General features: G+C 39.0%; 1 protein-coding gene and 1 long non-coding RNA gene across 6 annotated transcripts; one reads left to right on the forward strand and one right to left on the reverse strand.

Annotated features, from left to right (window-relative positions):
• Positions 1–4,583: 4,583 nt before the first annotated feature.
• Positions 4,584–116,225, reverse strand: NXPH2 (neurexophilin 2). Of its 3 annotated transcripts, XM_087435116.1 has the most exons (3): positions 60,209–64,204; positions 59,224–59,309; positions 4,584–7,077 (listed from the first exon to the last, which is right to left on the reverse strand). In XM_087435116.1, the coding sequence occupies exons 2-3, from the start codon at positions 59,227–59,229 to the stop codon at positions 6,334–6,336; spliced, it is 750 nt and encodes a 249-aa protein (XP_087291242.1). In that variant the 5' UTR covers positions 59,230–59,309; positions 60,209–64,204; the 3' UTR covers positions 4,584–6,333. The 3 variants fall into 3 exon arrangements, with proteins under 3 accessions (XP_087291242.1, XP_087291241.1, XP_087291243.1); XM_087435115.1 differs by lacking the exons at positions 59,224–59,309; positions 60,209–64,204 and adding an exon at positions 115,603–116,225; XM_087435117.1 differs by lacking the exon at positions 60,209–64,204 and having other exon boundaries at positions 59,224–59,457.
• LOC147916251 (uncharacterized) lies at positions 87,827–108,912 on the forward strand. Of its 3 annotated transcripts, none has more exons than XR_015553176.1 (4): positions 87,827–87,982; positions 95,803–95,917; positions 97,692–97,945; positions 108,431–108,912. It is a non-coding gene; the product is annotated as an uncharacterized LOC147916251 (long non-coding RNA). The 3 variants fall into 3 exon arrangements; XR_015553175.1 differs by lacking the exon at positions 108,431–108,912 and adding an exon at positions 97,172–97,319 and having other exon boundaries at positions 97,692–101,069; XR_015553174.1 differs by lacking the exon at positions 108,431–108,912 and having other exon boundaries at positions 97,692–101,069.
• Positions 116,226–144,179: the final 27,954 nt, after the last annotated feature.

Below are 144,179 nucleotides of genomic sequence, written 5' to 3' on the forward strand. Positions count from 1 at the left end.
CGCTAACCAGATACACGAAAAAGGAAGCGTCCTGGAAAACTGAAAACATTTTTAATCATTTAAAACACTTCAAAACATATTAATTCATCTCTGCCAGGACACACAAGAAATTGATACCGTGGTTTTCCCCTGGAGAGGGAAGCAGAGTGGCTATACGGGGTGGGAGGGAGGTCTTCCACTGGATGCCAAGTTAGCACCTTTGGAATTATGAATCCATGTAAGTGTATTACTAATAAAAAATAAAGACTTCCCTTAGTAGGTGAAGTAGAATTAGCATAATTCTTACATTGCTGTTTTATTATCTTTTAAGAGTTCTCAACATTTATTTTATAGGGGTCATTTGTAAAACAAATGTTTTTAAGTAAATAACTTCCTATGTTCTTTTTTTTTTTTTATAATTTTATTTATTTATTTTTCGTCCCCCAAAGCCCCAGTAGATAGTTGTATCTCATAGCTGCACATCCTTCTAGTTGCTGTACGTGGGACGTGGCCTCAGCATGGCCAGAGAAGCGGCGCGTCGGTGCGTGCCCGGGATCCGAACCCGGGCCACCAGCAGCAGAGAGTGCCCACTTAACCGCTGAGCCACGGGGCCGGCCCCTTCCTATGTTCTTTTAATGCAACTTAACATAATGTATGTATCACTTAAAAGGCAATAGTTTTATCTGGACATCGTGGGACATTCAAAAAAGTGTAAAATTTAGATCTCTGGCTTGGGTGAACTTACTTCTTTTGTGGATGATAGAACACATGAAGGAGTATAAATAGTAAGGCAAGATAAAAGTTGTGCATATGAAATTATTACTGCAATGCCTAGCATAGACCGAAATAATTCAAATAGACAAAGATCAGAGCGGCTAGAGCAATAGAGAGAGATTTTATGCAATGTTTGTATTAGTTAGGTCATGCTAAGGTGCAGTAATAACAAATCCATCGTAACAATTCAGCAACTTAAAGAATAATATATTTGTTTATTTTCATGTAGCAGTCCAAGGTGGGCTTGTGGTGATAATGCTGAGTGGCTCTCTTCCAAGGCACTCAGATGGGCACTTGCTTTGCCTCCGTCACTATGCAGCATCTCAGGTCCCTCAGGATATCTACCTAAGACAGCCAAAGGGAAAAGAGCACGGGGAAGCATGAGCACACTTTTATATGTCAACTCCTGGAAGGCTACACATCCCTTCCTCTCACATTCCATTAACTGTAGCTCGGCAACAAGGCCACACCTCACTGCATGAGAGGCAGGGGCAGGCAATCTAGTTGGCTAGCCACCTTCTTGACTCTTCCATTGCAATGGGAGAAGGAGGAGGGTCCGTTCTGCTGGACAGCTGACAGTCTCTATCACTAATATGGAACATCAATGATTTGGAGGAATAAAGAAGAGAAAGAATGGATTTACCCAGGCAGGAAGAACAATAAGAATAACCAGGCTGTTAAACCCCATCAGACTTCCAATTCTTGATCTGATAAACAAAACTTTTTCTACATGGTTTATAAAATTGTTTCCTGCTTTTAAGTTTCTCTGGCTCTGGGAGCTCACATTCAGTGGGTGTTGTGTTCCGCTGGAACAACGTGTTCATGTTGGAGATGGTACAAGGTAACTCTTATGTTACGTGGGTAGAGTGAGTCTTGAAAAAACACTGTATTGCACTGGAAATTTTTAAGAAATCAAGTGACAGGTATTGATCAGGTATCTACTTTGCCAGGTGCCACAGAGGACACAAAGCTAACGCATTCTTTTTGAGAAGAGATTACAGCCTCTTTATGAGGCAGCTGAGCTGGAAGAAGAAAAGGGAAGATTAACAATGAAGCAGAACGAGGTATGTTCCCAGGGTCGCAGACCTCGCAGTGTGGGGTAGGAAACGAAGTGAATATGAAATGACCTTTGAATACCTTCCACAAGATTTTTGTGAAGAAAAAAAATCTCTAATATGAGCTTGTTTCTCTGTGATTTGTCTCTTACAATTGGAGATATTAAATTTCCATTCATTGAAAATTCTGATTAACTTGGGTTAACTATAGTTTCACTGAAAGAAAAATGCATGATTCCATCCTCTACTTTATAGGCCAATTGATTAATTTAAGATTCTTTAAGAGGCAAAATTGGATCTCCAGGAAATTGAGGCATTCCACACAATTTACCTATTTCTCTGAAAATATATTCTCAGGTGTTACAACTGCTTGAAAACTCTGCCAAATGTAGTTTTCTACCGCTGTTAATTCTTAGCCATTCATACCTCTAATATATCCAAGGACTCTTATCTTTGGATATAATTCTATAGTTTTAGTTTTTAAAATTTGTGTTCATAGAGAAATTACAATCCTGAAGATTTTGGAGTGAGAGCATTTCCATGTTTAGTTTTAGCTTCTGGATGTCTTGTTATAAACTCACTGCGATTATTTTTGTTTTGTCTTGAATATCTGCTTCAATTTACCTTCCTTATGTAACACCAGATCTGGGACCAGGAGTCAAGAGACCTGCATTTCGGTTGGATCTGCCATTTCCTACTGGGCACGTCCTTCACTCCGATGGGGCCTCAGTTTTACTTGTCTTTCAGATGAGGGGGGCTGAACTGGAAGATAATGTAGGCTGCACTCTCTTTGAAATATTACGCTTCTATATATTAATATCACTTTTCTTGATTTGGTTAATCTATTAGTTTAATTTTCAGTTTTAAAAAGGTCTGTTCTTTTAACTTTTTTTTTTTGACAGTATTGTCAGAAGTCCATTTGAACCAGCATAACCTAGGGCGCTTATTGAAGATGTAGATTCTTAATCCCTACAGCACATTTACTAAATCAGACTTTCTAGGGAAGTACTCCTCAGTCTTTAATGTATATACAAGTCACATGGGGATCTGGTTAAAATGAAAACTCCAATTCAGTGTGTCTGGGGTAGGACCTGCGATTCTGCATTTCTAACAAGCTTACAAGTAATACTGCTGATCTGCCAACAACACTTTCAACAGCAGGGCTCTCTCAGCCATAATGACAGCTCCAACCTTGCAGAACCATGTGTTGAACAGAGACAGAATTAGCCAGTTGTGGATTGTTTAAAATGTAGCAATCGTGCCTAAAATGTAGCATGTAGCTTCTGGATCATATAAAGTAAAGAAGAAAGGTGTTGCAGAATAAAGATTAAAGAATACAATGTAATATGTACCAGGTGCTCTTATGAGTGGTCATATCAGAGAAGCAGATTCCTTGTTGCTGTTATCCTAGGTCGTGAGAATGGGTTGAAATTTCAAGTACCAAGCAGTAAGAAGAAAATTGTTTCTTTTTTACTGATTGCTGCTTTGCTGTGTGATGTCCACAGGTTCTTTCTCACATTTCCCTTCTACAGATTTTACAGAGTCTGTGGCTGGTGCAACGACATTGTTCTTAGTTATGAAAATATGGTCTCTTTTCTGATTCTGTGGTGTTGAATAAAATGACTGTTTCTGCTGAGGAATGAAAAGGTCTCAAACTAGTGTGATTTCTAGTAAACAGCAGGCCTACAGAGACCCTGAGAAGATGCCTGACATCTCCCTGAGTATTAAATTTCTGCTAGTGGTTTTTTTTTTAATTAAAAAATTTTTTTTATTGAGGTATAATTGACATATAACATTATTTTAGTTTCAGGTGTTCAATCTACTAGTTTAATTTTCATTTTTAAGAGGGTCTCTTCCTTTAACTTTTGAACAATTCGTGATTCTATGTAAAATTAACTTATGTGAATGTCCTTTTCCTCAACTGCAGTACTCAAAGGCAAAAATGGTTTTGCAGAAATGTGTGCATTTGCATGTTTAAATGAGATCTGATTTATATTGTGCCATGTACCAATACTAACAATCATGCAGGCTTTGAGATGAAATTATGACTTAAAAATATACATGGCATATGTTCTACTCCAATTAAAAAATATGCCTAGGGAAATTTTATTTTTTTAAAATTCCACAAACCCTGCTAAAATCTAAGAATTGTGTAAACTGATTTACAGGGTTTTTTTCTTTGTATGGACATAATGTTTACATCACTCAACTTCTGAACATCAGACAGTTTTTTTTCTTTTTTTGGTGAGGAAATTGGCCCTGAGCTAACACATCTGTTGCCAATCTTCCTCTTTTTGCTGATGAAGATTGTCCCTGAGCTAATATCTGTGCCAATCTTCCTCTATTTTGTATGTGAGATGCCGCCACAGCATGGCTTGATGAGCATCGTGTAGGTCTGCACCTGGGAACTGAACCCGTGAACCCTGGGCCACTGAAGCAGAGAGTGTAAAGTTAACCACTACGCTACTGGGCTGGCCCCCAACATCAGACAGTTTTAAATTGCATTTCATGTTGTCATAATAATAATAGCAATCATAATGGCAGCTCACACTTATAGAGATCTTACTAGATGTGAGGTTACATGCCAAGGGCTTTATAAGAATAATCCTTTTACTCTGTAATCTCTAAGCTGCTCTATTTAACATGTACATACAGAAAATCATAATGTTCAGTCGATATCACACACACACACACACACACACAATAAATGCTTGTGAGGAAAAGAAACAAGGAAAACAGTCTTTAAAAAACAAAACAAAACTCTGAAGTCATGTGACAGATTTACCAAATTCCTTTTATTTACATAGAAATGTGTACACATTCTTTCTCTGTACACAGAAAATTCTAAGTATATATACATGTATGGTTCCCACATATTTTACAATAAATAGTATTTTAATCTTGTTTCTAGATGAAAATCAAAAGATGTCTTAAAATATTTCATACCAACCACAAAGTTACAAAAGCACCTGATGAACTCAGAGAAAAAAATTCAAGCCTGTACTACTACACACTAAGCCTAGCACAATTTTTACAAAAGACAAAATCAAACACTGTGCAGCGATCACCAGTAAAAGGAAAGGAGTGGAGATGCAAAACAGAGAATGTAGCTGTTGGCTTTTTGAACAATGTGGTCAGAGCATTTTTGTTGATTAGGACTGGTCTTCTTTCAGTCCTCAATTTAATGTGTTACTTGGACTGATATTTTACAGATAGGAGGGGAAAAAAGTTAACCTCTATTGTAAAAAGAGTAGCCACTCCATGAGTCTTACAAGTTCTAGAAACCTTTTCACTGGTCAGCCAGATCCTCTCTCTGTGCTAATGCAAAGATCACCCAGTTCCATGATACAGGATGACCGTCCACCCCTTAGAAAATATGAGAAGGGCACTGACTATGAAGCAACATTAATTTGGAAGTAATCGCAAAAGCCTGGTGAGTCAGGTATCTTGGTTATTAGCACTTAATAATAATTAGTAATCTTTAAATATAACTATTTCCATAGAATTTGATCCCTCATTCAAATAATTAACTAAATGCAAGGAGAACTTAATCTGGGAGGCTGGAAATGATGAATCCATAGTCTTGGAACTTCCTCTCTCCACTTCCAATTTTTTTCCATTCAGCCTAGGAAGCAATCACTTTCTCTCAATTTCGGAGTTGTTTTATACATGTATATAAAATCACACTCTCAAATTATAGAATGAGGTTATAAGTTATATAGATTTTATGATATTTTTGACAATCTCACAGCATTGAATTAGGCAAAGGAATCTAAAAGTATCATGATTTTCATTACTGTTGAACTGACTTATAATATATCCAGATTTGCTTTCCTGATATACTAATATTACTACTCAGATGAGAATGTTAAGGATGGTGACCAACATGGGGCTAATTGTTTAAATCATGTTCCACTCAACTCGAGCTCAGATAATAATGTATTTAGTTTCACGGTTGCACTGTAATTTCACAAGAGTTTTGAAACAAATTTTACCCCTTCATCTCTCATACCAATAACAGCACAGATGTGGGGGAAAAGGCAGCAATAAAAAAAGAATTCAATGTCAGAAATGCAATTCATCTATCAAATGCAATCTTTTCAGTTACTTTACTGAATCTGCTATTTTTAAGGTAACCTTCCAAAACATATTTCAAAGGCAGGCTCATTTCAAGAGCAAACTTTATCACATGCATAATTCGGTTCTTTCTTGTTACACGTTGCTACCATTGATGCTTCTTTTAGAGAAACAACAGCATTTCGAGGACTTAGCCATCCTACATGAAAGTGATGCTTCATAAACAGTTTGACTCTTTAGATTAGGGTACTTATGATTGAAACAAACACATTTCACATTTAAAGATGTTTCTTCTTTTTTTTTCTTTTTTTTAATTTGAAAACCTTATAGGAAACTAAGGTTCACTGGCAGAAACAAAAGGGATCCTTTACCATGAAGAGATGGGTTGGTTCTTGGTTGTTCTAATTAAGTACATATTCATTCTCCGTCTCTATCACTGTGGGAAGAGTCAGCCAGAAGACAAGTATGGAGTCTCACTATGGTAATTGTAGTCAGGACAGACCTTTTGCACAAGTTTATAATCAACACTGTAAAAAGCAATGTAAATGCAAATGACCTTGAAGGGCTTGGAGCACAACCAAGACACGTGGCTCTGAGTCTGCTCCTGGTAGCAGATCTTCGATGGGTCAAAGTTGCACAGGGCAGTCTTCTTCGCCCTATCTGTTTTTTCATACTCAATGCGACAATTGAAAGATTTGGATTCCTTGGTCTCCAAGGTAGACTGCGGGGAAACCTCAAATTCCACCACTTTGGAGGGGGGTACCAAACTCACTGAAACATTGCCTAGGCCTGTTGAATTATGTCGGAAATAAACACTGAAGGTTCCATTTCCATGGTCAACAATTTTCCCCGTGATAAGGAGGTTGAGTTTAACAGTTTTAATGTTAGAATGGAAGTCACCCCATCCAAACATTTTCTTAAATTTTCCTGTTTTTACTATTGGCCTCCGTTTAGTTCTTGCCAATGGCTCCTGAATCTCCGTGATGTTGGCCAGCCAATCCCAGAAGTTTTCCACGCTGTCCGCGTATGCCAAGTGTCCGGGCTTTGGGACTGGAGACTGTTTAACAAACAGGCGCAGAGGATTGATGATTCTTGAGTGCACCACGTTTCCGACCAAGGTCCCTGGAGCATCTTTGTCTTCCCAATCCAGCCCCTCTGTGGCATGCACCACCTTTTTACTGTCACAAAATAGCTGTGTGAAGAGAAGAAAGAGGAACAAACTTTAGGGAAGGCTTTGAGCATACACACACTAAAGCCACAAAGCACAAGGAAAATTCTTGCAATATTATTTTGATTCTTGCTGAATAGCATTTCACATGCACAGTTGGGCTCAGCAGTGTAATAAGACGAGCATTGAATTCAAGCAATGTAAAACTGTGAGTACAAAAATTAAAATGATGAGATTAAGAAGAGAGTATTTCATTTTAATGGGTTGATGTGGTTTTAGTCTCTGTTTCCTAATCTTTACAATTCTATCCTTCCAGATCGGGGGAAGTGGTATATTTTGGTCTCTCATTTGATAAAAACATTAAATTTGTGAGGTTTTTTCTTCCAGATAGAATTCAGCTCTAGAATGCTGGAGGATTCTACCAAGGAGCTAGAAACCATCTGAATATAAGGTATTGATAAGTCGCTTAAGCATATTTGGAAATATTAAGGACATTATTATATCCAAAAGCTCATATCATATAATTTCATAGCTTTTGATATAATTCCATCTCAAAATCTGTAACCAAAAAGAAGCGCGTATAGAATTAGAAAGTTCTAACAAAGTTTTAGTTGAAAAAATAAAATTTCAAATTTAGTTGCCTTTATAGAAACAAATAAATTGGAAACATATATTTTGAATTAATTAATAGACTGTATAGGATTTAATAAATTTTATTTACAACTGAATTATACCCTGAAAGATAGAATTGCTAATAAAGAGCTACGTGCATGTGTTTTATGGATTCCACAGTATTTTGGTTCAAATCATACCCACTGAAACATAGCATTTTATTTGCATTTGATTTTTCTTTTTATTCTTTCATAGTGTGAGTCCTCATGATTTCTAAAAATCATTTAGTTAAGTCAATATGGATTTTGAGGGACAGAATCATTATATATGAAACTGTTGCCTGGAGTGAATATTTATGGATAAGTTATAAAGTCTGGAAAACAGAGGTTTCTAGTGGAAACACAGATAGCCTCTTATCTCTAATGGTGCAGACCACTCTTGTAATGATTCTCCAGAAGACTGTCAGCGTGATGAAAAGGATGGGAAGGAAGGGAGACTGTGTTTGTGGACTGTTTCTCCAATCCTTTCAAACTTGGCAAAGCACCTGGTAAAACTAGTCTCAGATTACTACAAAAATTATTGCTTTCAATCCAATTTTGAAAAAAAAAAAGACATAGTCTGGATTATAAATATTGCACTCGACTATATGGTAGAGGTTAATAACATGAGGCTGTCTTCTATATATTCCTAAAAGTTAGAAGTTTAAGTTCTAATAGAGCTTTCTGAAAAGTATTTTCACCTATACCTCATCCCCAAGTAACTTTAGAGTAGGAATCCAGGGACTTCAATGTATGTGTGGGTTTTTCTTCTTTTTTTTGCTTTGGAGGGAGGGTACATAATATATATTGGCCTCTTTGATTAATTTCCTGAAGACTTTTCTTTCTCATTTCCAGTATTTTTAAAAATTCTTTTGTCTTCACTTAAATTACCGAGGTTTGGCAGAAGGGCAAATTGATATGATGTACATTCTTACTATTTTGAGAAACTAAATCTGTACTACCCTTCCTAGGGGCTTACGCATTCCGAGTTGATACTTCTTTTTCTCTCCTGGTGTTGAAAGGCTGGCATATTCACCAGGAAAAGAAGGATCATTACTCAGGATTTCTAGCTCAAAATATTCTGGGTATTTCCGATACTGTAACTAGAGGTTTCTATTTTGATCACTCTTAATTATGATGTGCACAAACCTCATTCAAATCAATTGGTAATAGCCCATGGAGTTCAGTACTGGCTCCAATAATGACCCGAGATGCAGTCTGGTCCAAGTGATGTGTCCTGGCCTCTCTCCAGAGAGAGGGCCAAAGACACGTGGAGAGACAACAAGCCCTTGCTGAGCAAAGTCCAATTTCTCTTCTTTGTAATTATGATTCTTGTTGTCCAGAGTCTATTATCTATTTTTCACCTGTTCCCAGCATTCATGAGATGTTCCTTGCTTGGTCAATGCTGACAGACACACCTTCCACTTGCTGAGAACCTCCGGTATGTAAGAACTCATTTACTTCCTCACCTCTACTCCCCTATTTCATACAACTGCCTGGCTTCTTCCCTCACTCTGGCCTTCCTTCCTCTCTTTCCCAGGGTAAATCCCTTCTGATCTTTTCTTTTAACTTCTTTTTTAAAAAACTCTCAATTCTTACCTATATACACCATGCTACCTATTAATACTGTCTTAGCAGAACTAAGGTCCATTTTCCAATAAAAAATATTTTTCACCCACAGGAAAACACTCTTTGCTACCAGCAGCCACATGCTCTTTTTTTTTTTTTTCTTTCTTAAAATGTGTTTTACATTACACATTTTCCTGAATTTTTTCTGCCTGGATCATTTCTCTTGATTTATTGCTTTGCCCAATATTCTCCTTACTTTTCCATTAGTGAAAACCTATAAACATTGAACCCATCATTCAACGACAAGTAAGTTTTGCAATCATACAGTCTTAAGTTAACTGGTATTGGTGCATTTTAGAATACATGATAGACCTCATTATGAGATAGACATTATGATATCCCTCTTATCTCAAGGGCTATGGTTATGATGGTTCTGAGATTACTCAAGGATAATGATAATAATAATTATAATTATAAATGACTATTTACTGAGACTTTTTAAAAATTCTAAAGATTTTCTTTGTAATAATTTCTGTTGTAGCAGAACATGACCCAAACACATGTGACTCACCCTCAGAAGTATGAGTGCAAAAAAAAATCTACATGATTATTTGCTTTTAGAAAGGCTCTGTAACACTTCAGAAAAGATTCTCCATACGAGAATTTACAATGGAATTTGATTTCTAAAATATATATTCTAACACAATGCTCTTCAGGTTCAAACCTGCTCAAGGGGGGAGCCCTTGATTTTAAGATTGGTCTGTGTAAAAAAATAATAAAATTTAAGTAATAGCACAGTTCTATAATTGTTCTCTCTTCCAATGAAAACACTCACTGGCAGTTCCTGAGTTAAAAAGTAGATATACATATACATATATATTTTTTAATTTTTTTGCTTTGCCCTAGACCATCACATTGCTAACTTGCTTTGACAACAACATTAGCCAAGCTGAGAAAAGCTGTGTATAACTTCATCTGTTTATTACTTTCAAACACATGGACGGTTCTCACAAATGGTGATTTCCAAATCTAAATCCAAATCTCAACAAGCTATCAGATAATGATGTACTGGTAGAATAGTATAATTAAAAGGGTAAATGTATTTCTAGTTGTCTTAAAAAGCTGACAACTGTACCTCCTCTCTCTTTGGTGTAACTTGTTCAGCCTTCCCCCAGCATACTTTTTTGAAATGCATCACTGCTGAGAGGACCCTCTCTCCTACACCAGGTCTACATGGATGGTGGTATGAGCTAAGTCCCCAAGGCTCAAGCTTAATCCCAGGGGACCTAATCAGGACGACTAGGGGTTGGATGAGCCGCAACCCTGCCTCCCACTCCTCCATACACTCCCAGTATGGAAGCAGCATGGTGAACAAAGCATAGGATTTGGTGCGTGATGACCTCATCACCCTCATTTAAGTATTTGACCTGAGCCCCTGTTTTCTCACCTCTATCTTCTTTGCTGGTTGATTATAAGGATTAAATAAAAGAATAGATGGAAATTACTGAGCCCAATCTCCGGCAAAAGGCATTCAATGCCTGATGCTTCTTGCATGGTCCAATGGATAGTCCCATGCCTCCTATTCAAGAATGGTCTTCAAAAGGTTATATGAACTGTCAGGCCTCCAGGAAACTAATTAATGGTTAATCAAGCAACTTGTTCAGTGCCATATGATAAATTAATGACCGAGTAGAAATCAACCTTCTCAACCCCAGAACGTCAATCAAATGCTTCCTCGTGTTTTCAGTCTTGCTGGCATCTGAATAATAGTGAGATCATCATCACAGGTGAGCTCTCTTTGCCAACAAAATGTGTTTGTGGATTTTTGATTCCAACCTACCAAATGAGTCAGCAAAGGGAGCTGAAAGTACAAAGACTCTGACAGGTGCCCTCATTCCTGAACAATTTCCCTGATACACTTGCTGGGAGAGGACTGTAGGTGGTTCTGAACTTGTTCGCAAACCACTCCGGCCAAGGCAAGGTTGTTAGATGTTATCTACAAAACATATGCTGCATCCCTGTGGTTACTTTGCATTTGCTGGGGCTCTTTATGTTAATATCAATATCACTGCTGTCTTTTGTCCCATCATATTACAATAATAATGCAAAAACATTTAACCACAAGCACGGAATGAAGTTTAAAAAAGGGCGAAAAAGAGGAATTGCTGTGCTTTATCTGTTTGAACATTCCTTGATTTCAACACATTTATCAAAGCTTAAGTAATTTCTGTCTTGGCAGGGTGTATCCATTTCACAAAGCACACACATTAGCTAGATACAATGATATCGTATTAGCTTTTTTTGCATCTTACAGAGGAGCTCAAAAAGATTAATAAAAGCTCAAATCTCCATCAATTAAATGAAGCAGGTGGAAGGATGGGAGCAGAGGAAGAAAACTGCATTTCATTTCAGTTCCTTTGTTTTTAGGGAGAAAAAAAGCTGACAGGTTCAAATCATTCATCATAACAAGCTGGAGTTGCATTTCACTGATAATTAAATGCATTTTTTCCCAAGAGGCAGAGAAGCTGCAATGAATTTTATAGTAGCAGATGTGAGAACAGTCACGAATTATGGAAATAATTTATAAACTAAAAAGCATCTTCTCTGCAAATACCATATCAGAAGATCCTTTTTTCAGCTATATCTGTTTATAATTTTAGTTTACAGAAAAGTTGTGTAGTACAAAGAGTTTCCATATACCTTGTGCCTAGTTTCTTATATTGTTAACCTCTTACATATGGTATACTTGTCACAACTCATGAACCAATATTGATACATTATTACGAACAAAAAAGCCCATACTTTACTCAGATTTCCTTAGTTTTTCCTTAATGTCCCTTATCTGCTCCAGGATCTCATCTAGGATCCCACATCACATTTGGTCATCATGAATCCTTAGGCTTGTCTTGGCTGCAATGGTTTTTCAGTCTGTCCTTGTTTCTGATGACCTTGAACGTTTTGAGGAGTACTTGTTAGGCATTTTGTGGAATGCCCTTCAATTTGAGTTTGCCTGGTATTTTTCTCATGATTAGACTAGGGTGATGGGTTTTGGGGAGGAAGAACACAGGAGTAAGGCGCCATTTTCATCACTTCATCTCAAAGGTACATGCTAGCAACATGACATCACTGTTGATATTCATTTTAATTTCTGACTTAGGTAGAGAAGATCCTTTTTTTTTTTTCCTGTGAGGAAGATTAGCCCTGAGCTAACATCCGTTGCCAATCTTCCTCTTTTTGCTGACATCTGTGCCCACCCTCCTCTCCTTTATATGTGGGATGCCTGCCACAGCATGGCTTGATGAGCAGTGCGTAGGTCCGTGCCCGGGATCCGAACCTGTGAACCCTGGGCCGCTGAAGTGGAGCATGGGAATGTAACCACTAGGCCACTGGGCCACCCCCGAGAAGATCCTTTTTATAAAGTTTTGCTTCTAGAATTCTCACAAGGCTTATACACTTTTGTTATCATAAGCTTAGTTTAATTTACATTTAATTCAGTGGCACTTGGTTTAGGATTGATTTTTTTGAAAAAGTCAGGAACTCTCAAGCATTTCAATTCCTAATTCTTTACCGCATCACTGAATTATCTAAAATAATCTCAGAGTTGATTAAGAAATCATACATTATTTATAAATTATTCTGGCAATACTACATGCTATAAATGTATCTGTCATCATCATTTTTATAACTGCCATTTTATTTTTATTTAATATTCATTTCTTAAAAATTGGGCCCATTTTGATAATTCATAGCTCAATAAAAAGCTTATTCTATAAATATCTTACATAGGGCTGGAATTACTTGCTGACTGTATTAGATTCAAATGTCCCTTTTCTCAGTCTTGGAGCCAGTCCATTGTACTTGATTCTACATACCCAGTGAGTCAGTGCCAACCTTTAGACAGTGCTTTCTTTGCGAGTCAACCTGTTTACCATAGGGAAAGGAGCTAATGAAAGAAACTCTCATAAAGGAGTGTTCTATATTCATAGTACTCTGCATGCTGCAGACTATGAATGTTACTTGGTGTTCCTTGGGATCTGGGACCATAATTATGGGATCACCCTTTTCTATACATCCATTACTATGATAGCTTCGCTTCTTCCCTGTAGCTTCATGTTGGGCTGGGTCCTAAACTGCGGAGAGTAGGGTGGGGGGTTTACCTACACTCAGTGAATACAAGAAAGGAAGTGAAGGGCATTTAAAGCTTAAGCTTCTGGGGTTCAAATTCCATTCAATATATATCACACCACTATCAGTCCAGGTAGCTCTATCCTATAGCAATCAGGGTGAGGGGGGACTATAGGCAGGACCATGTAAGGAGCTGAGTGCTATAGTCCAGAGGAGAAGTGAAAAGACCCGGAACTGTGCTCACAAATGCATGGGTTCGCTTTGATCACTGATGCAACACATATTTCTCGAATGCCTTCCGGGGCAGCATTTGTGCCCTAGGCCCTGGGAGCACACTGCTGAACAGGGCTGACAGACTTCCTGTCTTCATACGATTTGCAGAAGAGCAGGGAAAAGAAACACTAAATAAATAATCATACGTTAAATAATATCTCACTTTATTACAGTTGTCATAAGGGCCTGGAAATATATTCACACTGATATATATCAGTCTAACGGGAAGCAAGGAGTGCTAGTCCTAAACAGGGGAAGCAACAGTGCAGGGAGTGAACAGAATCGAGTAATTATTACCTTTATTCTGATGAAAGAAATGAAACCCAAGATTCACTAGTTGATAGTTGATAACGAACGAATTAGTGACAAGAAAACTAATCAATCTTGATACTTATATTCCTTTTTTCTTATTTCAAATTGTATATTGATTTGTTTATAATTACGAATGACAGTGTGATAACATTATAAGACAATAGTTATATTTTTTCTAGCAAAAGGCTAATTTTTTTCTCTTCTCTTTTTCTTTTATTTTTTCCCGTCTTTATTGAGGTATAATTGACAAACAAAATTGTAATATATTTAAAGTGTACGACGTGATGATTTACGTATACATAGTGAAAGGATTCCCACCATCAAGTTAATTAACACGTCCATCACCTCACAAAGTTATCTCTTTTTTTTTGTGAGAACACTTATGATCTACTCTCTCAGCAAATTTCAATTATTCAATACAATATTATCAATTATAGTCACCATGCTGTGCACTGGACCTCAGAACTTATTCATCTTATAACTGAAAGTACACATCCACTTCTCTTAACCATAAACAGGCTCCAGCGTTCCGTCAGGCTGAATTCCCGAGTTGGAGGTCCAGTGCTCAGAGGTGACAACCTTGGCAGGCCTTGTCTTTCACCCTCAAACCTCCAAAGAGCTGTTGAAGATTTATAATATATGTATTTCTTGGGTTCTGGGACAGTTAGACCTTTGCCATAATTATAGTATAACCTTTTCTATAATTCTATATAATTAATACAATATATATTAATGCTACTTGATAATGAACTAAGTATGCTCTGGGAAAATAAGAATATTCTGAAATAATGTAGGTATGCCTTTATGTTTACAGGTGTGCTAAAATATGCGAATAAACAACAAATCTGACCAATGTCTGTGATTTTCACAAGAACTTAAGCATGTTCTAAATGAAAGGTAAAATAAAACAACTGAAATTTTTTCTGTATTCGTAATATTGAAGGGGCATCTACACCTCAAGAGGATATGTTCAGTTTTCTCTGTTTACACTAAATATAGAATATTTACAGCCTATACTGGTTTATGATGAAACATTTGCTATGATATATATAATACACAATGCATAGATTGACTAGATCTCCTACTATTAACAAGGAAGGCCATCCTCTTAAGTATTTTATAGTACACCAAAAATATGTAGACTTCTATCCTCAAAGAAAAAATTTATGACTTTCCAGGATCAGGAAGAATGAGCTAAACGCTCCGAACTTGTGGATTTGTAACAAGCTGGGAGAGTTGGCTTTTTCTTAATAACAGGACTGGCATATGCCACAAGAGATCAACTGATACAGATCTGTACAAATATTTTGTAAAGGCAGCTGGCTTGCCCTCCTTGGATATTCTGGAAGCATTTATTAATGTTCCTTCAGAGTGACAACTGTTGTTAAGTGCCAGTTTGAAAGAATAACTGTTTGTTTAATAGATCTGTTTATAATGTTATTCATGATGGAATCCATATAGCTAGCTATTAATTATTTTACTGGGGGTATTGGTTTAAGCCAAGAACCCCCAAGTGACAACTGTTATACAATCTAGAGGAGGCTTGCCGATCCCATTACAGCTGAAGAATTATAGAACCCATAATGAAAAGTGGTCTAAAGTCTCATTTTTGTTGCTTATATATAGCTTACATAACTGGATTGCTTCAACAATTCTCCCTGTATCCTGTGGTTAAAACTAAAGTGACAACCTCCTCAGCAGAAAACAAAAACAAATCAAAACAAAACAAAAACCCAACCCTTTCACGATCGTACTCAGCATCTCATTAAATTTTTTGCTTGTAAACGAATCTTGGAAAGCATTTTTTCTGGGACGAAATTTTACAGAACATCACCTCTGTTGTCAAAACAGGAATACACATCTGCTGGACAACATACGAGGCTATACTGGTGATTAGCGGTACGGCTTGCTCTAAAGTCATATTTCTGGTGCTCCATTACAGAACTGTCATGGCAGACTAAAAGAAGAACGACATAGAGGAAATGAAGGATGACAAAATCAAACATATATTAATGTATTAATTGTACCTATTAATAATTTGTGGCATAATGTGGCATTGTTTCAAAATTCATTTTGCAAGTCGAAAAACAAATGATTGCTTAGGAAAAGAAAGCTAAACAGTGGATGCCCTTTCTGCTGAGAACAGCAAATTCATTTTACCTTCCAGATATCTTTTAATAGCTACCCTTTACATTTTTCTAAATTGATACAGGAACTAACAGGAAACATAAATGTGAAGACAGAAATCTTAGCAGTAAGAGCCAAAAAGCTAGATTGCAATGCTTGGCAGTAGTTTTATTGCTAAGGTTAAATATGGCAATTCTTATTTTATCCCGATGACAGTAATCTGGAAAGTCAATGACACAACCTCTGCAAAAAATCATACACACACACATACTCCGACACACAGAAATATCGTGTGTATAAACACACGTCTGCATGCACATACCATAATTTCTGCAAACATTTAAGGAACATGGTGTGAAAGAAAACCTAGATTTCATTTTGTATCAGCAAGCTGAATAAAGGGGGGTCTTTAACAAATTATGAACAGGCTAGAAGCAAATGTTCAAGATGCCTTGTGGTGGGGGCTGCTAAATGTTATGACGCGGCCGAGTGTTCCCGAGTAAAACAGGGGCCGATTGCAGTTTCATTTAATGCAAGTTTTGCAAAGTCAAACAAAGTATTCTTTTGATAATCTAATAGATAGAAACAGTCCTGTCACTGTTAAGGAATAAATGACTCAGGCTGGTAAGTGGCACTGTCCACTTTCACCCATGTGTCCTTATAAACCCCATCCAAGTTTTCAATGAGAGAGAAGAGCTTCACATGACAGGAACACATAAATACTTCGGAGGTATAATGGCCCGGGAGAGACAACGTGAATCTGTGTCTTGACCTCTAAACCTTGGCGTCTGAAAAGGAAAGTTGCAACAGAGGAAGAGCAGTCAGATGACGGTGGAAATGCCAGACATTGTATTTCTATGCTAGTTTAGGCAGAGTTTCAAGGTGGGATGAGGAAACACAGGGGATACGGGAAGGCGGGAGACAGGGTTCAGGAGAGGTGCACGTGTCTATGGATGGCTTTGTATTTTACCATCAAATCCATTTGATGTTTCAATCTTCAGGCACCATTAACATGGCAATTAGCATATACTGCCTGTGATGTTTAGTTTTAAGTGTTAACTTGGTTAGGCTCCAGTACCCAGTTATTCAAACACTCATCTAGGTGTTGCTGTGAAGGTGTTTTGCAAATGTAGTTAACATCTACAATCAGTTGACTTTCTTTTTTTCATGTCAGCACGTATTGGTTACATTCTTTCACCAAACATGACATCTGTTAATTTGAAATAATTTTTCAAGCTGTCTTAGATACACAGTATGATATTTCACTTAAATGTAAACAGTCACAGTCTATTGAGGATTTTTACAGGATCCTACATAAATATGCCACTTTATTATGATCCAATATAAATATGTTTTGTGACAGTTACCATAGTATAAAATACCTATTTAATAAAAAATACAAATGCATATTACTTGTGTATATGAAACTGACAATTGTGTTAAAATTATTTTTAAAATAATCATTCCTGATGTTTACACTGAGAATTACAGAGTCTTCATAAATAATCTCATCTGATTCTTATACCTACTTTGTGAGGTGTGTGGGGCAGGAAACAGCCTTAGAGAGCTTAAGTGGCTCGTCCAAAATCCAAGTATCGAGAGGCAGCAATAAATCTAGAAATCAGGTCTTTTGTATCAGGTCATTCCTCTTTCCAGGCTAATACACTAATGGACTTCGCACCAAAAAACCTTGATTAACATAATATGATATGATATAATATAATATAATAATGTTTGTCTTATAAATAAAAAATTTTTTCTCATTACAAAATGAAAAGAAGTTTATTCTAGAAAATGAAACAGAAAATTGAGGGAAATTAAAGTCTGAGAACAACTGTTAATATTTTAATATATTTTCTCTCTGTGTGTAATGTAAATAATATATATTTTATATATTATCTTAATTATTTTTAAGGAAAATATATTATACTTAGTTACATAATAGTTCAAATCTCTGGAAGGAAAAATCTTGCTATTACTAAGAGTAAAATCTAAATTCAAAGCAGGGTCAATTTCCTCTAGACCTCTTCCCTAAATCTTGAAGGACACTTCACCATTCCAGAGTTTGTCATCAAAGCCCACCTCAGAAGGCTCCTGGATCATTCTGGGCAAGAGTAAGCTCACTGTCCCCCCGGCCTGCTGGGGTGGCAGCCCCACCGCGGTAGCCCAAGGAGGTCTTATCCGCCCAGGTCTGTGCATCCACGGCTCTGCCCGCAGAGTCATTCTTTCTTCATTTTTCCCCTTCTCTGAGCCTTTCAGTCCAGGCTGGCAACATTTCTGGTGGCTTGAAATTCTCAGAATCTTGTCAGTCTCCTGTGTAATTCATGGGGACCCAAGCCATCTACACGAGCGCCCTCCACACATCTTTTCCGGATAACCGCATCTCTCTTTCTGGTTTCTGCTGAGATGGTTGATTGGATCCATGTGTCATACACTTAATGTCTTTGGCAAAGTTGTTCAGTCAGCCTTTTGGTGTTTTCTCCAGAGCAATCAATTTGACTCTAAGTAAAGGAGATTGTTCTTGATAATGTGAGTGGGTCTCATCCAATCAGTTGAAATGTCTTAAAAGCAAAATTGAGGTTTTCACGAGGAAAATAAAATTCTGCCTCAAGACTGCAGCATCAACTCCCGCCTGAGAGTTTCTGGGTCCTGCCCTATGGACATGGGACTTGCTAGCCCCCAAAATCCCAAGAACCAATTCCTTGAAATATGGCTCCTTAGATATCTCTCTCTCTCTCTCTCTCTAACCTACTGGTTCTGTATCTCTGGAGAACTCTGATACATTGCCTTTTGATTTGAATAATTATGTTCACATGTGAATACCTTATTTTCATGACTCAACTATGCCTCTTGCTTTCTTATATTCTCCATAGAACCTAATAAGGGGATACTTGATGGTGACCTATCACGGGTTCAGATTTAGGGTCAAGTGTCTCCATGATGCTCCCAGAGTAAACTGTGAAAGTTTAGATCACTGCACTTGTCACGTTGTTTATTATTTACTTTTCACTTGACTCTCCCTCTTGTAAATTACTTGATGGCAGCTACTCTGTCTTGCTCTCCCTCATGCCTCCAGCATTATCACAGTGCTTGATTCACAATAAGTGCCCAAGAAAAACCAAATACATAAATCTGACTGGCAGTGTGTAACATCCTGGACCTTTCACACCTTTTTATTTCCTTAGGCTTTACTCTTAGGCCACTTTGGGAAATGTTTTAAATCTTAAATAAAATTTAGTCAATAAAGTAGTCAAGTAAGAAAAATAGTGGAGCTTGGGGATGAGGAGTTACAAGTTGGGAGAACAGAAATGAATAATAAGTAATGATAATTTGAGAAGAGTAATGAAGCCTAAATCAAAACATTTTAAAATAATATTTGAAAAAGTTGGTTGTAATTATTAAAAGAATTAATTTACAGAGTGTTGTAAAAAAGACTGAACCCTATTACTGTCAAGGAGTAGTCATTACCACAACTTCATCTGCCACCTTTAAGCTGATATTAGCTCCAGAGCTCCACCGTTAGCCCAGACTTTATCTGCAGTTCAAGACCTATCTACCTAGCTTTCTAACAGACAGGTTCACTCCAACTGAATCATGAAAAGTACACAACTCCAGTTTCGCACTTCGTAAAACATAATATGTTTCCTCCATGATAACGTAAGTGGCAGGTAAAAATGAGGATAGGAATTTTGAAAAAATGGGCGAGGGGTTTGGGGGGGCTATGAACTCTTTGTTATAACTCAACTGACTGTAACTTTTCCTGATACAATCTACCGGGGCTGACGTTCTGCTTGCACAACACCATGAACTTTTGTACCTTACTGACAACTGGCACAGCTAGGTATACATATTGGGAGCTTTCTTGCAGTCATCTGATACCGGGCTAAGATGGGTTGTGGCTTCTTTCTTGGCATCTGCAATCATTTGCAAACAAGATCAAAATCAAAGTCTCTTCTGTCCCTCTGGCAATCTCCTAGTAGCCTGCCTTCCGTTCTCTGCCCCAATATGTCTTCCCACACCTGGTTCAGAAGGCCTGGGAAAGGTCAGACAGGACTGTCCTGGGATGAGGAGATGGTTCAAGACCACAGGAGGTGGCCCAGGCTCTGCCTTGCAAACATTTCGTGTCAAGCCACACCCATCAGTCATCTGGCCCAGTAAATATTCTAAGATCTGATTGTGAGCCTTTAAACAGCTCCCTATTACCTAGAGCAGTGTTTCTACATTTTCAGAGCAATACAACCTTTTTACCCTAAAGTAAGCTTTTGTAGAATCTCAATATATACAAGAGATACCAATGCCAATTATTAATGCACAATTATATATGAGTTCAAATGTGTAACAATTACCATTATAGGCTTCATGAATGAGAGCAATAAGGATCTTAAAATACACGTGAAATTTGAAATCAGAGGTAATAGATGATCGTTGTAGTCATGTCAGTCTCAAAATAGTTCATGGCAGCGTCTCCCCCACAAAGTGTCTTTGACAGTCTGACGGACTTGGTCAGTCCCTACATTTTGGGCCCCCACCATTATGCTCCTGAACCAGTTGGTCTCCTTTCATTAGGCTAAACTCCTTAAAGACTGTGACATTTTCTTATTCTTTGCTGTATTCCCAAGGCCCAGCACAATGTCTAAAATAAAGCACACATGTTTAATAAACGTTTTGCTAAAAAAGTGTAACCCTCCCCCATAAAGCATCAATATCATTTCAATATTTACTGAATGACTTGGTTAAATCTTCCCCTGAGATTTTATGTATTGCAAAATCATTCCTGGCCTGTATCCAAACGACTACATATTTTAAAACTATTGGGGAACAAATTCATGAAGTTTAACTGATTTTTGTAGGGAACCTGGAGAGAAGAGCCATGCTTGAGAAAGGAACAAAGTGGGATGCTACAAACAATTCCTGATGGGGTCCTGGCAGCTCTGGCCCTAGAGACTCAGGCATAATCCTAGCCTCTGGGATCCATAAGAGAAGGGTGGTTAGGCTTGGTTGAGGGGCATGGTCAGATTCAGGAAGGAACCTAGGAAAAGGGAGGCTGTGGCTTACCCTATTTAAACAGAGAAAGATTACTGTGAAGAGTGTCCTCCAGTATCCAGGGGAGAATTAGCATAGCATCCACTGAATTGCCAAGGAGACAGTCAGCTTTTCCAGGAATGTCCATGTCAAAGTAAAGGACTAAGGAAGCAGTTATTCAGATAAGTTACTGTATTGTGAGAGATCTAATTATTTCAGACTAAATGTGTTCTGGACCTAAATCACATAGGTAAATGCTCCCTTTCTCACTGTACTGCATTTGGCTTTTGTAGACATAGTTAACGATCTATTATATAAGCCAGAATACTTAATAACCAGCGGAAATCTTCCCAATGTGTTAGTGGAGAAGGAGGAACAATCAGTGCTTCACTAGGTCTTTATGTATAGGGAAGTATTAAGACAAGAACTAATCAGCCTGTTAATTAATCTTGGTTCACTTTGGTGCTTACTGAGTAACTATGATGTATAGACCATGTGGGTAACATTCCCTAATGTAAGAACTTGCAGTGGAATGGATGGGGCTGCTTGAAGTGGTGGCAGAGGGAGGAAGTGGTCAGAAAGCAAAGTCATCCAGAGACTTTGTGACCTTATCTTCAACAATGTCCATCCATCATGCAATGATAAGGTCATTAGTGCTTATTTCCTTTCTGATTTCCCTCTTGCAAACGTATTCTCCTCCATCACCTAATCTTTTCCATCTAGCTCATCTCCATCCACTAGTAACTCAACCCAGAACCTTGAGTTATTCTTGAGCCCTCCCTTGATTGCACCCTTCCACATTTAATTCATCACTAATTCCTATATTCTATTCCCAAGTCTATTGTAAATCTGTCTGCCTCTCCTTACCTCCACTGCCTCCTCCATCAACAACATGAGCTCTCTCCCAGACACCTTCAGAACACCTTGTGTCCACTCTTGTCCTTTCAATCTGCTCTCTGCACAACATCCAGAGTGACCTTTATACAACCAGGCCATGGTCCTCCGCTGCACAAACTCATCAGTGTACCATTACACTGCGAATAAAATTCAGACTCCTCAAATGGTGAAGAAGGTCCTTCCAGCAATGGCACCTTCTGCCTTTTGAATGTGCACTCCACTTACTCCTATGCAGTAGCCTTCTACAACCTTCTCTCAATTCTTCTTGAAAACCATCAGAGAATTTTGCTCATGGTTCTCTTAAGGCACATTAACATTCTGCTTGTTTTAACTCCTCTCACTAGATTGCAAGTTACTTTGAGTCTCCTATAACACGCATTCTACACACATCTTGGGGCGCACCTCTGCGTTCCAGGCATTGGGTGGGCAATGGGATGCGATGCTGAATCAGACAGTCATGGCTCCCGCTTTATGGAGCATAGTGTCTAGTGGAGGAGACCGACAGAAAATTTGTAGACAAATACATTTACAAAATAAATACCAACTGTGGGGAATGCAGGGAAGTAAACCAATAGGAGATGCACCAGAGAATAGGGTGGGTCACTTTAGAGTGGGTGGCCAGGGAGTCCTGAGGAGGTGACATGTCGACTCACATGGGGAGAACTGGCTGGAGCTCACTGCAGTGCAGAAGGAGTGTTCTGGGCAGAGGGGCAGCGTGTGAGAAGCCTCACGGGCAGATAAAGCTTGGTGAATTCTGAGAATTGGATGACAGCAGTTAGTCTGGGGTGGGGGGAAGAGGGAAGGGTGCAAGGAGGTACTGCAGAAGTAGGCAGGGGTCAGATCGTTTGGGCATCAAGTGGAGGGTCTCACTTGTAGGAAGTGTTTAATAAATATCTGTTGAATTTTCATGAGGCAAATATACTTCAACTGCAAAGTACACAGGCTAAGATAGTGAGGCCCTTAAAATTAAGAAAAATGTCTAGAACTGAGGTCTCCACATTTCCCAGTTGAGCGCTCTTTCTAACATCACCATAGACCATTAAATACAAATGAAGACATAGAAGCAGAGCTGCGATGTGATTACTCAGCAGCTGAAGATGACCATGTCCACTTCTATCAGGCACAGATTGAACATGATTGACATGTTCATTGACATTAATTGACAGTCTTTTATCAGAATGCGTGACAGCTACTGATGGTTTTCCTGAGTCTATCTTCATTCTAAAAGCAAATCCTGCTCTCTGCCTGAATGCTCACTCTTCCTCAAACTCTAATTGTCTAATTACCTCCTATGTTTTCTACATCAGGGAAGCTATTTCTCACTATAGTGACCAAATTATAACATTCTAATATATGCACTCTTGGAACCTGAGCAGCCAGGTAGGAAGTCGAATTACTCTGCTGGAGAGACCATGTTTAGAGGCTCTGCAGTTACATGGAGAGGGAAACAAGCCCAGCTGAGTCCAAACTACCAGCCATCCCTTCCAAGGCCCCAGACACGTGAGTGCCACTCAGTGGAGTGGCACTAGTGGAGGAGACCGACAGAAAATTTGTAGACAAACACATTTACAAAATAAATACCAACTGTGGGGAATGCAGGGAGGTAAACTAATAGGAGATGCACCAGAGAATCACCCAACTAAGCCCTGTCCAAATTTCAGATCCACAACATCATGAGATATAATAAAATGGCTGTTGCTTTAAGACATCAAATTTTGAGGGTGGTTTTGTATGCAGTCAATAGCTAAAGCATGGAGGACATGTGTAACTTGGTGAGGTGAAATAGAGCAGTAGCCACAATGTGCAGGTGCTAGAGAGATAATGAGAACTTTGCCTTGCAGACGAGGTTGTCTGTATGCGGAGTGACCTGCACAATTAGCCTGGATGGTTCGGCCTTAAGTCATTATGATTTATGGACCCCATACAAAGCCCTGGGGTCTGCCTAAACTCTGCCTGCAGGATTTCACAGTCCTTGTTGACGCAGGTTCTTGAAAAGTCTAGACCCTATCCCTGGGCTCCCCTGAAGACGATCACCTGAGTCCAGACCATTGGTATGACTTCCACAAGATTCCGAGGTTGTGTTTACATCACCGAGGAACCAATGCTAGTTCCTCATCAGCCACTGCAGAGCTCTGGTCAATTTATATATTTCAGTGATGTTCAAAATACGTGTAAGAGAAGCTTCAATAACTCTCCTCCAATGCTAAGTAACCATCTCTCTATTTGGCGCTACGTAAGAATTCCTATCTGTTTTCGGTCTTAATTGGGCAGCTTTTTGGCCTGGAGAGAATTCTTAAAGGTTAATTCTGAATGGAAGCCTAAAAAAAGAAAAGGATTGAGCACACACTGTTAAGCCAGGCCAACAGGAAGCAAGTGAAATTCATGATGGTTGGGTTTTATTTACTTAATATGCGCACAACAGACATCATTTTTATACAGAGCTTATTTGATCTTTAAATATATCTCACTTCTCATCTTGATATGACCTAATTCTAAAAAGTGTGTGCCTCAGAATACTTGGAGATTTGTAATATTTATAAAGGAATCACATCAATAGCAGAAGCAGCAGCAGATAAAACAATTAGAAGAGGCCTGGCTTCTTTAGTCAGTTGTCAGAACCTCAAGAAAGGCTTCTCTCAAATAAATTAAACTTATTTTTCCTTCATATACAGTGGATGTAAGTTATATTTCATTTCATGCATATTGTCTTTTTAAAAGAAGTTTCAAACAAGGAATTAATGAAGAATAACACTTAAGACCCCACTTGCCTCTTTTCCATATTATTTCCTTTTTAATATCTTTGCTTGATTTGCTTTCATGGTTTGCCCTGTGATTGCATTTGTTTCTCATGTTTTGTCTCTCAACATAGCTGAAACACTTAGGAGCGGTCATCTGTTCTGGCCACCATGGTCAATTAAAAGAAGGTTAAAAAATATAAATGCTAATCACCCACTTCCTCGCCAACACACTGTCACAAAAGTGTGGGGCTCTCTCTATTACTAGCCTTTGGTCGGGCTAAAAATGTAGGGTAAGGTCCACGCCTGCAAGTAGGCTGGATTAGGTATGATAAAGATGAACTCAGATGCTCTGATGTCATGTGAGTCTTCAGTATTAGGGATTATCTTCTGAGACAACTGATGGGAATCAGGACCAGGATGTTCAGAACTCACAAGCTCTATAGCCCAGCTTTACTGTGTGCATCTCTGAAGTATCCTCCATGATTGGTGGTATTGGTGGTATGTGGTTGCCATATAACTTTTAGATTCTTGATTGTGGCCATTTCTTGATTTTTTTTTCATCAAAGATGTGGCTATCTCTAAACAGTGAGTTATGAGAGCTGCTTTGGGATATCTGAAGGGCTGTCCAACAGAAGTCAGGTGAAATTTGTAGTGGTTTGCTCTAGGTCTCAGTATGGAGATAAGAGGTAGGCTTTGTAAAAGGAAGGGATTTCTAACCATGACGACTGCCCACCAATAGAACAGCCTGCTCCTATGATAGTGTTACGGGTTGTGTCCCTCCAAAAAGATATGTTGAAGTCCTAACCCCTGGTACCTGGGAATGTGACCTTATTTGGAAATAGGTCATTACAGATGTAATCAAGTTAAGATGAGATCATTAGGGTGGGCTCTTATTCAATATGACTGGGGTCTTTATAAGAAAAGAAGGAAAAACACACAGATAAAACATCATGTGAAGACAGAGACACACAGGCACAACCTCTGAAGATGGAGGCAGAATTAAAGTTATGCTGCCACCAGCCATGGAATGCCTGGGGGCTTCCGAAGGAGCATGATCTCACCAACCCCTTGATTTCAGACTTGCTGCCTGTAGACCGTGAGGGAATAAATTTCTGTTGTTTTAAGTTTACAGTACTTTGTTATGGCAGCCCTAGAAAACTAACACAGATTGTGAATTTCTCTGCCCTCATCACTTGAGATGTTAAAGCAGAGTATATGAGGTTATAAGGGGAATTCATAAACTAACTAAGAGTTAACTCAGACAACCTCTCTATTTCTTCCAGTCTCAAATTAATTCCATTTTTACCATACTTTTGTATGGTCTGTAAATGATATTTGAGGTTTTAAGATCATGTACTCACTATCACCATTATTATTTAAAATTGTTGCAGAAGTTCTGGCCAATTCAATAAAGCATAAAAAAAAATAACTGGGAAAACTCCTGGTAATGAAATGACTAAATTATCATTACACGCTAAGAAAAATAAGTTGTATAAATAGGAAATCCAAGGAAATCAAATGAAAAGGATTCCACTTTCATACTCATTCAGCAAAGTGGCTAGATAAAAGATCAATAAGCAAAAATAGTTTTCTCTATTTTGATATTAACAGTGTTAAAATGTAATTTGAAAAAAGATGCTGTTCATGGTAGCAACACAAAGCTTAACCTATGTAGATATGGCCGTAACAAGAAATGTTAGGACTTCCACGAGTAGATTTATAGAACTCCACCACGAGAAACAAAGGAAATGTACACTAAATGGAAACATACCATGTGTTTTACTGGAAAGGATGGATAGTGTGAAGATATCACTTCTGTCCAAATAAATGTATATATTTGACGTAATTTGATCTAAAAATCCTAATAGAATTTTTTGGAGAGCATGAAAAAATGATTTGAAAGTCCATTCCGTAATAAAATAATAAATATTAAATACCTCTTGATATCAGAAACCTGACTAATGAAGTTAAAGTGCAAATACAAATGGATTAACTGTTTGGAATAAATATGATTGAAAAAAGCCTCACAGTCTTATAATAAAGAGATTTTATGTATCATTAAGAGGTAAAAATCACAGTGGAAACACACTCAAAGGATAAAAACATATAATTCACAAGAAAAGACATACAAATAGCCAATGAATATTGTGATAAACAGATAAATATCCATTTAAAGATAATGACATAATATTTTCCAATAATTAAGTTGGCGTGGATTTTTTTAAGTGCAACAACCAATGTTGAAGGTTGGGAAAGCGCTTGGAAAAATAAACAGATGCTATCTTTCTAGAGAGAAATTTAGGCACATGAATCAATAGTCTTAAAAACTGTGATCCTTTGAACTCAATATTCCATGTTTAAGAATTTTCCGTAAAACAAAAGTGATGCTCAAAAGCATTGACATATGGAAAGACATCAATGAAACAGAACAGAGCCCAGAAATAAACTCATATATATGGTCAATTGATTTTTGATAAAAGTGCCAACGTAATTAAATGGGGAAAGAGTCGTCTTTTCAACAAATGGTGCTGAAACATCTGGACATCCACATGGAAAAAAATAAAGCGTTTACACCATACACAATAATTATCGAATCTAATAATTATATTATCATAATAATTATATTATTTAATTATTGGATCTAATGGCTTTTAGACCTAAATGTAAAAGTTAAAACTATAAGACTTTTAGAAAAAAAATAGGAAATAATCTTCAAGACTGACCGAAGCAAAAGTTTCTTAGCTAGGATATAAAAAACAGGGACCATAAAGGAAAAAAACTGATAAAATTGTATGTTTTCAAAATTAACAATGTCTGCTCTTTGAAAGACTCTGTTAAGAAAATGAAAGACAAGACACAGACTGGGAAAACATAGTCACAATACACTTTGTATCCAGAATATAGTAAAGAACTCATTCAACTCAATATTAAAATGAAAACTGCATGAGATAGCACTATATACCCACTACAATGGCTAAAATTAAAAAGACAGACAGTATCAAATGGTGGCAAAGATGCGGATTAACTAAAACTCTTGTACGTCGCTGGTGGGAAAATAAATGTAAAAGACAACTTTGGAAAACAGTCTAGCAGTTTCATATAAAGTTAGGGCTATGCCTACACTGAGCCACAGCCCTTTTACTCCTGAGTATTTATCCAAGAGAAATGAGTATATATGTCCAAATGAAGACTTTTACACAAACATTTATAGCAGCTTTATTCGTAATAGCTCCAAACTGAAAGCAATCCAAATGTCCAAATAATGGACAATCAAATATGGATAATTAAATAATGGATAATCAAATGGAAAATAATGGACAAATAGAAAATAAAAACAATATAACTATTACATGAAAAAGTAATTCTCTATAGAGGAATATAAATGGATAATTTCATACAATAGAATACTACTCAGCACAGAAAGGAGCAAACTACTGACTCAGAAAATAAAAAAGTATAAACACACTGTATGATTCCATTGATATGAAATTCTACAACAGGCAAAACTAATGTATAGGCAGATCAGTGGTTGCCTTTGACCAAGGGGTTGGTGGTGGTGCTGAGCACAAAGGGACTTAAGAGAAGTTTTTAAGGTGATGGAAAAGTTCTATCTATATCTTGGTTGTGGTGGTGGTAACACACGTGTATACATTTGTCAAAATTCTTGGAACTGTATTCTTAAAACAGTTTAATTCTATTTTATGTAAACTAAACCTCTTAAAAGTTGATTAAAATTTTGAAAGAAATGTATATGATTTATGTATAAGTGTGTTAATTATAGTATCATTCATAATGGCAAAAATATACAGTATATTTAATTTAATGGAAGCATTAAAATGTAATTTGTATGAGGAGTCCACTAAAATAATGTAAATAAAGAGCATTTGATAACAATATGAAAAACAAAATACTGCTAAGCAGGGTAAAGTGATATACTTTTGTAAAAAAAAAAATTTACATACACATTAAAAATTATTGGCAGGACATATACCAAAACATTAACTGGCTATCTCAGGATAATGGACTCTTGGTGTTTCTTCTTTTCTTCTTTGTACTTATTTCTGTGTTTCATTTTATACATTAAATCTACATTACTATTTAAAAAAATTAAACAATCCATGCTGTTGAAGAAAAACAAAATAAAAATAATAAGCTAATAGATAAATAATCAAAGTAATTTTCTTTAAAGAAAATACAAATGAATAATATTAACATTCAACCAAAAGTTCAACTTCATTACTAACTAAGCAAGTACAAATTAAACAACAGATGCTTTTGTGACTAAAAAATTAGCAAATATAAAATGTATGAAAACAACAAATATTTTTTCAGAATAAGAATATCTACTGCTGGAAAAGATACTTCCCTCACTTTGTTAAGACAATATAAATTAGTACAGCATTTCTGGAAAGCAATTTACAACATACACAAAAAGTCTTAAAATTCCTCATTCCTTTTGATGTAATCATTGCACTTCTGAAACACTAGCCTTAGGAAATTTTCCAAAATACCAACGGTGATGTATGCATAATGATGTTCACTACAGTGTTATTTATAGTACGATGAACTGCAAACAACTGAAATCTCTAAGAAATTAAGTGATTTTGATACATTTATTTAACAGCTTACTAACGTATTTAAAAATGATATGGACGTTAATAACATGGAGGGATGCTTACTTCTGTAATGTTAGGTTAAAATAGCTCCCAAATAAAATTCTGGAACTAATTACTGTCCAGACTAAGGTTAATGCATTCAAGCATCTTGCTATCCAAGGTAGAATCATTTAGTCTCGTTTCTGGTGAAACTGAAAAGGGTAATGAATTTTGGGAATCAAACTACTTCTGTGCCTGGACAGTAAACAATAAGGCATTTAAAAAATTTATATTTGTATATATGATGCCTAGCATGATACCTGGGACATGATGGTTAATGTGTTCATCACAATGAACAGAAATGAAAAAAATATTGGGGCTGCCCGGTGGCGCAGCGGTTAAGTGCACGTGCTCCACTGCTGTGGCCCGGGGTTCACAGATTCAGATCCCGGGTGTGCACCAATGCACCGCTTGTTAAGCCATGCTGTGGCAGAGTCCCATATAAAGTAGAGGAAGATGGGCACGGATGTTAGCTCAGGGCCAGTCTTCCTCAAGAAAAAAAGGGGAGGGTTGGCGTCAGATTTTAGCTCAGGGCTGGTCCTCCTCACAAAAAAAAAAAGAAAAGAAAAAAAAGAAATGAAAAAAATATTGAAAATGTGTACCAATGTGTATGAACATAAACATATACACATATTTACACACACAGGATATAAAGCAACCTCCCGAGTTAATCAACAGTATGTAACAAAGTTTCAACTATATGAGTAGAGAAAATTGGAATGAATGCAAATCTATTTTGCAGTTGTCAATAAATACAGATTTAATTTTTTGTGGGAAGAAGGAATAAAAGTGTCTACAGAAATGCAAGTTCTGTCCTCTAGCCCCCGGAGAAAAGAGTAATAGAAGGTGCTGTCCCTCATCCAATCAAGACTGGCCCCAGGTGGAGCTGTGAAAATAGAGAAAGTAAAGAAACAATACAACCTGTGTTACCAGTTGATACCTTGTGCATCGTTCATTAAGAAGACTCATCCTTAATAGAGCAGGGGAAGAGAGGGCAAGACATTCCCCTCTCTGCTTTGTGCTTCATCTAGAAGCTACTTCCTGTTGGAGGACATCCAGTGGCTGGGATGGGAGCTGGTCCAGGGGCAGCAGTGAGAACAGGCGAATAGGGTTCAAGACCTAAGTAGCTGAAGGGAAGTGAGCCTAAGGTGGGGGTGGGAGTGGGGGCAGATCTCACTGTGTCCAGTTTCTGAGTGGGACAGATACTAGCACCAGGGGCCATTGTCTGCAGGGAACAGACTGAGAGCTTTGAGTGAGCAAGTATCCCACCTGATCCCAGCCAGTCTCCTCCTGGGGAGCAAAGTGCCAGCTGTGGAAATATGTTCATGTGTATTTCCTTGTTAACAGCAACCTTTAATTCCAAATCTTGCAGGAGGCCAAAATATATTAAGACATAAATTGAGGCTTGTGTGCTAATACGTGGTACGTCCCCTCAATGCATGTTCTATGTAATAACGCAACATCGTTCCATGCATGTGCTGGACGTGTCCCTGTTCGGGCCTGTGCAGTGTGAGGACATCACTGAATTCCGTTTTTCCTATTTCCCAGGAAGCCACTAAAGCAAATGGTAATAACCTCATTTTGCAGCTGAGAGATCAGGGCACAGAAAGTTTAAGCAACTAATCCAAGTTCCCCAAGCAAGTGAGCCCTGGAAAATAAACCGAGCCCGGCTCCTTTTATTACCGCTACAGGGATGCATGTAATAGTCCATTTTAATCTAGTGTTCAAACCATTTTTAACATTATCTACGGCTTTTCTTTTAATTGAATAGGTTGTATAACAACCAATCCTTTAGTAAAATACTATATACTATAGCACTATAAACATTTAAAAATCAACCTTAACAATTCAACCATCTTTTCACCCACTAACATCTGGTTTCTAACATTTCTATTTTGCTGAAACAGTTTATGATATTGCTAACAATTACTGGTGGGTATCAGGCCATATAAATATTTAATGATGCCATTAATTTCTGAAAAAGAAAAAGAGAACCTTGACATTAGGTTTAAATGGATAAGGAATTTATTTCCCTGTATTTTGCACTGATATTTAATTTGAGGTTTTTGGACTGAAGCCTTAGATCCATGATTGATTGGAATCTGACACTGCTCTTTAGGCATTTCTGTTCACCTTTAAATATGGGCTTTTCCCTGCCTTGTGCAGCACATGAAAACTGGAACTTTCAACTCTCTATCAGATCAGCACCTGCTGACCATCCGTCTGTTGGATTCTTAGTTAACGTCCTCCCTCCTGCTCCTTTCTTGAATGCCTGGGAGATTTCACTTTACATTTGCTAAGACTGGTTCATTAACATACTAATTTTAAACTGTAATTATCTGTTGGTTCATATTGGTGGTTGAACCACAGTGGTGCTGATATCTTCTAACTGCAGGAGAATTTCACATCTGTTCTCGTCCCCTGGAGCCTCCAGCAAGAGTTACCTTGGCACTGGCAAGGAGGCAGTTTGAAAGAGATGTAGAGAGCTGTGTCTTAAGAAAAGCAACAAAGGCAGGCAGGAAGAATTGTAAATATGGTAAATAGACTCCACTGTAAAACTATTCATGATAATACCTTGTGGGGAAAAAACAAAAGCAATCAAATAGGAAGCACAGCAGGTAAGAGTCCTGTTGTCAGGCTGGGAGGATTTTAATTATGCAAAACTAATCTAATTCCTGGAGGATTTGCAATCTGCTGGCCCAAGTAGGTGGGAATTGGGGTGGAGTGGGTGATTCCTTGTTTTAGGATAAAGGTCAATGATATCTTTAGCCTGGAATGGCATCAACCAGCCTAGGAATGAATGCCCGTTAGTTGGCAGAACTGAGTACAATTCTCAGACTATAGGTCTAAGTATGAGAGAAAGGAAAAAAAAGGTAAACTAAGGAAAACAGAAAGGATTTAAAAAAAAGAGAATAGGAATAAAAAAATGGATGGGATAAAGGAAGAGAGCGAGGGGAAGAAAAAACACGTCCTGGAGAGGAGGTGTGGTATTTTTTGAGCTTGACTACACACAAGTGACTGCAGAAGGGAGATAAGAAGGACCATTCACTGAATGTTTCTTACGTGCCTGGTGATTAGGGTCCCTGGATCACATGGGTATTATCTGCATTGTACAGATGAAGAAATTGAGGTTTGGAGAGATCAGAATCTGAGTTTGAGACCTGTTGTTTAAGTCCATACTCTATGTCTTTTCCATTATGTGGCGATGTGGCGCTGTTTTTCAATATCTCAGTGAGATAGAGAGATGAATAAGATATGAATCCTTTCTTCAAAGAGCTCATGGCCTAGAGTACAAATAGTAAAGCAGTGTCATCCATGTGCTACAGAAACTCGCCTCAGTCAACTGAGGGCTCTGGCCTGCTTACAGAATCTGTCTTATGGCGTTTGGGGGAATTCACTAGGTAACATTTCACTTCTACGTGAATGCTGCCCGTAGGCACGCACAGAGCTGGCTTTCGTAGGGAGCAGGTCCTGCGGCTGCCCATCACAGGAGAGAAGAGGAAGTGGGGAACGGTCTGTTACTCTGGTGTAGGGCAAGGCAAGCATGGAGGAACGTTAGGAGAATTCTCCGCAACGCAGAGGCTACACTATCATTTTCTAGAGGCTCTTTCTTTATTTTTAATATATTCCAGACTCAGGTCCTGACTTGAGTAAAATTATAAAGTTGGCCCATAGTGTCCTATCACCTCATGGCTCCCACCCACAGTTTCCACTACTGGGAGAGTTACAGGAGATGCAAAATTTTTCGTGAGTTACTTGCCTACTCCATTCCCTCCACCCCCAAATAACCTAAATAAATTAACCTGAGGAAAAAAAATTCACCATGGAAGCATAGCAACCATGAGGCCAGAGGGGCAGACGACCTCCTTGACAGAGAATCTGCAACGCCTCCAATACGGCGTTAAATGCTGCTGCCTTTGTCTACATATGAGGAGTAAGTCGCCAGGTGCTAAGAACAAAAAAAGTGACAGATCTTTAAATCTTTGAGCAGACAAATAAGAGCTTTAACAATGGCCAACCAAAGGGAAGATAGAGAAGTTTAGGAGGGTAAACGAACCTCTCCTCTATTCTGAGTAGAGGGTGGTAAAGCAAATGAAAGGTAAAGCAAGGATGTGCTATTGACAAACTAATTTGGAAATCATTTAAGAAAAATTGAGCTTCAGCTCTTATTTATATCTGCTGGAGAGAATGGGCCATGTTCTCCCTCCTGTGTTAAATAACAAGTATTTAACCCAGGAACTTAAAGTCCATTTTTCTTTTATATCTCCAGGACCCAGGGACTGGGTTGTTAATAATCTAACTAATTGAGTAAAACTTAATGCTTCAAATCTAGAAGCAGGGAAATAAAAATTCAAGATTTCCTGTAGATATGGGATACATAATATTTAATGCTTCAGAGATCATTAGTAAAAGAAAATATTACAGGCATGCACACCCTCTGAGAGCCTAACGAATGAACATCTCCCAGCTGCTGTTGAAAAATCAGCAGCAGCATCAGCACCAATTTGCAGACAAAGCACAGCTGACAGATGTTTGAAGGGATAAATCAGGCTGTACAAGGATTAAAATAATAAGTCCCCAGTGCCTTTTCAAGGCAGAGGTGCCACAGCAAACTATTTCCAGCCACTTGAGAACAAATGAGGGACGGATCCTGGGGGTCATTATCTAACAGCCTAGTAGGTGTCTGAGTGGCATAGTACTAAAACCTTGCACAGGTTCTAACCACCCCAAGTTTTAAGTAAGAATAGCTTTTATCATTACCTCTCTGTTTTAAGGGAGTCTCAAGGAGTCTACTTTGGTTACAGTGTTCAGGACATGATGTGTCTAAATGTGAATCAGGCCAATAAAATGAGACACAAATGAGTGATTCTTTACGTACATGGTAATGGATGCTTAGCATGGTGATACAGCTATTATAAAAAAGGATGGCAAACCACCTCCTAATTGAGAAACATGTACTTATTGGGACTCTATTATGTGTCTATTCCTATTTATCATTTAACAAAGTGGGTTAGGGAGACTTTTTTTTTTTTGAATGAAGGACAGATTGTTTCTTTTTTTAAATTTTATTTATTTATTTTTTTTCCCCAAAGCCCCAGTAGATAGTTGTATGTCATAGATGCACATCCTTCTAGTTGCTGTACGTGGGACGCGGCCTCAGCATGGCCGGAGAATCGGTGCGTTGGTGCACGCCCGGGATCCGAACCCGGGCCGCCAACAGCGGAGCGCGCGCACTCAACCGCCAAGCCACGGGGCCGGCCCTAGGGAGACTTTTTAAAAAATATAAATAATTAGGCTTCATTCCAAGCTTATGCAACCCTTGGGAGCTTCACTCCGGATATGACTTTATTACATCACTTACTAAATTGCATTGTAATGATCTGAATGCGTGCTAGCTACATTCCCTTTGCCCATAACCGATGTGAGCCTATCGAGGGCAAAACCTGGATCTGAGTTACCCTGTGGCCCACAGAACCTTAGACAATGCCTGTGATATAGCATATTTGATTAAGGTCTAGTATTTGCCTATGTGTCATGGTGTAACGGTTAATTTTATGGTCAACTTGACTGGGCGATGGGGTGCTTAAGATATTTGGTCAAACATTATTCTAGGTGTTTCTATGAGAATGTTTTTGAATGAGATTAGCATTTAAATCAGTAGACTGAGTAAAGCAGATTGCTCTCTTTAATGTGAGTCGGGGGCCAGCCCCGTAGCTTAGCAGTGGGGTGAGCACGCTCCGCTACTGGCGGCCCAGGTTCGGATCCTGGGCTGGCACCGACGCACTGCTTGTCTGGCCATGCTGAGGCCGCATCCCACACACAGCAACTAGAAGGATGTGCAACTATGACATACAACTATCTACTGGGGCTTTGGGGAAAAAAAGGAGGAAGATTGGAAATAGATGTTAGCTCAGAGCCGGTATTCCTCAGCAAAAAGAGGAGGATTAGCATGGATGTTAGCTCAGGGCTGATCTTCCTCACAAAAAATAAATAAATAAATAAAAAATAAAAAATAATGTGAGTGGGCCTCATCCAATCAGTTGAAGGCCTGAATAGAACAAAAAGGCTGACCCTCCCCTGAGTAAGAGAGAATTTTCCTGCTGGACAGCCTTCTAAGTGGAACATCAGCTTTTTTCCTGCCTTCGAACTTGAACTGAAATATTGGCTCTTCCTGGGTCTCGAGAGAGCTGGCCCTTGGACTGGAACTACACCATTGGCCCTCCTGGGTCTCCTGCTTGCCAACTCACTCTGCAGATCTTGGGACTTGCCAGCATCCATAATCACGTGAGCCAATTCTTATAATAAATGGTCCTGACCGAAAAATGTCTTCAGGCTATGAAAGTGTAAAATACAAGTAGATACGTAAGAAGTCCCATGGAAGGCAACGACTGACAGACAACCCAGGCTCTCTAAGCCCATGGTTCATTACTTTGGCTTTGTGTTAGAACCAGTGCTCCTTAAAGTATGATCTACACACTGTCACCAGTCCAAGACAAAGACTGCTGTGTTTAGAAACTTTTATAGCAATTTGACATTGCAACAACATCCAATCATGTGATTTTTCGTTTGACAAAAGTATCAGATTAAAACAAGCAACAATAACAACAAGACTGGTCATTTACACAGATGGTTTGTGAAAGGCTGACCTAGAAAGCTCGTGCCACCTCAGACCAATGAAATCAGATTGAGGGGCATGTGGAGCCTGAGATCTCCTGGGTATTAAGGGACTCAGGGGATTCTAACGTGGTGATATTAAATAGATCTAATAACTGGGTCAGCATAGGTACAAACCGATCAGAATGCAAGCTGGTCAGCACCCACGATTCAGAACAGACCCCGACTATAAAGAATCAGTTCTGCAGAACCAGTACCAGCTGAAGATCAATCAGCCTTTCATGTTAGAGAGTCCAAATGGGATGAATCACTTCATGAAGAAGTCTGAGTTAATTTGGATAGGTGCAACCACCTGTGAAGGGAAGCTATTTTTCCTGTCCATATAGATGTGCTTTAAAGGGATTCTAAATTGGAAATTTATGGGTACACACTGGCCATGAAGTAGAGGAAAACTCCAATATGGACTGGAGCAAAGATATACTGGTGCTCAAATTATCTCTCTCAAAATGTGACAGCTATCTAGAGTTAAATACTACTATAATGCAGCTATTGTGTCTTGTCTCCTAATAAGAAAATAAAGGAATGTCTATGCTATTAGATTTCTAAACTCTGAGAGCTAGAACTATATCAAGTGGACTTGATTCAACAGAGTATGATCCATCATCGTATTTTTCAAAGTAACCACTATTAAGCATTATCAACCTTATATATTTCTTTTCAGATTTGTAAGTCATTTTAAATTCATATAACAAATTCATTTAACAAATCTTCATGTAGTAGAGATGCAAAATAATCCTATTCCAGAAAATATCGATAATATCAATAAGATCTGTATTTCTTTGTTTCTTTAGCCTTGACTTGAGATATAGCATTCTCATGCTGAAAGAGAATATATATATGTATATAAACATATATATTCTTAGTTAGATTTCAGACATCTTGAGACAATAATCATTCTTTTGAAGAGAAAATGTGTTTTTTAAAGTTAAGATGAAGCGATGACATTTAGGACTGCCCTTATTTTGGCAATCTAAAAGCCCAAAGAGTGTCTTCTGCCTGATCCTTCTTAGTAGATTTTCATTAACTACTGATTTCCCTGCATTGCGATTACAATTTGAGAAGTTACCATTATCTAATTGAATTCTCCACAATATGCTAAATTTGTTTTACACTATCACTGCCAAGCTGGTCATCCTGCCTGTGTTTGAACATGTCCAGTGACAAGTATCTTCCAAGAGAGCCTATGTCATCTTTAAATTCTCTGTTAAAATTCATACTGGTATGAGCTGAAATTTGTCCACCTATAACATTACTCAGTGGTCCATGTTCTCTCTCTCTGGAGTCCTAGAGAAGAAACTCAGTGAATCTTCCATATAATAAACCTTCCCACAGCTAAGGACATTCGTATCACTGAATCAGCCCCTCTTTAGACTACATGCCTCCACTTGCTTCACTCATAAGCCATCCTTCAATTCCCATAACCATCCCGGTGACTTCACTCTGATTATGACCCTGTTTCACGGTACACTGGCTGCTCACCTCACTATAGTGGACTCTTCTCTAGCACCTACCCACTTCTCTTGAGTTGTATGTGAGACAGCTGTTTGTCCCCATCCTGTTTATGCCAGTTATAATGGTCATTTTAATTATGTAATTTAATAAAATATTATGTAAGCTGATGAAATATGAGTGAGAAAAGAAAGTTATCATTTCTATGAAAATTCAGTTGAATGCTTGGAGAAACTTGTTGCAGATGAGTCTCAAAATATTGCTGTTGAAATAAGTGAAAGAAAGAAAACTGTGAAAGGAAAAAATGTAAAAATTCTAGAAAGATTTGGACTGACTGGAAGACGTCTTTAGGTACTTGCTCCATTAAAAATAAGAAGCTAGAAATCTTAGATAATTCATTAAGAATGGAGTTTATTTAGGTGAGAAAATGAAAAACTCCAGTCAGGGGACCCATATTCAGAGGGATGATATTCCAAATACTGTCAGAACACACACCTAGCAAATGAGAATGGAAGCCAGTCACAAACCACAGATATGGCCATACCAGTGTGTACTGGCGGAACATCAGCTCCACCTTCAAAGGAGAAGCTTGATCCTACATCAAAAAACTTGTCAAAAAATTAACATTCATAGTTTAAGTTAAAAAGTTTAATGTACATTTTATACTTTTATGAATCACTCCTAAAGAGCTTCTACTACACGATGAGCTGGAGATGGGATCTGAAAAATGGTTGTCTGACCCTAAAGAGCATTTGCTTGACATCTATGTACATTGCCTGCAAATGCTTTATGCTATCACTTTCTCTTACTAAATACCATGGTCTATTAATAAGTCTAGGGTTGCATAAGCATTCTGGAAAGCTTATGCACATTTGGAAAGCTTACGCCATATTGATGACTCACAACTTTATTTTAACTAAAACTTTTCCTTACTTGCTAACCATATATCCTTTATCCTCTGGTGGTGGTGTTCTTTTTGTATCCAAGTGCCAGGCCTTAAAATTATCCCTTTTAACTTTCTTCTCTGTGGATTTGGCCCATCATTCTAGCCTGCTGAGATCCTTTTGAATCCTGTCAGCCAACATGTCCCTCCTCACTCTCGGCGCCTCATGTCATCAGCTAATTTAATAAGTAAGACATGCGTCTGCCCTTTTAAAATCTGACCTTGTCAGATGGCTCCTTGGGCAGTCAAGCTGATTACTATAGGTACTTCCTCCATTTTTTCCTCACTGGGATAATTTGTGATGGCAATCACAACTCTGGCTGTCCCAAGATGCCAGGGCTGTCCTCCAGCAGAGCCTCATGTGTGGTGCTGTGCCTGCCTCGTCCAAGATTGCATTTAGTCTAATACAGAGGGCACTTAATAAATGAGTTTAAATCAGAGATTTTCCTTCTTTTTCTGGCATAGGATGGCAGGGAAGGCCTATCTGGAAAAAACAAAAACAAAAACAGCTGCTACTTCCCTCAGCCGTCATTCACGTAAACAACTTCGCAACTGTCACCAAAGCTGTGACCCTCAACTTGGGAGAAGAATAAGCATGGACAAATTAAGATGTTTTAGAAAGTATCTGAACGTACAATCGAGCCAGCACTGTTTCTTACATCAGGATTTGAATATTGCAAAAGACTGGATTAACTGCCTAAATCTAAAAATAATTTCATTAATGAAGGCAGATGTAATGCGATTTAATATGCAAATTAAAGCTGCATTCACTGAAAAACATTAAACCACCTCATTTAGCAATTTGACTGAAAACCACTAATAAAATTGGAGACGACTTTTTTTTTTCTTTCACACTCTCACTGAAAACCCTTGAAAGACAATAAATGTCTTTTCGTCGTTCTGAATATTCTCCAGAGCAGTCTAGAAATAGGTCCAAACTCATGTGAGATATAGTGCTTATTATTCTTTGAATGTTGTTCTAAATTAAGGAGACAAGTTGTAGAAAAGTTAACTACAGTGAACTGGAAAACCTCCAATTAAGTAGTTGAATTCCAACCTCTCCTTGACTCAAAGGCTGGAGGACATTTATCAACATGCAGGGAAATCAAGACTGAAAACAAGGGCTGGTTTAGATAACAAAAAAACTCTGACTCACTCTCTCCATGTTGACAAAATATACTCTATGCCCACAAACCTAGGCTGTGTCCACACACACACAAACCAATTTGAAACAAAAACAAGTGAGCATTTAAATTTAGACCAATTATGACAGCAAAAGCTGTATTCTCTGGCATTCTACCAAAGAAAAAGCTGCAGAAACCAGCACTTCCAATATTCCCCTGGTCCCCATGTGTATTCTAGCAGCAGGGACTGGCAATGGAGCTAATTCCAACAATGAGGAAGCTATTCAGACCTCACAGGACTCACTCTGGGAGTCACTGGGGGGAAGCTGGATGTGTGTGGGCAGGCATTCCAGTTTGGTCATACAGTGCCCCCTTCCATCCTCTCAAGGCAACAGGGGAGGCTGTGGGGCCCAGCACCCCTGAGAAGGAGGAGAGGGAGGGCCCCTCAGGAACTGGTAGGATCAAACTGCATGTTCTCTCTCACTCTTAACCCTACAAGCAGCCTTCACTCTTAACCCTACAAGCAGCATTTGCAGCCTCTCTTTTTATTTGTGAAGAAGACTGTCCCTGAGCTAACATCTGTGCCCATCTTCCTCTATTTTGTATGTGGGATGCCACCACAGCATGGCTTGATGAGTGGTGTGTAGGTCCTCACCTGGGATCTGAACCTGTGAACCCTGGGCCACCGAAGTGGAGCGCAAGAACTTAACCACTGTGTCACCGGGCTGGCCCCTGTAGCTTCTCTTTTTTAAAAATATTTAAAAATTGTGGTACAATATATATAACCTAAAATTTACCATGTTAATGATTTTTAAGTGTACAATTTAGCAGTATTAAGTACATTCATGTTGTTGTGCAATCATCACCATTATGTATCTCCAAAACTTTTCACTGGAAACAGAAACTCTGTAACCATTAAGCAATAACTCCCCATTGACCCCAAGGCCCTGGTAACCTACCTTCTAGCTCTACGAATTTATTTGCCTCCTCTAGATATCTTATATAAGTGGACTCATACAATATTTGTCCTTTTGTGCCTGGCTTATTTTTACTTAGCATCATGCTTTCAAGATTCATGTTGTAGCACATATCAGAACTTCATTCCTTTTTGTGGCTGAATAACATTCAATTGTATGTATGTACCATGTTTTGTTTATCCATTCATCTATTGATGGACACTTGGGTTGTTTCCACCTTTGGCTATTGTGATAAATTCTTCAATGAATACTGGTATACAAGTATCTGTTTGAGTCCCTGTTTTCAATTCTTTTCAACTTTCTTCTTTTTCAATAGCTAGAAATGGAATTGCTCGATCATATGGTAATTCTATGTTTAGCTTTCTGAGGAACCGCCAAACTGTTTTCCACAGGAATGTACCACTTTACATTCCTACCAGCAATGTACAAGAGTTCCAATTTGCAGCTTATCTTGAGACCCAAGCAGAGTGGTTAGCTCAACTGAGATTACCTTGAAGTTTCCTTCAAGTATCCTCAGCATCCTTACTCCACCTCAGACTCCATAAGTTAAATTTTACTATAAGTTATTACATTTTACCAGCCCCAGACCTACAGTTGCCCACTGGAGTCTCTCTCACTCAGACCTCTTTTTCTATGCCTCAGGCCGAAGACTTTCCCACTAACATGGCCTTCATTCACTCACTCTCCGTCTCCCTCTCTGCTGAAGCAGTCTAGTCCACCTCAGACTAACTCATCTAAACCACCCAGGACCAACACTTATCCAAGATGGCGTCCCTACCACCCCTTTCCTCAGTCTTTGACTGACCTCATTAGGGCCACTCAGCATTTATGCTGATATCTCCCCTTCTCTTGAGTTAATGTTCATCTTGCTGCCATCTTCCTAGCGCCAGCTCCCCACTTATTAAAATGAAGTGAGATGCTCTTTTTGACTCTGATATTGCACAATGCTGTCTTATGACTGGCATAATTCTATTTAAAAATCTTAGCCTCCAGAGAAAGGAGGCTGACTAATTAATGGACACTTCAATAGAAATATCCCTCACCCTTTCTCTAGCACTCACACTTTCCTTTCAGTCTTCCATCTGCCTCCATCCTATTTGAAGCCATAGTTATCTCATGACAGTTTCCAAACTTGTCCAAACTTGTCTCTTTGCCTCTAAATTGCACCTTGGTCAAATCTATCTTGTCAACTGCAATCATAGCATATCTCTTACAGCACAAATTCTTTTACTTAAACCCTTCAACTGTTCCTCGGTTCCTACTCAATATGATTCAAACACCCGGTTCTAGCAGTTCAGGCATCCCACAATGGCCCCACCCACCTTTCCCACACTATCTCCCACTATTTCCTAGCAGCTCCTTCCTGCCCAGCCTGTGCACGTCCCTCTGCATCTGTCTCACTACTTGGCCTTTGAGTCCCCACTCACCAAGGTTCTTTGCCTAATGAACCTTTACAATTTGTTCAAGAATGGAGATTCCATGATGATTCCAGCAGGAAGGGAAATGTATACCGTTTGCTGGTCTTGCACTGTTTGTAGCATTTGGTTTATGTTCTAGCTTCATCTGAAAAGCACTCAGTCAGCTTGGGGTGTTACTAGAAGAGGGCAGATGCCCGGCTGCCAAATGGTCTCAGTCAGGTCACCTTGGGGCATTCACTGAAGTCAGGCTCCAATCCTCAGTCCGGTAGGTGGGGAACCTGACTTTGAACAACATATACTGGGCTGAATTGTTTCTTAGGAATGGATACACATTACCTGAGCTCATGGAACTGATGTGTGTGTGTTGTGTGTGTGCATTGCAGAATGCCATTACATTAACTAATTTACAATAACAGCTGTAACCTACACGGATAGAAGCATGTATGTCACATGAGTAGAAGAGTCCCTCCCTGATGGATAGACTTAAACTAGAAGCCAATTTATAATCAGAATATTAAGTGAGTGTAGAATCAAAACAAGTTGCCAACTCGATGAGCCAAAATGGGGATTCCTCTGTCACGGGGTCTGAATTGCTCATCTCCTTAGGCCAATGAGCACTGGACTCTGGTGTTCCCTCCTTTCTGGGCTGACTACCTTCTGTTGATTCAGTTTTACTCCAAACAGCCTAAATACAATCACACAATATTACTCCACCTCCTCTCCACCCCACACACACTCCTTGAGACATTCAGGCACCTTTGAGTGTAGTTTTACTTTTCCCCAAATCTGCAGCAGCACCCTGTCCTTCATTTATCCTCAGACCAAGTTCAACCACTGTGAATGTGTCTGAGGGTACCTTCCTAGTGTAACTCCCAGAAGGCAAAGCTTTTTTTCCCCTTTCTCTATGTTCTCAGGGTTACTTTACTGTTCCACCATGCACTGATTACTCTGTGCCACTGAGCACAGACTCCATTGCACTAAAAGTACCTGGGCTCAGCCCTTATTTCTAGGTGTGAACGGAAAACTCCTTGAGGACTAGGCCAATGTCTTGTACGTCTATCTACACCCTACATGGCCTACCTCACAGCAGGCATTCAGCCAATATTACTGAGAAAAGGAACAACCAGAGACCATCCTAGTAAATATTCTGTGATAAATTCCCTTCAATTCTTCCTTCTCTCAGCTGTGTCTACCATTAGTGACTGTCTTGAGACCATTTTAAATGTTCATTGTTCACAAAAATGCTCCGAATGATAAAAATATTTAAATAAATTATTTAATGCTTCCAGGCCTTACACAGTTGACTGTGGAGAAACAGTCCCTGCTAAGTCCAAAGGGGCTCCCTGCTAGGAGAAAACTGGATTGGGAGGCCATTTGAGATCTGCTTCCACACTGCAGGGTGGCTCTTACTTGGCACTGGGACTGGGCCCTTGACTGCTGCCCTTCTGACTAGGGTCTGATCTCTATTCAAGCAGCAAGACTCAGAGTTACAGGAGAGCATGCCGAATTTTCTCAGCTGTATTGCTGACCCAACTGGTCTGAAGAGGAAGCCTTATACACTGGGAGTAAGAGATTATTTTTTTCCCCTGCCATCTTTGGAAGCCTCCAAAGGAAGGGAGACAACATAAAAACCAAGTGAACTTCGCTTGCAGCATGGTGCTGGATTATCCGGTGTGCTCAGTATTCATCTCCTGATTTCAGTGAGGGAAACTGAATGAATAAGAAAGAACAAGAGAAATGCAAAACCCTTTCTAAAAACTGGCTTTAACTGCACTTAAAGTCAATTCTAGAAACCTTTTCAAAAGAAATTGCAAAATTGGTACAAGGAAAATCTCCATTTGCCCAAGATCTCAAGAGAAATGCTATCACGATGCATGTTCTGTGATGAGGCCGTGGGCCCAGACAATAGGACTGGGACAGAACAGCGGGCACAGGGGATCTCTCCCAGCCTTTTGTTTCGCACAGACTCACAATGTACCCATCAGGGGAATCCAATGTGTTTCTTATCGAACCTGTCTGTTTTCAGTGTGAATTACCAAACAATCCTCCAGATACTGATTTTTATCTCCTCACAAGATAAATTTTAGTTTCTACTGGCACGTTCCTTTTCAGTGTACCACTCTCAAATTATGTAAAAAGAACACAAAAACACAAAACTACAGTTAGTGGAAAAAAATAGGCCAGAAAAATCAGTGAGAAGAGCTTCTTTCTTTTTTCTTGTTGTTTTAAAAGTGTAGAAGATTAAATACATGTCTTAATGCATAGATCACTCATTTGGACTATAATTATTGCTTATTTCTGGCCTCCAAATTCACACTGGAATAAATTAAATTCATTTTCTACCCCTGCTTCTCTCTTTTGCTGTGTGTGTATGTATGTGACGGGGGTGAGGGCTTGCTAAATAAAAGAGCAAATAAAATCGCACCATCAGATCATTACTAGTGTGATAGTTTTGTACTATTGGGTCCCTGTTTTAAAAGAGTCATTCATTAATTTTTTCATTCATTCAACAAATATTTATTAAGTGCCTATCATATACCCCACTGGACACTGGATACACCCTCATTTAGCTGATCTTCATATCCTGAATATTTTTGAATTCCTAGAAATGGAGTAACCCTTCTCACATAAACATAAGACATCCCCACTCTCAGCACCTTAGGAAGAACCTCGGAGTATTTTTGAAGATGATATGCAAGGAGAATGCTGGACTCTTCCAAACACAGAGGCAGGTAGCAGGCTGTGTTCACTTCCCCATAAATTGGAAATAACACATTTTGCTGCTAATGGCTTGATAAAAAATAAGAGGTGAGGTACTGAAGAACTAGGTCCATCGCTGGGATAAGTGTTCAGTCATTTGAATTACTTTACTTCCACTATGTCCTCCCACCAAATTATCTAATTTGTTTCAATAGATTTGTGCAAAATAGCACAAGAACAAAAGTCGAGTACCTGAAAGAAATTAGACCATGTACTAAAACAACCTGACTTCCTCCCAAATATTATAATATCTAAAGGCATAAACATATACAATATAGACAGATAGATAAACAGATGCTGATACTCTTTTTTCAAGCTGTTGATGTCCATTAGCATTAGTTCTACGATTCCTTTACCCAGAGAAGCATAGAAAATCGGAGAAAGCATTACATATGTGCAACAGAGCCAGTAAAGTTACTTGTGAAGTTAGTTAAAAGGCTTATTAGCACATTTTTCTCACACTTTTTAATGAACATCCATAAAACACTGTGGCCAAGCAAATTAACTTAGGAATTAATTAGAGATGTTAGAAAGAGATGTTGGACTAATACAAAAGAGATCAGAAAGGAAATTATTTTTACTCTATTAATATGATAACCAGCTGATTACAGTTTATCCTACTTCAATAAATTCTTTCTTCCTATACTCATTTACTTTTGATAATAAAATAAACACTAATGCATGGTTCCCCAGAACATTGCTAAAAATATTTCCTAGCAATAACTGCTTCTAGCAACATGGTGAACCAGAGTTGTTGTGAGGGACTTTCCTGCTGTAGAAAAGATCCTAGTTAGGGCATGCTTTCTGATGATCATGAAAACCCAAACCATGAGCTGCTCTGAACTGTGACTAGAGGGGAGGAGCAGGGTTGCCCTGAGGTCTTAAGCCTGTAGTGGTGCAGTAAATTAGATATTGAGCTGTGGGCCAACAACAACATAGACAAGCTGAGCCTGAGAATCCTGTGTTGAATTGTGACTCTCAGAGGGACCAAATGGTTCCAAGTTGGTGCAGACCTTTAGTTCACAACAGAAGCAGACACACTCTCCTCAGGAAAGCATCCCCTTAGGATCCCCACAGATGAAGACCAAAATGCTTGCAATCAAAGATCATCAAGCACAAGAAAAGGCAAACTCCATGAGTGAGAATCAGAAGAAATGACAAGGAATAGATTTGGACCCTCTAGGACTGCAGAGACTGGAATTGTCAGATACAGAATGTAGAATGGTTACATGTGAACAATTTAAAAAAATAATATAGGAATCGAAAAAACAAGCAAGAAACAAGGAATTATCAGGAATGACCATGTACACTTGTAAAAGAATCAAATAGAAACTCCAAAAACTGAAAATATTTTTGGGAAGTAAAAGGCAAAGGTGCCATTTAGATACAGCTAAAGAGAGAATTAGTGGATAGAGAGATCTGAAGAAAATATCACCAGCTTAGAAAGATAAGAAGATGGAAATACAAAAGAAAAGTTTAAAAATACAAAGTGAAGGAAAAGTTCTAGCACATGTCTAATTAGAATCTCAGAAGGAGAGAAGAGACAGGATGGAGGAGAAAAAATATTTGAAGAGGTAATGCCTGAGAATTTTTCAGAACTGATGAATGACATTAATCTACAGAAATAATCTAAAGAGGACAAGTAAAGCAATTGCATGAGTAGACACATCACAGTGAAATTCCTGAACACCAATGACAAAGAGGAGATGTAAAGTCTGGAAGTGAAATTTGAAGCAAAATATGAGTTATTCATCAGTGATAGAGACATTGATGTTCTGTCACTTCTAGGTACACTCATCCAAACATACTGAAAAGAATTCTATTTCATTGTAGATCCACTACAGTCATTTCGTTTTTCACTTGAGTCTCTGTATATTTATTATAATTGACTATAAGCTAATAGCTCTCTTGGCACAAAAGATATCTATTAAGTATATTTAGAATTTGATTTTTCACTCTAAATTCAATTTTAAAAGAGCAGAGATTATTTTATACTAGACACATACAACTACTCAGTTCAGTTGTTTGGAGCAGGGTTTCTCAATCCTAGCTGCAACGTAGAATTACTTGGGGAGTTTTTATGATGTATATAACATTGCACAAATTCAACATGCATAGCCAGATGAATTATAACAAAGTGACACACCCCTGGTGCAGGTTGGCTTATCAAACGCTTTCTTTCCCGAATTGGAGGGCAGAGTTCATCTGTGACAGTGCTTAGGTGTGTTAACAGGTAGGCTTCCTGATAGGGTATGCTGGCTGGGAGCAGACAGTAGGCTGGGAATCGCACAGTGGCCAAGGAAGAAGGGCCTTATTCTGGTGGTAGAGAGTGTTCCTGTTTTTACTCCTGGACAAAGCTGCTTCCTCTTTATTTTCCTTCACTCTCTGAAGGAGAGGTCTAGAGTTACCTGAATCTCTGTTTCTTTTCTCTCTCAGTACATTAACTAGGACCCTTCCCCAATCTCATCAGTCACCTATTCATTAGAGAACAGGTCTTCAATACTAAGGGAAAACCCTCCCATGCCAGCTATGTAGTAGCCTCTGTATACTGGGGTGGGGTGAGAGGTAGGAAAGTAGCTGGACTAGCTGTTCTAAATTTAGTTCTTAACTTAAAAATCTTGCTGTTTGCCTGATGATCTACTCTTGACTTTGTCCTAACCAACTTTGTACTTGGACTTTCTTTGGAAGCTATCTTGAGAAGAACTGCTTTTATCTCCGGTGTTTCTGGTTGTAGCTTTTTCTATCCTGCTTTCTCTCTCCAAAATTTCCTTAAACTTTCTGGCCCACTGCTAACTCCATTTTTATTTTGCCTTGCTTTATCTTTATATCACTGTTGCATTGTCTTCACATGTATATATCCCTTTTTTATTATTTCAATGAGGCCATGGGGAATGAGAGGTAGGTATTTAGTCCTTTTCCAGACACTGACTCATGATATCTTGAATAGCTTCTGATGATCAGTTCCACCAAATTGCCTAGCATAGCTATAGACCCTGTTCATAGAACACAGTGAAAGAAGTGTTACATAACAGAAGAAATACTGGACTGAATGTCATAAGGTGACGGTTCTGTTCCCCATACTGGCATGAACTTGTTATGTAACTACGATCAAGTCACCTCATCTTGCTGGGGCTGTTTCTCCATGTTTAAAATTGATGGGAAATTTGTCAATATTTATCAAAAATAAAAACACACTTAACTTTTAACCAGCATTCTATCTTCAGAGAATTTATCTTGCAGGTATAACTAACTGCACATGTACAAAATGACAGATGGATAAGATTATTCATTGCAGCATTAGAGAAAAGAATTCCTTGCTGTAATATTTGAAACAACTCAAGTGTTTCAAATCAATAGAGAAATAATTGAATAACTATGGTATATCCACACAACGGAATACTATGAAGTTCTGAAAAAGGAGGGAGCTTTTTATACACTGATAAGGAAAAATGTGCAGCACATATTAGTAAATGAAAGAAAACAAGATGAAAGAGCATGTATATAATCATACACCTACCCTATTACCCAGCAGAGACACTCCTAGGTCTTTACCCCACATGAGAATCAAGTGAAGAACTTTTAACAACACTGATGGCATGGCATCTCAGGTCAACTGATACAATTCACAAACATGAACAGACAGCAGAAGATCAACAGAAATATGAGGAAACAAAATGGATCCAAAATGACACTAAAAATTCTAAATACTATCCTTAGGAAAATTAGAGAGGCTATTGCATCTACCAAACAAGAAAGAATTTTTGGAAATTAAAATATAATTGCTGAAATAAAAATAATTCCATGGACCACCACATATTATAATAGAGTGAAAAACCAAGTTACTGATTTGGAAGCTCAAGCAAAGAAATTTCCAATAAGTCCAAGCAAACAAAAAAGACACAAGAAATAAAACAGAAAGTTTAAAAATAGAGAGAATGGGTCCAAGATACTCAATAGCTTACTAAAAGAAGTTCCAAGAGAAGAGAACAGATAGGAAAGAGGGGGAATAATAAAATAAATAACAGAATAAAAATATTCCAGACTCGGGCCGGCCCCGTGGCTTAGCGGTTAAGTGCATGTGCTCCGCTGCTGGCGGCCCGGGTTCGGATCCCGGGCGTGCACTGACACACCGCTTCTCCGGCCATGCTGAGGCCGAGTCCCACATACAGCAACTAGAAGGATGTGCAGCTATGACATACAACTATCTACTGGGGCTTGAGGGGAAAAAATAAATAAATAAAATCTTTAAAAAAAAAAAAAATAAAATTCCAGACTGAAGAAACATAAGATCCTTCATACTGAAAGTCTCATCGAGGCTAGGCGAGGTAGATGGAAAAAAGATCTATACTTAAACATGCTCTGTTGAAATTTCTGGAAAGACAATTTAAAAAATTTCTAGAGAGATGAAAAAAATAGGTCAGCTATAATGGAAGGAGAATCAGATTAACAGCAGATTTTCCATCAGAAGACTGGACACTAAAACTCAAAGGAACAAAGACTGCCCAAAAAACTCACTGGGATAACAACTATGAATTTAGAATTCCATTTAACTATTATTTTATGTAACACTTTCAGTCATTCCAGAGCCAGCTCAGCAGAAGACCAAGCAGAAGTAATGTGGTCCACAACCAAACCCTTGAGGAGCCGTCCACTGGATGCTGAATCCCCTCTCCCACTCTGCTCACGCATCCCGCTTACAGTTAGCATGCGGTCAGCCTTAGTCATAACCCCTCCCTCTAAAAGGTTATGCACCCTCTAAAAAGACGTCTCTCATACTCACTCTGGATGGCTGCTGAGCCTCTGAATGAGGCTGAAAGTCTCACTGGCTGAGCTAGTTTTCTAGCTGCTCAGGGCTCATTGAAGAGGGATTTTGGGGGGATCAAGTGAATCTTCCCTGCTCTATCCCCATTATAACTCCAAAAAAAAAAAAAAAAAAAAAAAAACTCATACAACTTCTGAGAAAGTCTATCACCCTCACAAGCTCTCCAAAAACATTACTCAATAAGGCCCTCCAGCAGACCAAACAAAAAAGAAATAATTAAAAAAGAGTACAGCATGAGCCACAAGAGTAGCAGCTGAAATGACTTACCAGAAGAGAAGAAAACTCAAAGGAAATGAAAAGGGAAATCATTAGACCTTCGTGCTTGGGGCATCGTCCTTTGAGTGGCTGGAGATGAGTGTCTAAACATTATATTTCTTTCTCTCTAAATCCAATAGCATAACTTGGTTCTGTGGTAAATATTTATAATCTCATTAATGCCTCTTAAATTTGGGTTAAAAGCTTTGCATTACCCTATAGACTAAACATGGAATACATAATCATAGTCACAGAACAGCAGATGTAGGGAAGTAGAGGAGATGGGAGATAGTATAAACTCATTAGATTGTAGAGTTTCCATATTAGGAAGTCAATAGCTACCCTCTAAAGTTGAAACAAACAAGCAAAAAAGAGGAAAATATAATTTAAGCTGTAATGGTAACTCCAAGAGAACTACAACACAGAAACTTTTATGCGTTTATTCCTGACGAAGAATATTGGAAATATAGTAGGAGACGGCCTGATTTTTCATTTTTGATCCTTCTGCCTGATTTGACTTTAAAAAATATATTAATACAATGACTAGACCCTTATCAATAAAGAATTATTTAAATAAATTGAAGTAGAATCATATAATGGAATATTCTGCAGCCTTTGGTAAAAATAAGATTTGTGAAGGTTGTCCACAATTCTGTTTAATGTAAAAAAAAAATAAACCAACAGAGAATTTGCAAAATAATATCGTGTCATCTCCATTAAGGTAAAAAAATATATTTCTGTGTGCATGTGTATATGTAAATGCACAAAAAATATCAGGAAGGAGAAACTATAAACTGAGGGTACTGGGGAAAGGAAGGAATCTTTCAGTATTTACTTTTAAAACTTCTGAATTATTTTAATGTTAGGAATATATAACATACAATATGTAATATGTATGTATTAATTTTAAAATAAATTCTATACTTTTAAATTACAAAGTTAACATGTGTTGTAACAAGTCAAAAAATATAAATTTATAAAAGTATAGTGTTATTACTTCCTTACTTTCTTCATTTAAAACTCAATGTTTACAAACATTATTAAAATTCAAATTACTAAAATTCAAATTACTGTTTTTGTTTTGATAGCCAAATAATGCCAATATTATTTATTAAATAAACTCCCTATTTCCCATGGAATGGAAATATTCTCATTATCATACAGTAACTTCCCACATTTACTTATATAGCTTTCTTGATTTGATTCAATTCCACTGCTCTATTTGCTTTTTCTTTTGCAAATAACATTTTTTTTATTACTTTAGTTTTAAAGTAAATTCCAATATCGGGTACTACCTGTCCCACCTCATTATTCTCTCTCTCTCTTATATTCTTGAGAATTCTTGCATTTATTTTTCCATATGAACTTTCAAATCATCCAGTCCAGTACAAAAAACATACCTTTAGACTTTTTTTGAGATTACATGAAACATACATTATTACTGTAATAAAAAATTTTTCTAAATAAGAAAAGCAGTATGGTTAAATCCACACAGGTCATTTCCACCACAGGAAGGACAATGCAAAGCAGGTCTCCTACTGATTGTATAAAGAACACAAGCAATGAATGTTAGAGAACTCCACCTTCAAACATAAACCAAAATCCTCACTAATAGAAAATAAGTGCCTGCAAACTTCCTCCTCGACAGACCATAACAAAACATGTGTTCATGGACGGCTGTGTTCACAGACCTGCAGTCATCATAAACTGAATGAACAAACTCGCGTGAAGTGCGGGCGTTTCTTAGCTCTGAGTGGGTGGTGAAGGGCAAGGCCGCCTGGAGAAGAGTGAGGGCTGACTGGTCCAAGACTGTTGGTGTGCAGACATAATTCCCAGTCTGGTCTTTTTCACAATTAACCCTGTTTATGTAACTGCAGAACTGATGACCCAGGTCAGTGAGGCACTGTAGCTACAAAGAGAAAGAAAAGGCTCTGCCAATGAAGGGCTTGCAGCTCTGGGGAAGAGATATAATTATAGGGGCAGATGCGTGACATCCAGCACAGTGGGAAGATTCTACGTGCTGGCGCTGTGCTGAAAAAGTGGCTCAGATCTCTGCTCTCCCATTGTCTAGTCACGGGAGCTTGGGCTCTAAACTTCAATCCCTTCATCTGTAAAACACGGATACAAATGCTTGTGAGTAGGGCTGTTGTGAGCATGATATAAAGCACCTCAAAGAACGTCTGACACACAGTAGGCTCTCAATAGATGCCAGATATTAATGACAATCAGAAATGTACAACAGACAGAAATTGGGCAAAGATGGTCATATTTTAGAGCGTCTGGAGTAGAAAAAAGTGTTTAAATGAGAAACTGAATGACGCGTGCGGGGCATTATTAAATACTGCTGTATTGTAAAATTAAAAGTTGCCAGACCAGGGAAGCCTGAGCAGAGGGCTAAGAGGTGCACACAAATTCAATTAGAAAGGGTCTTGTATGCTAGTATGCTAGGTCAAGGAATCATGATTGCATGTTATAGCAGTTGTTCTTTTTAAAAATGGAGTAAAATAAGATTCATGTTTTTATAAAGACCCTCCTGGGAACAGTACAGGGAATGTACTGGAGGAATTTGGAAGTAGGGCTTTACCGTAATACTGCAGGCAGAAAGATTACTTTATTTCAAAAGATGCATTAGACTGTGTTTTTAAGTTGCAATGGGAGAGATATGATGTGTACAGAAGAAAGCTAATAAAAAAGAGCATGTTGAAGAACTAGAGAGGTGACACAAACTATGGGAGTTAAGGAATCCCTTGTTAGGCTCAGTCTTGCTCTCTTGCCTTTCTTCTGTCTGCTGAAAACCTAAGACTGACAAAGGCTTAAACTTGCCCAGGCTGAGTAACCTAGTCAGCAAGTGGATAATGCCTTTAAGTTTGCAGGATTTAGACGCAGCGGGTTGATGTGAAAGTGCAGTGCACTTGGAGTATGCTGTCTTTACTGAATGTGCAGACCCACAACAGCAATGGATAGAATATGGCTGTTTTTGCTTCAAAGTCAGCTGCTTGATTTAGCAGAGAGAGCAGAGGCTGCAGAGACAGCCACACTGGAGGTTGTAGTCCAGCTGCTCCACTTACACTGTGGGTAAATCAGTCAATTTCTCTCAGAGACTCAATCTCATCTGTTAGTGCCTCTCACACGAAATTTATATACTACTGGAAGCAGACAGGACGTCAACAAACAAATATGTCCCAAAGATGATAAGTGTAGTAAAGAAGAAGACAGCAGCGTGAGGGGATGGAGAGTAATTGAGAACTGCTGTTTATATAAGGAGGTCAAAGAAGGCATCCTTGATAAGTCTTATTTGAGCACTCACTTTCAGGAAGTGAGGAAGTAAGTTTTGAAGATGTTTGGAGAAAAGATAATTCTAGGCCCAGAAAACAGAGAGTACAAAGGCCCTGATGTGGAAGCAAGCTGGGCTTGGGGGCAGGAACATCAAGGAGGCATGTGTGGTTGGAACAGAAAAGTGTTGGAGATGAGAGCAGGGAGGTGGAACAGGTCAGACCATGGTGGGATTTGTAGGCAGTGTGGAGACTCATCCAGTAAGCACAGTTAGGTGTCCAGGCCAGCTTCTCCTCTGAGTGACTAGATAGATGGGAAGCCATCCTGAGCAGAGTAGAGGCTCTGACCCTCTGAGCCCTACCATCTGACTTGCTGGAGCATCACTAGGGCTGCAGTGTTGAGTACAGACTGTAGGGGGCATCAGGAGGAGCGATCATTCCAATAGTGAGGAGACACTGTAATGGGCAAGTAGAGCAATGAAGAAGGCCTAGACTACACTAGTACGTGGAGGTGTTGTGGAGAGGTTATATTGTGGATTCTTTTAGAAGGTGGTGCTGACAGGATCTGCTGACGGATGGCCAAGCTGTGATCTCTGGCTCAAGGCATTTTAGCTGGTCTTGTAAGAATAAAACAAAGTAAATAAAATGCCTAGAATTTGATAGTTGCTCAAAAACATGAGTTCCCTTCCACCTTCCTTTGAGGTTCTGTAGACTCTCCAACTGCTTGGCATATGCAGAACACAGTTAAGAGTGGCACGGGGTGGGGGGGGGAGTAAAAAGAAATGAAAGAATGGTATGAAACCCCATATCAACGGGATCCCAGTTTAGATTTTTCACCGGAAGTTGTCTCCTCATCAGTAGATGCCCAAACCATAAATGACATGGGGAGGAGCGAACAAAATAAAATAAAGGGAAAAAAGTGGCAGAGAGTGCTTTTTCAGCTATTGTCTCTTGCCTCCCGTGTCCTCGACCACTTGTTTCTGGGTGAACAGAAATGAAAAGGTTAAGCTCCACATTGTTTCCTATCTATCACCAGGGCAACTAGAGACAAGAACTACTTGAGACAAGGTATTTTCTTTCTCAGAACAACACTGAGGAGATTTACTGTAGGCTCTCACATTAAAGCATAGCCAAACAACATAAATAAACGAATGAACTGTGTTTCTCAAGGCTCAAAGCCTCAATCCAAGTAGCTTTAAGGAAGTCTTGAAAAGCAACCATTCACAGTGGCAGAGGATCTAGTTCCAGAATGGAGCAATGAAAAAACAATTCATTAAACATTGTAAGTACTGAAAAATGCATGGAAAAACTATGGTTAAGTGTACTTAGCAGAAAACCTAGCATTTGAAGAGAAACTAACCCATTTCGCTCAAACCTGTCCCTAAAATCTCGTTTTCAATAGTAAGCCGTAAGGCGTCCCTTCTCCAAGTGAGGTTTTCACGTTAAGCCAACTGTTAGGGGTGCAGCCTTCATTTTTCTTAGTATCTTGCTTTTTCTAGCTGTATCTCCATGGAAAACACTGAACCTGGCCCTTTCCTAGGGTAGGCATCTAAAAGGCCCTTATGTTTTACATCATAAAGGGAAACTAACATTTTCCAGGCCTCTGCTTTGGCAGGTCGTTGGCCCTTGGTTTAATTTTCACAGTACCATTCCAGGTTGACTATCATTATTCCCCTTGTTCCAAGGTGGTACATAAGACTAACAGAAACCAGACCACTCGCCCAAGCCTCACAGCTGTCACATCATGAAGGAGCACGGACAGATCCCAAGGCCTCTCCTCTTGCCTTAGATGTTCTTCTCTATCACTGGCTAGTATTTACACTCCTTGAGCCCCTGGATGATTTCACCCATTACTCCTAAACCATTCAAGGGCTTCACGGTTTATGAATACTTTTATCAGGAACAACTTTAGGTAAGTAGAACATTGTATCAACTTTAGGAGTAAGGCATCACATTTAGCAGGACTCTGTCTTCTTCCATGTCTTGAGTTTGCGGTATGTGACCAGGCTGCAGCAAGTAATGAACTCATGTCAAACCTAACTTTACCAAACCACTGCTGTCCAATGGGCTGGTTGCGTGCGTGTGTGTACTTAACAAACGTTGCAAGTGGCATTGTCCATGGCTCTGTGGGGCAGAGCTCAGCAGATCACTGTTTACTATTGGATGCCTGTTCCTTTCATCCCAACCATGTTTTCCCTCAAACCATTTATTGTTATTTCTATCTTTAAGAAAAGCATAGCCTCACTGGGGAAAGCACATAGTACATGACTGCTTCAGTGCTAAAGTGATTCGGTGAAATGGCAAAACTCCGCTACTGATAATTGTGTGTGTGTGTTTCTTGTCCAAATTAGTCTGTTAGTGGCTTAAGAAGAGGAATATTATAATTGATTAATTAAACAAATAGCCACAGAGTGCTTATTATGCAGCAGGCATTATGCTATATGCTCTCTTTGGAACTCGGCACTCATAACACAATCGGATGACACATAATTGAAAATCAATTCACGAACAGAAGAGGCTGCACCAGCAACAGCATTGCTATGATTGCCGCTACTATTACTGTGCCCTCCCTTTTTCTGGCATTCCACATTATGGACGACTCACTATTTTTTGTGTTAACAAACGTGAGCAGTGAAAAAAATGAGCTAAGACATAGTATGATTAAAATACAATTTGTATTTGCTTTGAAAATGTAGTCTGAAATATAAACATGGATTATGTCTATTCCATTACACAAGAGTTGAGAGGCCAGTTAATTATTGAAATATTTTATCCTACTACTTTAAACCTCTGCAACTTTTTAAATGAGCAGGTATTTGAGGTAATGCAATATAAATATTTACTAAGTAGCTGATTTTCAAATTTTTCATCTGATGCTTTGTGTTAAATGGACTCTGCATCCCCAAACAGCTAAGACAAACTCACATATTTACCCATCCTCCGAACTCAGATTTTATCATATTTTACTAGTGTCCCAATCTGGGATAGATATGAGGTCTGTCGGGGAGGATGGAGAAAGGAGATGAATTCACAAAGCTATGATTTCTTATACGATATGAGTGTCTGATTCAGTTAATGCTTGTTGATTATTTTGAAAGCAAATAATTCATCTACAGATGCAAAATTGTGTCTCCTTGTTTTAGGTAAAGTTCATGAACACAAACTTTTTTTCACAGATTGTTTTAATTCAAGATTGGGGCAAAAGGATGTTATAGGCTTATGTTACATAGTATTTGGCAAATATTTGGCATTATAGGCACACTGCTTTCTATTCTTGAGTTTATTCCACGTTTTTTCCACCAAACGATGTATATAGTTGTTCTTGGTATTTCAAAATAGTCTTCTGATAATGAATTGTATTTTTCAGATTCAATGATAAGTGGCTTTCTCTGACAGTCTCTGTGTTTTTTTATTTTCCTGCCTTGAAGAATCCACTGTGTGTAAAGAATTTTCCAATGCACAGGTAAGAAGTATTATCATTGTTCCAGTATGCCTGCGTCTAGGATTTACTGTCATTCACATTATCCCCATTTATATTCTTCTATCATGGATGTATGAGTTTGTCTCATCTGTGCTACAATTTCCTGACTATATCTTGATATTGTAACTATTTGCATATTGACTTTTTCTTCTCAGTACCATTCATAACATCTCCCAAGGTACGGCCAACTTACAGTTTAATTAACATAATGTTGATATATTTCCCCCTAGATTATTAACCAAGATGTAGAAATTGTGTTACTGAAATGGACTATTATTATTACTGCTATACTTTCCTTAGGATTTCTACAGATTAAACATATCCAATCCATACTGAAGTAAGTTGCTTAATTTGTATCAATTTGAAAAAATAAAAAAGGAATACATACACAAAAAATATTTCCAACACAGTACCACAGATTTTATTGGTTGAGTATACGAGACATGTTTTCATGTTATTTGACCTAAATAAATTTCTGCTGACTGTACTTACTCCTAAGTTTTGTGTACCCTGCCAAAGTTTCTGGAAGACAGAGATAGAACTTACTATGTAAGGCTAAGTGACTGAAAATTATATAGTAGTTGGAGGCTCAGAGCTCTAGAGTCAGGCTGTCTGGCTCCCATATTTCTTGGGTAAGGGACCTTGGGTAAGTTTCTTAATATCTCTGTTATGGATGGCACTGTGTTCCCCCAAAATTCATATGTTGATGCTCTAACCCCTGATGTGACTGTATTTGGAGATAAGGCCTTTAAAGAGGTAATTAAGATTAAATGAGGTCATAAGCGTAAGGCCCTAATCTGATAGGACTGGTGTCCTTAGAAGAAGAGGAAGAGACACCAGAGCTCTCTCTCTGCAAGCCCCGACGAGAGGCCATTGTGAGGACACAGTGAGAAGGTGGCCATTTGCAAGCCAGGAAGAAAGGTCTCACCAGAAACCAACCCTACTCACACCTTGATCTTGGACTTCCAGCATCCAGAACAGTGAGAAAATAAATTTCTGTTGTTTAAGCCACCCAGTCTGTGGTATTTTCTTACAGCAGCCCTAGCCAACTAATACAATCTCTAAAACTGAGTTTTCAATCTTCTGATTACAAAAATAACACATATCTTATAGTATTTGGATTAAAAAGAAAGTCATTTCAATTATTTAGCATAATACTTAACATATGGAAAGATCTCAATAAATATTAGCTATTATTATTTTTAATAAGAGGGTGCTTAATCTACCGGAAGTCAAACAGAAGACTTTTACCTGAAACACATTCTACTTTAAGGCACAAGTAATGCTTATAAATGTTGAGTGTAAATAAAACATTCCTATATGAAAATATTGCCAGAACAACAACATAGATACACTTATTCTCTGATAAAAATGTTTGCCATTATCTAGGCATCAAGCTATGCATAATAAAGCCAAAATTATAGATTAAAATGGGAAAAATCGGTAAAAAATCCAGATGTGGCTTTATAAAACATTTTAATGACTTCTGTTTTCATTTTTCAGTCTAAACTAGGGAATCATGTAGACACAAAGTTTTATTAAAAGGTTTAAGCTATTTCCTGGTAGTTATTAAGGTATCTTATGAATCTAATTAATTTTCTAGGGTAAACAGATCAGAACTTTACTTATTTATTTTTTTTGTGTGTGAGGAAGATCAGCCCTGAGCTAACATCTGCCAATCCTCTTCTTTTTTTGTTTTTTGCTGAGGAAGACTGGCCCTTGGCCAACATCCATGCCCATCTTCCTCCACTTTATATGGGACGCCGCCACAGCATGGCTTGACAAGTGGTGCGTCGGTGTGTGCCCGGGATGCTGAACCGGCAAACCCCGGGCCGCCGCAGCAGAGCGCGCGCACTTAACTGCTTGCGCCACCAGGCCAGCCCCAGCACTTTACTTATTTTTATACATCTTGGTCCAATTATTATACAAGATTATCTGCTTTTCAGAGAAAGCCATAGATTACTGTATATGGGTCCATTTTTCTCCTGATGTTCAGAACACTCCTTGCGTTTTGCTAAATATTTCACGAGCAAACACATTATACCTGTTGTTCTTAAAAACAAAATGTTATTTTCTCTTTAAAAAAATGAGATTAGGGGCCGGCCCCATGGCTTAGCGGTTAAGTGCCCGTGCTCCACTACTGGCGGCCCAGGTTCGGATCCCGGGCGCACACCGACGCCCCGCTTGTCTGGCCATGCTGAGGCGGCATCCCACATACAGCAACTAGCAGGATGTGCAACTATGACATACAACTATCTACTGGGGCTTTGGGGAGAAAAAGGGGAAAAAAGGAGGAGGATTGGCGATAGATGTTAGCTCAAGGCTGGTCTTACTCAGCAAAAAGAGGAGGATTGGCGTGGATGTTAGCTGAGGGCTGATCTTCCTCACCAAAAAATAAAAAAATAATAAAAAAATGAGATTGATATTGAATTTTGCTTAGAGTTCTATTCTGTTCTAGATGTATACAGAGTTCTAATATCATTCCAATTATTTTCCTTGACTAATTGGATTTATTTGCCCCTTAAAAGAAACGATAGTTCTTCTTTTATAAAGTGAGATTGATACTCAAACAAGTCTAATCTTTTATTATTATTTTTTAATTGAAAGCACAGTTTTTAGTACATACTTGCATACTTGGAGTCCACCTTCAACTGGAGGAAGAGGAGGCAAGTAGAGGCCTTGGAAGTTGGAGGTGATCTTCTTGGCATTTTTCTTCGATAGGTCCAGATAGTTAGATGAGAGAAATGTAAATAATAATTAGGGGGACTCTTAATCATTTCTGGATTATTGTTTTAGGGGAGATTTGCTAAACTCCATTTGAAGAAAGTTCAAAAGATGCTTTACGTATCCAAAATAAAGCTTCAGATTTACATTCCTCCTCCTGCCCCAATCTGTATATCCCTGTTTTTTCCCACCCCAGTGAATGACACCATTAGTTTCTCAAGCCAGAAAGCTGGTAGTGCTCCTTCTTCCCTTCAGTTCCCTCCATGCCCACATTCAATTCTTCATCAAGTCTTGTCAATTTTATGTTCAAATTCTGTTTTGTACCCATCTATCACTCTCTATCTTCATGGCCACTACCTTGTTCGAGCCAATAGTTTTGTTCACCTGAACTGCTCAGTTAGCATCATAATCAGTCCCTCTGCTTCTCGCTGTCCCCTTCCCCACAGCTGCTTTTTAAAATATAAATCAAAACATCAGTCTCCCGATTAACCTCCTAAATTCTTCCTGCTGTGCTTAGAGCACAATCTGAATTCTTTGCCATGGCTAAAAAGTCCTCAGGTAGTTGATCCCTGCCTACCTTCTGACATTCTCTCTTCCTACGTGATGCCTTGCCCACCACATCTCAGCCACAATGGCCTTAGTTCCTTAAACTGCCAAGCTCCTTCCAACATGTTGCAGTTTTAAAACATGGCCCCATCCCTTTTGATACTCCTGTCATGAAGAAGTGGGGTCCATATCTCCCCTGCTTGAATTTGGGTGGGTTTGTGACTACTCTGACCAATAGAGTACATCGAGAAGTGATGTTATGTGATGTATTAGTTTGCTAGGGCTGCTGTAACAAATACCACAGACCAGGTGGCTTAACTAACAGAAATTTATTTTCTTACCATTCTGGAGCCTGGAAGTCCTAGCTCAAGGTGCTGGCAGGGTTGGTTTCTTCTGAGGCCTCTCTCCTTGGTTTGTAGACAGCTGCCTTCTCACTGTGTCCTCACATGGTCGTCCCTTGGTCTGTGTTGTCTGTGCCCTAATTTCCTCTTATAAGGACACCAGTCATATTGGAAGGGCCCACCCATATGATCTCATTTTACCTTAATTACCTCCTTAAAAGCCCTATCTCCAAATGCAGTCACAATCTGAGGTACTGGAAGATAGGACTTCAACACATGAATTTTGGGGGACCTAGTTCAGCCCATAACACTTCTGAGGCCAGGTTATAAAAGGCTAAGCATCATCTGTTGTTCACTCTTGAGGCCCTGAGCCACTACGTAAGAAATATGACTACCCTGAGGCACCAGGCTATGAGGAAGACCAAGCCACTGGACAGGCCATTTGTAGATGCTTGGGTTCTTGGCCCCAGCTGAGCCTAGCTTTTGAGTCATGCTAGCGCAAGAGCCAGACATGGGAGTGAAATCATAATAACTCCAGCTGATTTTAGCCCCTAGCCATCCAAGTTACCCAGATACTGTGAGTCTTCCCAGCTGATGCCCCATACTTCGTGGAGCAGAGATAAGCTATCCTGGCTGCAGCGTATCCAGATTCCTGACCCACAGGACCCATGAGCACAATAAATTGGTTGTTGTTTTATGCCATTAAGCTTGGGGTGGTTTGTTACACAGCAGCTGATATCTGTAACACCATCTTGGGGGCTTCACATATGTTCTTTTCTCTCTCTGGAATGCTCTTTCCTCTGCTCTTTATCATCATCTTTGGGCCTCACCTTAGACATCACTTCCTTAGAGAGGTCTCCTCTGATTACCAATATAAATTGTCCCTTTTCATTTGTCTTAGAGTGCCTGTTCTTCTCCTTCAGAGCTTCCATAAACATTTAACAGTATTTAAGTATTTATTTTCATTATTCCGTTTCTGCCTCTGTCATGATACTACTTGCTTTTTAAGAGCAGGAACCACTTTTCGTTTGTTCACCCTGCATAGGACATGCTCTATGTGCTCATAATAGGAGGCTGTGGAATATTTGTTGAATAGATAAATGACTGTGGGTTCAGTATTGCTCTGTTCTTGTTGAAAAAAAATCATTAAAACTAAACTGATTGGATTTAGGAAGAGGCTCGGTTAAATTTAAGCAGTGCACTTTCACTGAGTACCTGCTCTTGCCAGCTCTAATCCAGGAGCTGATGAAATGACGACCAAGGAAACACAAATGTTAAATAAATCCTCTAGAGGAGAGCACTGTGGCAAATGGTCTGCTTTTTGGCATAGTCTCCCCAGGCCTTTGGCAACTTAAGGTACAAGTCAGGAGTGATGAAACCGTGGGCTAAAAATACTCATCACTGTCTGCACTTGGTTGGGGGTGTTGTTTCCAAGTTCTCCCATAGATACCAGCTGAGTCTTTAGAAGTCTATGGACACTAAAGATTAAAGATTTAAGCAAACTTGCATATAGATCTGTTAGAAACCAGACAGGTCAACCCTTGGAGAGGACTGAGGCTTAGCGCCCAAGGACAGGGCTGGAGACCCAGCACCCAAGATCAGCATTTTGGTTCAGAGTGAGCAGGGCCATCAGACTATCACAAGGAGGAGGCGGCAGCATGGCCTTAACAAGTCCAGCTTCACAATTCCTAAAAGTCACTTCCTTTTGAAACAGTAGCTCCTTTTTTTTTCCCTAAAAAGTTTTACAGTTGTTTCTAGCTATTTCTCTCTGTTCTCTTGAGTTATACATTGCCTCAACCTATGATCTGCGAGTAGGCACCTCTGCCAAAATCTGAAAACGATGTCTGCGTAGGCCGCTACGAGTGGGCAGGTGTGGATGGGTATGTGAATTAAGAGGAAACAAAAATAAGAAAAATGTGACTAACGTGGCAAAGCAGGTTAAGGAACTGGTTGATTGCTCCCAGACATCTTGGTTTAAATCCAGAGTACGTCAAATTGGAAATAAGAAACTAGGGAGTACATTGCTTTCCAAGTTTGCTGTTCTCACACATGCTGTGTCAGAAGGAGGGCTCAGTGATTAGGGATATAATCATCTCAGACAATCAAAAATGTTTTTAGAGTCCCGTAGAGAAAGTTGGCCCATGGAAAATAGAGAAGAGAAGGAGGTTGGGAAGCTCCTCAGGTGAGCTGTCACATGTACAGCACTGGAAGAGTGTCATGTGCCATTGGACCTTTTAAAGGGCATCTGCACGGTTAGGACAGGAGAAAAAATTGGAACACTGTGCTAAACCGTGAAAGTTGGATTCTTTTCAGGAGAAGGTCTCCTCTATAATTCCGTCAATGTCAGACTCAAGGCTATACACTTCTTTCTAAATGAGGGGAAACCTCAGGCTCTCTCAGGTATGTTGGTCCTGCCTTCTGATTCCTGTGCCTCAAAGCTTCACTTCACTATGCGGGTGCCACCCTTCTCCTGCCTTATCACCTTGGCTTTATGAGCATGTGCTATGATCTCTTTGATCTCTTTCTGAGCCTAGGGCCTTTTAAATGTTCCTTCTGCTGGTATTCTGATTCTAGTTTGCAGCCTTGACCTTTTATTCTGAAGTCCTAATAACTGGCCCTTCGTAATTCTGAACAATACAGCTCTTCCTGGTTCTACTGCTTGTTCTTCCTACTCCACGGGTAGAGGTTTGCTGTTGATTATACATGCCATGGCACATTTGACTTACAGCTAAAACCTCCAGATTAACTCTGAGGCAAATCACAAATATTTGGTATTGTACAAAATAAACTTCTAAAATTGACTACATTTCCCCCTTTTTGTGTGGCTTCTGTGACTTCTTGCTCTTAAATCATTTCTTGTCCTGTTTGACTTGCACAAATCCTTCACATACCTTACATGGCATTTTCTTCTCTTTTTTTTGAGAACTTTAGAAAAGTGAATTAACCGAAGTAACCTATATTGTATGTCCTAAGAATTTTCTCATTCCCTATATCTACATGGCCTATAACGAACTGATTTGAATGAGAGATTTCCTTAAAGATGATTCTTCTATTGACTGAAAAATTTCTATGAGATTCTTTAGTATGAATGATCCAGTGATAAGGGTACTTAAAGAAATCAAGATAAACAGAAGGCCATTTTGGTAAGTGGGGGTAACTTAGAAAGAAAGCATGGAAAGTTACAGAGATTTAGAGAGAACATCACTTTACACAGGGGTTGAATGAACATTTACATATTTCATTTTTGTATAAATCAAGAGGGAAACCATTTATCAAATCTGCAGGTAACTCAAAGTTAGGAGAGATTATTAATATGTCGGATTACAGAACCAAGAATCAAAAAGATCTTGAAAGGCAAGATAGAAAGAGTTGAAATTAATGGAGAGAAATGTGAAGTCTTACACTTAAACTTGAAAAAATTTTCTTCAGAAACTGTCATTTCATGTGAAAAAATATCTGTATGTTTAATTGTCTTCTAGCTACAGTAAGCCAACAAGGGGATACGACATCTAAGACAGCTCTCAGAACTTCTGGCTGCATTATAGGAGCAGATCATACTGGGCCATCAAAGGAGGTTACTGCACCACACAGCTCAGACCACATCTTGACATTCATACTTGATTCTAAAAGAGTTGTCTCCAGAAGATGTTGATTGGGATTTGGAAGTGTCCTGAATGGTCAGGAATAGTGGAAGAATTTGCAGTTATACATCAGGAAAAGAGATTTCAGGGAAAATAGGAATTCTGTTTGTAAATATCAGAAGAAATATCAAGTAAAAGAAGAAGGAGACATTTTGGGTGGTTGTAAAGGGTAGGTCTAGAATGCATGGAAGTTACTGAGAAGCAGAAGTCAGCTTGAGGATATTCAATTCAATAAAAGCTGAACTACCTATCATGTTCTGAGCATTGGGAATACAAAGATAAAGAGGGATCAGTCTTGGCTCTCATGCCTGTACTGTAAAGGAGAGGCAATGAGATAAGCAAAGTAAGTATTCAATGTGGTAGGTGGTAGACAGGAAAAAATGGCCAAGCCAGAAAAGCTTTATGGAGGACGGTGTGCTTGAGCTGAATCTTAACAAGTAAATACATACTTCCAGTAGGATAGAGGGAGTGAACGCCAGTTAGAAAGGTGACAGCAATAAGCTAGAGGGAGATGATAGTAGCAGTGGGAGATTTGGAAAAGGTAGAACGAATAGTACTTGGTCAGCTGATGGGGATGGGGAAGTAGGGTGAAGGAGAAATGCACCCAGGATGATTCCAGGGATTTATATTTGGTTGCTTGGATGGCTGATGGTACCACTAACAAAGGGAGGCAATATGGTGAACAAGGCGTGTTCAGGGATAAGAGGAGACAGAGGATTCAGTGTGTGGAATAAACTGAGTTTGTGGTGGCTCAGAAGCATCTTGACAAAGATGCAGAATAAAAAGATGGAAATCAGAAAAATGGTCAAAGTCAGAGATGTAGCTTTAGAGGTCATCAGTTTGTAAGTGGTAATTAAAGTCTTGATAGTGGGTGGGTGATCTGGGGTGTGGTAGAGAGGATTTTACCAAGTGAGAAGAAGGCCAAGAATAAAATCTTGGTGAAGTCAGTAGTTTGAGGTCAGGCAGGAAAGGAGGTTGTGTCCGGCAATAAGCTGTGTTTAAACATAAATATGGTGCTATTCTGGAAAATCCATGATAATGGATGTCTGAACTTGGAGATGTTGGTTTTTATGACTTAAAAGGTCGTTAGTCCCCTATGATTCTGTGAATAAGAAAAGGCCTGAATGTTGAGACTGATTTTTGTAGGAAGTTCTAGATCCTGGTATGGATCTAAAACTCCTATTATGGTATCCTCATTTCTCACTTTCCCATGTCTCTAATCCCCACACATTTTAATATGTATTTCAGAGTCATTCTGTCCCTGGAACGTCTCAGCCTCTCTGAGACATTCTCTCTCAAGTCAAGAGAAGTGGGTTTGGATTAGTCAGAACTGGATGCTCTCTCCAGCCCTTGAAATATCTGGTATCCTAATCAGTATCTGTAAAATACATGATTTTCAGGCAACTAATAAATGGAGCACTTCTTTAAATCATTACGTAGTATGTCATCTTCTGAAAGACATTGCCAGTCTAATTTGTGGTTAATAACCTCGTGATCAACAAAAAGGAGTTGCTTTATTGTCTCACGAAACAGAACATCTTCATTCTCATATGTAGACATAGTCCAGGGCAGAAGAAAGAAAGCAGAGTTTGGATTAGGTCTGGGCTTCCAAATTTGACTTCATTACTTTCTAGAACTCATTTTCTTCATCTGTAAAATGGGAATGATATGTAGCTCATGGGGTTGTTCTTATAATTAAATAAAATGATGAAAAGAAAACACTTGGAATAACGTATGACACTTAATGGACTCACTCCCAAATGGTAATTACTATTTCTCATTATATTTTGGAAAACATATTTTCATCTCCCCTCATTGTGTGCAAAAATCTTTAACTAGCCTTTAGAGATATACCTATTACCTCAGTCCACAAGGATAAAAGACTAAGAAAAAAACTTTGTGGTTATTCAAAGGATTTTCATGGCACTGATAAATGGGTCTTTTGTCCAATATAGATTTCCTTGATCACTTCAATGCTCATTATAGAAGCACCTCTGTTCTCTTCTCTCTTTTACAGTTTTGTTCCTACAACAAAGGAAATCAGAGTATCCAAGTTCAATGCAGTGCAGTGCAACTCTGATCCCTCTACACTGAAACAAAGAGTCCAAACCGAGGAGACTGTCTGAATTCACTCCGCTTGCTCTGCCCGGTTAGCGCTGCTTGTGGGAAATATGTTATTGCTCATGCCACACGTGCTACAGCATCAAAGGGGGCAGAATCGGGTGAATCGGGAATTCTGTCTCTCATCAGCTTCTTTGGGGATGGACAGACCTATAACACCATCCTCAGAGACCTTGTCTGATTGCAACTCACAGACTCACTAGACAGTTACAATTGGAGTCAGCAAACCCTGAAAGACATCTAGGCGCTAATAATTAATGAACTCCTGGGAAGCAGGGTCTTTTTTTTAAGAGGAGAAACTTCTTAAAACAATGGGTTAAAGTCCATATTCCATGTAGGATGGTGAATAAGATTGCAATTACCATTTCCATGGACAATGTTTTATTGCCTAAGGGGCAGAAACTACAAAGCACTGTGTCAATAATAAAAACAAAATAACAACAATAATAACCACAACCACCACCACCATCACAATAATAATAATAGTAATAATAATAATAATAATAATGTGCTTTCATTCATGCAACAAGTGATTATCGAATTCCATCTTACATTCCATCTTAGATTCCATATTGGGTTGCTGTACTAAGAGGAACTGGGGAGAGAAGGAGGGCCAAAGCCCCTGTGTAAGTGACACTAGCAGACATATTTGACACCTAAATTTTATACACACACACACACACACACACACACACACACTCTGAAGAGGGAGAAAAAATTACTGGCTGCAATGATTAGGAAAGGCTTCATGTGGGAAACAGCAATGAAACGTGGTGAGGAACTATTTTGGACATAGAATATGAGATGAGCTACGGTGTGGAGGGCACAAAGGAGGAGGAAGGGAATGGCCAACGGAGGAAATGGCAATGACCTGCCACACAAGGTCCCCACAGTGGGATCACGTTAAGCAAGGCCAGAGGAACATGGTGGGAGCAGGTCACAGAGGCACTTGGATGCCAGTTTCAACAACTGTGACTTTCCTCTGCAGATTAGTTGATGAAAAGCCATCTGCCCTCAAGTAGGGAAATGACATTTGATCAAAGGCATGATGCAAGATTAACCTAGCAGGAGTGAAGCTGCGTCAAGTCCTTTTCTAGAATGAGGTAAGATCTGTATGTATATGTAAAGAAACAAAAAAAAATACACATAGTCATATATATATATATACACACACACACACACACATATATATATAAAATATAGTGGCATTGTACAGGATTGATTAGAATGAGAAGCAAAAAAAAAAAAAAAAAAACCAGAAGCAGGTGGGAAGGTGGGAAGAGGTAGTTCTTGACCCTAGAATTATTTGGATGTATAGACTGACATTGCTTTTGTAATTGCTGGGGTAATTTTGCCCTCATCCATCTATATTTGTTTACTAAAATCCTCTTGTGTGAAATGGCACAAGTTTGCACAATGGCTTTCTATATCTACAGAAAAGAATCATGCAGACCGGCCCACGCTGGGCTCAAGCCCATGCTCAGGTCTTCACATTAGGGCCCTGACAGCAGGAATGGCCTGACCCGCTGGAGACCGTGCCTGCAAGACGGCAGTAGAAAAGGGAGAGGCAACTCAGGAGTAGATGTTAGTAACTGAGGAAGAAAGGGCCCTAGAACTACAGGAGTCTTTAACAAAGTCTGTCCTTTGAAAAAAAGAGTTAAGAGCAGGAGGTAAAGTATTATTTTTCAACTTTCTGGCTGGAGGTGCTCTGTTTTTCTGCTTCCTCTCTTAATCAATATGCCACACAGGTGTCCAATTGTTCTTGAACTTCGCTTGTTTGCTTGCACACCTTTTCAGAAGATTAGATCAAAGTGTGATGAGGGGTTCTAGGCAGCCTGAAATGAATCAGCTAATTAAATTAATTTTATCTTGGGTATATTGCTTAGTCCAATTAAGTTACTAAGCCAATCACATCAGAATAAATCAACCATATTGTTACATAATTCTTTTTAATAAACAGAGTTATAATTATATGAAGGCAATTCTGAGGATAACATATGCTACAAAGCAGGGAACCTAATTTATTTCCTTGATTTGGAGAGAAAAACTCACTCATGTGTAATAACTTTTATCATCCAAAATTTTAATTCTTATCGCTTTATAAAGTTTAAAGTCTCTTGCTTGCTTTATAGATCACAGTATGAATTAGTTCACAATGGGGCTTAAGGGGGAAAGGGAGGGTAGGTAACAGATCTGAAATGATGTGCATGAAGCCATACTGCAAATTGTGCTAAAGTAGCGTTGGAAACAAGCCCTGATTCCTCCTGTACTTTTAAACAGCCAATATAAGTAGAGATGTGAGTGGGGGTTGGGTGGGAAAAAATATGCCTTGAAACAGATCATTAGAGTGAAGAGCCATGTTGGGACAATCCCCTTGTCTCCCGCCTCCCCCTCCAGATTTTCCTGGCAAGTAATAGGCATTGTATCAACTCCTGGTGAAAATGAATTATTTTAAAATATAACAAAACAGAAATCCACTTAACAGATCTCAGAAAGGGAATGAAAACACCTTTGTTTGACAACTTGGCCTGATTCTCCATGAATGCTGTTGACGGTTCAGCATTGTTGTGGATGGGAACAAGTGAAGCTCACAGAGGGAATTAGTCCACAGCAGCATGATGTTCAGAGGCAGTATCATCTCTGGCCAAGACAGTGCTGGCAGAGCTGTGGATACCACGGGCCCAAGAGATGGATGGTCTGTACAGGCTTGGACATACTCATTCACTCGCTACTCAGACAGGGAGGAGCACTGGGGAGTTCAAAACAGTGGGGAAGAAATGTTAGGCCAGAGTCCCTGAGAGCTGCCTTTGCTTAACTTCTCTTTGAAGTGATTTTCGAGAATGCTAGAAAAATAGAAAATTATCCCCCACTTTTTTTTTTCATGCTTCTCACTAATGAAGTTCTGAAATTGTATGATCCAAATCCCAGTGATTTCTGGAAGAGATAAACAAATAACCTTATTTCTTAATTGGGGATGGCACCTCTTGTCTTTTAACTAATTTCCGTATCTGGAGAAGCAGTACCACTCATAAGTTACTTGGAGTCCTAAAGTGAAATAACCTAGGCTCAAATGTCCTAATTTAACATGAAAACATCTAGATTAAAGCAACAAAAGTAGCAAAAATTGATGTGAAAGCAAGGTACTTAGTATATTGTGTATTTCTGCAGTGGTTCCATATAATTCTATTCTGGATTGCTGCTAGGAAAGACTGGATGTCAACTACATTTCCTTCTATTTCCTTCCTGCCCTTATATAAATAACTAGATGCAGAAGAGACAGAAGCAGAGGATCGCCAAAGCAGAGAAAGCCCTGTATTGCACTTGATTTGGGCGTTAAAGGGGAGAATGTTACCATGGTAAAATGCACCGTTGCTAATTCACAGCCACACCTTCCACAGAAGACAACATATTGCTCTCTATTCAGTGGGCCTGCGAAGTCAACCCCACGCCACCATTAGCCCATAATTCTAGCCAACTGTCGGCATTCCAAATGGAAGAGATCAACACAAAATTTGGCTCAAATTGAACCAGTTGATTACTAAGGTACTAATTCCAGGAATAATGAGTGTTGGCCTCAGAACTCAGATTGTTTTATTTATCCTCAACAACTTCAGAGCTGGGTGTCTGATAGCCAGCCTCACAGATGTGAGATGCCTCTGAGCTAACACTTGACTCTGTCTTCAGGGGCTCCTCTGTGATGTGCGGCTGGAGCCCTGAAGAAGATGCGGATTTTTTCTGGAACCTACATAAGTTAAAATATTGAGGAATCCTGGGATGAAGTGAAAGCTTTTTAATAAAGCATATTGAAAAAAACGGTGGTTGCTTCTGATAATTAAGAGACGAATTTGGGTCTCATGGGAAAGTATTAATGTTTTTTTGACAGGAATTTTCTCACTAATATTTTTGCTGAATATTCATTTCAAAAAACTCTGGTATAATTGTAGAGTGAGATAAAATGAGATTAAAGGTTTCTTCCCAAGATTCCCAACACAGCATGAGTGTCCACTGACAACAGTGGATCCCACGATGTACGAATGTGACAGGAGTATGAGTAAGACACCAGCAGGACACACGGATGAGCAAAGCAAATCTGCCACTTGGCTGAAACTGGAGGCATCCACTCTTGCTGTTGGGCCCAGAGCAAGTCAACTTTATTCAATGAACCCAAATAAAAAGAAATAGTGACCAAATTTAAATCCTGACTCAAGTTTTGCAAAGTCAATAAAGTGTTTTTGAAGCTCAAGTTCCAAAGGTCTCCAGGAGGCATAGAGACCGACCTTGAACAGAATGGATTACGTGACAATAGACAGATGGTAGTGATTCAAAGTAACAAATATTATTTGGTCTTGGATATGGCAAACACAAACAACAATAATATTTTTATCATGCATTTTCACTTCTAAATCTGTGCATATTTGTATATTTAGTGAGATCAATTCTTATTTGCAGGACTATTCTTTCTAGTAAATATTTGTAACTTGCATTTCAAAAAACTTGCCAAAAGAAAATATTTGGAAATATATTTCAAGAGGGTTACAATAGCGTCAAAGTAGTTCTTTTGGCTGCTTGTGACAAAGGCAGTTAGGCTGCATCAGTTAAATAAGGTCTCCCAAGGCAAGGAGAAATGGATTTATATTTGCCATGATGTATCCCTCTGAAATCAGAGTCATCTGGGCAAGATCTGCTTCTAGCTGAAAAAGACTGAAAGTAATGTCCATCAACTGGTGAATGGATAAACAAAATGTAGTATGACCATAAATGGAATATTATTCAGTCATAAAAAGGGATGAAGTACTGCAATCTGCTATAACATGGATGAAGCTGGAAAACATGATGCTAAGTGAAAGAAGCCAGTCACAAACAACCAGATATTATATGATTCCATCCGTATGAAATGTCCAGAATAGGCAAACCCATACAGAAGTAAATGAAGAGTTGTCCAAAGCTGGAGGGCGGGGAGGGAGATGGAGAGTGACTACTAATGGGTCTGGGATTTCTTTTTGGGGTGATAAAAATGTTCTAAAATTAGATAGTAGTGATGCTTGCACAACTCTGTGAATACACTAAAACCTGCTGAATTGTACACTTTGAAAGGGTGAATTTTATGGTCTATGAATTATATCTCAATGAAACTGTTATAAAAATGACTGAAGCTATCCTGTTACTTAATTTATTTCTTACCATGTCTTTAAATATCCTACTCTCTTTATGAACATTATTAGAAGAGGAGTGACTCGGCCATGATAAAAATTATATGTTTTCAGTGGATACAATGTTATGGATGTGTTGTGCCTATATAGAATGCACTTTAAAAAAAAAAAAAGAATTTTCTCTCCATAAATAAAATAGGCAACAAGTTTTTTCCTCTAACTAGTACAGATAAATAATCTGTGAAGTGACGGTTGGCTTAATAATGGATCTCTTTTCTGTCAAAAGAAAGAAAAGTTAAAAAAGAAAAGGATGAAGAAAAGGCTTTCTCAGAGGGAGAGAGGGAGGACAGATATTTATTGCTATCTTTGGTCCTGGTCCTACCGTTTCACATTAGTCATTAGAGGCTTGTCTAAACTGGCTGTTCTACCAGTGTCCCAAACCACCTCTGAGACTAATCTTTTCTTTGATTAGCCCAGTGTGTTGGCATTGGGCAGCTGTCCATCTGATCCTCTCTACAGGTACTGAAGCCCTTAACCTGCTACTCCTCGCTGGCACCTTCCCTAGGTCTCTCCCCTTCAGGTGTTCCCACCTCTTCCTCTTCTTGAGCTTCCCTTGCTTTACGGACCAACCTGAACGTAGTTCCCAGTCACTCTTGGGCACAACTATAGTCCTTAAGGTCTGGCTTCTTCCATGGAGTGAGGGGCAGAGCCCTTCCTGGCTCCAGGCTCACCCCGTGAGGACCAACCACTCAGGCTCACCTCTTCCCTGGTTGGGTGGGGGATCTTTGAGTGCAGACTGCTGCTTCCAGAGTCTTCTTCCTATCTCCATGCTCATATGCAGTGGACAATTAAGTGGTCATATGATCCTGGAGAGTCCAGGACGCTTAGCCATGCAGCCCTTTGTGTGCAAGCGCAGAAATGTGCGCCCAGCTGTCACCTTCCCATGTGTGGTTGGCAAAGCTATGGAAACAGCTACAGCTGCTGCAATGATGATAGGCCAGCCTGATTCTCACCTACCCCTCTTCTCTGGCTGCTCCCAAGACTGTCAGAGAACCCTCTCAGACTGCCTGCTCATTGTTTTGGTCACAAATGTAGCTGAGCATGCCAGGCACCTAGTTTGCTGGGAAAATGGAATGAATAATGCGTCTTGTCTTATGCTAGAAAGGAGAAGTAGCATGAAGAGTCATTCCCTAAAACGGGACCAAGGAGATCAAAGGGTTTGCACTGGATGCTAACAAATTGCCTTCTAAAGTGGTTGTACCAATTTACACTCTCACCAGTAGTGCATAAGAGTGTCGACCTACTCAAATCTCCTAACACACAGATGGATATAGAATAGAATCTTTTGGCTAGTGATAGTTAACGAGGTCGCACATGCTTTCAAGTGCATCTTGGCCACTCAAGTTTCCATTTCGTGTATTGCCTATGTGTAGCTTTTGTCTTTTTTTCTTTTTTTTGAACTGGATTCTTTGCACCTCTTCCTTATGGATTTGAAGTCTTATACAAGGAAGTTAATCACATAATACTTTCTAAAAGCAGGCAAAAAATCAGAGAACTCTGAAAGCACATCAAGAAGAGAATGGATAAATAAACTGTGGTATATTTATAGAGTGGTACACACTACAGCAGTAAAAAGGAAATACATTACATGTATCGAAATGGAAAAATCTTGGAAACATAATGTTGGGTTAAACAGCTGCAAATGGATGTTCATTGTATGATATGGATCATGTACATTTTTAAAACACAAAGAATAGTCCTAAATATTATAATAAATTTAGTTATACGTATTAAAGTATGTAACATGCCAGGCAAAGACACTCTACAATATCAGGACAGCTATTACCTCTGAGGTGGGAAAGAGGAGAACTGAATTATGGGGAGGCCAGGACAGCAGGAAAGTGCTTTTATTGTGTCTATCATGTTTTATTTATTAAATTTCATATACTTAATAATTACAAAATGATTAAAGGGTCATAAGTCCACTTGGTAACTATACAGACATTCTACTCCCATGGGACAACATGGCTGGACACCACAAGATGGTTAAAATCACCATCCACAGACTCTAAGATTCTAGTGGTAGTGCTGATAGTCATGGGTAGGAGATGAGGAAGGTGGCAGCACATAAGTGACTTCTTCCTCCTTGAGTGGCTGTTTGATTGGACTAAGCTGGCACCTTGGGCCCATTCTAGGAAGGTAAGAGGATGCTGCACATTAAGCATGCAATAGCAGCCAAGCCACCAAATTCTCCAGTATCATCAATTTTGACATAATAATGGAGAAGGCCCAGGAACCTATGCAGACTTCATGGCTCTCACCAGTTCCTCTAGTATCTGCTGTGCTTATTCCCCACTGGGACCTCAAGAAAGGACAAGCTATTAGATAGAAGAACCACCTGTGTACTGTGAAGGGGCAGTTCACTTTGCCTGCAGGTAACTGGGAATAAAACTTCTGCAACTATGAACCTCCCTTGGGGAGAAATTGGCCAAGTCTTTCCATGCTCCTTCATTGTACCTGGATCCAGTCACACAGAGAACTAAAGGCGACCTGTATCTGGGTTTAGGGTCAGTCTGTGACAGCTCTCAGGGCAACAGGAAGCTTTGGTGACCAAGCCCTGTCCAGTATGCCCAGCTGACTGCCCGACCAAGACTGCCCCGACGGGTAAGGATATTTCTAATCCTCAGGAAGCTAAAATCTCTTGCAAACAAAAATGTTGAACTAAGCATATAGGAAGGCAACAGAAGACTACTGTTCTCTGTTGCTCACACCCTACTCACCCTTGGCCTCTCTTACTTAAAGCCCCATGACCCCCTTATCACTGAATAATTCCCACCATCAATTTCACATGGGAATTCTGTTATTAGCATTGTCTTTACACCACAGAAGGTCCCCGTGCCACCACATACTTCCTTTATTTTTATTTTTTATTTTATTTTTTTGTGAGGAAGATCAGCCCTGAGCTAACATCCATGCTAATCCTCCTCTTTTTGCTGAGGAAGACCAGCTCTGAGCTAACATCTATTGCCAATCCTCCTCCTTTTTTTCCCCAAAGCCCCAGTAGATAGTTGTATGTCATAGTTGCACATCCTTCTAGTTGCTGTATGTGGGACGCTGCCTCTGCATGGCCGGAGAAGCGGTGCGTCGGTGTGCGCCCGAGATCCGAACCCGGGCCGCCAGTAGCGGAGCGTGCACATTCAACCGCTAAGCCATGGGGCCGGCCCCGCATAATTCCTTTAATTTTTTTTCCCCAAGTAGATTCCCTACAAAGAAAGGTATTTTCATGCCAGGAGACACCAAAGACAAGTGACTATATGATAGACGCAGTGCCTGGCCTTGTGGGTATCTTTTTGTTTTAAACCTTGCAAGAAGCTTCTCCTTAAATGTACAGATGCGAACCCAAATTAGGGGTTCATCAAGTACATTATATTTCCTGCCCACCCAGGGTTAAACACCCCACTATGAAGATACATCTCAAGTTATCTGAGCATTCTTCTCTTGATGGACATTTATGTTGTCCTTAATTATTTGCTGTCATAAGCAGTGCTGTGATGAACATTCATGCACATTTATCCTACATCCTCAGGCTTGACAAGGTTATGACAATTTGATTCCTATTAAGCCTAATGGAGATCTGACAGGGAGAGAAAATTGGTGGCCTTGCCTAATGAACATTGCTGACATGGCGACTGTTCTGGGGCTGGTTGTTGTTGGGCACAGAGTTTGAGGAGGGCCTGATTTATTAGGACAAGCAGTCAAAGAAGCACATACCCTAGCTCTGGGACTGTGCTTTGATACTATCTGGATGGACCACTGTAGACGACCACTGAAGGTCCAACCGAAGCTCTGAATGCAATCCCAAAGGCCGCTGGGGGGCCCCACATGGTACACTTTGCCCCAGATTGTGACCTTGCCCCTCCCACGGCTGTGAGACCATCGTGGTGTTGACAGATCCTCTCTGGAATATGGCACCACTGTGAGGTTGGAGGCCCTGCTGTACCCTGGCTAGCTCTAGGAAGAGTGCGGGTCAGAAAGGTGGCTATAAATCTCACCACAGACACACATCAGCACACTTTAAGTCATTTTATCTGAAATCAGGCAAACTCTGGCTGGGCCCATCCTTCCTGGGACAGTGTCCTGAGAAGGAGGGCTGAGAAAGTACCTTCCCTTCTTCAAGTCAACTCAGCTTGACCACAAAACTGTATGCCAACCTCTCATAAAACCCATTTATGGATACCAACTGACTCTCTTTTCCCCAATTCCAGCTAACTGCCTTCATCTACGCTGCCTCAGACTTGTTTTTACCTCCACACCTCCCCTAGCTCTTAATCCTCTCGCCCTCAGGCACCCCTTGCTGCGATCATCGGCTCATGGTTTCTGGACTTGTTTCTCTAGGATGATTTTAATCTCTTCTCTGACATGATTTTTGAGGTTAGGGGAATGGGTTTAGAATCAGATGCATGCATTCTTTTATAGCTTTGTCATTTATCAGGGTAAGTTACTTCATGTATCCATCTATCCAAAGTTTTATGGATGCTGCTATGTGCCAGGCACGGTGCTAGGTGCTAGTGACACTACAGTGTGTCAGCAAGGAAGAAGGGTGATGAACCATTAAGGTTTGCTTCACCTTCTAGTCTGTTTCCTCATCTGTAATACGGGAATGAAACAGTTATACCAATCTCGGAGGACATTGTGAGGACTGCTGTGAAGCTCTTAGCACAGTGCTGGGAGTGAGTGCTCATTAAACACTAGTCCGGTATCCTCATTTATATCCTCTACAGGTCAGCACTGCAATGAGGCATCCTGTTGCCCAACGAGGACACTTCCTGGGCTGCCTCCCCATCACGGTTCAATCGTTGTACAAGAATGACAGTAAAACAACAAAAAGGTGCACAAAAATTATGTACCAGCTAGAAAGATGTATTACTGAAAGGGACAGAAATGGGCTAGAAATGGAAAATGCCTGCATTTGAGATTTACACACACACAATAATATACTGTGGAAAATGCATCTATTACAGGAGGAAGTAGAAATTGCCATATCTAAATAGTGAAAATGGAACTTCTACTTACTGACTATTGGATTTGCTTTTAGAAATCAAAGATGGCTTGTTACTGCAAACCTAAGAATAAGAGAAGTCAGTATACAAAACATTGCACTTGAAGTCAGACTAAGAAGGGAATTTTTTTAAAATAGAAAATTACGCATTGTGGTCAGCAAGGTTAAGGAGCACTCTGTGATTATATACTAAAATAGAATAAAAGAAAAGTAGTTTTGAATTCTCACTTTTACTTCTACTTCTCTTACCAAACGCCACAATTCCTTATGTCAGTTCATCCGATCCTAAATTTTCAGGTTTGCTTAGTCAAGTTATTATTAATGATAATACTTTACATATTCCTTTATGTTCATCAAATTTCTTTTATATACTTTATCAATATGTTTTTGAATTTTCTAATAATGGATCCTGAACATACAAGATATTCAAAGAATAAATTTTTAAAAAAAAAACACAGATTTTAATATAAGTTCAAGAATTAGAGGTTTCTCTACATTTTGTCTTTCATCTGCCTCTTTAGCCCAAGCAGAATTCTTCGCTTAAAAAATAAAACAGGAAAAACATTCAAGGTTTTGAGGACAGCTGCTTGAACTACAGAGGAAAAAAAAAGAGCAATAATTTTATTTTATTCTATTTTTTGGTGAGGAAGATCAGCCCTGAGCTAACATCCGTGCTAATCCTCCTCTTTTTGCTGAGGAAGACCAGCTCTGAGCTAAGATCTATTGCCAATCCTCCTCCTTTTTTTTCCCCAAAGCCCCAGTAGATAGTTGTATGTCATAGTTGCACATCCTTCTAGTTGCTGTATGTGGGACGCGGCCTCAGCATGGCGGGAGAAGCGGTGCGTCGGTGCGCGCCCGGGATCCGAACCCGGGCCGCCAGTAGCAGAGCGCGCGCACTTAACCGCTAAGCCACTGGGCCGGCCCAAGAGCAATAATTTTAAATCACAAATAGTTAACAATACAGTTTATAATGTCAAGACAAAATAATAAATTTGACTGACATGAAATATTTCTCTTATGAAAACACCATAGTCTAAGTTTAGTTCCTCATAAGGGATGAATTTAAATGAGCAAACATTCCTTCACCAACTTAATTTAAGACCAGTGCAAGTGCTTCCTGGTATCCAAATCAAACCAATAGCAGAGAGTGTTGCTTACATGAAGGACGTGTTTTGTTTTTTCATTTCAAAAAGAAGCTTAGAAGTCAGGTTGAAACCAGGAACTGAGGGCACTCACTCAGTCCATTACCTGTGAATCTCAGGAAAGACAGGGGAATAACATGGCAGGCATTTCACTGATTAGAAGGCATTTCAGTTTAAACATTTTTTCCTCTTGACCTTAAACAGAAAACACACAAGTGATAAACACACAGTGATATTTGGGTGACATGAGGCTCCTACAGGAGGAAAATAATAATGCAATCATTTGTGGCATCCAAAATACAGGTCTTCTTATTTTATTCTTTTTCACGGTGAAGATTGAAATCATGTTTCTTTCTTTCTTTTCTTTTATTTGCTGAGGAAGATTCACCCTTAGCTAACATCTGTGCCAATCTTCCTCTATTTTGTATGTGGGTCCCCACCACAGCATGGCTGACGAGTGGTGTAGGTCAGCGCCTGGGACCTGAACCTGTGAACCCAGGCCACCGATGAGGAGTACACCAAACTTAACCATTATGCCATGGAGCTAGCCTCTGATGTTTCTTTTTATAGTTCACCATTTACAATGTTCAAAAGAAGCATTTCATGTTCTGCTTTTAGTTTCTCTCATGGAGTAAAAAAAAAATAATAATAACTTGGAATATATGCAAATAATTTAATTCTAAACATTAATATACAGTCCAAATATAGCTAATGACATAAGCAAATGAAGAATTAAATAATTCATCATTTTTGGATATTAAAATAAAAGAAGCTCACGAAATAAGAAAAAAAATCTATATTCTACATATCACAACATCACAGATCTAGCCTAGCAAGCAGAGCTATAAATGTGCTGCGGCAGTGTGGAGCCTCATTCACCTGTCTAGTCATTCATTCATTCATCAAACATTTACTGAGAACTGCTACAAGGCCATGAACTATGCTTAGATATTAGGGACACAAAGGCGAATAAGACACCATCCTTACCTATGAAGGCCTTGCAGACAAGTGGACAATGACAAATCAACTGGACAATAATATGACTTCAAAAATTAAATTAAAACAAAAACATGTATGCATAGCTCCATTAACCCAAAACGACCAAAAAAAAAAGAAAAAATCTAAATATTACAGGCTGGAGTAGAGCAGAAGTGTTGAGATCCTCGTTGCAAACTAAATAACAGTGGTGGTTTCTATTGCCATTGATTATTTCGTGGCTTCTCACATCGTGTGACATAGGACAGATCTTTCGGCTGAGGGACCTGGCAAGCCTGATTGAGTGAGAACATTTTGTGGTCAGACACACACACCCCCTGAACATAATAAAAATAATTGGAAAGAAAAAAATTCTTAGATTGTTTAAGAAGCATATGGAAGAAACTAACCAAGACTTAGTTGATTGCACTGAGTAAAATGAAGAGTTTATCTCACTAAGTATTTTCTAACAAATACTTTGTTACTTTGAAAAATATAATATAAACCCATGGGAGGCACTAGACTAGCTCTTAGAACTGTGGTAAATTTGGGAATATACTTACTTGGTGAATACTGTGTGACACAACCTTAGGGTAATAACGTAAAGGTTTCTAGTTCCAGGACATGTGCTTCAAAACCCATGGTCCTAAGCCTCTTGCTAGATAAGGCAAGAAGACTTTCTTAATTACTTCTTTCTGAAACATCTAGACTTGCCATTGGCCAGTCACAGGTGATTTTCCTCATTTTACCCTTTAGTTCAGAGAGGATTCCCCTGTAGATAAATTAAAAGTATAATTAAAATTACTGTACATTTTAGTTTTTACAATGGTAGGCCTGTTAATTTGCTAGGTTCTTTCAATACTGTATTTCAGTATTATTCCCAGCTTTCAAAAATTTTATTTTTAATAAACAGCATATTTATGTCTCTTAATCCATTTTTTTTTAGAAGAAGCAAGCCTATTCCCATTATAATCTTTCTCACCTTATGGAAAAACATTCTGAGAAAAATGTCTGTCTATTTACATCTTTCAAGGACACAGTCTCCTGTTTTACTAAACTACTCTTTCAAAAGCTGCATTATAATAACACCACCATCATCGAGGGAGGCTTCTTGCTGAACCAGATAACATTAAATGGTATAACACCAGGATGAGCCTAAGCATTCTTCCTTTAAAATTTATGTCTTACTATTTCAATGTTGTTCTTATTCAACCTATTAACACATAAAACAGGAAATAAATGGGCATCATTGCACTTTCTGTTCCCTCTTCCGGGGAAGAGATTATCTTTCCTCGGGTATTCCCATGTCTGGCTTCTTCATTTCACTCTGGTCTCAGCTCTAACGTCATGTCAGGTAGGCCTTTTCTTACCACTCTCTATAACTATGCCCCCTGGCTCATCTCACCCCTGACTCCACCTCTCTCTTTCTCATTACCCTGTTTTTTTTTTCTGCACACCACTTTTACTGTCTGACAGTCTCCTGATGGTTTATTTACTTGTTATTTTCTGTCCCTCCCACTAGAACACATGCTCATGAGAGCAGGTATCTGTCAAATGAACCAGGATATCATGGGACATAGAAGGTACTGGGAAAAAAATATGTGCAAAGAATCAAGGAGTAATATAGATCACATATTCAAAAACATTCTATGCTTTCTCTGAGGCCAGCTACTCATAGAAAGCCAGATGAGAAAGATAATATTTAGAAAAGATAATTTTAGGAAGAAGCTATCCATATACTACTCTTGGTTGTCTAATATATCCTCAAAGTGAATCAGAATTTGAAATATACTACAATATACATGGACTACATTACAATATCATCTCAAATAACTATGTGTGTTGAATTGCCTTTTATTATTATGGCTTCAATCTTTTAGTCAGGTTTTATGAGAAACAACCATATAAATTTTATTACCATATTGGCTGTGAAACTATTGTGAATAGTTCTTTTATTTTACCCCCTTGAGACACCCTAAATAATAAATTCTTTCAGAATTTGGAACAAAGGAAAGTTTTGCCTCTCTGAGAAATTGGTATGTTCTCTCTTCAAAGGAGACATATAATTTAATCACATTTCCCTGTTTTTCTTGGCCACCAGATAAAATAGTGGCAGCTTTCATGATGAATAATAACAACTCTATTAACTTTTATGGTTAAAGTATTTATTTATCCCCTCATTCTGTTTAGATTTTATTCAAATTAATTTTACTATATTTTTCTTTCCAGGGTATCTTCAATTCTTACTTGAAGGGTTATGAGGAATATTGAATTTAAATTGTAATGATAAATATTAAATTTAATATGCAACACTAAAAACTCAATTCTAAATTAAGTAACAGACATCACTGAGATCATGGGGAGAGAACTTTAGGAATATTTGAGATGCCTAAATTACTTTGAGTTTAGTCTCAAAGATACATTAAGCTATGAAATGGAGGCCTGAAGGGATTAAAAAATAAATTTTGAGAATAGAGCAATAAAGAATGATTTAATTCTAGCTAACAACATGGTTTTAAAGGCCTCCTGTCTCTAACTATGTGAAAAGGAAATGTAAAGAGAAAAAGTCCACATAAGATTTCTTTTCCACTCAAATCTTATTTACTAGATATAGAATTCTGACAAGCCCTCCATTTTCTCTCAGCATCAGTCTCCTTATTCACAAATTTGAAGAAAAACACTATCCCTGTGGAGTTGTGGTGGGGACTGGATGAGAAAATAAAAGTAAAAGTAAAGTATCAAGCGGAATTGCTAGTCCTGAATAATGGCAGAGGTTTCAGGGGCAGACCTCTTATCAGATGAGATTAGCCCTGGCACTCGGCCAGTTCAAAAGAGACATTTTATGAAACATGTACCTTATACATCATGCACACCTTAAACCTGTTTTAAAGAAACTTTTTTATTTTAGAACAGTTTTAAATTTACAGAAAATTGTGAAGATAGTACAAAGTCCCATTTACCAATACCTGATTTCCTCTGTTTTTAACGTCTTACATCAGTGTGGTATATTTGCTGTAACTAATAAAACAATATTGATGCATTATTATTAACTAAAGCCCATACTTTGTTCAGATTTCCTTAGCTTTTCCCTAATGTCATTTTTCTGTTCCAGGAACCCATCCAGGATGCACAGTACATTTAGTTGTCATTTCTCCTTAGGCTTCTCTTGGCTGTGACAGTTTCTCAGACTTTGTTTTTGAAGACCTTAGTAGTTTTTAGGAGTACTGGTCAGGTATTTTGTGGAATGTCCCTCCACTGGGATTTGTCTGATGTTTTTCTCATGACCAGACTGTGTTTTTAGGAGGAAGACTATGGAGCCACAGTGTCATTTTACATCCCATCATATCAAGGAAATATACTATAAACATGACATCACTGTTGATTTTAACTTTGATTATCTGGCTGGGGTAGCGTTTGTCAGGTTTCCCCACTACAAATTAATTTTTTCAACTTTCCATACAGTACTGTTTGGAAGGAAGTCACTATACGCAGCCCGACCTTAAGAAGTGGAGAGTTATGTTCCCCCTCCTTGAAGGTGGAGTATCTGTATAAATCAGTTGGAATTCTCCTGCACAGGAGATTTGTTTATTCTCCCCAATTTTTGAAGTCAATATCTTGTATCAGTAAGAACTCATAGATATTTATATTAAACTTTGGGTTATAGTTCAGTACTAATTTATTTTGTTTCTCACACTGTCCAGTTTTGACCACTGGAAGCTCTTTCAGTTGGCTCTTGTGTCCTTTTGACATACCCCATCATCGAGAATTTTTTTTTAGCACTTCCTTACTCTCTGGCACTACAAGATGCTCCAGGCTCATGTTGTATATTTCCTGCCTCAGTTCTAGAATCAGTCATTTCTCCAAGGATCCCTGGTCCCTTTTATTGAAAAATGGTATTAGAAACTAAAAGATCTAGTTGCTACGTGTGCTCATTGCTACTGGAGTGTTGTTGCTTCTAGGCCCTTGAAGCTGGCAAAGCAAGGAAATACATGTGTGTATACTAACCATCCTATATCTATAAATATTTCTATATCTACAAATCTATAAACATTCCCATGTGTAACCATCTATATCTGTATTAAGTTAAACATGAGTTCATACTGATGTCTTCAGCTCTAATCCATTACCACATGGATCATTCCAGCCTCCTCTCCTTGCTTATCTGCAAATTTCAATTTCAAAGTGAGAAATCTAGCTCCCACCACTCACCATACATTTCCTTAACTGATCTATTCCAGTATAGATGTATAGTGGTAAAAGAATTGTTAATCTGTACCCCTATGGGAAATAATTTTATCAACTAGAGTACATTGTTTATGTATAGAATCTTGCCTTTAGTTTTGCAGACCCCACTCATTTATAAAGTTACTTAGGTCAGCAACTCCCCTCTGCATCCTCTTCAGTGAGGTTTCTTCATAGATTTGTAACACAGTTAGATTGTTTTGTCATATTCTGCGCTCTATCCCGGAATCCTAGACCTCCTAAATATATTTTTTTAATTTATATAGATGATAATTTTCTCTTTGTGCTGCAAAACTGTATGGGCTTTAACAAATGCATAGTCAGGTATCCGTCATTACAGTATCATACAGAATAGTTTCACTGTTCTAAAACATCTCCTGTGCTTTACCATTCAAACCCTCCCCTGCCCCCTGAACCCTTGGCAATCACTGATCTTTTTACCACCTCTATGGTTTCGCCTTTTCCAGACTGGCATATAATTGGAATCATAAAGTATGTGGCCATTTAGCCTGGCTTCTTTCACTTAGTAATATGCATTTAAGATTAATCCATACATTTTCACAGCTTGATAACTCAGATTTTTTACCATTGAATAATATTCTGTTACATGGATGTACCATAGTTTGTTTATCTGCTCACGTTGTGCTGTCTGCACACATCTTGTGTGTTTCCAGTTTTTGGTGTTATGGATAAAGGTGCTATAAACATTTGCATGCAGGTTTTTGTGTGCAAATAGGTTTTTAAATCTGTTGGATAAATACCTGGAGGCTCAACTGCTGAATCCTATGATAAAACTATGTTTAACTTGTAAGAAACTGCCAAACTGTTTTCCAAAGTGTCTGTACTATTTTGCATTTCCATCAGCAATGAATGAGAGTTCTTGCTGCTCTACATCCTTGCCAACAATTGGTATTGAAAGTTATTTGGATTTTAGGCATTTTAATTGGTGTGTAGTGGTATCTCATAACTGTTTTAATTTGCAATTCCCTAACAAATGATGCTGAGCATCTTATCATATGCTTATTTGCCATTTGTATGTCTTCTATGATGAGATTCAGGTCTTTTGTCCATTTTTAAATTGTTTTTTATTGTTGAGTTTTAAGAATTCTTTGTATATTTTGGATACAAGTTCCTTATCTGATATGTATTCAGCAAATATTTACTTCCAGTTTGTGACCTGTCTTTTCATTCTCTATTAGTGCTTCACAGAGACGTTTTTAATTTTGACATTTAATAAAGACAAAACTATCAATTTTTTCTTTCACGGATTGTGCTTTTGGTTTTGTATTTAAAAACTTATCAACAAACCCAAGGTCACCTAGATTTTCTCATATGTTTTCTTCTAGAAGTTTTATAGTTTTGCATTTTACGTTTAGGTTTATGATCCATTTTGAGGTAGTTTTGTGAAAGATGTAGGGTTTGTATCTAGGTACATATTTTGCATATATATGTCCAATTGTTCCAGCACCACTTGTTAAAGAGATTGTCCTTTCTCCATTGAATTGCCTTTGCTCCTTTGTCACAGATCAGCTGACTATATTTGTACAAGTCTATTTCTGGACTCTATTCTGTTCCATTGATCTATGTGTCTATTCTTTTTACCGATTCCACACTGTCTTGATTACTACAGCCTAAGAGTAAGTCTTAAAATTGGGTAGTGTGAGTCCTCCAACTTTTTTCTTCTTCGGTTCTGTGTTGGTTATTCTAGCTTTTTGCCTTTCCATATAAACTTTTGGACCAGTTTGTCAATATCTACAAAATAGCTTGCTGGGGTTTTTAATCGGTATTGCGTTGAATCTATAGATCAAGTTAGGAAGAAATGACATCTTAATATTGAGACTTCCAATCCATGAACATAGCATATGTCTCCATTTATTTAGATCTTCCTTGTTTTCCTTCATCGGTGTTTTGTAGCTTTTCATATATAGATCCCGATGTATTTTCTTAGATTTATACTTAAAACACTTCATTATTTTTGGTGGTGTGCAAACGTTCTTTTTTTAAATTTCAAATTCCTATTGTTCTTTGTTGGTATATAGCAAAGAAATTGACTTTTGTGTATTAACCTTATATCCTGAGACCTTGCTATCCTACTTATTAGTTCCAGGAGTTTTTGTTGTTCTTGATTCTTCAGGATTTCCTAGTTATACAATTACGTCATCTGTAAATAAAGACAATTTTATTCATTCCTTTCTAATGTGAACACCATTTATTTCTTTTCCTTGTCTTAATGCACTAGCTAGGACTTTTAATATAAATATTTTTTATTTTGATCAAAACATATAAACACGCCAATCTTTCACTGTAAGGCCAAGACCTTTTCTCTGAGAATGGGCCCAAAGATGGGAGTTATGGGTCATATTTCTTACAAAAACCACACTTTCTCTAAGATTTCCAGTGTCAATTCTTTTAAGTACCCCCAAAATGAACACGCTTGCAAAGTAATCTGGGTGCAGAACTGCCTGAAGTTTTAGGAAATTTTTTTTCCCTTTTTTCCAGTTGCTTTGCCCATGCCTAATTTTCCAGCAATTTAAAAAATGATAATGATTAGCCTTTATTTAATCTTTCAAAGGCTTTTAACTAAATTTTTATAAATGAAAATATGTTTCTCCTCAGAATCAATTTTTATCAATTCACAATAATAATTAAATTACAGAATCACAACAACAATTAAAGGTGGCATGAATAAGTTGGGTAAAAGAGAAAACTGACGATAGCAGCAACTCTACTGTATTCAGAAAGTGCTCAGAAAGGAATCTAATGGCCTCACACTCTCAGTGTTTTGTAGGATTAGTCAGTATGTTTGACAGAGAGAGTCAAAGCCACTAGTTAGGCTGGCAGACCAGTTAAGTAGATTAAAAGATAATTTATTGTATTATTAAATTATAGCCTTAATTTTGGGTCAATGAACAAATGAGGCAACACTTAGCAGGTATGTGACCCACTCATTTTAATAACTAAACTCTCAGATGTAACCCAGTCTTTTTTATTTTGTGGAAGTGTGACCATCTATAAGCAGTATGACTCTAACAGTAAAGACTGAACACCACAATATAAGGCTACTTGGAAAAGGGAACTAGCAGTTTACAGGAATTATGCTGAGTGCTTTACACAGAGATCTCCACTAATTTAAGCAAGCCATTAAGTTCTATGGCGCAAGAAAACGCTTTACACTTCCTCATATTCCCCACCGTGTTGGCTTTGTAATGGGTCAATTTGGCTAAGCTGAACTACATTTCTCAGAATTTTCTTTCTTTTAAGTTAGGTTAGGCAGGCCACAAAAGAGATTCTTGAGAGACTGGGAAGGCGGAAGGAAGGAAACAGCCATTCTGTAGCTCACACGTGTTGTTGTTGATCTGCTGTGCTGACATGAAGCAACAGGTGGGCCTGTAATCGCTGCACCTTCCCTCGGATCCTCCTCTACCTCTCTCCTCCTGGGCCAGGTGTGTGTGTTTGGCTCTGTGCCGAAGAGCCCTGGCTTCTGTGGGATACCCTCGTCACAAAGGTCAGAGTTCACGAGGGCTGACATAGGTTTCAGTCCACAATTCTGGGGCTGCAGCTCACGATTGCTGGTTCTAGTCTGCTTGTGATCTCGTCTTCCTGACTGCCTGTCCTGTGGACTTCAAGTTCCAGCATCCGATGCAGAGATATTAGCCTTACAGAAACGCTTAACCAGCCCCCAAACTGCATATGGCCAAGTCCCCATAATAAATCTATTTATGTGTATATATGTATGTGTGTATACACACACACACACACACACACACGAATGGATGGATATATATGTGTATACATATGTGTATATATGTCTGTCTATCTATCTGATCTCCCATTGGTTCTGCTTGCCTAGCTGAACCCTGAGTAATACACACCAATGAACTTTCTCCCAGAATCATGTTTATGAGTGACAGGAGTGGCGCCCCAAGGTGTACTATTGTTACAATGTGGCTTTCAACAAGCTGTGTGATGAGAGAAAGGAGAGGCACAAGGATGAATCAGGCATGAGTCTGTTTGACGCTGAGATAGACTCAAGTTTTTAGGGAAATTTCTATCTCCTAAATCCACAGACTAAATCTCATAAAAGAGGCCAAAATCCTTTTAAGACAGAGAACTCCAGAAAAATGAAAAATCATAATTGAATAAGACTGTACCTCTTTTGAAAAAGCTGGTTGCTGCTTTTAAATATTATCACCTGGGTTCTATCTACAATAATATTAAATGTTATTACCAGGAGCTATCCAGGGACCTAGGAGTCCTCTGCTTGAAATATGCTCTAACCCAAAGGACCATATTCCTCTCTCCTTGTGAAATTACTAAGAATCACAGAATTTTAGGTCTGAGCATAACTTTAAAGTTCATATAATATTTACAGGGAAGAACACTGAGGTTTAGTGATGTACTTGCTCAGAGTCACACAGCTAGTCAACATGAAGAGTTCAATTTTCAAGTTCAATTTCGTGCCCCAGTCCAGAGTTCCCTACACAATACTGTTTCTGAGCCTGACTCCGGTCTCCACCTAATCGAGCCCTGTGAACTCCAAATAAGTCAAATAAGCCTTCTGCCTGAAACATGCCCTGCCCACTATCAAATGTCCTAGGTGTAAGTTATATACTTTCATTTGCAAATTCCAGTTCTCAAAATGGAAAGACTTATAATTAGAGACTGTGGACTTGTAGATCTATTTCTCTGACTAGTTTACCACGTCTGGAGAATTCCGAAGTCAACAGACTTAGCTTACACCAGTTGTACTCCACCAAAAAACACCAGCAAAAAGTTCACCCAAAAGTGTTTCCAGAACATTCCATTCTTAGTCTCCCATTCTGAGGGGATAAGAGCTAGTTCAGTTCTTACAATCACAATACATTTATGTCAAGACAGTGTTTCCTCTGGCTACCTTAAAAGACACAGAACTCACCACTTCAAGTCCTGAGACACTTTGTGGTCACCACTTAAAGTTATAAAGCAACTTATGGTCATATATGCTAGGAGAGGAAGAGACTGCCATTTGAAACTCCTTGTAACTCCTTCTAAACCCCATAAGACTCTGGTGCATGGTCGTTAAGGACTGTGGAAATTAATAAACAGAAACCTCATTAAAATGGAGTCAGGAGACCAGAAGGGGGAGCTCTCCCACCCTATGTCAATAGCAGAGCCCAAAAGGAAGAAGAAAGACTTCCTCTTCTTGACCAGCAAGAAGCTCAGCCAATGAAAAGTCACTACATCTCAAACTCTTTGTTTACAACAGTCCTCCCAACTTCCTCTCCGTTTCTGCTGGGGACTTGCATGTGGCTCACCATGGTTGCAGACCCCAAATTGCTATTCTTTGCTGATCCCGAATAAACCCATTTTTGCTGGAGAGATAACTGGCTGTCTGTTTGTTTAAGGTCAACATTTTGGTGGCCCATATGAAGATGCAGAGAACACCCCTGATGATTCTGAGGCTGGTAAGCAATTGGGTGCGGTACCCACAAAAGAGCCCATTGAGCTCACTGATTTTCTCATCAACCCTGGAGTTAGAGGGTAAATCTTTCTCATGGATCTGAGCTTCCACTCTCGCTGTATTTTGAGGCTCTCCAGGCTCTGTTCAGGATCTATTTTAAGGCCTGATCCTTTTCTGGTTAAGGCCTTGTTTTGTCTGTGAGTACTCGGTTGGCACTTTAGCCTGACTCTTCTGAATCAGACTGTTACATTGGAACTGTGCTGTTCAGCCTTCGGCTTAACTCCTTTAGGACTGGGCTATTCCAGTGGAACTGTGCTTTCAGCCTTCAGTCTAACTCCTTCAGGAATAGGCTGTTATTAGAACTTTGTTGTTTAGCTGTCAGCCTAACTCCTTCAGGATTAGGCTATTCCCTTAGAACTGTGCTGGTATTAAGCCTGCAGGCTGTTTGAGCTATTCAAGCTGTTTGAGTTGCAAGCTGTTCAAGCTGTGTAGGCTGTTTGAAAATTATTCTTTTACTCTAGAGAACAACCTCTGAGAAATGAGATCTCAGTTATCTAAATATTTTGAAGTCACCCCCCACCCGGGAGCCCAGCCAATTTTATGTTTAAAAACTGTGGCCCTTCTTCTTGTGCATTTCTAACTAAGTGGACTGACTGAACCAAAGGCAATTTAGAATATCAATGGCCATTATGGGGCACTTTCGAACTCCCCAAACTTACTTTTCTTAGAACCAAATTGGACAATCATAGCTCTGTAATTTCCAAAATTGAATGGAATGCCTATTTCGATTGGTATTTTGAGGCTTCCAAATGTTATCAGAAGTGTAAGATTGCCTCTTTGAAAAATAAAATTTTAAGATTAACTGAGGCAAACAAACAATTAAAAAAAGATAAAATGGTTCCCAACGCCTCATGTTCCTCTTCTCAGGCTTCTTTGTCTCAGGCTCTGCTTCTAGTGCCATCATGTTCCTTTCCCCTGGCTCCTCATGCTCACGCCCTGCCTCTGGCGCCATCTTCCTCCTTCCCTTCTATATCCTCTACACCTCCTCTATACCCTCAGTTTCCCCATACTAACTCTCTCACCGAACTTCCCCTTTTCCCTGAACCTCTACTTGCACCCTCTTCCTCTGAACCTATCAAAACCTGTCCCTTTAAAATTAAGCCTTCTGAGGATCCAAAGGCTAAACCCTTTATTTCTTATATTTCCTGGACTGAAGCCGAACTGTGAGCCATAGTCAAAGATTTTCCTAAAGTAACTGAAGATCCTCAGATTTGCTGAGGCATGTAATACAGTCATTCAAATTTATCAACCTGGTTTTTCTGACTTATATCAGCTAATTCATTCGCTTGTCGGTGAAGGCCAGGCCCAGCATTGGATGAAAACTGCTAACTGGGAAAACCCTGAAAGATCTCTAGAATTACAACCAGGAGACCAACCGGCTGACAAGCCTCAGGCAATCTCTAGATGACTTCATCAGGCAATTCGTAGGGCTTTCCCAAAGCCTGTTGATTGGAACAAAATTCAGGCTTGTGCAGAAAAACCTGACAAACCTGTTCATGAGTATTACAATCAACTTCAGATTGTTCTTAAAGAAAATGCTGGTCTTCCTTCAGATTTGGTCATGCCCAGGTAGCTTTTAACTCTGTTTACTAATGAGCTGAACCAAAACATTTCCCTTCTAGTAAAAAGGACCAGGATGGAATGGGAAACTGTGTCTACTCCAGATTTAGTTAATCTGGCAAACCAACTCTCTTGAACTCTAGATGAGTCACCGAAAAGAAAGACTGCTAAAATTCTTAATCTTTAACTCCAGCGAATGAAGGCCCCTAAACAAAACCAAAAAACTTCCCAGTTTCTGCTATTATTGTAAAGAACCAGGACACTGGAAAAGATTATTACAACTTTAAGTACTTCAAGCGCCTTCAGCCCTCTAACCAGTCTTTCCAAGGTCCTTCAAATTCCCAATTACCGGGCTTCAAGGAACTATAGGGGCTCTTCCCAATCCTCTCTCTTAATTGGCCTGGAGAAGCATTTCTCCAGATTGGAGATGAATCTCTCTGTGTCCTAATTGACACTGGAGCCACACTGTCAGTGCTCAACCCCACTACTATAAAGCAGCCCCTGCTCTGGAGTACTAAAACAGTTCAAAGAGTGGGCATCTCTAATAAACCTCAAAACGTTCCTGTCTCTGAACCTATTCCCTTTTGTTTAGGTCCTTTGAGAGACACACACTCTTTTCTCCTTAGTTCCTCTGTCCCTGTTCAATTATTGGGCCAAGACTTCTTAGAAAAGTGTCATGCCAAAATTTCTTTCTCCTAAACGGGGAAATAATCTAGAATTTGACAGTAGCCATGGAAACAGCCAACCAGGTGAATTCAATGACCTTTGACATTTTTTTTTTGCTCCGTCTCTGATGGTACTAGAGCTGATTCTGGAAACACTGATTATTTGTCCCTAATGAGTCAGCTACAACCCTCCTTACGGGCAAAATCTTCAACTGATATTGGTAAAATTCACAGTGCCCCTCCCATCAAGATTGAAATAGATCCTGCAAAACCTCTGTCCAGAATTAATCAATATCCTATAAGTGAAAAAGGCCTTCAAGGTATAAAGCCCATAATAGAAGATTACAAGGCTCAAGGCTTCATTATCCCTTCACTAGTCCCTGTAATACTCCTATTTTACCTGTGAGAAAACCCAAGGGTCAATGGTGGAGGCTTGTGCTGGACCTCTGAGCAATAAACAACATTATTATCCCTCAACACCCTGTTGTTCCTAATCCTCATACACTACTAACATCCATGCTCACTGGGAGCAAATTCTTTACTGTAATTGATTCATGCAGTGCATTCTTTAGCATTCCAGTTGATGAAGCTAGCCAATACCTTTTCTTCCTCACTTGGGAAGAAAAACAGTTCACCTGGGCAGTAATGCCTCAGGGTTTTATAGAGAGTCCTTATTTCTCACAAATCCTGAAGGCTGATCTGGATGATATAAAGTTCCCTAGGGGTTCAACTTTGTTACAATATATGAATGATTTACTTCTTTGCTCCTCCCTCCTAAGTAGCCTCACAGAAGACAGCATCCACTTGCTAAAGCTTTTAACCTTAAAGGGACAGAAGGTCACCAAGGAGAAATTGCAGTTTGCTCAAACTCTTGGGGCATCTTATATCAGAACAAGGGCTACACCTAGATCCAGATGGGCTTCATGGTGTCCTAAATTTCCCCAAACTGAAAACTAAGGGCTAACTGCAAGATTTTCTCGGGCTAGCTGGTTATTGCCAAAATTGGATTCCAAATTTCTCTCTTATGGCCAAACCTCTGTATGTTTCACTAAAGAACAATAACCCTAACCCAATTTAATGAGAAGAAGTGGATGACATAGCCTTTAAGGCCTTAGAGGAGAGTGTGATGAACTCACCTGTCCTTGGATATCCCAATTATCAGATTCCCTTTTTCCTTTGTATATGAAAAAGAAGGGAATGTCCTTGAGGTACTCACCCAAAAACACGGGGACCACCATGGACTCATAGGGTATTATACCCAGCAACTGGACTATATCCCTTGTGGCATGGGGATACTCCCCTTGCCTTAGAGCCATCACTGCCACTGCCCTTTTGGTTAAGGCCACTGAGAAAATGGTTGTGGGATCCCCTTTAACCATTTTGTAGAACCATTACTTCTCATGCAGTAGAAGCCCTCCTGAATTTTCATCACACTCAACAATTTTCAGTCAGCCATTTCACCTCCTATGAAAGTTTTTTGTTAACTGCTCCTCACATAATTCATTACGCTGGAATAACCTTAACCCTGCTACTCTACTCCCCTGTCACTGATGAAGTCCCTCACGACTGCTTAATGCAGACGGATCACCTCATGACTCCTCAAGATGATCTGCAGGCAACTCTTTGAGTAACACCAACTTCTCCTGGTTCATTGATGGTTCTTATTTTAAAGGCGACAATAGCAAATACTGTGCTGGTTATGATATTGCAACTCCTTTTGATATTGTTGAGGCAGCACCTTTACCTGTGGCTGCTTCGGACCAACAGGCTGAATTATACGCTCTTATGTGTGCTTGTATTTTAGCCAAGGGCAAAACTGTCAATATTTATATGCTTTCGGAGTAGCTCACGATTTTGAAATGCTGTGGAAGCAATGTGGCTTCCTTATTCCAGTGGAAATAAAATTAAAAATGGCTCCTTTGTTCAGAAATTATTAGATGCTATACTTTTACCTGACGCTTCAGCTTTAATTAAGATCCCAGGGCATTAGAAACTTGACTCTTTGGAGGCTAAAGGAAATCACCTTGATGACACTTTTGCAAGGAATGCTGCGCTTAAAGGAACCAACGGCAGCCAAGCCTCTGTCATGGTCCAAAGGGATATTTCCCCAAATGATAACATAGAAAAACTGACTGAAGAATCCCAACAATTGGCCTCAGAAAAGGAAAAACAAGATTGGGAAATTCAACAATTGTTGGTTTGATAAAAAGAGAAAGCTCTGGTTCAGGCCAAATAACAACCGAGTCTTACCGGAGACTCTAAAATTCCCACTTCTAACTGCTCTGCTGTACATGCATTTAACCATTGGTCTACTGAAAAAATGATAGCACTCATGAATCAATATTGGTGGGGAAATATTAACAAGGCCCCCCAAAGTGCCTACCTCACTTGCCCCACTTTTCTAAAATAGAAACACGGGAAGCCTGTTCGTACTGACCCTGGACATTTTAAACCGGCTAACAGACCATTTGAGGTTCAGCAAATGGATTTCATACAACTTCCCCCATCTCGTGGATATAAATACGTGTTAGTCATGGTCTGTATGTTTTCTTACTGGACTGAAGCCTTCGTTTACAGTCAGGCTACTGCCTCTTCTGTGACTAAAGTCCTTTTGAAAAAGATGATCCATACCTGGGGAACTCCTCTGGAGTTTCATAGTGATCGAGGACCCCATTTTACTGGGCAGGTACTTTGACAAGTCTCTGCTGTTTGGCCAGTTTTACAACACTTTCGCTGAGCTTACCACTCTTAATCTCTGATTTAGTTGAATGCACTAATGGCATTATTAAGACTCAATTGGCAAAATTTTTAGAGACCCTCCAAATACCTTGGCCAAAAGCACTGCCGTTGATCCTTCTAAATCTCAGATCCACCCTCTCTGGAACTCATAAACTCTCACCCTTTGAGACAGTCACAGGATGCACAGTGCATTTGGCTCCTGCCTCTTTTGACCCACAGCTGATAAAGGAGACATACTCCAATGTTGCAAAGGCCTAACTGCTTCTATTAAAAATAACCATGTTTTGGTAGAACAATCTTCCCACAGAGTGCTCCAGGGAGATGACTACCTTAAGCATCACAACTTGCAATCTGGAGATTTCATCTATTGGAAAAGAAACTACCAGAAAGACTCTCTTCAACCTCGCTGGAAAGGCCCCTATTAGGTACTGCTAACTAACCCTTGTGCCACAAAACTTCAGGCAATGGACTCTTGGATTCATGTCACACACCTAAAGAATGCACCCAACCCAGACTGGATCTGCACATCATCTGGTGACTTAAAAGTAAAGATTTCCCAGAGTTGAAGCAGACGGGATCTGATGAGACAGCTTTCCCAAGTTGTCCGGACCAGGCCTGTTGGAAGTTTGTCTGCCAAACCTTTGATGATGACATAACATATCCAATGCCTTTGATCTTACTAACATATGGACTTGAGAAAAGAATGGTGCCTGAGAGTTCTCCCTTCTACCCCTTCTTGTTACTTAAATGTGGCCACAGTAGGTTTCTGATCTGTGCACTTTCCCTCCGACATGTGGCACGACACCCAGAAGAGGTCCTTCCTGGCATCGAAGGACAAAAGTCTGCTAAAACTGGAAAAATCTGACTCTTGATCAGCAATGCTTTCAGAGAAAGATCTCAATCAAAAGGGGAAAATGTGGAAATTAATAAACAGAAACCTCAGCAAAATGGAGTTGGAAAGCCAAAAGGGGGAGCTCTCATGCCCCACGTTGATAGCAGAGGCCAACAGAAAAGAGAAAGACATCCCCTTCTTGACCTGTGTGAAACTCAGCCAATGAGAGACTGTCACAATTCAGCCAATCAACAGCCACTATACATGGAACTTTCAATTCCTTCAATGGACTCTTTCTTTACAATAGCCCTACCAACTTCCCCTTCCCCTCTATAAAAGCATTTCTCTTCCCTTTTCTATGGGGACTTGCACGTTGCTCACCATGGCTGCACACCCCAAATTGCAATTCTTTGCTGATCCTGAATAAACCCATTTTTCCTGGAGAAATAACTGGCTATTTGTTTAAGATCAAAAGGAGATTTTTCTTTCTTACTTTTTTTTTAACTAATATGTTCCTTTCATAATGGTTCACAACTGTCTTTGATAATGGCTTTTTTTATTAAGGTGGCACATTTCACAAAATATTTTAGTATCCTTATCAGTTAGGGTACTATGTGGTTTCAAATAACAAAAGCTTAAATACCACAGTGGCTTAAATAGGCTGGGACTCACGAAACAAGAAGTCCTGAGACAGGCAGGCTAGGGCTGGCACAGACACTCGACAAAACCACAAGAGACCCAGGCTTTGTCATCATTCCTCTCTGCCATCCTCCAGATGTAGCCATCTGCCCATGCTTGCTGCCTCATGTTCACAGGATGGCTGCTGCATCCTCTAGTTACAAGTCTATAATCCAGGTGGGAAGGTAGAAAAGGGGACAAAGTGCCAAAGGGCAAAAGGCATTCCAGCCAAATTTATCCTTATTTTATTCAAAAAAGCAAAAGGTTTCCTGGAGGTAGCACTCAGCAAATTTCTACTCATATGCCATTGGCCATACCTATGTCTCATACACCACCTTGTGCTAGAATGTTACAAAGAACAAAGAGGTTGTAGATGGTTATTGTGGCAGCTAGCCAAAAGCGTCTGCCTCAGACTCCTATGCCACTATTCTATAAAGTGTTTACGTTAACCATCATTCTGAAAAAGGCTTCAAATTCACAGTGTATTCTAAAACTTTTTTTTCCCCAAATCAAAAAGTTAAAACTTACCCACAATTTGTTCATTCTCAAAGACAACTGGGGAAATTAACAAACCCAAACCCTACATTGGACCAGTACCCATATATGTAAGTGACACAGCAGTAATATAAATGGGCTATCCACTCCCCAACCACTAGTGGGCAATAATAAACTCACCCACAAACTATTCTCCTTTTTTCCCTATTGCATATTCTTAGTAGGTCCCCATACTCAATATCTGCTAAAGTTTTAAGAGCACTCTGCCTGGCTCTTTGAAGCAGAAAGAACTCTGTTAGGAATGTGCTTACCAATGGTGACATCCTGAGAAGTTTTACAGAGAGAGTATGAGGAACCACATCTCGGCCACTGCACAAAAGTCCCTACTTTGGAGAAATGCCATCAGGATCCTCAGGTAATGGTCTGTCATTAAAAGCTATAATGTCCCTAGAGGAATATTTTCTAAAACAAAGTAGAATCAGCTCTCTTTAGGCTAGCGTTTCTCAAATCGTCTCGAAAACCTGCATTAGAAGCCCTTCAGGTGTTGCTTAAAATTCAGGATCCTGGGCCTGCCTTAAATACCTGGTGTCCATCTCCTGAGCAGCGGCCCAAAAACCTGCACTTTTAGCAATCTTCCCAGGCTGTTAGGTACTAAAAGTTGAGAACTAGTTTCTTAGATTAATATACCAGACTCATGGACTGAGTGGACAGGCTGACAGAGTTCTCAGTCAGACCAGACGTGGACCTTCTTTCTGAAACCAAATGGTGGAGAATAATAATTTCAATTCTTTACAGGAACCAAGCTCAGGACAAAGACCCAAGCTCCCTTTGCCAAGCCAATATCCAGGGCAAGAGCAGCCACCTGACCAAATCAGGCTCTGCACATAGAAGCCTCCAATACCGCTGCCAGGTAAACGTCTATCCTAAGGGGATTTTCAGGGTGCTGGAGCTAGCTCTACCTGAAGCCAGAGATCCATAAAGGTCTAAAGCTTTTGTCTTTGTTCCTGACCTACTGCTGTCATCTGCCCCAACCCTCCTCTCCATCTGAGCCTATCCAGGCCATTGCAGTCTTCCCTGCCTGTGCTCTGCTTAAGCTCAATTATTTATTTCACCAGAGCAGTCTCTAAAATGTTCTCTGGTTGCCCATGGCTAACTCCTATGCCAAACATTTTCTCTGATCTGTATTACCTGGTCTCACCAATCACCTACGGCTGTCAACTGCTCTAGCGATAGGGCAACCTTGACACCGAGTTTCTTGGCCAGGTCCCCAGTAGTCAGGGGCCACAGTACGCTCCCCGTCACATTTATGCATCAGAGCCTTTCCATGTTATGTGGTTGTATTTCTTTATAGTTTTGAAATTTCTGTGATTTACTAATACATCTGCTGTGCCTCCTGTTGGTTTTCAGCAAGAAGCAGAAGCATGTTCTGTGGCAGAGAAATGAGTGCTATTCTGAGACAGCATGTTGGAAATCTGAAGGGGGTTTCCTGTGCCATTTGAAGCTGAGAAAGGAGGATCCTGGCTTGGGCTTTAGTACCCAAGTACATCTTCCTCCACCCCCAAAGTTCACTAAAATAAAGTTGGAAAAGTGGTTTTCCGGCCGCTTGCAGATATAAGAATATTTAACTTTCAAAGATTCTGATTGAAGTACATATCTAAAGCAAAATGCGTTTCATCGTGTGCATTCAAATGTATGTATTATCTGAAGATAAAAAAGGTGGCTGGCAGATTCAGCTAAAGAGAAACCTAGGAGCTCTGAGATTTAGAAAATTAAAAGCCAGGTGTCTAAAGCTAACCATTTAAAGTGATTGTGGGTGTTCAAAGAGGGTGTCACAGGAGTAGTGCTAAATACACAAACGTCATCACATTTCAGAGAGAATAGGGTGATAAAGGTGGAAATCCTGGATTAGGCTTGTGAAATCCAGAGTAGTATAACGGTCAGGCACAACTGAAACGTAGAGAGTTTCTTTGCTGGATTAGAGAATGATGGTACCAACAGAACTGAGAAATAGTCAGGACAACATGGGTCCCCAGAGAAGGAGCCTAGCAGGAGTTTCTGTCGGAAAGCATATTAAGCAACTTCAAAGCTGAGTGTCCGGGAGGTGGGAGAAGGGAGCAGATATTTTTTGTGAGGACAAAAATCATGACTTTTGCTTCTTTTATAGTGTACCCTCTAGCCTATCCCTGAGATATCTGGAGATGAGAGCCTTGAGCTATATGATATCATCAACAAAGTCAACTTGAGGTGATGGGAGTCCACAAGCTATGACATTTGTTACATCACCAAAGGAACCAGATCTCGTGCCAATGCTGGTACATGTCTCTCCATGATTTCACAGTTTACCCAGAAGCCTCTAGCATCTCAGAATTCTTAATAAAAACTTCAAATCTCTCATTAATAGCATTCAAAGATGACAGCTCTTTCTCTCTGCAGGCACTCATAAAATACTGTCCTTCCAGTGCAGGCATTTCATTTAATAACAACTTGGATACAGTTGCTTTTGGTTCTACATCTCCCCAATATAAATCCAAAGACAAACAAACAAATCAAAACCAAATACTACAGAAAGCATCTGCTTGATTCCTTGGTCAAATGCCTTCACTGTGTTAATTTTGTTCTACTGACTTAAATGTTATACAACATACAAGAAGCGCTTATTACACCCTATTATTTTTGTCGTGCAGAACCTGGAAGAAAAGCTGTTCCTGGATGAAAATGCAAGTATCTTCCCTGACGGCCTCTATGGGAATGCTGTGGATAAAGAGAGGACGCCTTTATCACATGGGAGCTTGTGGGCTCTGTCCTGCTTAAACCATAACTGTCTGCAGATAATACTCTTCAACTGAAAGTGGATCGGCTCCCTTATCTGCTGGAAATATGCTTGCTTAGTATAATGAGAAGAGACACCATTCCCTACAGAGTCAGATTGGTTCCTCAGGTGAGGCCACGCCTACTTACATGCACCATTTTGTTACATTACATCTACTTATATATAATGTGGGAGAGTTTGGGATACCTCGTTGTTATAAGAAAGTTACAACTTGGTAGGTAAAGTGATGATTGTTAAAACCATATCTGGTCTTTGAAATTTTCCAAGTCTCAATCATGAAATGATCACCTTAATTAACACTAAATAAAAATCTGATACATGGTGATTATAGTTCGAAAGGAGAGTAAATTAAGCTATACTAAGAAAGAGCCCTTAGTATATAAATATCAGCAAATTAAACCTATTACCTCACAAAAAAATAAATAAATGAAACAAGGAGATTAATGTAGAAAAGCGCTAAAATATCAGAATTAAAAACCAGATCAGAAATTTTGATCATCAAGTTAAAATTGTGGAATGTCTAAATACTTATTTTCATGGTATTTTTCTATCAAATGATTGACTCAACTTTAGAAATAAAATTTTTTCCTATATTAATTTTTTATTTTTCTAATTACATAAATATCAATATATTTAAAAAAGGACAACAGCATGGCATACTGTACTAGAAACACGAGTCAATAATAATGACAGGAAGAGATTATAAAACATTATAAAGTGGATGTTTGTAAATGAACATCAAATTTTATTTGTGGCTATTTGTATTTATTTCTAAAAGGGCAAACAATGAAATCAACCAGTTCCTTGGCTACTGAGAATATCCTTTCCTTGTCCTAATAGAACAAAACAGACTTGGTCTTCAGAGACTCGGACAGAGCAAACGTCGATGTATTTTAGTACGGCACTTTAACCTAGGTGTAGAAGTTTTGTCCCAAAGGATCCTTATGATGATACCATTAAGAACAAGAAAAACCAATGGCCTTTTCCCATATAAATCCAGAGTTCCAAAACAAAGGGGCTTCAGGCACACTCTGAAGGAGGTCAGTGACACTGAACCAGCAGACTAAAGGCTTAGATTTATTTTGCCATCCAAACTTCTTCCCTGTAATCCCTCACAGGTAGTTTTCCATTGGCTTTGAAGCATAGCCTATCTTACTGAGTGATTTCTCTCAACAGTTCATTCATTCTTTCATTGGAGCATTTATTGGATGCCTACTGTGTGGTTAGCTGTGGTGTTACAGAGATTGATATCCACATTCTCTATGTTCATAGATTCCACTTAAGTTAATATACAAAGATGTGCACCTGCAAATACAAGGCCATGAGATAAATGCTTTGGTGGAGGTGTGCACAGAGGGTGCAGGAGCCCAGAGAGAAGCACTTAACACAGCTTTGGAGGGGAGGTCTGCAAAAGCTGAGCAAACCTTCGTGACCTGAGGCATTCTCCCTCCGGTGTCACTGGCAGTGTAATCAGGATGGCTGCAGCTCCTTCCCGAGGGGCTGGCTTATATTCCACCCAGCAGGTGCAAGGGCTCCAACAGCATCAGAAACTCATAAAGGCAAAGGACATCTAAGAGACCACATTAGGACAGCAATGGTAAAACATCTGGCAAAGAAATTTTTAGCGCAAATACTTTCAAAAAGTATTTCCAAGGCACATGATATAAGTCATATATAATAGGACCATTCGTAGATGAATTCAAAATTAAGAACTATATATAAGGGGAGAGAAAACTTCAAGAAAATTGGGTTTAGTTCAGGTACTTGTTGCAACTGAGCTATAAATTAGCTCTGCTCTTCCTGGTAGGAAAAGTAAAAAAGGAAACAGTGAGTTGAAACTCTCATTCTTTAAATAAGGCTACTTGATTTATCAGAAAAAAAGATTGTTGTCCAGGAATAGATTCTAAGGAAAAGCTTAGCATAGTGCCAGGCCTACGCAGACACTTAAACTGTTGAATGAAGGAATGAATGAAAATATGAATGTAAGTGTTACCAAAAAATGATTTTCTGTGGCCAGTTCCTACATTAATCTTGGATGGAAGCTAGGTAAATAATGGCTTGTTTAGGCATTTGTACAGAGAGCCACAGTAGCATGATATAGGTTTATAACTTTCAAGGTAGAGACAAGACATTATTCTGCTAATGAAAAGATACCACTTTAGAGCTGGCCCCGTGGCCTAGTGGTTAAGTTCGGCAGCTCTGCTTTGGCGGCCTAGGTTTGGATCCCAGGCATGGACCTACACCACTCGTTGGCGGCCACACTGTGGCAGTGACCCACATACAAAATAGAGGAAGATTGGCACAGATGTTAGCTCAGGGACAATCTTCCTCAAGCAAAAAGAGGAAGATTGGCAACAGATATTAGCTCAGGGTGAATCTTCCTCAGCAAACAAAAGATACCACTTTGACGCAGTGGGGAAAGTTTAGTAAGAGGGTGTTACCTGTGTGCAGGTATGTGTGGATGTATAAAGGCAGGAGCAGGAAGGCGCTGGCCTGCCCAGTGTGTCCGTAACACATTCACTCTGAAGGCTACAGGAGCCTATGCCAAGGCTCATCCTGCACGATGTAAAGGCATAGAGCGACAGCCCAGCTGTGGTCCACTGTGGCTCTCACTTTATCCCAGTAAGTAAGGTCATTATTTATGCATAGCTATAATTTCATTAAAATATATTATATTTCAAATTTTAACACCAAGAGGGATTCTGTTTACTTTTTTATCACCATGTTTATCTCTGGGGGACAAGATGCAACTCTCACAGTATAGTTTCATAGCTACATTTTTTTAAAATGAGAATTACCTTAAAGGAGAAACTTAATTAAAAATGCATTTCAATGTGGAAGAAAGTGATTCATACCATTTATTAAAATAGAGTAATTCACAGTTTACATTTCAGTGAACTTGAAAATACCCAATTTTTAAATAAAAAGGAAATGCATTCTAGCTCTTTAGAGTTCAATTTAATAGTTTTTAACAGTTTTAAGCTACTTTTTAAAATCTCAAAAAACACAGGATCAAATTTTACACTCAATAGTGCTGCTCTCCAGTTTTGATATCCGTAAGATAATCTGGGTTTGTGATAAACTCTTTGAAGAATGTAATCCCACTATATTTTAATTGTAGCAAATATGCATGTCGAGTGTGATTTAGTTCACATTTTTATTAACCAACTATTATTTATGACTATCATTTTCTGTTTTATAAGCTGTCTTCTACAAAAAATTTTTTTCTCATTACTGCATTCTAAAATATGGAAATTTGAAGGCTTTACTAAAACTCTCTGAGCCAGCCCTAACAACTGGTAAGATCTGTACCTGAGGCAAAATGAAATGTGTGAATCTCTACCAGAGTGGGAAATCTTATCCAGGAGAAGAATATAGGGGGATCACTCACTGATCATTCATTTCCCTTAAAAAGGAAAATCTGTCAAATAGAGATGTGTGCACTGGGCACAGTACCTGGCAGAGTTGGCATTCAAAAAATATTGGTTGAATTGAACTGAACTGAAGGAAATTTGCCTGAGATGGAAAAAAGGGTTAAGAAAGAAACGAGGTCTATGCAAAATGCTGTCCCATTCCCAACAGTTCAAAGACAAAGCACTGGATCAAACTAACTGGGAGAGGCCAAAATTCAGCTGTGGTTCAGCTTCTCACAGCCAGGAATCCCCTACAGCGGTGGTTCTCAATCTGGGTATGTTTGCTCCCCAGGGGACATCCGTCAATATCCGGAAACATTTTTGGTTATCACAACTGGGAGAGTGTGCTACTGGCATCTGTGGGTAGAGACCAGGAATGCTGCTAAATGCCCTACACAGAGGCACAGGACATCCCCTTTTCCCCTACCCCTATCCGCAACACAAGTAATTATTCAGCCCAAGATGTCAACAGTGCTGAGACGGAGAAACTCTACCCTATACCGTGACCCAACAGATAGCCTCTGCTTACCCATTTTTTGTTAACTTTATTGAGGTATGACTGACATACAAAAAGCTATACATATTTAATGTATACAACTCAGTGAGTTTGGAGATAAGTATGCACTCATGAAACCATCACCACAATCTATGCCATAGACATATCCATCGTCTCAGAGTGAAGATAGACTCAGGGCCTCATAAGCCTTTACAACTGCTGGGCAGCTCCTGCCACTAAAAAGACCCCTTTCATTTTGAAATTCACAGAGTAATAATATCTGTCAAAAGCACTACAGGAAAAGAAGTGCACAGATGGAAAATTACATTTTAAGGTCTAAATGCCTTTTCCAGGTGTTAATATTAAATTTATTTTTCTAATCTATTTAAATGATAGAAGAAATGAAAGCACATAGCAAATAATTAAATTTACATACTGAATTTTTGTTGGTTGTATTATTTTTAATTCGTCTGTTATTTGATAGCTTTTAAGACTTGAGGTCTATTTCTTAATTTATTAACATTCGACAGCTTCTCTTAACTTCTTACTATGAAAGATAAGGAAACTGGCAGGCTCACCTGTCTTCACCTCTTGTATTCCCTACCTCCAGATTTTTATTATATATTATTTTAGTTCATTAATATTTATTACAGTTACATTCCATTCTTAAACTATACTTAAACCATTCATGCTTTGTGTATAAGTCCATTTCAAACACAGCAAACTAATAAATAGCATTTATAAAACTGAAATGATTTAAATAGAATTCCTTGTTAGAGCCACAGTGTGACTGAACCACAGATAAGGAAATGGAACCCCACACCTTCCCAGGCTCGGAGGCTAACGGATCCTTCTCTAGCTTCCTTCACCTCTTCAGACTCCACTGTATCCCACATCATTCCCTTGTCCTATATTCTTTCTTGTTTGCTGAAGTACCTCTTTGAGGATTTTTCCATATGGAGTGAGTGGTAACTCCCCTGAGATCCTTACATGTCCCAAATGTCATCCTAAATTTTCTCTGATTTTCTCTTCCTTTTCTTCCTCCTCCTTTCTCCTTCATATTTAATTGATAATTTGAACATCGGTTCAATATCCCTTTCCCCTCAGAACTTTGAAGGCATTATTCCATTGCTTCTAATAACCAGTGTGGTTAATGAAACATGTGCTTCTTTTGTCAGTAATCTTGTTTCTCTGAAAGCTCTTAGGATTTTCTATTTTTTCCTTCAAGTTCAGAAATTTCACCAGGATGTTTTTTGTTTTTGTTTTTTTTTTTTAAATCAGCCCATTCAACCCTGTTTCTTTGACTATGTTTCCTGTCCTCACAGCCTCTGTTACCTGTTTCTGGGGCTCCTCACTGGATTTTCTGCATTTATCCTCTGTGTCTCTTCACTGTTCTCTCCTATTTCTCATTTTTGGTCTTTTGGCTCTGTCTTGGCAGATTTCCGTGACTTCACCTTCTAGTTCACCAGCGTGGTCTTTAGCCCCGTTCTTTTCCATCTTTTGCCCAACTTTTTGATTTGGTCAGTTATATATTTCACTTCCAAGGATTCTTTCTCATTACCCAGTTGATCTTTCTTCATAGAAGCTGCTTTTATTTTCAGGATGCGACATCTTCTTGAATCTCTGTGACATCTTCTTGAATCTCTGAGAATATTTAGAAATCTTTAAAATTGAAATCTGTCCCCTGTATTATTTATTTCCTCCAAGGTAGGTTCTGTTCATTTCTCTTTGTCCTTCTTTTTCTTTTGCAAATGATTACTCTTAAATATCTGGTGATCTTTGGTTGTCTGTGTCTATTTATGGGTGAAAGACCATGATGACTGGTATGAAGAGCTGGAACGGGTCTTCTCTGCAGGTGTCTGGGTCTCTTCCTCTAACAGAGAGCTCTTCCTTAAGTGGGAGTGCTGATCACAAGTTCTCTAATGGAAGCATACAGTATTGATTCCCTGGGATGTGTGCAACTGTTCATCAAAATGTTCCACCCTTCTCAAGCCAAGGCATGTGACCCAAGCTAACCAGGCTCTCTCAACCAGAACACAACATCTTAAATGAAGTGAAACAAGGACTGGAGAAAAAAAAGATTGACATTTATTCATCATCTTAGCTAATTGATATTTTCCTGATATCTAGATCCCTGATTCTGCTTTAGACATGCCTGGTTCCCCAACTTTTCCTGTAAGCTTTTCCTGTAAGAATTTCTTCTCTGCTTAAGTTTGTCAGAGTCAGTTTCTGTTGCTTGCACACAAAGGACCTAAGCTGTTCAGATGGAAAGGAAAACTGACCTTTGTTAAGCTAATCCCAGGTACGAGGCATTTTACGTTTTTGTATATAATCATCATAACCCTATGAGAAAGCTTATAATTACCATTATTTTATAAGGACAGAAACTGAAATTACATAGACTTATTGGCTTGTCCAAGACACCAGAGAAAGCACTGGAATCCAAGTCAGTCTGACATCAAAACCTATGCTTTCCTTTTGCTCTGAAGTGTTCATGGAGTATTAAGGATACAGACTTGCAGTTAAGAAAATGTAATGAATATTGGATGAGAGATTTAAGGCTGGAAAACCAGAAAGAGAAATTCAGACTCAACGTGTTAAGAAAACGGGAGTCACAATCTCATTCTTAATCGTGGAGTGGCACAGTAAATCAAAGGAGAATTTAAGAAAGATGATCCTGTGACATGTGGAATGAATTTAGAAGGCTCATGTTGGAATAAAGTAGACCAGCTAGGAGACTGCCATAGTGATGAAATGGCAGCAGGTGGAGAGAAAGAGACAGTTTACAGAGGGATTTGGAAGGAAATTTCATAGGATTTTGTGACTGAATGGATATTGTAAGGGATGAAGAAAGATGAGCCAAAAGTGACTAGAAGATTTCTAGTCACAATGAGGAACGCTGAGGGAATGTATTTACCTTGCCTCACTCTCAAATTCCAAATGAAATGAACTAGGAATGCAAAAACAAGAATCAATGCATATTGGTGCTAGAAAGAGGAAACGGCACCAAGAGTCCACAAAATTTGAGAATCTCTAGAAGATATAAAGAAGAGTGAATCATGGGCCGGCCTCGTGGCTTAGCGGTTGGGTGCTCGCGCTCCGCTGCTGGCGGCCCGGGGTTCGGATCCCGGGCGCGCACCGACGCACCGCTTCTCTGGCCATGCTGGGGCCGCATCCCACGTACAGCAACTAGAAGGATGTGCAGCTGTGACATACCACTATCTACTGGGGCTTTGGGGGAAAAAATAAATAAATAAAATTATTTAAAAAAAAAAAAAAAAAGAAGAGTGAATCAGAATAATGGAAGAGTAAGTGTGCTGAGCAGCCGGTAACCAAGCAAGGGCAAACGAGAACAGCACCTGAGCAGGAAACCGGGGTTTACCTTCCCCCCCAGAGTACCCCTTTCCCACCACCAAGCTTGGTGCAGGAGGAGCTGGGAGCACAAGGAGGTATTAGGGCAGCTACATGGAGCAGAAAGAGGGATGGAGTTTTCTGCACGCTCACCCCTTAACCCGAGTCTTCATTCAGCTTGGACCGCTTAGCAAATTAACTATGAAATCTGCCACAGAAGGCCTCTATTTACACTGGCAGACCTAAAGAGAGAATGAAGGCAGTGCCCTAGCCACGAGTGTTCCAAAACAACTAATTCAAACTTGGGGAAAAAATAGGGTGTAAATTCACAGGTATGGAGGAGATTTCTAAAAATTAAGGTTAACAGAATATATAATTTTATGAAATAAATTTAAAGACACACAAAAAATGCATTTATTTTGCAAAATGCAAAATTAATAAAAGGGATTCCATAAGAGTTGGAAAAAAACCTGAACGGATAAGTAGCCATAAAAGAAATGAAAAACTTATTAAAAAATCTCTCCTAAAACGAAAAAGCTCAAATGGATTAAAACGATTCCCAACAAACTTCCAAGGGAAAAACAATTCTCAACTATTTTAATTTCTCCCAGAACAGAGAGGAAAAAAATAGAAGTCCTCCTAATTATTATCCTAGAATAATCTTGATGCAAAACCTGACATGTTTCACTTTTGCTATATTTCACTTATGAATTTAGAATCAGTGTTCCTAAATAAAATACTAACAACATAAAAACATACATATCCATGTATTAAAATCTAGATAATTCAACTTTGTTTAAACAGCTTAATGCTAAGAAACCCATTCATAAATAAGAAACATAAACAGGTTAACATTTTTTAAATATATGATCTTTTTGAGGAATGCTAAAAACGTATTTGAAATGAACCTCGATTCTTGACATAAATGTATTTTAACATGGAATATAAAAGTACGTTCTTAACTAGATAGATTATCAGAAACTAAAAGCAAACATCATATTTAGTAAAGTTTGCATTAATGTTTGAAACATGAAAAAATACCCACTTTCACAGTAGTATTCAACAATACTCTGAAGGTTCTATCCAGTACACTAGGAGAATAAATTTTAATTTAAGAGGCATAAATGTTAAATAGAAAGAGCTAAATATAAGATTATTCACAGGTAATCTAATTGTCTATACATAAAATCCATGAGAATCAAATTAAAAATTATTAGAACTAATAATCCAGTTCAGAAATAGAATTAATTCAAACATAAATATACTAAAATAAATAGCTTTCCTATATTCCAGCAAAAAACAATTTTAAAATCCGGGCATAGGAATGGTATCCACAACAACCCCATAATATATAAAAAATCCAGGAATAATAAAATAACAATTGTGCAAGAACAATATAAAAAAGAAACTATAAAAGTTTAAAGGCTGTAGAAAAAAAGTAATTGAAAAATGGAAAATTATTTAAAAGGAAATTCACAAAATAAGAAATACAAATGGTTCTTAAATATGAAAACACACTTCACCTTCCTAATAAGTAATATACAACACATTTCAAAATGTGTTTTCCTATAATAGAGGTGTTTTCCTATAATAGACTGGCAAAGGTTAAAAGAAAAATACCACTATCCAGATAAGGATATAGGCATGCCCATACACTGAGTGGCACTGTATTTTGGTAGTCATTTAGAGAAAAATTTAAATTTATCAAAATTCATATGGTACATTCTGAACATCGAACTAGTATTTTCAATTCTAGGAATTCACTTTATAGATCTACTCACAAGTGTATTCAAAATATTCAAAACAATCAAAATATTAATTAATAAGAGACTGTAATTAATGTATGTAATGTAATTAATTAATAAATACATTATGGCACATCAATGCCATGAAATACCACGAACCCACAAAAATGTAAGTTGTCCTATATTGTATAAAAGTGGCCACAATATATTACTGTGTTAAAAACACATTACAGAAAATGTTGTGTTGATATGATAAAAGCATACATATCCATAATTTCTGAAAAGATACACACATTAAATTATTAATAGTGATTACCTCTTAGTGTGAGATGGCAGAAAGCAGGCAGGGGTGAGAATGACTACTTTAAAAATTTCTGAATATTAAAAACAACGTAAACAGAAATCTTAGAAGCAGACGCCAAGATAAGTGTCTGAGAGCAAATGATTTATAATGAAGCGCTTCCTGGGTAGTCTGGTAAGGAGTGGGGCGGCAGGTAGGGGATGAGAGGAAGCCACAGAAGTGCGTGAGTTCAGGCACAGTCCCCTTGAGGGTAGCTTCAGCCTGCTCCCACAGGGACACTCCAGGGTATTTGTTTCACCTCAGAGCAAGGGAGTGGGCTTTTCACACCCTGGCATCTGGCTCTGAGTGCTTTCTGGCAAGGTGCATCCGACACCCAGGGAATCCTCTGAGGGAGACTTATAGGGTTACAGATGCCAAGTGTTAGAATGGAAACCAAAAAGGAAGGGGGTGTTGCATAGAAATGCTAAAAAGAGATCCAAAGGGATCTGGGTGGAGAGCCAGCAACATCCACTATGATATATTACCTTTCTAATAAAAAACATATTTTCCTAAAAAGTAAGAAAAGGAGAGAGAGCAAGTATGCTATCAGCAAAGCAAAATTATATATGAATGCTCTAAAGTTCTGCATAAGTGTGAGCATCTAATAGATAGCCTCCCCCAAATACTGGCTCCTTATATTCCCACGTCCTTTAGAAAACCAGCATTAAGTGGCCCTTAATAAAAATTAAAGACTTTCTCTCTCGTCTTGTTCATTTTTTCAATCTGAAGCGGTACACATTGAGATCTTGAGAAATTAGAGAAACTCTCAAATCCTCTGCTCAGTCTAACTGGAACCACGTTACTTGGCCATCAACTTAACCCTAAAGCTATGTAAAAGCTGGAGCACTTCGCAACTAAACTCTGTGAGGCTAAATTATAAACAGAACTCCTGATTAAGGAACAGGATCCAAGAATCCATTTGTTCTGTTTAACTTGTTTGACCTTATGACAAACTTGTTTAAAACATTCCTAAAATGAATGAGTTGAGGTTTCTACCTCAGCATGGTCACTGAGCAGAATGGGACGTTTCCTAGAAATGTCCCTCAAGCCCATAGATTCTTGGTGTCAATGAGGGATCTCACAACCTTCTGCTACAAATGGATGCTTCCATGACCTAAGAGCTGGACTGGGTGGGCAATTCAAGTTTTACCTTTTGTGTGGTCTACAGTCCGTCTCTGAAATCTTCAATGCTTTTGTTTCTTTAGCTGTAAAAAGGATGCAACAACTCTTGCTCTGTTTACCTTTCAGAGCTGACGTGAAGATGAACCAAGAGATCACATACGTGAAAGAAACTTGTAAACCATGCAGTGTTTATACAAAGCCACTTGTCTGAACACAAAGACACCAGACATTAAAGAGTGGGAAGTGGTGACTTCAAGATCTGAATCCATGAATGTTGGAAGGCACTTGGTTCAGGAAGAACGTGTGTGGCTTTGGACATGTTGAATGTGAGTTGGTAGTAAAACATCCAAGTCAAAATGAACAGTAAGCTATGGAGATATGGCCGGGGGGCCTGAGCAATAGGGTAGGAACTGAGGTACGAATTTGGAAGTGATCAATATGGGGGCAACAGGTGAATCCAGGACTGTGGAAAACATGCCTTTGAAAAGGTCACCTCTCTTTTCATTTCTGTAGCCGCATTCCTTATGCTGATTCCAATTGTCTGCTGTTGGGATTATCCAAATGCAAAACTTTATTAATAAAAATTATTGTTACCATTACTACCAAATGTTAAATGGTTCTTTAGAGTCCTTATTCTCTTATTGTATACATTATCCATTCAAAATATTGTGCATATTCTCATACTCAATCAACCACTTTCACTGGATAAGTCTACACACACAAACAAGGGATAGAAATCTGGAACAGAAATCACACGGACTTTTAACAGCCATATAAATTACACATGTGGTCTCTCTCTTCAAATAATCTGGACTATTCCTTAAATTACTTACTGTCTTGAGTGAATAAATACACGTGCTATGTAACTTAAAGTAAAACTGATGAGATTTTAAAATTGTCAGTATATACAACAATGCTTGAAAAGCACAATCTTGCTTTAGACTGTAGAACTACTTTATTTGGCCCCAAACAGCAATATCACCAAGTTAAGATTCATTTTAAAGACATTTATGTTGTTTACTGAACTCCAGGACTGGTCAGTCTGTTTCAGTTGGCTTGTCTCCTAATGTTAAGACCATTACCAATTTTCTCCGTCTTTGACAGGGCTCATGTGCCAGTTCTTTGTTGGTTTTCTTTTAAAAACTTTGAACCATTTAGATCTGAACTCCTGAAACCTTTGGAGTTAGTTAAAAGTATTCCTGATTTAAATAGGTTGGATTCTATTGAGGCGTACAAAAGTCACACACTAGTTTTCTGGTTGAAGTGCAGTATTAAACTGTCATGTCGCTTATCTTAATAATTAGAATTTAACTGAGAGTCAATTTACTTTCTATTTAAATTAAAGCAATGGCTAGATGTTGGTAATTTACAATTTAAAAATGGTATACAGAGAATAAAGTCCTGAATGCACCATTTTAATTTAAATTTTATTGATTTTGTTGATTATACGTGTTACGTTAAGTGCTCATCAATTCCCTTTGCCTAGTTTCACTAAATTTTCCTTTTCCATAAGCAGGGATAACATTAATCAGTCTTGTAGTGTTTTAAATCTACTCATATTAAATATATGTATCATTTGTGATGTGGTTAACAGCATAAACTCCATGTAAAATTTATATTTAAAACAATTATGTTTGTACGTAAGACATATTTGAAATTGCACAGTAACTAAAGATGTAATTCATAAAAAGAAAAATCCAGAAATACTGTTACTATATATAAAAAAAGGAAAGAGATGTTAGAAATCATTTTTCATCCACTTTATCATTAATGATTTCATTTTACAGATGAGGGGTCTGAGGCTATTAAATGACCTTCCCAAGACACATATATACACGCGTGTGTACACACGCACTCACACTCTCAAACCAGCTCTATTTTTACTGCTGTGTCCTCAAGGTCTGCTATCAGGGTAAAGTCAGGTCAAAACAGTTAGTAAATATTTGTTGAATGTGCAATTTATTTAGAAACAGAACCCAAGTCTTTTGACACCAAATGCATTGTTCTCTCCAATACACAAATGGAAACATTTAAAATGTCCTTCTCTCTCTTGTGGTTTTATTAGGAGAATAGAATGTGATAAACTGTGTGAAAGAAACTTGAAAACAGGTAAGTATATGCAAATCTAAGACAACATTATCATCACCATAGTTTAAATTGATAAAACTTCTCAATTCTCTTACCATAGGTCCATAAATCTAAGAAAGGCAAAATTTACAAGAATGGCAATTTTAATACAACTATTTTAATTTTTTGAATGATCTGGCTAGGAAAAAGGAAAATACTTCCTGCAAGTTTTGGGTTTAAATAACAAAACTTTTATTTTTAATGGTAGTTCTACAAAGAAACAGAATTCCTTATTATATACTAATCTTCAAACAGTTATTTGAAGGTTTTTATCTAGATTTTCATCAAGTAAAAATAACATAAAATGGAAGTTTTCAATCAATCATATGTTAGAATTCTTTCTATACTATGAAAATCTATACTGCAAATTGCTTTAGATCCTTTTATCTTGAGCAGGATTTTGAAATAAAGAATGGAGTTGTCATCAACACCATTGGTCATTTCACAAGTAATAACAAAGTCAAATAGATTGTTAGTAAATAAAGACTCATAAAAACACTGACTAGAGCATCAGAATTTGGCACAATTAAAAATACTCATGATGAAATAGTGTTACAAAATCTTAACGGTGCAATAAACAGGTTAATTGAGAAAAGATTATCTCAAATAATTTAAACATATTATAATTTAAATTATAACCACTGTGCAAGAAAAATACAGAAATTAGTTTGTTAAATCATCATCCTGCATACTCTAAGAATACCTAGAAAGTAACCTCACATGGATGAATGCTCAAAATCATTTGGGCCAATTTTTTAAAGCAGCTTTAAAATAACTGACTCCCAAATCAAGATATTAAATGCCAACTTCTAACGGGCAATAATGCTTATGGCTAAGATACAAATGAGATTCTTTACAGAAACGCTGACACAGCCCTAACTGTAGGCACTTGAGTGTGCGGCTATAATTCTTTTTTCAAATCTTACCCAGCAAAGCTTCAGGTAAAGGAGTCCGCAGAATATGTAAACAGTGAGAAACAGTCCTGGAGATTTTACAAAATCACAAACCTGTGATACATTTATATTCATCTTTGATTGTGACTAGTACATGACTAAATCCATTCCAAATGTATTGATTAGCTCTTTAATAGATAAAAGGTGGGCAGTGTATTATAAAAATCAACATTTCTTAATTCATTCGATTTACAAGAGCTACACATTTTAAGCTGACAATGTAAAACCTCTAAAAGGTTTTTCAGAAAAGCTTTCTGCCTTATTTAGCATTTTGACCACAAATCAGAAACAATAAAAAAGAAAATTAAAAAACATTACAGAACAAAGATGAAGAAAGCTTTTCTTTTCCATTCGGAAATCTATTAAATGATAAAATAAGTTCCCAAGAGGAGTCAGTTTCCTATGTGGAAAGCATATAAAACTGAACCAGATAACATAATCTCAGAATAGGCCAAGGTAATACAATTTACACTGGGAGGTGCATGGCTGGAATAGAGCACTTAATTGTCTAATCCTAATTCTCATATTTAAAAATCTCTAAGATAATGATGCTTTTAATGAGGAGATAATTTTAAAGCCCAGCCAACCCTAAGTCTTAACCATGATATAGGTGTTTTTTCTCCTCCGCATTGTCATCTAGCCAACAGACGACTATTGATCCTACACTGGGAAACACTGAGTTGATGTTTATTGATCAAAACTATATGAGGGAAATTGTGATTTTTAATGGAAGACTATCATGAGTTACCACTTCTTATAAATACAGAATTGGGATAAATATATGTTATGAATATCACATTAAACAAATATTATAATTATTAATTTAAGATAAACAAAAATACCTTTAATAAGTGCATGTGGGTCCATACTATACAACGAGGATGAACTTAAAATGTAACACCTTACATCTGTATTCTGATGTATTCTGAAGTATTCTGATTTTATAGGATTCTAAAAATTTGCTAACTGGCATCACTTTTAATTTATATTTTACTTTTAGAAAGTCATCATTACATCAGAAAAGCAAGTTGAAACGTGTAACAAACTTATTTTTAAAATCATCGCTAAATTTTACCTCAAGCTGATCATCCATTTAAATTCAAATTTAATCTTTTACAATCTGCATTTTACTTAAAGGCAAAATTCACACTTATTATGAGTTATAAATTATCATGCAAATCTGTAAGAAGTTGTCAACTGGCAAAGTCTTTACCTTGTATCATGTCATGAAACAACACTCATTTTATTATAATATCAATTTCAAATGCTAATTTTCTCTTCGCTAGATGGCAGAAAAAAAATAATCTGCTGTTAATATTTTTATAACGGATATGTTGCTGAATAAGAATTTCAAAGAAAATAATACATTCAGGATTGATATTTAAATTTTGCAAATGCCTAGTAATCCTATTAATTAAGTATAGAAATCTGTTAAAGACACTGCACACAAGCCAGGAAAATTGGGCAAGGACAGGTCACATATACACATACTTCATAGGCTACCTGCAATATTTATCAATTCAGCTTATTGTTTTCTTAAAAATTTTAAATATCGCAAAAATAAGTAAAAACATTCTAGCTATTGTCAAAGTATTATGTGCCTAGTGACTTATTTGGGCCCAACTCCCTGTGACTGCTTTCAGAGGAAACAAGCAATTTTCTTAAAATTAAATTTTCAACATTCCCAAATATTCCCACTACTCATTTAAATATTTCGCATTTGAAAAAAGTATTCTTCAGGATGGCAGTGTGAATGGAAAAGTAAAATCAAGTTCCAACAATAACCCAACTTTGACCCCCCCCACCATCAAGCGCTGATTTACTAAGTACATATGGTTCCTAGAAAATTAAAAGACTAGTTTTCAAATCTAGAAAACATTTTGTCTACTTGCTGTTGGGATTTAGCAAAGAAGTTCAATATCAGCTGAAAAAGGCAGAAGAAAACCATAAGCCATCCAAAAGGCCAACTTTTGATTTGATCTGTCCTTTTGCATACCTGCTGGGGTGGGGCGTGTGGTGGGGTTGGGAGATGTTTTAATTTAGGTCTACCCTGCTCAGCCACTCTGTTTTCCTTTCACATCCTAACCCCCTTGTCCTATAAGGCTGGAAACAGCTCTAAGAATGTAGAGAATGCAAACAGGCTTTTATTGTCCAAAAGGATGGCAGTGTAAGGAATGTGGCTTATCACACAGCTGCAGCTCCCACCTCACTTACCATGATAAAGTGCTCCAGGAAAAAAACATTACAACCCAAGCACAATCCAAAAACAGATTAGAATTTGACATAAGCTTTCTTAAAAACTAATCAATCAATCCATGCTGTAATATTAGAATCTAGCTCTTATGGAGGGTATAGAATCCCTTCAAGATGTGTTTCCTATTCCCTATTGACTATGGTGGTGTGAAAAAAAAAAAAAATCTAACATTTCCAATATAGTAGCTGATAGGAGAACTTTTTCCCAGCGTATGCTCAAATATATTTCCTCATCTTTAAGAGTCTAACACAGTGGAACAGAGACACAGTTCATGATCACTGAATGCAAAATTAAATTAATGAACTAAGAGATTCACGAACATACTCTGGAGACTCTACCTGAGTACCTGATTTCCCCAGGCTTTTAGAGTTTTACTTACAGACACCATACAAATGCTGCTTTGTTAGATCACCTTTTATTGGAATCCAGATTAAATATTTTAAAAAGCACGTGATACTAAAGACTAATGTGGCATATATGTTGCATGCATAATACTTTAGGTGTAAAATTTATTTTAACATGCAGTATTGTATATAACCAGTATGTGCTGGCTCATTCAAGGACATTTGGGAATATCACTGCATTTTCTTCTTGATGCCACTGAAGAATTTCTTAGTTAACGCCGTGCAGGTGAAGCTAATCTCTGCTGTGACAAGAATGGACAGGCCCTTCCGTGCCTTCTCCCCTTCACTAAGACCTTTGAAGGTCTTCCATCCTCAAAACTTGCTAAGTACCTCTGCCTCTACAATATCATACGTATCACGGAGAAACTTTCATAAGTTACTTGATCTCTCCCTCTAAAAGGTAGTAACAAAAATAGAGAAGGGAGGGAGGGAGGGAGGGAGGGAGGGAGGAAGGAAGGAAGGAAGGAATCATTCTCTAAGTAGTTGGTTTCCTTAACCTTGTCTTAACAGCCCGCAGCTAACGGGGTAAAAATATCTTAAGTATGAGGACCAAAGAAACCGTGGCATCTGGAGAAAGCTCTCTCAATAGCAGCGTATCAAGATAAGTGTAAGAGAGCAGAAGAAATCCATCACAGAGGCGGACTGAGCCAAAGCAGTCCCCTTTTATAATTTTACTTTAAAAGTTGTCTTGAAGGTCTTACTTGGGATCTCCCTTAAATATAATTAACTAGCAATACATAGGGTATACGGGTATACTTCGGAATGAGAGCGTGGCGCCACGCGGGAAAAGCGAGAAGAGATGAGAGTTACAACGCGAACGGTCGCCTAGAGCCTCGCTGGCGAACCCTGAACCACCTTCTAATACCCTTCATAGTCCTCAGCGCCCCCTGAGCCGCCCAGACCCGGCGGCGGCGGTCTTTGGGGACATGCGGAGGTCCCACATGGAGTTGGGCGTGAAAGTTACATCCTGCGTACCCCGCCGGCAAAAAAAACCCATCTCGGTCCCCAGCGCCAGACCGAAAACGAAGAGAAATCCAATCTGCCCCTAAAATCAGTCTTCAGCCTAAGTTTTCCCCCAGCAAGGCGCCACTAACTAGCCCCGCGAACAAGGATGCACGATGCAGTGGTTCGTAAGAAGTGTCTGCGGGCATCTGGGCAAAATACCACGTGAAAAATCAAAACCATCAAGCCCCTCAAACTCTGGGCTGGAGGCAGGTCTTTCAGCCCATCCTCATCACGTCCCTCTACCTTCGTCCCCTCTTCAACCGCTTCTCAAACCTCTTCCTTCTCCCGCACCTTCTTCCCGGCCACTTCCTGCCTACTTTACCCCGGCCCTGGTCCCAATCCTTGCTAAGCCCCTCACCCACCTCAAGGTCCCTCTATTCCATTCCCCGATTCTTCTCCAACCCCTAAGGGAACCCCAAACTCCCTGCACTTCGCGCGCCCCCAGAACCACGTCCCAAGTAGCCCCAGGCTCCGCTTCCGAGTCGGCCACAGGCGCGGTTTTCCCGCCGAAACGCGTCCCCAGCGCGTGGGGCGCGCGGCGGGCCGGGCACTCACCAGCTGCAGCAAGCCGGGGACCACCACGAGGGGCAGCGGCCGCAGGCGCATGGTGCCGGCTGGCGCGGCGTCTCACGAGCTGCGCGCCCTCGCCTGCCTCTCGCGCATCTCCACTTCGGGGGGCAGGACTGAGGACGCCAGGGATACAGCGCGGCGCTTCCCTCCCGGAATCCGAGCGCAGCGCCGCGCCGCGCGGGCCGGGTGGGCGGGCGGGAAAGGGGGAGGGCGGGCGGACAGGCGGGAGGCGCTTCTGGGGCCCCCGCGCGCCCCTCCTTGGAGCGGGCCGGAAAAGGAGCGTGCGGGGCCGCTCGAGCTCTGGCGCAACGCGCGGGGCTCCAGTGACGCCCGGGGCTCCGGCGTCCCAGGGTCAATGTGGGCGCGGGGTTGGCCCGCGGGCCGGAGACTGCGTCTTGGGCGCTGTGCTGCCGGGTTCCCGCGCGAGGCTGATCTAGCGATCCGGACCCACCGTGCGGCTGCCGGGTAGAGCTGAGCGCACCCGGGAGCCCGGCAAGGTCCAGGGCCTACTCCGCCCCCGCCCAGCAGAGGGCCGGTCCGGGTGCTCGGCTGGGCCAGGCGCCCTGCCCACCGACCCCCTGTCGTTTTGCTGAGGAGATAGGAGAGGGGGCCGGGGGACGGTGGTCCCTCTGCGTGGAGGCAAGGAGTACGCCGGGAGAGCACCCAGGGAGTTTGAGGGGAAGGCGATTGCAGGGTCCTGGGGCGGGGCGTGGGGGGCTGAGAACCAGACAGGCTGGGGCGGGGCGGACTGGAACCCGGGGCGCGCGCGTGAGCGCCCTACTCCGAGGCACCGCTTCGCTCGAAGAGCCCCAAGCAAGGGGTGCAAAGTGTGGCTGGCGCGGCTGGAAGGATTTCTGGAGGTGGAAAGTAGTGGGATCTGAGAGACACCTCGAGGAGGGGTAGCGGCAGGGCTGTGAGAAACCGAGCTAGGTTTAACGGTCCCGGCTTACTGCGCTTGGAGGATGGTATAGACAGCTGGGTGTCCAAGAGACCGACAGAGCTGCGCCGCGCCGACCTCCTGCCCTGGCGCGGGAGGAGAGGCATAAGGAGAGGAGATTCCGCCTCAGCTTCCCACTCGGGAAATCTTGGAGAGGAGTATCTTCCGGGGCGGGCGAGGCTGCAAACCTGCAGCCGCTGTGAGCCTCACCCCCATGTTAAAAACTCCATGGGAGAGATCCTTAACCTTTAACTATCAAAGGACAATGGGGCTCACAGACTCCCACGAGGTCTACGGTGGATGAGAATTTAGACATCATCCATCAACCCCTTTGTTGAACAGCTGGAAAATCTAAAGTCCAGACAGATAAAGTCACTTCTCCAGGGATGAGTCTCTAGGCAGCTGCTTCCACAGGGTACGCAAGGCAGGATTACTTCCTACATCCAGAAACGCAAAGCTCTTAGAAGAAAACCATGTTGAGGCAAGGGAGTAGAACTGTGGTTGATTTCCAGTCTTTAACATATAAAACACAAAAAAAGTGACATTTGGATTGGGATTTTAGGGAAAAAAAATGTTTCCTTCTCCTCCTCTTACTATGCCCCACCCCAACATAGAAATGAAGGGGGAGTCTGTAAGTCTTTGAATGGTCTAGGACCACGCGTGCAGCAGAGCAGCCTTCCTCCTGGGTCCCAAGAGCAGGAGGGTTGACTTCGGTAGGGCAAGGTACCACCCTACCTTTCACTATGTGTGCCAAGATTGTGCAGATGGGAAGGAAGTTATTCCAGAATGTTCTGGGATCCCAGTGTGACTTTGAGAGGTGTTGTTCCTGAAGCTACAGGTAGGGTGTCTCCCTAATACAACTCCGTTCCCTGTATGGAGGGAGAGAGGCTAGCGATGGCTATATATCCTTCCTAACCCCTTGTCAAGCCTGACTGGGGGGTTCTAGGGCCCTATGACAAAGGATGCACCAGCTCTGTCCCCCTTCTCCTTGTCCTCAGACTCTTCCTATTCCTTGCAACAGACTCTTAAAAACAAACAGAATCACTGTTTACATGTCTAAATCTATAACTCACCCTCTGCAACTACCCCTCACCTCCATAAAAATTCTCTCCTTATCAAGGCTTTGAACCCACTTCTAGAAAGTTATTCTATCCTAGAAGCATAAATAAGATAATTTCAAAAATTGGAAGAGACCTCTATGGGTGGATCTTCTTGTCCAGCTTTAGGTTCCTGGAGAGGGCTGCATTTTCTTTACAAACAATCTTTGGGAGATGAGAAGGACTTAATGGGAAAGGGTTTGGCAGACATAGAGGAACCCGTTTTTGGAGAGGCACTGCTGTAAGAGGAAGGAGGACAAACAGCTTTGCAAGATGCAGTACCTCGCTTAGACTCAGTGTCTCTGCCTGAGCCTCAGCTGACTCATCTGTAAAACCAGAAGGTGAGGTCCCTTCTTGATTTAGTATTTCCAATCCTGTTATCACTGGCCCCTTAAACGAGGAGTGTGTGACTTAACACACTATTGAAATAAATAATTAAATGATTTAATTACTGGAATACTTCACTCTATTTTTTAAATTTGTTCATATTTCTTAGACCTTTTCTGCACTTTTGGGAAACATATACATAAAATTTTAAATGGAACCGAAACTGGACATATGTTCTAGTAATACTAAGTATTCTCACAAAGAAACATGCTGAAGTGTGTTAAATTCCAAACCAAAAACTAAAGGACACAAGAGAACTTTTGTATCCTGTTGATCAGGCTGTGTAATAGAGTAGCACCAAGAACCCCACTGATTAAAGGCTGGTATTACTGTGTTTATTTATAAGGTGACTACTGATAATTTACTGTATTCCCCAAATGTTGGTGTACATACTATGGGAAAATGGAAGGAAGGAAGGAAGGAAGGAAGGGAGGGAGGAAGGAAGGGAGAAAGATAGATAGAAGTGTTTAATACATTGACTCTGTCCTTCAGAACATACAGTTAACCAGGAAACATGCAAGAAACAAAATACAGTAGACAATACAGACAAATATACCTTTCAGCGCTACCTAGTACCTTTGGAGGAAGGAAAAATCATTATAGGCCAACATGAATGCTTCATGGCAGAGGTGAAATGTGAGCTGGCTCAGCTTCCAAGAATGGCCAAGATTAGTCTGTGTGAGAGAAAATGGGAAAAGCCATTCCATGTGGGAGGAACAGCATGAGCAAAGACAGAGTGGAGGGCCTTCGTGTGATGTAATTGAAGGATGGACCAGACTGGCTGGAGGAAATATGTTGAGGAAAAGTGTGAGGAAAGATGGGATATGGGCTAGACTGTAGAGATCAAGCTAAACAGTTTAGTTTAATCTGCAGGAAATAAGGAATCTTAAAATTTGGGGGAGTAGAAAAGTCATACATCAAGTGGTATAAAGATACATGTGGTGGTAACATGCAGGATGGTCTTGAGGAAGAGGTCACATGAGGAGATGGTCATGGTAGTTGGAAACAAAAGATTGGCAAGATGTGCATCCAAGAGCTATCATAAAGGAACGGTGAACTGAAGTTGATGTCGGAATATTTTAAAGTGTTCCTGGCATATTAGAGGATTTTTTTTTTTTTTTTTTTTTTACATCACCATTTTCTCTCTTAGAGGCAACTTAACAACTAGAGAATCAGATCATTGCCTTTTCATTTTGCAAGGGTGGTTTTTGCAGTGTGAGAGGAGTGGAAATGGTCTTTGCATATAGACAAGTAGCAGAAAGTGGAACCTACCAAATTTTACTGCCATATGAATCCATTGTAGTCTTTTAAAAAGGCAACTTGTAGGGATATGGTCAATGCTTTGAGAACAGATTTGTCAACTTGTGGCCCATCTGGACCACCCGCTTTCTTTTTTTGCTTCTCCTCTCTACTTTCTCTCCCTTTACCGTTCATTAGCATCTTTACCAGGAAGTGGATAAAAACATAATATGCAGTATAGCATTTCAGAGTTGCAGTGGATATTAGACCAGTTTTGGATATTAACCAATTTTCTCGCTTTACATTTAAGGAAATGGAAGCTTAAAAGGTTATGTGACTTGCTTCATGTCATGTGGAGAGGCGTGGGCAAATCTGAAACTTGATTCAAGGCCTTCAGTTTCTCAGTGCGCTGCTCCTTCCAATTCATCATTCTGCCTCAGGTATTTTTCAACTGGCCAGCAGTTATAAAAGTTTTGATGTAGTGAATGAATGAACCTTTAGCTAATAAGAGTTGTGGGAATGATCTATGGATGGTAAAAGCCCCAGAGTCTATCTTATTATCAGGGAAAGAGGTTTGACCGTACTGAGCCTGAAGCATTGATCTGGTCATAATTTTAGAAGGGTGAGCGATAAGAAGGATTACATGGCATAGGGCTACTGTGCAGGCTCAGAGAAGTGGCATTCCAGACTCAAGAACATGGTAGTACTTACCCCAAGGATATAGGGAATTCTCGGGAAGCCTTTGGACCTCTTAGACCTCTGTAATAAGAAGCTGGTGAGGTTTTTGACAGCACTTCTTAACAACTAAAATCCTTTTGTGTTTCCACTCTTGTTGAGGACTTGAATATTCTTGAGTCACTATTTAATAAAATATGATTCTGTATTACATTGACTCTCAACCCCGATTGCACGTGGAATAATGCGTATGTATGTATGAGGGATAGCATCTCTAATAGTGGGCTTGAGCGTTATTTTTCACCCAGGAGATTTCACTATACAGCCATGGTTGAGAAGTTCTGCTCTACAAGAAGTTTATCTTTTTCTCCTTTCTTCTTTCCCTCTCTCCCTCCCTTCCCCTACAGAGCTGTAGCCCCTGCATTTGGAATGCACTAAGGCTTTAACAGAATCTCATTGGAACCTGTTTACACTCTTAGTTCTACACGGTGTTTCAGGAAAGAACTGGACATTTTCTTTGTAGATATTTGGGCGTGGGCATGATTGGGGGGATTTATAAAATTTCATCATATAAACTTATCAGTTACTTCAGGTTCAAAGGATTCCTCTGGAGTGAAATTATTTTTTCTCCACCTTTGGTGACCACAACGCTATCTCTTCACCATCTTTCCACTTGGATGTTATGCTGGTGGTTGATGCCGCTGTCAGCAGTCAAGAGGAGAGGCTAGAGGGAGGGGAAGAGAGGCAGCCTGGTTCCCAGCGGGGCCTGTGATGACAGGGTGACTGGGTGAAGAGAACATCACTCAAGATTGACAAGGCAGGACAGAGCTTCTCTCTGAGAGCTAATATTACATCTCCACCAAATCAGACTGATTTTTATAAACCTGTCATCATCTTTCCATGTGTGTTTCCATGCATTGTCCATATAAGTGTGATTATTTGACTGAATAATCACCTTTTCTACTTGAACATCAAATATGATGAGTGTCGTTATTAGGAACTCATTTAACTTGCTTTGGATGTTGCTTCATATATAGAGAGAAGGCAGGAGAACAGAGCCATAGGTTAGAATTGGAACATCTTCTTAACCTCTCAATTTACAGATGAAGAAACTGAAGCCCAGAGAGGGAAAGTGATGTTCCCAAGGTCACACAGGCAGATCATGGCAGAAGACTAGACTCCAGGATCAGTGGCTTTTTTGACTGTGCTAGGCTTACTCTGGGGTAGGGTGGAGCTGTGGAATGCCTACTGCCTGATTCACAATGATTATGAAAGGGGCAGCGAAGGAAAAACACATTTACAGAACACTATGTTAGTGAATCAAATGGAAATTTTCCAATCTGCTTAGAGTTCCTGGAAGCGAGAAAACAGAAATCTGGGAAGAAAAGAGATTGGAGTGAACCCCACACCTCCCCAGTATATTAGTAGGGCACTTTTTTGCAAGTGTCCAAACACAACTCAAACAAGCAAACAACTACAACAGAAAGGCATTTAATGGCTCACATGATAGGAAGTTCAAAGGCTGAAGGTAGTTTCAGGCAATTTAAGGCTAAATTAAGGAATTTTTGAGCAGGATATTGGGTGAGCCATCCTGAGTGTGTAAGTCCATTAAAGTGGGCTGGGGCCAGCAGATGTAGAAAGCTTGAGGTCAGGCCCTGGAGAGCAGGGAATGAAAACCTATCCTCCTAGGAGCTGACTTCTATAAGAGCCTGACCACCTTGAAACCACTACCAATTTTCTGCAGAAGGAATTTGAAATTGTTTCTTTAGTGTTTTCATGGATTCTTTTTGAGATGTCTTTTTCCCTCGACGTAGTCTTTCCTTTCTCAGGTGTCTCTAGTTTTTCTGTGGTAGGTGTTTGAATGACTCTCATCTCCTAACTTCTCACACTCCGGCTTGCTGAATCTGCTTTGACGGCACCTTAATACCCATCACCTTGCTTAGCACAGACCCATACTTGCTGCATCAGATGAAGTGAGGTTGCGGCATGGGGAAGACGGTTCAAAACCACGGGAGCGGCTCGCTTTACCACTCCCTGCCTTTAAAGGAACAAATTGCTCCTTATGCACCATGGAAGCCAGCACTTATCAAAGTGTAGGAGCAGCTACACATACTTGTAGGTTCACACACCAAGGCACCGTCCACCAGCTTCAGGCACTTGTGATTCGTTTTTTTGTTTACAGCCAGATTCTTAGTTATTTAAACACTGCATTCTGAAATACATGTGGCTTTTGAACTGTGCCCTTTAGCAGGATGGATGAGTCCTACAAGGTGTTGCATTTTGAGTCTTTTTGTGAAATGGAACTGGCATGTTCCACTTGTGGTCTCTCTGGACCTCAAATTACCAGTCAAGTGCTCCTTGCATGTTTTATTTCAATCTGTGTCAAATGAGTGGTACTTTCCTTGCCTTCAAACAGAAGTTGTGTTAGGAAACAAGTAGGCTAATTTTCCTATCCTGATAAAGTATAGATTTACGTTAAGAGGCCACTGGGGTTTGTACAAAAATCTCAATTGCTAAGCATTTGGGGGCATCTATTTTCCCCCTCTACTGATCTAAAATAAACTTGTCTAGTGTTACCCTGGCAGAGTAATAATCACACTGAGATTCCTTCTCTCCATTTATTGGAATATCTTGAGTGCTATCTACTGGCCAAACGTGGCATTGCCTCATCAAGTGTGAACTTCAGGAATTGTCATGGCTCTTTTAAGAATAACGTTGTCTAGGGGCTGAATATATGCCATATATTTTAGCCTATACTGACGTGTACTCACTGACCTGCATTTTTGAACGGTATCACTGCTAGGGATCATTCATTGCCTTCTAGATTGGAAGACCCCTTGATTAGGAGTCATACAAGTTGTAGTATAAGTGAGATGTAATGGATGGGCAGCTGTCTGCTTCTCCTTCCTTGAAATGGATGACTATGAATAGCCTAAATCTGATTTGTATTTTGCTGAGTAATGTGAATGGATAAAAATAAGCCATAAATTTTAAATGAGCTATACAGAATCAATCAATAATCCTGTGTATTTTGCATGTACATAAAGGAAGAACAGAGAAGTTAAAAAAAAATCCTTTTTAGTTCATCTGCACTCAATAGGTAAAAAGCACACGCCAATACTAAGAGTATTGATCAGAATACTTGAAAGGTAACAGGTAACCAATATTCAGTATGAGTTCAAGTTCATCCAATTTATGCTAATCAAACCGTATTACTTGCCAGGACCTTTCCTTTATAAGCATCTTGTAAATTATCCAGAGAAGTACATTATGCATTAGTCAGGACTGCAGAGAAGAGAAGGGAGCACAAAACAGTGAGTAACTGAGAGTCAATGCCAAGTGATTTGGGAGACGGGGTCACAGAGCCACGGGATCTTACTTATTGTAGCAAAATAAGATTGTCCCATTTGGGACAACTAGTTATAAAGGAAGAACCAAGGACAGGAGATCACTATTGATTATCAGGAAATAATGAAGAGAAAGGCCTAATGTGTTGGCATTAACTTAGGCTGAGATCCAGATTATGAAGCTGTAGTTAACAAGAACTTCACACAGACATATAGATTTAACAATATATAGGGAAATAGAATGTCCTATCTTAATTTTTAGGTTATTAGAGTGCAACTTATGCTGCCTTTAACTCAATTATTTTGAATTATTTATTCAGTAATTTGGAGTTATTTATGTCAGTTCATACCTATGTATTCTACTTCAAATTATAATTTAAAAAATTGAATATCCTAGATTCTGGGACTGTATGATGTATGTAATGTATTCAGTTATCTGTGTGTTATTAAATAATGATTGATATAAACATTTTGATTGATAATGAAGAAGAGAGAACATAAGTTAAAAATGTATAATTTAAAACCATTCTGTTTCAGCAATAGCATATTTTAAAAATTATATTTATAGGCACAAGCAGGAATCTCACTCATACTTATTTTCAATCATTCCTAAATTGAGCTTTCTACTTTTTTTAACTCCAGGTGCTGTACATATATTATCACATATAATCATTACAACCATCTTGTAAGGTGGGTATTATCTGAAGTTTGCAATGGCAAATCTGAGGAATAGAGGAATTAAGTATTTCACCCAAGATCACTCAGCTCTCATGTGACAGGACCCAGGATTTGGACCCAGAGTTTCTGGAGCTTTCTCTCCTAACCATAACACAACATTGTCTCCAACTGTGACAGTGAGTAAAGTTCCAGATATGCCCAGACAAACTCCTCTTCATATTTCTCTCATTGTGACCAGCAGAAATGGGAAAAAATAGCAGCATGTAGTGTGTGTGTGTGTGTGTGTGTGTGTGTGTGAGAGAGAGAGAAAATATCTGGCACAATGCCTGAGTGGGAATCTCCCCCAAAGCTTGTTAAATCTGAATCATGTGAACGTTGTTTTCAACCAGAAAGGAGATATGTTTTATTTTTTTCATTTCACTAATAACGCCTGTGATGGATTGCTCTGTGTAACTCCCTCAAGCTGGGAACCACGTTTCCCAGCATTCTTTTCCCTGTATAGTTCTGTGTTAGAATTGGCCGAAGAGCTCGAGATCTGCATCAGATGTAGAAGGCTGAAGCTCCAGGCAGCCATTCCTCTCTCAAGGTCGTTGACTTGTAACAGATAGACACAGATTGTGCCCAGTAGTTCCAGGCTGTCCTTGCTCTCCTCTATCTGCATCTTGCTCTTCTTCCCAAGTGCTGTGCCTGCTGCCAACAGCTGCTGCAGGCCCACCGCTGGATGCCTGATGTGGATCCACAGGAGTGGTGGTCACACAGGCATCTTCCCTTAGATCACCCCATGGGTTCCCCTTCACGTTCCCATTTGGCTTCTCAGAATATCCTGACTGAGCCTTGACTGACGTCATCCCTAAGTTGTATCCTCTCTTTTTTTATTTAGCCAGCTGAAAATTGGCCACAACGGTCACAGCTGGTCAATAAGCCCCGAGGCCCTCAGTTCCCCTAATGTCGATTGCCTGATTATTTGTGGCTAAAATGCCTTCCTCAGGGAGGACTATGTCCCCTTCTAGTGTATAATGTAATAAATATCACCATCGAGTATTTCCTGGCTTTCCCTTCCTCTGCCTAAAGAGGATTCTGCCTGGGCCTGCTGATTGTTTCTCTCTCTTTTCCTCCCTAAGGGGAGTCGTACCTTGTCAGACTTCTTGGACCTCAGCGGTGGCGATTCAGGGGTAAATGGGGAGTGAAGCAGAAGTGAAAGAGACTTTGGTGAGGTAGTGAGGGTGGGAGGAGCGTTTCAGGAGTGGTTAAAAAGAGAGAAGTGGAAGTTGTTTTAGTATATAAATGTAGTGGAAAGGGAAAAAGGAGGATTCTAAAAAATATTTCAGGGACTATATAGTCTTTTCATGGTATTCAAAAAATTAAGTTAAGAACTTGAGTTATTTTGAAATTAGTTTTAGTTGCATGAATTGGGTTCTTCAAGTTGTGACCCTTTTCTGGGACAGGCTTTGTAAGGTTTGTAAGGGTTATATGTATATAAGTAGACTTCATGAATATCATACACTCTCTAAATTGGCAGTAAAAACAATTCACTCAAATCTCTCAAATTTTTCAAGACTTCAATACTTTGTCTGAATCCAAAATTAATCTTTTAAGTATTATCCACAGTGCAAAAGTATATTTCAACATCTATAAGTGTTTCTAAAGTATATTTTACTAAACCACCTCCAAGGAAATTTAATAGATATTTACATGAGGGAAGAATTCTGAGTTCAACCAAATTTGGGAAACACTAGATGAAACAAAGTTAAACAGATTGATTTATTCAAGGACTATTTAAAGCACTTAATCTTTCTCTTAGAACTTTTCAAGTGCCTTTTTGGGACTAGTGTGATCAAAAATATACTTTAAGGGACGCAGAGAACCACATAGTAGCCATGTCTTCCTGCACACAGGAGAGATTGAGTGGGATCATGGGCAAAGTCAAATGTGTCTGGATTTTTGTCTCTGTGTTGAACATGGGGAAGGAAAAAGTGAGAACAAAGGTTGTGGGTTAGACTTACATACTTGAGCTGGTAAAAAACAAATCAGCTTTTATAATATTTGATTTTATCCTTTAATTATGGTTAGCATATTTGTGCTTTGAGAAAATTAAAATCAGCGTGGAATAGAAGTGGGTGGTTTGTGGTTTTTTTGTTTTGTTTTGTTTTTTGCATACAGTAAAACGCTCTCTTTATTGTGTATAGTTTCATTGGTTTTGGCAAATGCATATAGTTTCAATTCCCTCACAATTTTCTTATGCTATCCCTTTGTAGTCAACACATCCCCACAGTCCCAAACCCTGCAACCACTGACTTATTTTCCATCTCAATTGTTTCCCTTTTCCTGGACATCAAAAAATATGTAGCCTTTGGGATCTGGCTTCTTTCACTTAGCAAAATGCCTTTATGTTTCCTCCATGTTGTTGCACAAATCAATAGATAGTTTCTATATTGCATCGTACAGATGTTTGGGAGTTTGTTTATCCATTCTTCTGTTGAAGGATGTCTAGGTTCTTTCTAGTTTTTTGCAGCTATGAGTAAAGCTGTGTGAAGATTCGTTTTTCAATTCACTTGGATGAATACCTAGTAGTGAGATTACTGGGTCATATCTTAAGTGTATGTTTATCTTTCTTTCTTTTAAACCAACAAACTGTTTTCCAAAGTGTCTGCACCATTTTGAATTCCCACAAGAGGTGTATGAGTTACCGTTGCTCCACATCCTCATCCCCATTTGATATCATCCGATTTTAAAACTTTAAACCATTTTAATAGGTTTGTAGTGACATGTTGTGTTTTTAATTTGCATTTCCCTAAAAACTAATGATGTTGACATACTTTCATGTGTTTATTTGCTATCCATATATCTTCTTTGGTAAGTGTCTTTTTAAATGTTTTGGCTATTTTCTATTGTTTTTTTTTTTTGAATATTGACTTTGAGAAGTGTTTATATATTCTCAATACAAGCTTTTTATCAGATATGTGATTTACAAATATTTTCCGCTATTCTGTAGGTTGTCTTTTCGTCCTTTTAACACTGTGTTAAATAAATGAAAAGCAATAGGATATATTGGAGTATTTGTGAAAGACATTTGTTTAAAACTAATTTGGTCTGATCTTGTTTTTCCAAAAGGGCCTGACCTGGCATGTTGAGCATGCATTGTACATCTGCTTTAAATATTTACTATGTCCCAAAGACGAGAATGATGTCCCTAAAGATAGGGATGTAACCTGCCCCAAATCAGCATTTCCTTTAGGATAGGGGAAACTAAACTAAGGATTAATTACTGGCCTGCTATGCTCACCTTGTGACACTCATCTTGTGACCACCTACCTGCTGACCGCTGATCTGCTGTACCAGCTAAGCATCTGATGACAATTGTAAAAGGGACATTCCTGTCATATGTGATGTACTCTCTTTGTTCCAAGACAGTACACAACCACTCTGTACACCCCACTTCTTCGATGCCTTCCTCCCTTAGGGAAGGAAGGGCTCTGAGCTAGTACTGAGATCTAGCTCATAATAAGATCACTGTAATTTTGATTTATAGATTGACTATGGATTATTTGCATCAACAAGTGTATTTCATAGAGGAAAAGTTTAAAATTTTGGGAGTCCAGATAATTAGTATTTTCTTTTATGGATTGTGCTTTTGGTGTTGTATCTAAAAACTCTTTGACAAACCCAGTGTAATGCAGATTTCTCCTAGAAGAGTTTTTTATACTTTTACATGTCACCTTTAAGTCTATGACCATTTTAAGTCACTTTTAAAAAAAGTATAGTGTGAAGTATGGCTCAAAATTCTTTTTCTTCTTTTTCTGCCTGGATGTCCAATTATTCCACCACCATTTGTTGAAAAGACTTTCTCCATTGAATGACCTTTGAACTTTTGTCAAAAATCCATTGACTATATTTGCATCATCTATTTTTGGGCTCTATTCTGTTTGATAGAGCTATATGTCTATCCTTTCGACAATACAACATTCCTTGATTGCTGTAGCTTAGAGTAAATCTTGCAATTCAGTAATGTGAGGCTTCTGACTTTGTTCTTTTCTTTTTCAGAATTTCTGAATTGGATATTCTAGTTCTTTGCCTTTCCATGTAAATTTTAGAATCAGCATGTCAATATCTACAAAAAAATGCTTTCTGGGATTTATATTGGGATTGCATTTTAAATCTATAGATCAAACTGGGGAGAAAAGATGAGGAATGGAATTTGGATCCTCATTTCTTGACTAAAACAACAAACAAACAAACAAAACTTAACCTTAATGGCTCCTTCCTCTTAGAAAGTAAAACTCAAACACAGGTAGCCTGACACTCAAAGTTCTTTATCATTCAGTGACAACCTATTCTTCCCAGCCTTATATTTAATAACTTTTCAGCCTAGATTCTTATCTCTAGCCAAAGCAAATCACTGCCCCTCCAACATACAGTGGTATCCTCATGTCCATTAATTCACTCCTTTGCCTCCTCCAAATTCCTGCCTCCTCCTTTATTTCAAATTCACTTTCAAGGTTTAACTCAAGTGAAACTTTTCCTTGTTTATCCGACTGACAGTTGTATCTTGGTTTCTGAGTTCCTTCTGTAGATCTTGTGAGTACCAATCCTTAGATGTTTCTTAAACATTGTGGCGTATTGTTAGCGTCATTTTTATCTGAGAATGTCTTATCAGAAGCACCACCTGCTAAATTCCCTGAAGGTAGAGATTTTATTTATGTTCTTTTCAGTCTTTGCAGAACATGAGAGTACGTGGTGTACATGACTGATATACGTAAGTATTGATTAATGAGAAAAAACTAACTTTCAATGTTTGATACACTGATAATAAAATATTAAGACTTCTAATATGACTCCACATTTAAATATTTGGCCTGGGAAGTGTTGAGATTTGGATATGGTGGCTTATGTAGTTCATCTCCGTGGTTCTAAATTGTCTCTTATATTTGCTCCACATTCCTCTTCATCTCCCCCATTCCCTTGGCATCTGGATAAGCTCACTTGGGACTTGGGGGTCCCCTGTGTTAGATCCTCTATGTAGGGCCAAATTTTCTGGGGCTTTGCTTGTTTCTTTCTTCTGATCAAACATTTTCTCTTAACTCGTGTCCACATAGGTCTCTTCCTTTCTAAGTGATGTGTAGAGATGAGAAAGAGAGAAGAGATTTTGATCTGATGGGTTAATCTTTGATTACACACTAACAGAATTCAGGTTAGGAATTTTAGTGAAAAGTGCATGGCCATTGAAGTTAGATAGGCCTACGTTCAAATCCAAACTCTACCAGTTACCATCTTTGTGACCTTGGGTGAATTGTGAAGTTTAAATAAAAGCACATATAGCATTTCTAGAATACCAGGAGCGCCACATACATTAGTTTCTTTGTTCCTGTTTTTTGATAATCCTTTCCTGAGAATACAGTATTAGCTATTATTTATTTAACATTTTCTGTATGCCAGACACAGTGCTAAGTGATTTACACACATTTTCTCATAATCCTTAAAACAATCTAACTTTTTGGTATTACTATACCGTTTTTCACACGAACAAGCAAAGACTTAGTTTAAAGGACATTTTGTAAGATCATAAAATAAGGAAGTAGAGAAGTTGACATTTGAACCTCAATCTGATTACTTCTAATGGGCTCTTACTTACTATACCATGTCTTGCTAGTTATATGCACTATGTCTCCTTAGAAAGTTCATGTGTAGGGCGAAGAATGGCGAACATTCAACATCTAACAAGCTTGTCGGAGATACATTTTAAGTTGGGTGAATTTTTCAACTGCGCTTCAGACCATCGCACAAGAAGCAGTTACCTGTAACATCCATTTGTAATTTATTAAATATATTTTTCTGGGCGAAATATATTTATTTATTCATAGCACTCTGCTGGACTTTTTTTCTACCCTGAGTCCTTATAGCCAGTTAATCAGAAGCACTATGAAGTCTTTCATAACGCTGTCACTGGTGTTATTTCCATTGACACTTTAGATACGGCCCAGCTTGATTAGACAGAAGTCCACCCTTCTTCTAGTTATGGTGGAGCTGGAGGTTGTAGGAAAGGACTTGACTGCTCACATTCAGAGCTACTGCCTGAACTTCTGCATCTGTCCCCTGCTGGGTTCTGTTCCTTTCAGTGCCCACTGTGGCTGTGCTTCCCACAGACCATTACAGCTGCTGAGCTACTGGCCATTTCTGAAGGGTCTGCCTCCTTCTCTAACCAGCAGGGAAATGATTTTTGCTTCTTGTGACCAACTTTCATCCATGATTTTCAGAGCAGTGCAGTGGGGGTTCCTAACGACATAGCTCACTCCTTCTCCACTTTCTTCTCCTCCTCCTTCTACTTCTTCTTAAATTTAGTTTTTTTTTCCCCCTCAAGGAGACACATAATTTAAAAAGCTTATTGTTATATAAGATTTCTTATTAAAAACGGTAGTCTCATGCTTACTTGTGGCCCTGTTACATATCCAGATCCCCACAATCAACCATTCCAATCTATTTTGTTTGATTCATTTGGTATTTATTTTTATTTATTTTCTATTTTACTATTTTTCTCTATTTTTATTTTTTCCCATCTCATTTTTCCTAAATAAAATGATTGTATTGCCCTTCCTCAATTTTTCTATGGTAGGCATTTTCTACTGACTTCCCACTATGGAAGAGAAAGCTAAAGCTTTCTTTTGTTATTTCTCATTTCCTTACCCCTTTAACATAGTTACATCAAAGCCTTGGTTACATATTCCATTTTTACACTATTATGACTATTATAAATGATTTTCATAGATAAGTTATGTGAAAGACCCTGATTCCTTTTTCTTTCCTACACATTTTGTTTTTTCCTAGAATTAATAATTATCTCGTATTTTTATTAGTTTAAATTTCTATGTACTTATTAGCAGTGCAACCACACACTTTCCCCCCATTGTTTACAACTTCTCTCTGTGCAAAGACAATGAGTAGTCATTCAATGTCATTTTCGTGAGGGTGTCTGTCCGGGAGTCTTCTGACCTGCTCCAGTCTGCTCCGGTTCCTTCCTCTTCTCCTGCCGTACAGAGTGCATCCTGGGATCTCCGTTCCTATCAGACTGGGAACTGCTTCACCTCCTTCTTGTGTTGGTCCTCCTCTTTCCTATGTGCCATGCCTTCCTTTTTCTTGGTTTACTGTCCTTTACTAATGGAGCCTGTTTTCCAGTAGCTTCCTAGAAAATGTGTGTGGGACATAAAATATTGGTGACGTTGAATATCTGGAACTGTCTTTTTTCTTTTAACCATCACAATGCATTGATAGTTTATCTGAATGTAGAAGTCTAAGTTGTAAGTCATTTCTTCTCAGCACTTAGACATTGGTCTACTGTCTTCTAGCTAACTGTGTTGTGGTTGAGAATTTTAATTTTTTATTTGTGACTTCTTATTATGGTGTGCATTCCCGGAGGCTTTAAGTTTTTCTATTTGTCTCCGGCATTTCATCATGATGTGCCCCTTAATGTGGGTTTACATTTCCCCACTATGTTGAGCTCAGCCCCAGAGAATCTCATCTTCACCCAGCCGAAATCTTATTAGGTAAGTAATTTTCATCTGTGACGTCTTCATAATTACTTACATAATTACTAGGGCTATCATTTGCAATTCTAGGAAGGTGTTTCCCACTGGGCCACATTTCTTTCTTTAAATTTTTTTCTTTTTTCTTTTTTTGGGGGAAAAAACCCTTTCTAATGCTGTCCTTTCATTTCTGGTCAATATCTCATTTTTCACATAATTATATCTTTTGTAATTCTAATACTTTACCATATTTAGATACTGTTTTTAGAGATAAGTACCCAGCCCTTTACATAAAGCACGGTTTTAACTTTTAAAACTTATGAATATTTTTCTAATTACGAAGTTGATGTATATTCATTGTGAAACACGAAATTCAGTAAGGTTAAGTAATTTGCCCAAAGTCGTACATTTAACTAGTGTCAAATCCAGTATTCTCACTCACATCCATGCTATTAATTACTCTGCTATACTATTTTATTAACTTAAGCAACAAAAGAACCATGTAAATGTTATTATATATAAATTATTATAAAAATAAATTTAAATTATTTTCTTTTGGTCTTACTGATAGTCAAGTTCCAAGTTTATTGTAGTATCAGCGAGCATTTTCTCAGAGGTAGTTAACTTATTTATGAATTAATTCAACATCCAACAGATATTACATAAGCACAAACTATGTTCCAGACTCTTTGCTAGGATTTGGGCAATCATTGGCGAACAAATGAGAATTTTAGGATGAGAAATTCTTGATTTTCTCATTTTGGATTTGCATATTGGTTCATCTTTGCCTTTTCTACTCGAGAGAGATTCTGAAATGCCAAGAGCTGGGGGTATTTTAGTTCCCTCAGCTGTGACACTGGGAGGCAATTAGTTTTTCAGTCTCCCCAGTCTTGCAAGCTCATGATGGGCATTCTACCAGCAGGCACTATTATAAAATACCAGCGAGGTCTGGCTTAGGAAATCAAACAGATATCTTAAATCAACAAGTTTTTGGCTGATTCCCAGCTGTAACAGGACTTGTTCCAAATCATCGTCTGTAGTCACCGGTGAAAAATCAACGAGCAGCTCACTAGGATATGTAATGGGAGAAAAGGCATAAGTTGAAAGGAAAACAAACAATAAAAAAATTCAATATTTAGTATGAAAGAAAGCTAACTACCTTGCAATGTTGTCAGCTGTTTATATTCTTAAATTTGTGCACCATCTTGATATTCAAATGATCACCTTCCCCTAAAAAACTAAAATAGCAAGATACTTCAGAGTTCAGTACATTTTGGTCTGAGGATGTTAGGGAGCAGGCTTGGTGTGTGTTGTTGCTTTTATTGTTCTGCCAGCACAAGCATGGGCTCCTCCAGTGGTAAACATGCTCTTTCTTCCATTACTTGTGAAGGAGTAACACAGAAATGGCTAACTGGCTGTTATATTTTTTTCTGCTGAACAACTGTGTCGCAGTTATATTTCTCTCAAACATCAACGTTTGGGGAACTTGGCCTTAAAGCAGTAATTTGTAGTTGGCTGCACCTCAGAATCATGGGTGGCAGATTTGAAAACTTGATGTGCCTGGGCTCTGCCCCTAGAGGTTCTGAAAAGCTCCAGACATGAGTGATTCTGCTGGGCCCTCAGGGTTGGGAGACCCTGGGCAGCAGAGTGAGCCTGGCGGGAGGGGGCTATGTCAGGGCTTCCTGGGGGGCCTGAGAGTTGGATGAAGGCTGAACTAGGCATGTTCAGATTAACAGGACAAAAATGGAGTGCTCAGTTCATAGTGGGAATAGAGAGAAAGCATACAAATACCTTTAGTAAACGACTCTATCAAAGTGTCGATTTAGTATGTCTTTAAAAAAAAGGTCTAGGCCAATGCCGTCAAATAGAAACATAATGTGAGGCACATATACAACTTTAAATTTTCCAGTAGGTACATTTATTTATTTATTTATTTTATGATTTTATTTATTTATTTATTTTCCCCCAAAACCCCAGTAGATAGTTGTATGTCATAGCTGCACGTCCTTCTAGTTGCTGTATGTGGGACGCAGCCTCAGCATGGCCAGAGAAGCGGTGCGTCGGGTGCGTGCCCGGGATCCGAACCCGGGCCGCCAGCAGCGGAGTGCGGGCACTTAACCGCTAAGCCATGGGGCTGGCCCTCCAGTAGGTACATTTAAAAAAGGAAGACATGGGCAGAGTTAATTTAATAATATATTTTATTTAACCCATAATATATCATGAGTATTATCACTTTAAAAGTTAATCAATATGAAAAATTATTAATGAGCTATTTTACATTCTTCCTTCATGCAAAGTCTTTCTTTGAAATCCAGTGTGTATTTTACACTGACAACACATCTCAATTTGGACTCACCCCGTGTCAAGTGCTCAATAGTTGAATGTCACTAGTGGCTTCCATATTGGACAGTGCAGGTCTAGGTGAATGATTGCTCTAAACCCACTGATCAGCAATTGGCACAACTCCAGTAGAGAAGGTAATCTGAGTGAGGAATTAGACTGTTCTTTGGGAATTTTTTGGTGATCTAGGCCTTAGGGAAGACATTTTGGAGAATTATGGCTTCAGTAACAAATGGAATTGCTAAGAAAATTGGTGGATGAAAGGGGAAACTGATCACCATGCAGCTGGGCAGTAGAAAAGAAACAACTGGGGAGATGGAATGACCAGCAGTCTTTTGAACATGATCTATGTGCCAGGCACTCTTCTATACACTTAACGTATTTTCTTATTTAATCTTTGCAGAAACTCTATGAGGGAGATTGGGGCCACAGTGCGCAGCTGGTCCTGATGTGAATGGTGGGTATCCTCTGGAGTTTTGCAATGTGGTGGTCCTGAGGTTGGTACTATTATTTCCCGCATTTTACAGATGAGGAAGATGAGGCCTTTTCTCTCATTTTCTTCACTTCAGTATACCTTCCCTCCTCTTCTTCTGTTCTCTGTCCTACAGTGACTTGCCTTTGCCACCATTTCTGTCTGATTTTAACTGTTGTTTTTCCACTTAGAGGAAAAGACAGAAAGTAGAATACTATATTCTCCAACCTCAAACTCTGCTTCCTGCCTCTCAAATGATTCTCATTACCTACTTTGACTTAAATCTGGTGAAGTTCCATCTTACCGCACTGCCTTAGGATGGGACTTATTGCTAAAACCAGCTAATTACTGATGACTTTTCAGCCCTGAAAACCCCAAACAAACAACTAGAAAACACCCAAACAAATAAAAACAGACATCTCTGCTTTATATTATAAAGCGAGTTGATTTTTTTCCTTCTGAATTTGTTATGCCTGAAGCCCAACAGAGTCTTCAGGATTCTCCTTTTTAGCATTGCAGGTGGATCAAACTCCAGCATAAAACAAAAGACAGATACCAGGCTTTAAGGTAGGATTTCTGCTAATTCCTAAGTAGTCCTTAAACTCTAATTTAAAGATAAAGGAATAGATCCCTTTACAACGATGCACTATCAGATGACATGCTATGCATATTTTGAAGGGCATGTCACAGCCATCTCCTCTAAACACATTCTCATGGATTTGAGGGCTCCCTCAAGACACACTATATGTTCTGGAGTTACTGTGTGCAATCGGTGGACTTCTTCAAATCATCCTGGCAAAATACACTGAGAAGGAATAAAAGTGTGTATTTGTATATTAAAGAATGGAGAATTTTGTGAAATGAAAAAGAGAAAGTTAAACTTCTAAAAACGTTGGAAAGATAAAAGAAACAAGAATTTGTTTTGTTTGTTGTGTGTTCTTATAGTTACCTTTAAAGGTTATAAGCCGATATGTATTTTTTAATTTCCATTGGTGTGATAGTATACTTATGAATTGCCAGAATATTACTACCTCTGGTTTTCAACCACGCTCAACCAACCATTCATTCAACAAATACTTAAGGAGTGCATGGTCTTGGGCTGGTACCACAGGCCAGGCGTTGGTTGTCTTGGGCCTTGGATCTCTCATGTGCAAAGCAGGTGAATAATGCCAGAATTTCAGAATCGTTGTGAGGATTAGAAAGAACATGTATAAGTGGCATATCACAGTACCTGGACTGCAGCAATGATCAATGGATGTTCTTGTTGGTTTGTTTTAAACAAAGATTTTAAATCTAAATGGGCAGAGTAGACATATGTACAAAAAATAAAAATATACTCTGTACTAGGTGTAAAATAAGAGGTATAGCTAAGACTTCAGAGGGGAGAGAAACCTATGGTTTGATTGGGTTGATGTGTCTCTCCCATGCAAGTCTGTAAGCCCCATAAAAGTGGAGTCCTGCTCTGGTTTGCTCACCATTGCATCTCCGGCATCCAGCTAGGGCCTGGCTCATGGTAGGTGTTCAGTCAATGCCTTTGGACAATAAAACAATGTGAGAATTCATGAAGCACCAGTTATGTGTTATCTCCTCTTGCCGCCTTTGGAATGCAGGCAGGGCAAACAGGCTAAGGAAACCCAAGAAGGCTTCATAGAGGAGGCAACTTGAAAAACAGGTGGAATTTAAAGAGCCAAAGCAGGTGGTGGAACGGCATTTCAAGCATAAACTAGGATGCAAAAGTTAGAATAGTATCATTTATTGAGGTGGTATTAAATAAACCAATTTGACCAGAAGAGGTTTATATTAATATTTATGAGGAGATAAGACTAGTGGATATTTTGGGTAAATTTCAGAGAGCTTTGGGTGCCGGGGTTGTTTTTCTAGCTAAGTGCGTGGGTAGCAAAAATTACCCTTTAAAACTGCTCTCATCAACAACAACCCCCTCAAACTCTAGAAGCCACCCTCTACGTATAGGAGAAATCTCCCTCTAAGGGTTCTGCTGCCCTCGTTTACATTGTAGAACAACTGCTGAAGGTCTGTGAGCAGAGATGCAGATATGCTGTCTGTTTTGCGTGGCCTGATGCCAGGAAGTCTTCCTGCCCAGCTGGGGAGCCCTAGTCAGAACAGATTGCCTTTAAATGCACAATCTAAGCCAGGTCAAATGTGTTCCAGAACAGACTGAGAAATGTGAAGCCAAATATGATAAATGGTGGCCAGTAGTTGGCTGTGAGAGAATTTGGCTCTGCGTGCTTCACCACACATCGGTTGGAGGTGGTTTGCTTGTTGATTGTTGGGGGCATTTAAAAAACAGAACTCTATCCCTCCTACAAATATGACCAATAACTGTTCCATGTACCCTGCGTTATTCCCCAGCTCAACAAGGGCCAGTTAACATAAGCATTTGGTATCGTGTGGATTGGCCACAATTAGGTGCAATCTAATTTCTGTGATATTAGCTGGAAATAACTCAATTATCCCCTCACCTCCTCTAATTCACTTTTTTAATTTCCTTTTTATTTCTCTGCTGTGATTTGATGTCCTGAGTTTTCTCCTAGACACCATGTGCTTCTAGATTCTCTTCATTCTATATCCTTTTTTGTCTTTATTTTTAAATCAAACTTCATTCACGTGCATAAGTGCCTAGACTGGCTCTTTATGTGCGAGTTACCGAAAGTGATTCTTATGTAGGACATTCTGACTTTCTATTATATCTAGACCTTGGTTGAGTTGTCATGTAAAACTAAACATAGGGAATATAATATGTTTAAAATGCAAGATGCTACAGCCTCAGTGACACATTTCAGAGTGTATCCCGAAGAAGGGCATTTTATTTTATTGAAAAAAATTGTTTTACTCTAAGAATAAGTTGATTTGGGATAGATGAATTCATAAACCTGGCATCTACCTTTCTTAACAGCTGGAAAACTCTGGCAGGCCTACTTTTGGATCATTAGAACTATTTAAATAAAAATGATGCCAGTCCTGGTTGTGCTTCTCTGCCCCCATGCTAATAAACTGATATTTCAGACAGCTGCTACTCTTTTGATAGTAGGATTAAAAAATTACACAACATTTTAAATGCAGAGAGAAATAGAATATCTTATAATAAAAAAAGAAAGCTTTAAGAACACGGAAACAAATGCCAAAGACTAGAAAAGGAAGGGAATAAACCTCAAAACAATGTTTAGAATATTTAATTATTTTTCATGAGTGTGGTATTGTTCATAGTTTTAAAAAATATTTGTGATTGTTCTCAGCAGTGGTTTTTATTTTCTCCAACATATATTTCTAGATTTTTTTCACATTCTCTATAATAAGATCATATTTTATGATGAGGAAAATGCAACAGTAGGTAAGTCGTCAGATCGGTAAAACTTCTGTTAGGTTTGGCAATCTACATTAGCACCCATGATGTTGGGGTGGGGAGTGGGCACTAAGCTAAGACTAATTGTGGTTCGATGACCTGGGCAAGTCATTTAAACTCCTGAACCAGAGAGTCATCACATCAAATTACCTAGAGCTGTGCTGTCCTGTACAGTAGACACTAGTCACATGTGGCCAGTGAACACTCGCTATGTGCCTAGTCTGAACTGAGATGTGTCGTAAGTGTAAGATACACATTGGGTTTCAAAGACTTAGTACAAAAAAAATGTAGTGTTTTATTCATAATTGTTTTTGTATTACCTACATGTTAAAATGATAATATTCTGGATATATTGGGTTAAATAATATATTTAAAAATTAATTCTACATACTTTTTAACTTTTTAATATGACAACTAGAAAATTTAAATCTACATATGTGAATTGCATCATATTTCCATTGGACATTAATTTAGAGGATGTAAGTGTTTAACTTAATAATCTCTAAAATCCTTCTAACTCAACCAATTCTATGAATCTAGAAGAGCATATTAACAATGTGTCATGCTGTAAGATAGAATAAGGTTGGAACATATCATTTTGGAGTTAGTGCACAAACAACCCATGGTTAAGTTTTGAGGAATAGGAATAATGTAACTTTGCGTACGTGCTTGAAACTACCTGAGGAAATTATTTGAAAATAATTTAAGGAAAATGATGGGGGAAAAATGTGAGAAAAAAAATGAATAGTGATACTTCATATCTAATATAGTAAAATGCTCTCTTACTAGCTTGATTAACTGACAAGCTCCATTTTTTTCTACAAAACGTATACTGGCTGAGGCTCGCAAGTGTGCTACTTACTTATCTAAGGGTTAATCAGGTGCCCAGAAGTTATGCACCCATCAATTGACTCATTAACTTACCAGGGGTCCCTTGTGTTGGTTCCCAAACCTGTTTATGCCAGCTGTACTTATTACTGTAATTATATAACTTAATAAGACACTAAGTAATTGATGAAATGTAAGAGTGAAAAAGACTCGTTTCTATGAAAAATCAGTTTAGTGCTTTGGAATCAATAATACCAAGTTGCCAAAATATGGTGTCAAGTTATGTCTAAAAGTTTTTGGGGGAACTGTAAAAATCTACAAGGATTCTGTACTCAGTTTGCTTCACAACGTTATTAAGATCTATGGAAAGCCTGGAAATTATAGATGATGCACTATGAGGTAGTTTATGCAAGAAAGAATGAAGAATTCTAACACTCTTTGTCCTTATATCAAAAGATAACGCATCTATTTCCTTTTATATATATATATTGCGACAAATGTTTAATGCATATATGTATCACATTATATAATTCCCTGCCATGACCACTTTTAAAACATGACTAAGTATTATTCTGGACCATGTTGAATAAGACGTCTTCTAACATAGTCTTGATTTGCTCTCATTCTCCTCAACTCTCTATTTTTATAAGTGATTACTTCTCATTCCCAATCCTCTTAGTCTCCTAGGCTTAAATCTGTGGTATTTTCCACAATCCTATCATGTGAAAGACTGAACTTCTTTTTTTTTTTTTTTTTAAAGATTTTATTTATTTTATTTTTTCCCCCCAAAGCCCCAGCAGATAGTTGTATGTCACAGCTGCACATCCCTCTAGTTGCTGCATGTGGGACTCGGCCTCAGGATGGACAGAGAAGTGGTGCCTCAATGCGCACCCGGGATCCGAACCCGGGCCACCAGCATTGCAGCGCGCGCACTTAACCACCAAGCCACAGGGCCGGCCCAAGACTGAACTTCTAATTCTGGAGGCTGGTATCCATCCTAGGCATGGTCCAGCCTCAGGCTAACTCCGAAGCCTTATTCCCTTTTCAGGATCTCTGTCTTCTAGAGAAACTGAATTAGTTTCCATTGGTGCACAAGTCCTTCAATTTCCTATCTTTGCTCATTTTTTCGTGCTCCCTTTGGCTAGAATAGTCTTATCCCTTCTTTAATAATCAGGATTCTACCACTTACCAACTATGTAATTTTGCAAACCTATCCTATCTGGTAGGGTTGTTACGGGAAAGAAGGAGGTAATGTGTCTAATTCTCCCAGCACAGTACTTGATATATAGTGGTGTTCGAAAGTGTTACCTTCTTTTCCTTTACGATGGGGGTTTCCAAGTAGAAGGAATTATCTCCTTAGCTCCCTGAGCATTTTGTCTGTACTTCATTCATGGCTTTTAGATTGCATGTTAATTTTGTTAATGTACAATTTGTATCTCGCTTAAAGTGGCAGAGATTGTTAATTTCCTATCCCAACATCTCTTCCCTGCCGCCCTTCTTCTTAGTAATAGAACCCCATATTATTGACAGTCCTCTTTTGCTGTAACTGGTCGTTTGACTAGGTTTTGCCCAAAGACGCATACACAGAAACATTGTGTGAGACATCTGGGAATCTCCATAAAAGCTGGGAGGCAAACCGTTCTTTCTCACTACTTCATTTGAGCGGCCTAGAATGCAAGCAATAGCTGAAATGCACCAGCCATTTGGGGCCAGGAAATGACCTTGAGATCTATTTTTGTTAAAACACAATTATTTTGGTTTTGTTCACATGCAAATAAACTTTGCCTTAATTGTTAGGCCCATTAGACTCTGTTGCAGGAAAATTCTTGGTCTAACTCACTTTCTATGTCTAACAGCAGTATTTCTCTAATTATCTCTGGTGAAGCATCAGCTTTTCCCCACTTAAGCCATTACAGGTACTTTTTTTTTTTAATTGATGTCTTAATAGTTTATAACATTGTGAACTTTTGGTTGTACATTTTTGTTTGTCTGTCACCATATACATGTCTCCCTTCACCCCTTGTGCCCACCCCCCACCCCCTTTGCCCCTGGTAACCACAATATAGTTCTTTCTGACCATGGGTTGGTTTATATTCCACATATGAGTGAAATCATGCAGTGTTTGTCGTTCTCTTTCTGGCTTATTTCACTTAACATAATACCCTCCAGGTCCATCCATGTTGTTGCAAATGGGACAATTTGTCTTTTTTTTATGGCTGAGTAGTATTCCACTGTATATATATACCACATCTTCTTTTTTTTTTTTGTGAGGAAGATCAGCCCAAAGCTAACATCTGCCAGTCCTCCTCTTTTTTTTTTTTTTTTTTTGCTGAGGAAGACTGGCCCTGAGCTAACATCTATTGCCAATCCTCCTCCTTTTTTTTTTTTTCCCCCAAAGCCCCAGTAGATAGTTGTATGTCATAGCTGCACATCCTTCTAGTTGCTGTATGTGGGATGCCACCTCAGCATGGCCGGACAAGCAGTGCCTCGGTGTGCGCCCGGGATCCGAACCCGGGCCACCAGTAGCGGAGCATGCGCACTTAACCGCTAAGCCACGGGGCTGGCCCCCCACATCTTGATCCAATCATCAGTCGAGGGACAATTGGGTTGCTTCCACTTCTTGGCTATGGTGAATAATGCTGCAATGAACATAGGGGTGCATAGCCTCTTTGGATTGTTGATTTCAGGTTTGTTGGATAGATTCCCAGTAGTGGGATAGCTGGATCATAGGGTATTTATATTTTTAATTTTTTGAGGAATCTCCATACCATTTTCCATAGAGGCTGCACCAGTTTGCATTCCCACCAGCTGTGTATGAGGGTTCCTGTTTCTCCACATCCTCTCCAACATTTGTTGTTTTTTGTCTTGGCGATTATAGCCATTCTAACGGGCATGAGGTGATATCTTAGTGTTGTTTTGATTTGCATTTCCCTGATGATTAGTAATCTTGAACACCTTTTCATATGCCTATTGGCCATCTGTATATCTTCTTTGGAGAAGTGTCTGTTCATTTCCTCTGCCCATTTTTTGATAGGGTTGTTTGTTTTTTTGTTGTTCAGTTGTGTGAGTTCTTTATATATTATGGAGATTAACCCCTTGTCAGATATATGTTTTGTAAATATTTTCTCCCAGCTGGTGGGTTGTCTATTGATTTTGATCCTGGTTTTGTTTGTCTTGTAGAGGCTCTTTAATCTGATGAAGTCCCACTTGTTTATTTTTTCTTTAGTTTCCCTAGTCTGACTAGGCATGGCATCTGAAAAGATTCCGTTATGACTAATGTCAAATAATGTGTTGCCTATATTTTCTTCTATGAGTTTTATAGTTTCAGGTCTCACCTTCAGGTCTTTGATCCATTTTGAGTTAATTTTTGTGAATGGCGATAGCACATGGTCCACTTTCATTCTTTTGCATATGGCTGTCCAGTTTTCCCAATACCACTTATTGAAGAGACTTTCTTTTCTCCATTGTATGTTCTTAGTTCCTTTGTCGAAAATTAGCTGTCTGTGTATGTGTGGTTTTATTTCTGGGCTTTCAATTCTGTTCCATTGATCTGTGTGTCTGTTTTTGTACCAGTACCATGCTGGTTTGATTACTATTGCTTTGTAGTATGTTTTGAAGTCAGGGATTGTGATGCCTCCAGCTTTGTTCTTTTTTCTTAGGATTGCTTTAGCTATTTGGGTCTTTTGTTGCCCCAAATGAATTTTAGTATTCTTTTTTCTATTTCCGTGAAGAATGTCATTGGGATTCTGATGGGGATTGCGTTGAATCCGTAGATTGCTTTAGGTAATATAGACATTTTAACTATGTTTGTTCTTCCAATCCATGTGCATGGGATGTCTTTCCATTTCTTTATGTCATTATCGATTTTACAGGTGCTTTTGTAAAATAAACTAAAAGTGATTTACTAGAATAATGAAATAAATCAGACAGGCAAAATACAAGTCCTAATTTTTTTATTATTAGATTTTACAGGCAAAATTGTAATTTAATAAATATAATTAGAAAAAGCAACATAAGAAAGTAAATTTAAAAACAGTCCACTTTATTCTTTAAAAGTGTACATATAAGATGAGTAACATAGACAATCACTATTATACTCCCATCTTTTGGTCATTCTGTAATATAATTAAATAAAGGTTATGAATAAAATTCTGACTCCGTATATTAAACTCCTATTTGTTCACTTTGAATGGACACCATGTATATAAAGTTTTTAATATGATGTATAATCTTGCTAATTTACTTAATCTCAATTGGATTGATAACATTGCTATTTTTAGGAGATAAGGTACAGAGGATTATTGATGGGAATGGAGGAAGGGATTTTAAAACACCCATTTCACTTCAATTCTCACTGTCTATTTCTATATAAGGGCAGCTGTGCTGTTGCCTGCTTCTTGGTGTAGTTAAAAACTACACCAAAACTACACTACTAAAATTCTGGGTTCCAGAATCAATCTTGGGGTTTATACCTTCCTACACTGTTTACTAAATATCATGCATTGAGTTATTTAAATTATCCGTGTCTTATTTTCCTTGTGAATAATAACCTTCATAGGGTTGTTGTGAAGATTAAATTAATACATATAAAGGGTTTCATAAGTGCTCCCAAATTGTTACTACTGTTTATTAGAGACTAGATACAGGAAACCACATTAAACAGCATCAGAGAGAAGGGCGGGCGGGAGCAAGAAGCTGTCCGTTCATGGAGCACCTCCAACGTGTTACTGGCATGGCAGTGAAAGCAAGAGGAGAGCCTTCCTTCCTGCATCCTTTTTGTGCATTTGCTGACCGTGGGAGGCCCCTGCTGAGGTCAGATGTCCCTCAGTAAAGGGGAGTGGGCGTCTGGGAGTGTCTGCAGACCTGGTGAAGGTGGTGCTATCCCCAGCTCCCTTAGCTGGACCATCTCCAGCTTTTCCAGTTCCTATTTGCTACCCTCACCAAGAAGCCTTCCGGTTTTACTTTAGTTTGCCTGAGACATCTTAAAATACGATTTGCTCTTGGCTGAGGCTTAACCACTAGGATTAGTTTTATCAGGACTTTGCATCTTCTGTTTAGATCATCACTGAGTTCTCAGAAAATTGATGCTGAGAGACTAAACTTTGGAGCCCGGACGAGTGTTGGTGAATTTCTCATTTTCTCTTCCAACCTGGGTGTTCTCTCTCCATATCTGCATCCTCCATGTCTCCGGGGCTCCTCATAGAGCAGTCTACAGCCCGGTCTGAGCCTGACCTCCCCACCACTAAAGGTCCGTGGTCTCTTCTCCCCACTCCATTAAAAGTGTGCATGATGTTTCCTCAGGCTCTGATCCCCTGATAAATAATAGTAAAGAATCATCCAGCTAAATACAATGTCCCTCCAGATTTGCCATGTCTGCCAGATAAGAAGCCTATTTCTGGGGCCGGCCCTGTGGCCTTGTGGTTAAATTTGGCGCACTCCACTTCGGAGGCCAGAGGCCCGCATTGTGTTCCTGGGTGTAGACCTACACCACTTGCCTACAGTCATGTTGTGGTGGCAACCCATATACAAAATAGAGGAAGATCGACACAGATGACAGCTCAGGATGAATCTTCCTCAGCAGGAAAAAAAAAAAGTAACCTGCTTCTTAGGGGCTAAGAATCAACTTAAAAAAACAAAAGAAGCCCATTTCTCCCTGAGGACTACTTGAATTTCAGAAACCTCCAGCA

The sequence above is a fragment of the Ceratotherium simum genome, chromosome 9, assembly GCF_057802395.1.
Source record: "Ceratotherium simum simum isolate JZ-2026a chromosome 9, ASM5780239v1, whole genome shotgun sequence".
In the NCBI taxonomy this organism is placed as follows: domain Eukaryota; kingdom Metazoa; phylum Chordata; class Mammalia; order Perissodactyla; family Rhinocerotidae; genus Ceratotherium; species Ceratotherium simum.

Coding starts and splice junctions, on each gene's coding strand:
- NXPH2 (XM_087435115.1), bottom strand. CDS start 115,653: ATGCGCCTGCGGCCGCTGCCCCTCGTGGTGGTCCCCGGCTTGCTGCAG. Junction 7,078..115,602: donor TCCCCGGCTTGCTGCAGCTG/GTGAGTGCCCGG, acceptor CTCTTCACACAG/CTATTTTGTGACAGTAAAAA.